The sequence below is a fragment of the Epinephelus moara genome, chromosome 6, assembly GCF_006386435.1.
Source record: "Epinephelus moara isolate mb chromosome 6, YSFRI_EMoa_1.0, whole genome shotgun sequence".
In the NCBI taxonomy this organism is placed as follows: domain Eukaryota; kingdom Metazoa; phylum Chordata; class Actinopteri; order Perciformes; family Serranidae; genus Epinephelus; species Epinephelus moara.
In genome coordinates, this window is record NC_065511.1 from 15753798 (window position 1) to 15896463 (window position 142666).

Below are 142666 nucleotides of genomic sequence, written 5' to 3' on the forward strand. Positions count from 1 at the left end.
TCAGCTCCCCCTTTACATTGCTCTGCTCCAATCTCCAGAGGCCGCAATTGACTAAAACCAGCAAAGTCTTTTCATTTGCGACCAGTTATCACCAGAACCCTTAAACCTGCTGACTGAGGCACTGGTGACAATTGATCTGGAACAATGATTGATGAGGGACAAGGTATCATTATTTGCTCTGAAATACTTTAAATGCAAGTCCTAAATCCACCGTTCATTTTAAGATACATATTTCACATTTTTGTGGCTGTTTTTCTTTTGATATGTCATTATAGCATTATAACAATACAAACAACATCACATTTGGACTCAGCAGGGAAAAAGTTCAAGTGCAACAGTTTACCACAACTCACTGATACCCATGCTTGTCTGTTATGACAATGTGCCTCAAGCTTTTATGGAACTAACTCCCTCTAGAGGTAATAAGATGAGATGCTGCTGCTTCCTTGGCTGATTTGGGATTTTCTCCCTCCGCAGCAAACCATTGCAAACATGTGTGAAATTAAAAGGGAAAAATAGTGCATGAGGATGGTAAGTAATTACACCAACTTGTACTTATATCGTCATCTACAGAATCCTATAAGCTACCCGGTGCACGAAACAATGCATTTTGCTGGTCAGTCTCAAATGTCATAATTGAAAATAAATATAGGTATTTCTAGAAACATTTACAAATGTGAAAACAATCCATATTTCAATGAGGCTGGTGTAAAATTGGTTTGCGGTGATTTCACATTGACAAAACGGATCATTAATATTCTCAGTCAGAATAAGAACCAACTTTAAAAACTGATCTGTCACCTCTCTCTTTGAACAAAAATTACTAACATTTGTAAGGAAAGAAGTCAAACATCTAAAGGCACAAAATCTTATTTAACATCTGCTCTCATAATGGAGCTCTTTTATCATTCAGCACTGATGTAATCTAGCTGCTGAGACTGTGTCCAGAATGTGTTTAACCACATTTAAAAATCGTTTTTCAAAGGCTCTGTGATTATACCGAAATCCATTTTCAAAAAACGTCCAAAATAACACTGTTGTCATTTTTAGAGGATTAAGATGAAGATAAAGATGAGTTTTGATGCAGGTGAGTCAATTTATTTCAGTCACATTTAGTTCATGTTAAAAGATGCGCAGTAAAAGCATCACTGGAATCACAGACAGGAATCACAGAGAAGCTACAGTCCACATTTCTAAACCCTCGTTGAAATAACTTAAGTATGCCCTCTTTCTCCCTCTCCCTCCCTCTCTCTCTGACGCGGGGGGGCTTGCCCTCTAAATAAACTTTGGAGCTCATAGGGGGAGAGAAAGAGACAGAGAGACAGCAGAGGGCTGAAGTCATCAGCCGGCCGGCAGGAGGGGAGTGAATGGGTCCTGCACGCAAAGCAGAAAAGCGCTGAAACTGCGGAGATTTACTTTGGTACAGTTGCCTGCTGCCGACAGCGAGCGACAGGAGGTGTGTATGCTTTACAGCCAACAAGAGCTACGAAACCTTCAACTTACAGATTTTTCTTTTATAATTAGTGTCGGTCCTGTGGTGGCTTTTTACTTTTTGTGCTTTAGCTGATGCTGAGATGAAGCCGAGACCCTTAGCGCGCCTGGCACATTAGGGTATCAACTCACACCGGGACGCACGGCGCATCTCCACTGAGACAGACGGGGAGAGGAGGAGAAAGGTCAATTTGGAGTTCTGCACATGGATATGATGTCTCAAACTTTCTGAGAGTCACGCTAAACATAAAAAAAATGTTCTATTCCTCTTTCTGACCTACACTAATGATTGAATTTGCTTTCCTCCTGCGCGCACCGGATGAGAATCGAGCTTTTTGGCGTGTTTGTTTTTTTGTTTTTTGGAAGGGATGTTCTTTATCACAGCACGGATAACGGATCCCTGACTCAGTCTGGCTTTCTTGGCACATATGAAGATCATATCCAGGATGTTACAGTCTAAGCGGCCCAGGCATCATTGGGCCACCGTGCACTACCATCACCACATATCACCACATAGCTGGGGGTCCTGTTGTGTCTAGGAATTACCTACCCTCCACACTCTGCCTCCGTCTGGGGAGAAGAAAACGGAATCTTATCCAATAAGTGACTTGGTGAACATTGACATTGGCTTTACGAGTCTCATCTCTGGGCTACTATGCAATTACAACTGATCTCCTTTGTTTGGATCATCTTGCACTGCATGGATTACACTGGTTGTCAGCAGCACAGCAGCTCCAGGCACCGGCAACATAAACGTGAGTAGATTAAAGTGCGATGCTGCTCAGTGTTTGTGTGTACACACTAAGTATATTCTTTTTTTTGTTTCTCTTTTTTAATTTAGCATTTATTGGCTTTAACAAAACTGCAAATCCAGTCTATTCTAAATATTCTTAATTAATGGCAGGCACAGTGTTATTTGCTCAGTGTGGTAAATTGCTTAATTTGTACCAGTGGGTCATTAAACAATCCCACACAGGCGCACAACTGGGAACACTGGACAAGATGTGAGTATTTGTAGATGTACTTTTAATATTGCAGCTGATCTTTGATCTTTTTTCTTTTCTAACTAAAAACTATAAGATCAAAACTAATTTTCGCCAGCTGGCAGGAGTGATCGTGCTGATTTCCCAGATTATTACTGATTAATAAAGCAATTCAAGATAATTGGGATATTAAAACTAATTTACACACTCACAACTCGAAATTCCTGCATTGCGCATCCAGCTTATTAAATTGCTGTCATAAAATTGTTTTTTCTTCGATTGATTGGTGAAATTCCAGCGCATGCTCCAGTCTATGAACTCATTGACTGCGTGGTCCATCCATCATAACTTTAGTAGCTTCACCATTTTTAGTCCACTTTTACAGTGTTTCATTTTAATCTTTATTTGATGAATAAATTGTTCTGCCTGTCACCTGAAGCCTGCAGCCGCTCCTCTTTGCGCACAGTCTCCTGGTTCCCGTCGCTCTCTAGCGGTCAGAGCAGCAGACTTCAGGCACGGAGTGTGCTGCCTGGGTGCCAGGCCTGAGCACTGCTCACATGGGTATTCACAGCTTTAGCTCCCATATTTAGTCAAGGAATCTCCATATGTTATAATGCCGCATTTTGGGATTCCTGAGGGAAGATCACATAGTGTAGGATTCACATTTATGCCAGTCAGAAAAATAAACGCAGTATAACGATTTGAAATCATGTCCCATCTTGTTCTTATTACTCTTCAAAGTCTGAGTTAATGCAAATTTGCCAGTAGGGTCCATGGAAACACCAGAGATGTTCCATACTGAAACACTCTCAGGTCTGATGGTACTTCATCTCCCATATATCCCCCCGAGGTCCAACATTATGTCTAATCTCTAGAGCTATGGCCGGCCTTTTTCCATGACACCATGAAATAAGTATCAATAAAGTATATTGTTCTATTCTTCCTACGCACACTTTATCACTGAGGGTCTCCAGATGTGCTCTGTGACTAATTCTGTTAGAGAAGCGCAGTGACAACTGGAATATTCCGTGTATCACTTGCCAGCGTGGCTGAAAACTGTGTGTGATCTACAATAATAGACCCTAGAAGTGATGTTTTTATCCCTGCCACCTGGGGCTGAGACTTCTCTGTGCATCTCTTTACATTGAATCACAGAGCTCAGAGCTGCAGTCCGGACTGTGAGGACTGTTTTGTTGTTTCTTCCCTCATGACCACCAAAGTGGAAATTTAAAAAAAAAAAACAAAAGCAGCATCTGGGGTTAACTGTGTGTTTACTGTGTAGTTTTAAAGGGGTCCTGGGGTTACCTTTGCTCTTGGCAGCTCTGTTCAATGTAGTTTAGTTCGAACCTCAAGAACAAAGTGTGGATACTTTTGCTGTTCAGCAGGGGAAACAGCTTTTATAGATCTGATTTAAACTCCAGCAAACTCACATATAATGACATCAGGTACCAGTTTTAATGATAAAATGCAATGAACATGTGCCACTGTGTTAATAGTTTGATTACTCTGTCTTAAATTTGTGTTTGTGTTGCACTAATGTAGTATACATAGATGCCGCAGTGTCTGTTTCTACCCTACGCTGCGTTAGGACACACACATTCTCCCTTTTAAATGTTTATTTCCCCCTAAACAGTATTAAAGAGCCTCTCAGCACAGTGTGAGAGAGGGGGAGCAGGAGGGTCTACTGAAAGCACTCTGCTTTCTCGAATTATGCCCTGAGTCTGAAAACAGTGTTGATAATGTTCTCTTTGTGAAATATGAATTTTTGAAAATAGTTTCAATTTGTTTTTGATGAAAAAGAGATGCCAAAATTGTGTGAAAATGGACTTAAAATATAAAACATTTAATAATACAGCATACTCATACAGTAGCACCAACGCATTAATTCGTTTCTACCTAAGATGAAGGTTTCATTCACGTTCTACAGTAAGGAGTAAATCTCTGCCTCTCCAGACTGACTATGTACCCATTAATTGACAAGTGCTTCTAAGAATCCAAACTTCCTCCAAGGATGCAGATATCTAACACTTCCAGAGATATCAAGGAGGATGGAGGGATTTGCGGGTGAGGGGGTGAATGAGTACAGACTTCAGAGGGACAGAAGGGGGTAAGAGTGAGTTGGGAGTCAATGACCAATGAGTCAACTGGCCAAAATTACCACGCAGAGACTGAACCCAAGCTCTGAGCTTCCTGTCCGTGATGATGCATCCAAAAATAAAGGCATGTGGGTGCCTGGGTGCTAACAGTGGAAATTATATATATTATATAATCAGATCAGCTCAAGATGAAGATGGGGTGATTTAGGTCTTGATTTAAAGCTAAACATATTGTTACAAAGTCGGGGAAATCAAGTGTGACACATGATGGAATCCTATAAAGAGGTACAAATAAAAAACTTAAGGCAAAATGATTTTTTTTATGTTACTTCTATTTTGTTGCGCATTTCTATTTTCTCCCCGAACCATCTGTTTGTGTGTGTGCAGGCATTTGAATGTGTTTATTCATATGTGACTTTGTTGGTATGTTATGCAAGTCCAACTGAGGTTTTGTCGGTGCAAGTGCGAGGGCAAGGCCAAATTCTTGTGTCTTAAGACTTCTGTGAATCAGGGCAGCTTGGCAGGAACACATGTGGGCAAATGGACAGCCGTTGTAAAGATTGTCGAGATATTTCAAACAAAGTATCTATGATCTATGGTAAACTGGCAGCTAAACCCCCCGAACTTAGAGGAGAAGGAAGAGGGGCCAGCTTCAAGCAGGGGCATGAGATGCCAAGGCTGGAGAGGAAAACCAATTCCTTGGAAGCTTACAGGGGTTGCTTTTGATTTGCTTACCATGTGTGACTACTGCAACATTTTCCAAACAATGCCTTTGGGAATGGAGTACCAATGCAGCATGGGTGCACAAGTATGTAAAATATGGAACTTCTCTCATGTCTATTGCCTACATATTGACTCTATGTCACAGGTGTTGCTCCTATATATAAGTAGACTATAACGTGCTTGTCCCTGGGTTGACCTTCTTGTTCTCTTAAGCCCATGTACCACTTTCTGGATTTAACAGTTGTATTTCTAACAGAGGAGTGAGTTAAACTCATTTCCTCATGAGAATGGTTATACTGAAACATCAGGACCAGAGGCTAAAAACATCTTCTCTGAACTCCCCAGCATCATGAAACCTGTCATGTTTATCTGGTGGTTTTCTTTCAGATCATATATATATACATCCCCATCCAACCACCCAAACCCTCTTTGTAACTATTTTTGTCCACTAAGTGCAATCAGATACTGAAAAGGATGATATACAAGCTTTTCCAGGAACATGACCGCAAGACATCACATCAAATTTATTTCGTCTTCTTTAATACAATTAGCTCTTAGCAATAAATTTTTATAATCGTTGGAGTTTTTGATAAATATACTCGCTGTAACTCGGGAGACATTAAAACCGTCTGTGACAAATTGTCAACATACAATTAAAATGATGAAAACCTTCAACCAGAGCTTTCATCCATGGCAGACAAAGTCTGGTGAATCATCCCACAAATTAGTGACGAGAGGGGGATGAAAACCCTACTGTAATATATATCAACATAAACTAAACACTACAGTACTTATGTACATAAACAGGACTGTAAACAAGGTATAAATAGCTGCCGTTGGCACTGTGCTAAAACAGTAGGCGATTAGTCATGTTTGATGAACTTATGCATGTGAAATAATAGCCAGTCATGATACAGTTGACTTCCTGTTTTCACTTTGCCCTCATTCTTGTAAAACATGACAAAATACTTGACTGAAACATTTCAATTAAAAAAAAAAACTTAAGGAGAAGTATATGTGATTTAGTGGCATCTAGCGGTGAGAATTGCAGATTGCAATCAACTGAAATTTCCCCCATGTACCAAGTGTGAACTTTACAATTCCTTGAGTGTTAACTGTTCAGGAGATTTTTCCCACGAGCTGAATTATCCGCAGAGGTCTCTTCTTCTCTCAGACAAATGGAACAGGTGATTAAAGTGCTAAAACACTTAATAAGGCAGTTTAAAAATCAGGTTTTTACCAACACTGTTCGGCTCGTTGTGGAGGGGCTACTGACTATGCTGGCTGACACAAAAAGTAGTAACTAGTACCAGTGTTTGGTTTGTCCATTCTGGCCTATTGTAGAAACACAGCGGTGCAACATGGCATACTCTGTGGCTGAGGACCCTCCTTAAGTATAATATATAAAGGGTTAATGCTAAGGTAAAAAGAAAAAACCACAACAATTTTTTTTTTTTTTTTTTGGTGATTATACACTAAAGAAAACATACGTATTATATTCCATTTCTGCCAATACATCCCTCTAAATCCTACACACTGGACCTTTAAGTTTGTATCACGGAAACATGCAGGATTGGTGCAGTATATAGATACATAAAGTACCCTTTGTTTCATAAAGTATTTAGTCTTTTTTTTTTAACTACCTACCTGGAGTAGTGATAGGTGAGATGTAACATACACTGATATCATACAGCTCTGACTACTACTAGATTTTGGCATTGTAGAGTCATGGATGTAGCATGCACAGTGGTGCCCCAGTCCAGCCTGACCTGACATCTGCACTGAAACTGCACTGTTTGACGTGTATAAATCCAAATTACTTCCACAAATCCAGCCTGATCCTGGTTTATGCAGAGTGCCATAACCAAAAACGATCATTAAACCATTAACAAAAACTGAAATATTCCATTGTACTTTGCACAAATAATATGCATACCATATGGTAACGATCCTCTACAGTTCAGTGTCAATCAAAACTGGTTGTGGACTAAGATGCCCTATTGAAAAAAAAGGAGGAACCTTATTTTGAAAGCCAGTGTTTTCAAGCAGCTGCAGGTACATGGGGTGTTATTCTCTGTCGCTGGGCTATTTTAGGTTGTAAAATAAAAGTTTGAAAGTCTGGATTCAGCAATATGTGTTTAAGAGGCTGGTATGAATGGGATGAAAAGACAGGGTTAAGGTAATGAATTTTATCACCTGGTGTCTTAAGAACCAGACACACCAGACACAAACACAGACTGTTCCATCACCTCACGTCCCCTGTGTCTTGGACATAAGGTTGCACTTGAATGCACCACAAAGACTACAGCAACATCCACCTAGCATATACGGTATGTGCCTGCGTGAAAGGAAATAACTCTCCATACCAGCAGGCGGCAGTAGTCGGTATTCATCATTCAAAAATGGATACTGGAAAACCGCTAGGATGGATTCAAGATGCTAGTTAGCCAGATAGCACATTAACAGCACAACCACATGTTGAAAGAACAGCGGATATTTACTGTGGGCAAGGGAACAGTGACACAAAAAATTATAAACAGTTTCTGCTAAAGAGCTCAGTGCCTACCAAAAAAAACATAGCTCATGTAAGAAGTTTGTCTCAGTCTCTTGCCCTCCTGACTTTAGTTATTTGTTTGCTCACCACACTTCTGTTTCTCTTCTTGTGCACTGAGCTGAACTGCCAATCAGAGTGAGTTCACTCACTGATTCATCATGTTGAACAGGGGACAAGGGCCAAGTAGTTCCAATGGTGCAGGACACCGCAAAAACTAGGGCAACAGATGCTAACTAATAGCTGACTGTTGGCTAGCTGAAAAAAACATGTTTTAGTCTAAATAAATTACAGTCTTACAGAGACGCTAGCAGAAGGTTATTGTGTCCGTCATTGGCAACACCAGAAAGGTGAATTCCTGCTACACACTTTGAAGAGGGAGGCTGATATTACTACTCCTTACAGTGCCCAGCATTTAATCTCTCCAAAATGATGCTCTATTTAGCAAGATATCCATTAAGATAACTTCTACTCTTGTAGTTTAAAACACCCCAAAAGTAATCCTACACCATGTCAAATTTATACTTATACATGCACCTGCTCCTGTCAACAGAGATCTCTGGTGTGAGCTCAGGGTGCCAGCAGGGTGGCTGTCTGACCTGCTCTGACTACAATGGCTGCCTGTCCTGCAAGCCACGCTTCTTCATGCATTTGGAGAGGATTGGGATGAAGCAGATCGGGGTGTGCATGACTTCCTGTCCTCCGGGCTTTTATGGCACACGCTCCCCAGAAAGAAACACCTGCACGAGTAAGCCACGATGAGTATTTGTGAAGCAGAATATTGATGAAATCATTACTGACAATGCATGTTCCTAATTTAACCGACATCTGTAGGTGTGGTATCAGTAGCTAGACGTCACTGTAATTAATTGTCCTCCGAGTGGATGGGCATAAGTATTCAGTGTAATATATGTGCTTCCTTCTTTACAAGCAACAGCTTCAAGACCTGCTTGTGAAATATGGGATCATGTTTACGAACAGTATGTGTTCGTTTAACTGAAAAACTTGATACCTGTTAAGTGTGTTTCCTTTTGGTGACACTAAATTGAACCAAGTGTTGCTTTACTTAAAATCCTCCATGTCCACCATGTAAGACATCAGTCTGACTGCAGTGGCTTATATTCCTGACCGTATTCCCAGTTAGACACAAACACACACACGCACGCACACACACACACACTGACACCCTGTATATTTAACACACAGGACACACACGATAACTTGTACAGTTTAAATAAACGCTGGCGGTGGGTCTGTGTTTCTGTCAGAGTGCAGGTCGGAGTGCGACTCCTGCTTCAACAAGAACTTCTGCACACGCTGCCGAGCAGGATTCTACCTTCACCTGGGCAAATGCCAGGAGAACTGTCCTGAGGGGCTTGTCCGCAGCGACACACAGAGGGAGTGTGTTCCCAGTGAGTGTTTAGAGTTCACAGTATTCAGGGACAGAGATTAAATATAGGGCTTGCCCTTCATTTAGCTCTATTTACATTGTATTTATCCTACATTGACTTTGGAATGAAGCACACATGAAAACTGTTTATGAGTTAAATTTGGCCACTATATATTCAAAGATACACAACTGTGCTTTTGTCTTTGCAGGGTGCCCCGCAGAGTGTGAGTCGTGTGTGAACGGTGAAACATGTACGCGGTGCCGGCCAGGCCTGTACCAGCTCAGCGGGAGGTGCCACCATGTCTGTCCAGACAACTATGAGCCCAATGACAAACTCATGGAGTGCACACCGCAAGGTCTGCCCAGTGTGTGTACGTGTGTGTCTGATAAAAAAATACACAACACCTAAGATGCCTGTCATGTTGGCAGGGGCCCATGCCACGCTTTTGGCCCTTGATGAAGAATGGCCGAACACTTTCTCATCCTCACTTCATTTTCTCAATTTTCCCTCCAACAGTGCACTGCGAGGTGGGTGAGTGGAGCGAGTGGAGCCCCTGCTCCAGGTCCGGTAGAACCTGTGGGTTCAAGCGGGGGCAGGAGACCCGCACACGGCAGGTCCTCCAGTACCCATCACCCTTTGGCAATCCCTGCCCTGAGATCTCAGAAATCAAAGAGTGCCTGGTCAAGAGGAGGAAATGTCCAGGTAAAGAAAACTATTTTTAAGTCACAGATTTTTTTTTTATGGTCACATTCTAGACATCGTCTGTTGTAGATGCTGTTGACCCGTCACACTCACTGCCAACATTGTATTTGTTACACATGGCACGATTTCTGTGAATTCCAGACCTTGCTTCTTCAGCTTGTACAATCAGAGCTAGTCGGTCTTCCGCTCAGGACTACGACTGTTTACTCAGAGGACTGCCATTGTGGTTAGAGTGAGGACAGTGGGGGGAACACACATGTGTGATGTTGCAATGGGTATGTTGTGTGTTCTCCCGCGAGACCTCTTTGGATTTTTAAACAGTAAAACCGCTTTCCCTGCTCCTAGTAAACAGGGAATAGCGTGATCATTTCTAATGAAGAGAGTGAAAACTGCTTTCAGACGGGCTCGTCTCTTTAGAAATCTCAATGCCGTGGCGCATTTATGACCACTTTGTGTAATGTGTGTGCTACATGTGTGTGGTTACTAAGCTGGTTGGCGGCTACGGCTGGTTGTTTTTTAGCCTGGGCTCTGTAGTGTTAAATGACAGATCGCAGACAGGCTAGGAGGCTGAGATCCAGCCCCCTGGGGCCTCACACTTACAGAACAAACAGAGTGTGTGTGTGTGTGTGTGTGTGTGTGTGTGTGTGTGTGTGTGTTTGTGATGCAGCAAAAAAGCAGTTGACACTGGAGCAGAAACAGCCAGCTCAACATCAACATCCTCCCCCTGGGAGGCACGCGGCGACCAGGGGATCAGTATTGGTTTATCCCCACAGCTGCCAGCCAATACACACACACACACACACACACACACACACACACACACACACACACGCACAAGCACAAGCACAAGCACACACGCAAACCAGCACATGCACACAAATATCCAGATACAGATACACCCTCTCTTTCAGACAAATGCACAAATTTGCACTTGCACACTTGCTTGTGCACACCAAACACACGCACATGCACACATACCATCTTTGTCCTACTAAAATAACTACACAGCCATTGCTCTTGGTGGTAATTTGTGAAGAGAGTCAACTGGGTCGACGTGATTTGTAAGTCAGACTGTGAAATGTGCCCTCTGTCACCCCAGCTATCCCTCTCTCTCTCACTTTCTATCTGTATCTCTCTACTGATCCATTCCCCCATCCTCGTCCGCTCCACACACGCACACACACACACACTCCCTACCACACCAAAGAAAACACAGACCCCCATATAAGCTCCCTGTTGGCGCTCCCAGTCAGTCGGGTCGGGGCCGAGACTTTAGTGTGGAGTCAACGGCTCTGTTGATCTAGCCTGAGGCTGGTGAAAGGAGGGCGTACAGAGAGAAGGGAGGTGAATTGAAGAAAGAAAGAAAGAAAGAAAGAAAGAAAGAAAGAAAGAAAGAAAGAAAGGGAAAGCAACAGAAAGCTGTGTGTACACGCACTCACACACTACAGTTTACCGACATTGCCCCTGCTTGTGATTACCCAGTTGCCCTCCCTCCAAGAGCATCCGCAGTGAATGAGAGCTAATTATCTGCTTCGGCGCGTCATCTCCTCTATGTTTACGTTCTGCACACGCTAGGGGGTCAGTGGTCCGACCTCAGAGAGCCCCCGGTAATCCTCCAGCAGCCCTCAGACACTGATACATCCTCCTCCTCCTTTTCCTTTCCTCCTCTTTTGCACTTTCTCCTTTTGCCTCCTCCTCCTCCCTCTCTGTCCTGCCTTTCCTCTTCTCATCACTACATCATTTTACTCCTCCACATGAGTCCACTAAGTATTTACTCATTTCATCTGTTTGCTCTTAACTCAGTAGGTCATCTTTTCTTAAAGGAAGTTTACTTTGACATTTTGCAGAATAGCTGCATTCTTGCCAACAAGATGATAAGATCAATACCACCCTCATGTGTGTATATTGAATATGAAGCTTGTGCCAGCAGGTGATTAGCTTAGCTTAGCATAAAGACTTGAAGAGGGGCAAATAGCTAGCCTGCCTCTACAAAATTTGAAAAATCTACCTAACCAGCAGCTTAAAAACTCACTAACTAACATCTATCTTTTGTTTAGTCCATATACAAACAAAAAAATGTCAAGTTGTTCTTTTCTCTGCTTCAAGCTAAAACTTTTTTAGGTGCTGGTAGGTGAACTTTCTCAAGGGATTACTTCACCCGTGTAATGTTGAATAAGTGAAGAAAACATTGCTTTTCTCACATGCCTCAAAGAATCAAAAAACTGAGGAAATTCTGAAATTGAAATTAAGAATGTCAGTGTTAAACAACAGCAAAACTAATCTCCCACACAACTCATGCAGTGCAATCTGAATCTCATTTATGCAGTCGTACGCTCAGTACTTTCCTAACACATGCATTTTTGCTAAAACATTACTATTTGAAACATTTCCGCATACACGTAGCAGCTGGGCAAGTGCGTGCGTTTGAACACTTGTGCATTTCATTGAACAGAGTTCAAACACACGCACTTTGCCAACCACGCTACTCAACCATGCATGACACTATTCATGCGAAAGAGTTTTAAATATTAATGTTTCAGCAAAAATGCATGTGATTTGGAAGTACTCAGCGTATGACTGGATAAATGAGAGTTGGATTACACTGCGCGAGTAGTGTGAGAGTTTGTAAACAGATGTTTTGCTATTATTCAGCACGCTCCCCCTATACTTCAGTTCATCAAAAGTTTGAGGGTTGCAGTTTCATATTTAATGCACAGATGTGAGATTGGTGTAAAACGTGTCATATACTCGTGACAGGAAAGCACATTTCCCAACTGTTCCTGTGTCCTCTTAAGACTCTAGTATCACCGCCTCCAGTTCTACAGAAGCATTGCAAAATCTGCTGATTAAAACAATGTTTTAAATTACAGATATCACGTCAGAAAAGTTGTAAAACTTTAGGAAATATGCTGATATATTCAGGCTTAGAGAAACTTGGCTCTGTTCCTCAGTTATCCATGGCTAGAGATTGTGAATGTTTACACACACATCCTCATCCGGGCTGCCGTCTCTCTCAAGTTAATGCTGGCTAATTTGTCCTTGCTGTTCACCTCTCTATCTCTGTAGCCGGATAGACCGCGTGCCCTCTGCAAACCTTAGCACCCTTTAACTCCCACACACACGCACATACACACACACACACACACACACACACACACTCACTTAGGCCTATTACGCACTGAGAAACATACAGTTAAGCAAGCTATTATCAACCAGTCAGTGAGGACGGGGGGACTGATACACACACACACACACACACACACACACACACACACACACACTGGCACACCCAGAACCCCCCTCATGACATCCTGGCGGCCATGCGGCAGGCATTCCACTTGTGGGACAGCCCATAGCCTTTAATCCCAGCCTGGCTCCCGCCAAAAGCTCCCCGGACGACAGAACGCCTGCCACGGAGGATGTGCCATCATAAAACACACAGTGCTCCTCCAACCGCACACACACGTGCACACACACACACACATACCTCCCCTTACCCTCAGTGCCCCTCCGCTCTCTCTCATTTGATCTCTTTCTGTTTCCTTCTCTCACCTTGTTCTTTACTTTTTCTTTAGTTGTTCCTTATCCCATCGCTCTCTTTCTCTCTTTTTCACCGGTGTGCTCACTCACTCATTGTGCCAGCGCACACACACACATATACACACAGTGTGCAGTGTCCCACCCAGTAAAGCCCCTCTCTGTGCTCTCAGTACAGTTTACTGTCTCCTATCCTTTGTTAATGCCCTGCAACAGATTTCTAGAAGTCACATTACAGCCATGGACAATTCAGCAGATCCACACTAGTGGCTGTGTTTACACAGTGCAGGCACGGCTTTTAGGGAAAACACACAGGACTAAAACAACAACACATTTCTTAATATTTTCTTTCTTGCTAACTAGAAATGATAGCAAATGTTCTTCACTGACGGCACTGATGGCAAATACTTGTCATCTGTGGACTGAATGTGGCATCGATTATATGTGGAACGTAAGAGAAGTTATAGTCTTTGATTGGATCCAGATTTACTATAATTCGAAATGAGTGTCAATATTTTTACTGTGTTGATCACAATAAATACATGCTGAAGAGTGACCACAGAGATTTACAAGTGCTCTCTTACATTACACCATTATCTGTGTTGTGTATTTGTAATCACTTTTATGAGCTATTGCTAAAAAACAAAATAGACAGTGCTAAAGAGCTTGGTGTTGAATTAATGTGTCAGTAGTGTCACAGTTGTGACAGTTAAAGCATCTGAAACAACACGAAAGGAAGTCTGACATTTCGGCAAATATGTTTGTTTGTGATCTTGGCAAGAATTAGATGGAAAGATTTATTCCACGATCACATCTGTCTATGAAGTACTGGGCCAAAGCCACAAGACTGTTAGCTTAGCTTAGCTTAGCTTAGCATAAAAATGAGAAACAGGTGGAATGAGTTAGCCTGGCTCTTTCTAGTGTTTGAAAATCTGCCTACTAGGATTTCTAAAGCTCACTCATTAAACATTGTATGTCTATTGCTTAATCTAAACACAAACAAAAACATAAAATCCACATTTTGTGGATTTACGGGGAGTTACTCGCTGTAGCTATTTCCAGGCAACCAATGGAGACCATGGATGTATAAAGAGAACAGGATACAGTGTTGGAGGCAGGGCTCCGTCCATTCCTATGGATGTTGTTCAGTGGCACATGAAACTAAAAAAAAAAGCACTATTTACGCAGTTTGAATTTACTCAGATCTTCCACATCGTGGGGTCCATGGAGCAAGTGCACAAGAGACTTCTGGTTTAGCCCTCCACTATCTTGAATGGGGATAATAATTATTTAATCATGCGGCTCCTCTAGACTTTTGAAATGTTATCGGACTGAATGGATCAAATCCTGAACGGGAAATGAGTCATTTTGTGGGGGTTTCGGCACTCAAAAAATGTGTCCACTGTTTTACAGATGTCCCTTTCACATTGTAAGTTTATGGAAAAAGTGCTTTTTGGCCCTCATGGTGTCATGTGATGGAAGAGATGTTCTAATTTCATAATCAGCCACTATATAAAATTGGCTTAAAAGCTCAGCGCTGTTCCTGGGGGCTTGGTAGAGACATTTGAAGTCACTGTATCCGGCTGCTGAGTTCAGAGAAATACTTACAGGCTATTTAATTGTGTGTTGGTAGGTGGACTGTTTAACTTTAAATAGAACAATGCTGTCAGTTTCCCCTTGCTTTCAGTCTTTATGCACAGCTAAGCCAATCCCCTCTTGGGTCCAGGTCAATACTAAACAGGCAGACAGGAGAGTGTTAGCAATTTTCTCATTTAACTTTTGTCTAGAAAGCAATTAAATGTCTGCCCCAAAATGTCAGACTATTTTTCCAAGGGACGTTGCATTGTTTCCCTTCTACTGCATTAAGAATGGTTTAATTGTACCAATACGAAGCCTATGCAACATCCATTAAAAAGTCCAAACACAATAATTTCACTTGGTAAGCATTGTTCACATATCTTGTTTGGTACAACTTTTCTGTGACTTTTGAAGTAACACAGTATGAACCCATTGGCTATGGTCTGCCAGCCTCTGGGGGCAAGGGCTGATTCAGGTAGCCAGCGAATATCTAAGCCAAGACTTCCTCTTCCATGCGCCGGTCATTTTGGCTAACCTCTATAAATGAATTAAAAAACCAACATAAAGCTAAACGTCAGACGATAGTCAATGGGTTCTGCATTTCAGCCAATTTGTTCCATCTTTCCACACGGACTGCTTAACTGCCGTTCAAACATAATTAGTCAATACTACTCGGACTACAAACGGGCAACAAACAGACTATAAATGGAAAATAGAACACCAAAATCTTTTCTCATTGCCAAAATATTCTGCGTACATGTTCACAATCTGTTTATAAAGATTATACCTACAATTAACTAAAATCAAACACTGGGTACAGACTGTACAATGACCTAAATATGAACAAAAAAATCCAGTATCTGCCGTATTTTTAAGTTTAAGTACCAAAAATGTATTAAGCATATTTTTGTGAAGTGCGTTTCACATCCAGCATATTATAACTTTTGCATTTAAATAAAGCTATGTCGCCACATGTAACGGTTCTACTTAAAAAGATGGAAGACTTTTGTGTGTTGTTCCCAAAACTAGTTCTCACTCACTGCCAGTCAGACATTATTCATTAAAACCTGGCTTTGGAAAATGTGCTAAATGTCTGCTGAAAATGTTCCAAAACCTCCAAAGGTGTCATTTGGGGACCATTACAGACATGTCATTACACAGTTTACAACAAGCCCATCAGAAACTGTTCCAACTAACCAAACGCAGGTCAGTTTGATAAACACTCTCCTAATCATCTCAACACTGGCATGGATTAGGTTTCTCCTCTGGCTCGACAAAAGCACGGGGGCTACAGTATGACTAATCCACTGAACTTGTAAATAGTTGTAAATGGTGTCAGGACAGAGAAAACAATGAGAGTGAAGGGGACTTCCTGTGTTTATAGAGGACGGGGGGCAGACCCCGAATGAGTCAGTGCACCAGATTACTCCATCTGTCCATCCATCCATCCATCCATCCATCCATCCATGCACCCACCTATCTTCATGATCTTTTCTTTTTTACTCACTTCTCACTGTCTTGCGATTGAACTATGTGAACATCTCTGTGCATATGTTCACACATGCAAAAGTCCGTCTCCTGTCCTGTTCTTTCAGTATTTCTATAAAAAGATTAAACACAGTAGACAGGTAGAGCTCGGCATCGCTATCCCAGGATGTGTGGTTCAGACATGGCCAATGTTCCAACCAGAGCCCTGGCTTGATTAATGAACAGACAGAGAGGCAGAGGATGCATGTAGGGGGCCGAACATGGAGCGGACAGAAGAGAGACAGAGAGATCTCTTTCTCTCTCTCCCTTTATCTCTCTTTCTCTCTCTCCCTGTGTCTGTGCCTACTGCCTACTTCAGCAGTTTCACAATCCCCGACTGGCCAGCCAACCAGCCAGGCAGGGCCGTGCTGCTCCGTTCCACTCACACATGAACAGCAGCAGTACAACAACAGGAAAGGGCCTCCATTGCTTTCACTTGCAGGTCCTGTCTCCAACCTCCCTGGGGGTGGATCTTGTTATTATCATTAATAACTGTAGCTCGAGCAGAGATAAACCTTCAGCATTCCATAACTCTTGGTTTTGTTTATGAGATGGTGTTGCAAGAGCAGATAAATTGAGGGTTTATTTAAAGGTTTTCTATTTTGGACAAAGGTCTGCTCATCACAGGGAGAGGGCTGCTATCTGTGGTTAAAGACTGGCATCTAGTGGGGAATATAGAGCATTGCAATAACCAGTGTTGTACTCAATAGGAGAACTGCACCCTGTAATGTGTTTGTAGTGTGTTCACTCTCACTCAAGAAGTCTTGCCATCTTTACTTAAAGGGATTTTTTAAATATAGTGGTTTTCATTTCTTACAGGCTGATGCATGGACTAATTAAAGGTGCAGCCATTCTGAAGATAGATTGCTGATATTTGAACTCAGCGCCCAAACAAATACACCTCTCCCATTGTTGCTTTCGTCAGCCTCTCTCTTGCTCCCACTGCCTTTCTCCTTATACATCTGTGACCTTTGCCTTGTGCTGTGCACAAGTACAAATGCCTGCTGTGAATGAACACTAGGACTTTTTTTAGCGCACACACAGAACAGACAGCTTGCAGACTGTGAGGAGATATCCACTTTTCTTGTATGTGCATGTGTTTTGATGCTGTAGTTGCACTGAAGTCACTACAGTGGACCCTTGTGCGTATTGTCATACACTGCCACCCACTGGCCAGGTGTTGTCAGTGCAACACAAATCTCTCAAAACCAAGATGGCCGACAGAATGCAACTGTGCCCTCAAGAATATCTTTTCCATAATAGGAGACTCTGGTTGGTAAATAAAGTCTGGAAAAATTAAGTAACATCTCGGAGTAATACAGTTGTTAAATTTTCCAAATACTGATATATATTGTGAGGAAATTGTAATCAATCATCTGTCCACGAAACTGTGCATCATGCATCTCTGGCTATATTTCAACTACAATTAATAGTATTACTGCAACTAAGTTGTTCTTGAAAATATTTTATTTGCAGTGACTTTTCTGGCTGTTAATTGATTTATGGTAGTAGAAGGTATTTTTTTGTAACAGAAACCATATTTTGACAATATTTTTGTTACTTTTGCGGAAAATGTTAATTGGAAAAATGATGTAGTTCAACAGGAGGAGGTGGGAGGGGGGCTGAGGAGTGAAGAGGAATGAGTTGAATGGGGGGGGTACAGAAGGGATGAGTAGAAAGAGAGAGGGGAGAAGCTTAGGAGTCAGCAGCAAAGTTCAGCCCTTTTCCATGGCATTGAGCAGTATTACAATTTATTTGAAAAATGTGAACAGACTAGTTTCACAGCATTTAATGCATGCTATCCACCTGAGTGGACACATGAAAAACTCCTTGAAAAATGCACATTTAAAAAATGAATTTCATTTTTTTTTTTTATCATACCTAAAGAGGAATAAAAACACTTAAGAAAAACAATATTGACTGAGGGCTGAAAGGGATACATGGCAAATGCATTCCAATTGGTACTATTTGACATGTATACCTGCATTTTAAGTATTTTGTATGGCTGATTGTTTTCATTATATGCTACAAATATTCTCACTGAAATATAAAGACAAGCAGTTTAAAAAGATCATGACAATTAGGCAAAGTAAAAGAAAATCTTATCTGAACACTACCTCCTGAAACTGATGGAGAGAAGATAGAGAGCTCCCCCCTCTACCCTGCTTTACTAAACTTTATTTCATGTTTTTATTATTCCAGGAGGACGGAGGAAGACCGAGCGAAGAGAGCAGAGAAATCGCAACAACCGTAAAGATAAGGAGAACCAAGAGGGGCGACGGGAGAGGAAGAGAGAAAGGGAGCGGGAGAGGGACACAGGTGAACGTGAAGACTCTGATAACAGGAACAAAACGGAGCACAGGCATCGCAGAGGCCATGACACAGACCCAGTCTCCCCTCAAGATGGCCTTGTACAGTAGTGCTCTGGACAGGCAAAGTCTAGAGCCTCCCTGCCCTCCACCTGTTATCATCCTATTCTTCCTCCTCCAAAACCTCCCCATCCTCACCCACTGTTCAACCCCCTCGACCCCTCTCTGCAGGGGTGTTGCTGCTACCTGTATGATTTGAATATAATGTTTATGCACAAGCGGGATGGGGCATATTCAGCCACAAGGCTTGGGCCACTATGGACTTAAAAAGTCTTTTTTTTCTACCCTGTAGCCTCTGCTCCTTCACTTCCACCACTGAGAGAGTGTCTCTGTTGAAAAGTGCAGGAGACACTGCTGAGACTGCTGTTGGGACTGAAGAACAAAGTAAGAGACGTCTGTGACTGTGTGGCAGACAGACGGACAGCGAGACAAAGACAAAGACGTTATACTATGTGCTTGTTGATATGGTTATTTAATGGGGCCCTGCGCGTCTTGGTTTTTGAATGTAGATTTTGCAACATTATGTAGAACAATTGTTTATTATTGTTGTTCCTGTTCTTTAGATCTCTTTACTTTATTTTATTTGGTGCAGAATTTGTAAAGAAAAAATAAAAGTGAGTTTGCTATTGCCATCTTGTGACATCTTCATAATCGCTGCCAGATGTAGGAGAACCTGCATGCTGTGAATCAAAGGAGTGTGGTCGAAAACTGACAACCATTAACATGTGTTCTGTATGTCTTGGACAAAAGCTAGTTTTATCCAGATAAGTGATAAATCTAATCTACCATTGGTTTTTCTTTTTGTGTAAATGGAATATGTGCTCTCAGTAAAGCTCCTTGACTAAACCAAAAGCACCTGTATGTCAAATAAAACTATAATGGGTTTGTAGCTGCGTCTGTTCTCTGTTTTCTCACCCAACTGCTTTATTGTGCAATCCACTTGAACTTGCTTAAACTTTCCAAGAGTCAAATGGAAAGTGAAACTCAATGTGCTGTGTGCATCTATTAAAGCTGGGGTAAGCAGTTCTATTTTGGCATCACTGGGCAAAAAATCCATTAATAAACTTTAAGCAAATTGTAATTCAGGTGTAATGAGAGAAGACTAGACTTCTGCACCTCCTCCTGGCTCTGTCTTTAAAAAGTAATTCTCCTGCAACAGAAGAAATTTGGCCAATTACAGGTCACTTCAGAGAGAGGACTTTCCTACTGGCTGCTCCAGGACAGAAAGGGGAGAGCTGCACTGTCCTACACGTCAACTGCAGTAACTATGCTAACACTGAAACTGAGACAGATGCTTTAAGTTTTTTGACTGTCAAGCCAAATGTGTCAAAGGTGTAGTGTGAAGGATTGGTGCCATCTGGTGGTGAGGTTGTAGATTGCAACCAGCTGAGTGCCCCCTCCTGTTATCCCTTCCTACGGTGGCCTTCAGGTAATTTAAAAACACGAAAGACCTCCTCTAGAACCAATGTGTGATTTGTCAGTTCTGGGCTACTGTAGGAACATAAAGGGAGCCATGGAAGAGGACACACTCCCTATGTAGACATAGATGGCTCATTCTAAGGTAACAAAAACACAACAATTCTTAGTTTCAGGTGATCGTACCTTAATAAAAACACAATAATGAATATTGTATTCCACTTCTGCCAACAGATTCCCTTATATTCTACACTGCTCCTTTAAACTTAACACTTATTAAATAGGGAAACTGTTCTCATTTCTTACTAGATCGGATTTGTATTTGTCTCACTTTGTAGATGTCATTGTTTCATCAGGTTTTATCTAAATTAAGATAACTTGACATCATCATCACCGCCTTCATCATCTTGCTTTGGTCATTGTTACATTGTCAATTATTGCGTTGCTGGCATCATCCTCATTCTTACATTCACCTTTCACTTTAGTACACCTAGAGTGATTTTCTTTGGCCTGATAGAATCCCAAAGCGAAGCACATTAAATGCGGAGCACATTTACTGCAGTTTGCCTTGTGTTTTGGTTGGATTTTGTAGTTACTGTTTAGCTAATGTTTAGTTGACACTTTACATTCTCTAAAAGAGGACATGAGGGAACCAGGAACCAGGAACACATATTCAAAAGTTGAATTTCAGAATTTCAATCATAACTCAGTTTTGATCGGAATTACTTATTAATTAATTACTAAGTTTACCTAACTCCAGATTATATAAGATTCTCAGTGTTTCAAAATGCTGCTATGGGTTGACTTCAGATGTGAAGGTCAAGAGATTGATAAACAAACAGTGAAGCCTGTGTCTTTTCTCCCTACTATCTATTTTCTTGCTATCAGTTCATGATTGTTGTCATTTTGTCTTGTGTTGTCCTTCATCCACCTTCATACCAAGAGATTCAGAAAAGAGAATTAAATCCAGAGACAGTGGTCAATGTGAGGAACCACACCCCAGCGCTGCTATTTCAGCCATGAGCACACGTTTATTATCAACTTCTTCTGTCCTCATGCAAAGCTCTGACTTTAAATTAGTCATTTCATTTCCGACTGGAAGAATTAATCACCTCAGAGAGCTCTTTGAGAGTGACTGGTTTTACTGGTTATTAGAAAACGTGCTGCCCAACTGGTCTGAGTTGTTCTGAAGTTGCATTCCCATGTCAGTGTAGATATAATTAAATTAGTTAAGGATATTTCTCCTCACTAACATCCATTATTAAATAAGTTGCTCTCTTCACGCCAGTCAATGTCAAATGAGCATGCATGACACTGAGCAGCTTCAGATGCAATCGTTAAGGTTATTAAATAAGGTTCACCTCAATGTGTGTCATCAATTTTTACCCAAAGATTTCTTAGCAGTTTTCCTCTATAAATCCATCACTCCTCAAAAAACAATGAGGTGATACAGAAATTGTAGTTGAACAAGAGGCCACACTAATTGTCTGCAGCCATGCTAGCATGTCTGTAAGGCTGTACTAAGGCATAGCAGGACTTTTGAGCTAAATGCTAACATCAGCATGCTAACATGCTGCTTTTTGACCATGCAAAAACAAACTAAAAAAAAAAATCCACACACATATCCTCCTCCTCTCCTGGGTGAATTGTTAGGGCACAAAGTGTTACAGAGGGAACAAACCAGCATGGTGACAACCAGGAAACACGCACCAAGGGAGGTGCATGCATCTGTTTGCTGTCTGACCTCTAATGAGACAGTGCACCTGATAGCACTGGGTCATAAATGGGCGTTGAGGGGAAAGCTGAAGACAGAGGTCAGACAAGGCAACTCTAATCTGGATTATGTAAAAGATGGTGTCACATGATACTGTAAAGTGATGTGAATATTTTCTTGGTGTTTTATATGGAGAGCAGGTAACTTCACTGACACACTTTGCCCTCTCTCCCTCTCTTTCCCTCTTGTGCCAGGAGGATTATCAGGTATAGAAATCAAATGTTTAGTCAAATGTTTATAGCTCCCATCGAGATCACAAGAGGTGTTCAAAACGAAATGAATTCTACATTAACAGATACGTTTGATTCCTAAGAGGGCTTGACATACTGTAATACCTGTAGAGTTTTTGTAGATACTGACATCAATCTGTAAGTGTCACTAAAGTCACAACAAATACTGTTGTGGTGAGCCATCAATAAATAGTGGTTTTGTTCATGGCAGCAAGGAAGGTGTTTCACTTGATAACTACTATAAATTGTTCCCTGACTCTAACAAAAATAAGTTACCAGCACTCTTTAATACTCAAGACAACATTCCTAAAAGTGATTATTAGTTGGGGACAATATGCCCCATTCTATTTTTCTGCAAAGCAGCTTATAACTACCATTATGTTGCTCCAACTCACCTTCAAATTACAGATTTTCTATCTAGATTAATTCAAGTGTATACTTTATTTGAATCACTTCTCTAATAATAAGTTGTATGCATTTGGACAAACCATAACTTAACTATTTCAGTGCCTATAAACTTGGTCAGTGAACCCCAATTGATGTGTAAAATAAATAAACTATAATCTGGATTAATCTCCTTAGTTTCATTAAAAAAATGGCAGTGATGCTTTTCATTTGGTCATCACTCAGTATAGACAGTCAAGCCGAATAATGTTTGTATAAATACAAGAAAAAAAGAATCATCTTTCAAAGCTAAACTTTTTTTATTGGTGGAGTGAGTATTTTGCTCATCAATAACATCCAGTGCATCAACAGGCATGATGACAGTATTTCCGCCTTATCATTCAAGCAGAGAAATCCCCATTAATACAGACTGTACATGAAAATATGACTTTTGCTTAAATTTCACATTTGAAAAATATAGATAAGTCACAGTGCAGTATGTACACAAATCATAAGTGCAAGGTAAAGCCATGTTTGGGCAGGTTAGAGAAAACATACACAGGAAAGAGGATCTTAGTTAAAACCAGGATTTCTGATTCAGGATGACCCTACTGCTAAAACAGAAACAAAAGGGGAAACACTGTGACAGATGTTGACCTTTGCCCAGATGCCTTTTAAGTTAAGACAGAACAAATCACCAATCAAAACTGCTGTTTGTTTACAAGTGACCACATGCCCCCCGTTCACTTCATATTAGCCACGAAATCCTCGCCCTTCTTGATGGAGCCCTTCAGCTCATCCATGGCGTCAGCGACCAGCTTCTCCTCAAAGGCGGACAGCTTGCCCAGCCCAAGGTTCTTCTCAATGCCGTTCTTTCCCAGGAGAAGAGGTGTAGAGAAGTACTTGCACTCTGTCTCCTCTGACCTGACATAGCCGCACTCCACCACACCCTCCTTTCCATTCATGGCATCCAGGACAGAGAAGGTGAAGCGGGCACCAGCATAAGCCATGGAGAGGGTAGCAGATCCGGCTCCAGCCTTAGCTTTCACCACCTCTGTGCCGGCCTCCTGGATCCTGCCAGTCAGGGCTGCAAGCTGGTCAGCAGGGAACTCGACTTTTGGTGTGCACTGGGAAATGAGGGGGATGATGGTCTTCCCAGCATGACCTCCAATGACTGGAACGTTGACACGAGCTGGGTCAAGGCCTTTAAGCTCTGCAACGAAGGCGTTTGCTCTGACAATGTCCAGGGTTGTGACACCAAACACTTTGTTGGGGTTGTACACGCCATGCTTCTTCATGACCTCTGATGTAATAGGGATGGTGGAGTTGACAGGGTTGGCAATGATGCAGATCATGGCCTCGGGGCAGTTGCGGGCGCAGGCATCGGCCAAGGTGGCGACAATGGTTGCGTTGGTGTTGAAGAGATCATCACGAGTCATGCCGGGTTTCCTGGGTACACCGGCGGGGATAACCACGACCTCGCAGCCCTGCAGAGCAGCATCCAGCTGATCGGGGCCCATGTGGCCGGTCACCTGGGCTCTTGTCTCGATGTGGCTGAGGTCTGCAGCCACCCCGGGGGTGTGCGCGATATCATACAGGGAGAGGTGACTCACCAGAGGGCTATTCTTGAGGAGCAGTGATAGCGGCTGGCCTATACCGCCCGACGCTCCCAGCACCGCCACCTTGGCGTTGTTCTGCGACGAGGTGGACAGGCTCCGAGCCAGGCTCACGGTAGGTCTCACTGCACGGGCAAACATCTTCTCTGTTACTTCTTTTCTTGCTTTAGTGGGTATAAAAGTGCTTAAAGAGCCCCTCTCCTCTGTGACACCAACGTCCTCTAGCCACGAGCGAACAGGAAGACACGCACTCTGTCATGCGTATAGTATAAGGGCCGTGCGATTCGACGTCAAACTACGTCAGCGCGTATTGTTACGTCGTCGTCTTTATCTCAGCTCCTTTTTCAGAGGAAAACAAAGCCAGTTAACAGTGGAAGTCGGTAAATTAGCATTAGAAATTAGTGCCGTTACACGACTTGTAACCGCACACCAGACCAACACAGCAACATCTAACGGTAGGATACCTCCGCTGTCTATGTCGGGAGAAAACGCTTCTCCTTGCTGTCTGTGTCGCCCTGCTAAAATAAGCTAGCGCCGTCGGACGAACTCCGTCTATTTGCTGGAGTCAGAGTGCTGCCATCAGCCTAGCCACCGTTAGCTACAACAGGTCTTATTGTTATGATTGCTTTGCCTGTCGAGAGATTCCTCAGTACTGTTTTACTTGTGTTTGCACTTGTAACGGTTACAACCAACGGCTTGCCTTTTAGCTTCGGCTATGTATCTAACGTTAGCTAAACTAGTTTGCTTATAGGTTGTCACCATTTATTGGGAATGTTAGATCGTTAGCTGTTGATTTCAGTCGAGTAACGTTAGCTGTGTTCATCACTAGCGCTGTCATAAGTTAAGCCAGCTGGGTTAGCACAAACGCATAACAGTTAGCGGACACAGTTCACCGCTTGTAGTCTGCTAACAGAGCAGCCTTTTGTTCCACAGACTTAAGTTGCATTTCTGTCATAGCTAAGTGAATTAACGCTTACTAGTAGCTAATCCGTTTTAACATCAGGCTAAAGTGCATTGTTTGTCATGTAAGGTGCGGTTCTAACATGTAGTTTACACGAGGAATAGCTTGATATTGTATATTTTTTTGCCAAAATTGCACTTCAGGACAGTCTGAAAACATATTCACTGACTGCTGTTTTCCTTTAGGCAGTGGAACGTTGAAGGTCCATCAGCTCTCCTCATGATACATCAGCATTAAGGGTACTTCCAGTAAGTATCAAAAAGCATGTCTGTCAGCATTGTTTGAGGCTACAGATGGTTTATAGATTATACTAGCACAATATTTATTTTGATTCAGGGTATGACGTCATCTCCGGACTGTTTGCTATTTAGTGACAGTGACCTGCAGTTGAATGTTGAATGTGATCGAGACCAGTAACAAAATAAAATGTGCTTCACTGCAGCGGATATATCTCACTAGAATTTTGTGATCAGTTGTGGACCCAAAAACACTAACAATAATAATAATAATCTTGAATACAGATTTCTCTTTTTCAGAATGAATAGTACTGACAGTAGTGTAAATAATAATCCTAACATGCTCAGTATAACCATTATCTACAATTGTCCCCTTTCCTCAGTACTTCCTAAGGATGGCTAGTTGTGGGGAGGTAGACCACTCTGTTAGCTCGCTTCCATCCAGTAAGAAAGGCAGCAACAGCGGTGGTGGAAGTGGGAACAGTGCAGACTCCTCGTGTTCTGGCTCCAGCAACTCATCCCCAGCCCTGTCTGTACCGGAGTGTGCCATCTGTCTGCAGAGCTGCGTCCACCCAGTCCAACTGCCGTGCCATCACGTCTTCTGTTTCCTGTGTGTGAAGGGAGCGTCCTGGCAGAGCAAACGCTGTGCTCTCTGCAGACAGGAAGTACCGGATGACTTCCTTGAAAGGCCTACACTTCTCTCTCCGGAGGAGCTGAAAGCATCGGCGGGAGGGCGGGGCGGGGCAGCAAGTGATCACGCCTGGTATTATGAGGGCCGTAACGGTTGGTGGCAGTATGATGAGCGGACCAGCCGTGAGCTGGAGGACGCTTTCTCCAAGGGCAAGAAAACAGCTGAGATGTTGATTGCTGGTTTTTTGTATGTAGCCGACTTGGAGAACATGGTGCAGTACAGGCGCAATGAGCACGGTCGTAGACGCAAGATGAAGAGAGACGTTTTGGATATCCCCAAGAAGGGAGTGGCAGGACTGCGTTTGGATACTGAGGGTGTTACTGGGGCCATTGGGGCGACTGGTCGAGAAAACTCTGCTGATGGGGCTGACACCACAGTAGCAGGTGTACAGCAGCAGGTTACAGGTATCCCCTCTACTGTTACAGCCCCTCCAGCCGCTGCCAGACCTCCCACCTCTCTCGGTGGTCAGCCTGGCAGCAGCAGCAGCCCCACTCTGGAGGATGCTCTCTCCCAGCTGCAAATCAGCCCCAGGCCCACACCTTCTCATGAGAGGTCTGAGGCTGGGGAAGGAGAGGAAGAAGATGACGAAGAGGAGGCCTCACCCTCCAGGTCCTCTGACCCTCATACCTCTGTGGACGAGTCTGGCTCCGGAGACTGGAGTGATGATGAGGAAGAGGAGGATGAAGAAGAGGAGGGAGGAGATGGAGAGCATGTGGAGCCTTGGGAGGGTAGGCCAAGAAGGCAAAGACTGAATCCAGAGGACAGAGCCCCTCCTGGTGCAGAGTCCGCCTCTCCCCCTTCTTCATCCAGTAGCAGTGGAAGGTCCAGAATGCCTGATGGCCAGTGTACAGTGACTGAAGTGTGAAGTCATAAATGACACCATCATCACTAAATGGCTATGTTCCACTTCATTAATTTATTCCTCGCTGTATGCTGTCGTTCACTCTGTCACGGATCAGACGTGGGTGGATTGCTGGGTAAAAGTGAAATTAAGCATAACATACTCCGTATTTTTAGGCAAACAACTCAAATCTAGCAATCAAATTTGGTGCTTCTGTTTGGCTCACAATGATCTGCATGTATCTGTGTGATTTGTTTGTACATATCCAGCCAGTAGAAGTAATGCTGGGTTTTATGTTCCAGCACTGAGCGTGCTAGCAATGAGACAGGAGGTACAGCTTGAAAATGAGTCAGACAGATACAGCATGTTGTTGTGAGCCGTGACATCTCATAATTGTCTACCCAGCACATCATGTGAGGTAGGTGTAGCAGACTTATTGTGGTGTGTAGCTGACAGCAGTCTGCTCACTGTTTTGCCATTTGGTTGCAGAAAAGTGAAAGTTAAAAGGTCAAAAAGGACTCGCCAACCTGCTTCTGCCTATCCTCTGTATTCTCGTGTTCAAATTGATTATGCTAATACCTAGAGGGTTTCTGGGAGCCAGATCTGTGACGTTCGAGGGAGAAAGCACACGTGGGGATGTTACTCTTGGAAATGGAACTGTGTCATTATCATTATCATAAACCGCTGCATTCTAATCATCTACACTTTAACTCTCTCCGCTAACATAGCACGCAGAAATGAGCTTGTTAGTGCTCAGGTCATTTGACTACTCTTGCAAAGAATTTAATCCTTGATAATGTTCCCAACATTCACCCTACCTAAATGATTTCCTCACTTCAGATTTAACTGATTATGAAGCCTTTCCTTAAAAATTCTGAAATTTAACCGATAACTTTTCGAAAAGTGTTACGTTTCAGAGCAGATCGTAGTTTGAAGAAGATCTTTAGGTTGTTATCTAGATAAAGAAAGGAAACTGAGAAGTACATCATTGTTAAGCAGTGTGAGTATTTAAATTTCACTCTTAATATGCTACAATATTGTAACTCAGGAGCCTACAGGATTATACAGCTACCTGCAGATGATTTGTCTTTGATTTGATTGTAATTAGCTTACATCTTCTAAAACCTATAGCGATTACAAATCCTCTTTTTAAATAAATGTGCATATTAGAAGTACATATCGAAATTTCTTTTAAGCTTTCCCAGCTTTAAGTAATTGGCATTTTAATGTGAAGTATCAGTGTTTTCCTTTTAAAGCTGCCGAGGCCTCTGTAGCCTCATTAGTATTCCTCATGTCCCTGACTAAAGTATTCTCAATTGGTGTGTTTCTAAAGCTTTGTGATTTGTGCATGTTTGAAGAGAGAGTTATTTTAACACTACTGGTTGGCAGGATGATGAGAAGTGATATTTTTTTCCAGATTGAGTTGAGTAAATGTTTTTAATTTGTGTTTGTTTTGTTTTGTTTTTTGCGTTTCTTATGGTTGTAAATCCTCTTTATGTATGATGTCTGAGGCAGTAAGAGAACAAGACCGTGCTATTGGCCATCCTGCAGAGATTTCAAGTTAGGTTATTTTTATATTTCTGACATGCTTACATCATCAGCTCAGTCTTAGACTTTACATTCTAATGAATAAAGTTTGTGTAACAGTTTTTGCTTGGCAACTTTTTTTTGTTACATGGTTTGTAATTTAAGAATAAATTGTGTCATTTCATCATCCTAAAAAGATGAACATTTTGTGCTTGTCTGTGATTATTAATATATTCGCTATATTTTAAAATATATCTAGACTGTTACATAAGTATGACTATCAATGGGGCTATTGTAAGATTTCGCCCCATTTTCTCCACACCACCACCTCAAGAGATTTTTGTAGAGGGGGAAAAATATTTTTACCCTGAGATGCAGGGCTGATGTATTCAACACACTATTCTTTATGTAACAAAGCATCCAAAATGATTTAGATTTAGCACATGGACAAACAGAGCTCATTGTAGAGATAACTGAGGTTTCCTCAAGTAGCTATAAATACATGATCTGAATAGTTGTCACAAAAAACATTGTTTACTATGTCCACATTATGCAGCAGTGTGTTTTTCTGTCACTAGAGACCATATAAAAAAGTGTTTATGTGCTGTATCTCATAATGAGGCCAGCTCCCGACTTTCCCTCACTCACCTTGTAGATGTTTGGTATTCTGACCACGGCAGCTATTGGCACACCAGCTGGGTGTCTGGCCAGGAAACATGACCTCTGGAAGGAGAACAGGAGATAAAGGCCTGGCATCCTCCAGGGATCTGTCCTGTTCTTGACATTTCAGTCTGTGCGCTGTTGTGCTTTTGCGATGCCTCATTTGCCTTATGGGCTAATTTTAAATAGGAAATGAGAAATGAGTTACAAATTGGTGCCAAACCTCACACAAAAAAATCAGTATGCATATTTTCAGTGTTTAATTTGGCCCTGTGCTCCAGCATCTTTCCTCATGCACAGATAAGAGCCATGCAGAGTACGGAAAATTAGCCTAATAATGCTCTCACCTGCAGCTAAGAATCTCCCAATAGAACATAAACAGAGAGAATGGGAGTGATCAAGGCCACAGTGACACGCCATGAGCACAAAGGAATTTGACGGATTAGTTGAACTAACCTACAAAACTGAGGTAAAGAGGACAGAAGTGCAGCAGCATTACTCTCAATCATGCAGACAGCTGCTGATGCCTCATGCTTGTTACATCTCATCAGTATCTGTATGCTGCCGCTATCTGCCTGCTTCACTTAGACTCAGCCTGGCATGATCTAATCATTACCATAATCACATTTTCAGGGGAGCTGGAGTTCATTTGCTTGACTGATAGGGACAGAAGGGATTAAAAACATGGGGAATTGAGTTCTTTAAGTCCTTGTTTTCATCCATACTAAAAATATTCAATACTATAATATCCATAGAATCACAAAGCACGTGTTATGTGTTACTTAAGTTGGGGGGTTACAATAAAACAAAATTAGCCTCCATACAGGATTAGTCTCCAGAGTATTAATGAAACAAAATCATTCCTCAGGTCAGCTAATACATCTCATAAATGTTTAGTTGTAAACAAGAGGCTGCAGAGTTCAATCTCTAAAATGTAACCACAAAGGAACAGGGGAGTTTTTATGTATGGTGTTCATTCAGTTTTCATCCCCACAAGCACTGCCCTCATTTCATATTTTCCCACAGAGCTATGTTTGCAATAAATGAACAAAAATGCACACTATCGGTGTCACTGTTTATATATTTGAGTCACAGCTCCTACTCATGTGACAAGTAGGTATGTCGCATAGAGAGATAGCAAACAAAATACATTGCAACCATTACAGTATATGACTATTGGTGATCTCTTATCAATGACACAGCTGATTTATTAAAATGTGAAGTTCATAGTCCTTACAAAGACAGAGACCCTTTCATTATCATTGTCTCTGCATTCCCAGAGTCCACATTTTAGACACAACACATTCAGGTTCTTGTTAATGTCTTCAGCACACCATAGAACTCACTATGTTTATCAATGTCAGTCTTTAGCAGTTCTCTTCCACATATATTTGACCTGGACAGGACTTTCTAACAATGTCTCAGTCTCGCAGACCCTCATCTGTGTTTGGACTTGCTGGCCAGAGCCTGCAGGTTAGCCGGACCGCCCCACACCGTCCCAAATACATCCTTCTCAGTCCTCAGCGCCTCTGACAGAGGGAGCTCTCTCCCTGACAACACGACCTTCTTCACAGCCTGGATCACCGGGGCAGGCCCTTTTGTATAGTGAGTGAGCCAGTTTTCAGCCTGCTGTCTGAGAGTCTCTGCACCCTCCTCTGCCTGGGGGAACTCCAGGACTCCATCTGCCAGTCCGATCTGCAGGCCAAGTTCGGGATCCACTTTAAGAGCACCACCAAGCAACTTCAGTGCATTCTGGCTTCCGACGATGCGGACGAGTCGCGCAGCTCCTCCCCAGCCTGGGACCAGGCCCATGTGTTTATGGACAAACTGGATCACACTGCCAGATGCCATTAACCTAGGAGAGGGAGATGACAGACAAGTTAGATTATTAGCAAACATTTGGATGAAAGATGATGGTGTAACTGAGTTTTCTTTTATGCATTTGAGTAACATAACCTGAAATCGCAGGCAGTGGTGAGCTCTGCACCTCCTCCCAGCGCTCTCCCCTCCACCAGAGCAAGAGAGATCAGAGGCAGCCTGCACTGAGAAAACTATTCTGTCAGCATACTGTAGTGCACATTACATAACACATAACCTCCAAGTCCTTTAAGCTCAGAATGGTTGCTGCTGTTTTAGTCTGCGCAAACAAAGTAGTCGAGAGGAAAATGAGAGCCCTTACCTGAGAAGTCTTGTGAGAGCATTCTGCATGAACATACACATCTTCATCCCATCCTACAAGGCAAAAGAAACATCATATAGAGATCTGCCACAAGTACACATCCAAGAGACATTGAGTGCATATACATGGATATTAATAAATGTTTTATGGTTGGGTTTTTGGAGTGTTCTGTTTATGTGTTTGAGAATATAAACACCATATCTCGAAAATGATCACCATGTAAATTATCTCACTGAAACAAAGAATGTCCTTGCTTTGCTACCTGTGGGTTAGATATGGCCCTGACAGCGTTGAGGTCCGATCCAGAGCAGAAAGTTCCAGCAGCACCCTGAACAATGAGGCCTTTACCGTCTGTCCAACTCTCCAGCTGGCTCACCTTCTCCTCCAGATCCAACATCATACTGCCTAGGAGGAGGGAAAAACTCTAAATAAATTGGGCTGCAGTGTAATTTGCTTATGTTTGTGTACAACTCTCTGCCATTTCACTGCTCAACTCTGTAAAATATCGGTAGCATCAACACCTCCAATCGCTGCTACTGCGGCTAAACCAATCGCTCCTTGGTTACAAATAAAGGTCTTGGATCTTGAAACTGATTATGTGCAAATGAGTTTCATCCTGAGAATACCAACTCTGCACTAATCAATCTGAAAATATTCAGTGTGAAATGTACAGTCATCTCACCAGAGAAGGCATTCATGCGGGAGGGGTAGTTGATGGTCAGCACAGCGATGCCAGACTCCTGTTTGAGCAGATCAATGGAGCCTCCAGGAAAGGCCCGCAGCTTCTCTCTGATCTCCTCCTGGTTGAAGCTATGGACGCTGGCATACGCACAACCCCTGCTCCATCTCTGCAGCAGCCTTTGAGGAACAAAATGTAAAATGCTTATTAAAATCCAATCAATTGCAGCAAGGGTTAAAGACAGGGGCTGTTTAAAATGGAGGAATCATTTTACTGCTACACCAGATACAGTGATAGTACGTTACCAGTAGTTTTAACAAGCAGGTTTTGACAGCATATGGATGTACTCTGTCTCTTTACATGGTCAGATGTTGCTTTAAGCTAAATGATAAATTAATTCAAATCTGACTGAATATGCATATGTGTGATTGTAGTCTAAACAAATGGTATGCAAAACTGCCGAGTGAAACCCAGGCAGGCGTTGCTCAGGACTCAAAGTAAATGCTTGCACTCACAAACAGGCGGAGGATGAATGTTTTAATACACCCCCTTACCTCCTCTCTGTAAATCCGCCTGAAGGAGGCTTGGTACCGAGCCACACAAACAAACTCGTAACACATAAGAATGAACAATCTCTCATTCTGACTCATAACTACAATGAGTCAGAATCAGAGAAGTTACTACTTTCATAGATTGGCATTTCACCAACCTCAGCACCTCAGAAATGCATTCTGGGTTGTTAGACTTGTCTCTGTTTGTGATTTGTGGACAAATAATGTGGGTTCAACTCGATGTCACTTTATTTATGACTTTATTTACCCTCACCAGCATGGTGATAAACAATGCTGGCTAGACTCCCTTACCCGGCCCAGTCTCCACAACTGCTGCCTCTCTTCAAGAGTTGTCGCCTCACTGCACACAGCACCATCCTGCAGCAGCACAGAGACGGGGAAATGTGGGAGAAAATGTTCATTTTTACCTCCATGACTTCAGATATATTACTTTATTAAAAAGGTGGTGGGCACATATATGGGAAGCAAAAGTTTGAGGACGGGGAGTATTTCCTAGATACCCTCTTGACAGAAAGAACAGCAGCAGCTAGTTGTTTTTTAGCATGATCATCCAAATCAAATGAATCCCTATGACCTATGACAGACTTTGTACTTTAATAGCCCTTTTTTCACAGCAGACAATTTGACTTGTGATTGTAAGAAAAGCACAGATGTGACTGAAACCTTCAACAATGGTTCTGTTGTGTACGTGTCCCAGTGTGACAGTGAGCCAGTGCACATATTGTACACAATACCAGGAAACTGAAGGAGCTAAATGGAATTCAGCCATCTATAATCATTTTAATTGCTACTGTGATGTATTTGATAGTTCACAAAAGCTTTAGGATAAACAGCTTGTGTTTCATAAACAAGTTCTTACTTCTAACTATGTGCTAACTGCAGCAGGTGCTTGTGTAGGTATGTATGCTGTAAAAAGGGAATTACTATAAAGCCACTTTACACAGGTGTTTCCACTTATGTTGCGTAATTAGGCCTGTAAACACACAATCTGTGACATCACCTAATTCCCAGCATAACTCCAACCAACTTCAGCCTGACAAAAACAGCTGTGTGGGTGTTTTAGCCACAATGCACACACAAACAAGAAATGTGCTTTTTGACAGCAGTTGGAGGAAAAATTATTAGATATAAATGGAAATTTGGGAAAAGTAGATCTAAAAAGAAGAATATATCCTTAGATAATAACCACAGGTATGTTACACTTCATAAACTGTAGATACTTTAGCACTTAACATAGAAAGCTGCTACATTGGCCTCTGACATTTTGGAAAGGTACTTTAACAGTCAAATTCAAAACAGGCAAAAACGAATGCTGTTAAAGACAACCAGATACATACATTAAGTCTAATATTTAGCTTACTTTGGTGCTATAACGTTACATTAATTTTAAATGGAAAACACACGGCAGTATCTTAATACTTTTTCTGGATGAAACCTCAGCAACACGGAAGCACAAGTGACGCATTAAAGTTTTGAATTGTTTTACAGTGTCTCGTCTTGCAGTAAACCTTATGAGACATTGAATGTTATCTGGCAAATGAATGTCATACGAGGTTTAACTGTCCCTTTGTTGCTTTAACACGTAATATACGCATACATAAAGCAGCGGAGCAAATAAATACGTTTCGTAAAATGTTTTCAACATGGCACTGTAAGAATTACGAGCCGTTTATCGACAGAAATGCAAGCACCAACCTTACTTATTGACAGTCGTGTGGTGTTACCCTGAAATCCGTCCCCCTGGAAACTGGAGCTCGAGATGATGGCAACACACAAATGTAGTTTCTCAACTTCCCCACATGGGGGCGGAATAATACCGCCATGCACTGCATGTTATTTGGGATTCATTTGTGCACAGACCTAATCGCCTATTGCATACAAACATATCCATTAATTATGTGGTTGTGATATTGGAATATTTTACACAACACTCAAGCTATAATTTATTGTTCAACATGAGCTGTAGTATTATTCATCATTGGCCAAAGCACTACACAGAGGGATCTGCACTCCATCTGTCACAAATCTGTAAACACAGAATACTGAGGAACTGGCTCTGAAGACATGTCCTTATTCAGTAGTACTGACAGAGGACTTTTAATAAGACCTGTGAGTTATAATACAGCACTGGCAAAGGAAGCTAACAGTTATATTAATATACTGTCAACTGAAGTTCTCATTACTGTGTTGTAAAATAGCAGGTTTTGTTTGATTCAAGCACCAAAACATATTTCTTGACACCAGTGGGCTGGCTGAATCTTAAAGGTATTGGTGTGAACTTTTGAGTCTAACATCGTGTCAACTTCTTGTCAAACAAAAACCTGCTCTGAGATTTGGTTTCATGTGGGGCCAAGTCAAACAACTCAGACTGAATACATCTTCACAAGTCAGTGATAAACATAAAAGGTATTCTTTTCAAAGATATTAAATGATGGGTTTGGACCAATATCAAAACTGAGGTTTGGAGTGGGATTTAGCAACATTTAGTTCAACTGTTGATTTTAAGGGAAATATTGTGTTTTAGCCTTGATCTTTTGCCATTAAAAACATCCATAGAGGATGCAACCCATCTTTGAGGAAAGGCCTTGTCCAACTCCTCAGAAATATGTAATATCATCCCAAGAGGGATTACCACCTTTCTGGAGGCCAGTCCAAAGTGTGAATTCCTCTGGGATCACAGCAATCTGCAAACACAGACAGACATAAACTACCACGGACTTATAGGCGTAGACAAAATTGTTTGTCTGAGTATAACCCAAGCATTTGTGTAAACACTGAGGTCTTTGCACAAGATTTGCACAGTTTTATCTGTGTGTACAGGAGACAGATGGACGGTAAGAAAGGAGATAAGTGTAATGTTCAGTGAGTGAGAGTAAGAAGTCAGGGCGTTCAGACAGTGAGACAAACAGGGATAAACAAACAAGAACAAGAGGATGATACAAAGTCCAAGAGATGTGCAGGAAAAGGAAAGAAAATGTGCCAGAACAGAGGGAGGCTGAGACACTTCCTGTCCTGTGGTCTGATCTGTGGTTACTGGGAGCATAAATCCTTCACTTCTATCCACACATCCTCTACCGCTATTCACAGCCCTGAACATACTGTATCTGTTAAAACAAACACTGAGGATTCCAGAGAGAGACGCTAAATCAAATGTGTTGTACTGTAGTCACATACAATAACCATCCAACATCTGTACAAAATTTTAACTTTGGAACGACTTTGTTCCACAATTACATTCAAAGTAATCACTTGTGCTAGATATTTTGCAGATTCTCTTTAAAGCGCAATCATTTACTTGGATTAGCTATCTAAAGCATAGAGGCACCATTGTATTAGATCTGATCATATATTGTGCGTATAATGACCAATCAAATATAATGATTATTCTGGCTTTGTGGAACCGAAATCATTCATGACTGTCCTGCAAACATCAAAGGTCATTAACAAGGATACAGTGTACCACATCCAAGACTGCAATAGACTCAAAAGTCCATACCTCGCCGGTCTATTTAAAAGTGGGGAAGGAATTCAAAAAGGTCGGTGGGACTCGTCCCAGGCAGGCATTCCAGACACGCTGACTCTCCTTCCTGCTCTGTACAGTACTTTCAGCTAGGTCAGCTAGCCTGCAACCTGTCTCTAAATATCACTCTGTGAAGTGCAGCACCTGGAGGACATGGCAGCTTGGTGGAATTTGTGTGCAGAGCAGTCTCTAATTCACCCACAAGTGTATGTAAGGGATTGTCTATGAGTGTTAGGTAAGTGATGGACTGGCTACCTGTTCAGTGTGTTAATACTCCGTTAGAAACTTTCATTCTCAAACCATTATCTCAGTGTGCCTGTCCACTTCCATTCATCTTCTGCTCAGGCCCTCCAGTCGTTTTGATTAAAGGCAGCCCTGCTGTTTTATGATCTGTCCGGATATCAGTGATGCAGCCGCAGACTCCAGCTGATAATGGAGGCCTGTCTGAAATTACAAACTGGCTAATGGGGAGGAGAGAGAGAGGGAGAGGGGGAGAGAAAGGGATTTCACACATTTGTCTATATGCACGCACAAATGTCGTTGCTTGCATGTCCGTGTGTGTATCACTGTGCGGTTGTGTGTGTGTGTGTGTGTGTGTTGCCTCTAAAGTGATGCATCAGTGCACTGATCGATATGCAGCTGTCTGGGGCTCCACAGGAAGTCAGGGAATGCGCTGCAGTCAGCATGGCTCTCTATACCAACTCACCAAGATAAGAAAACACACACACACACACACACACACACACACACACACACACACACATACACACACACACGGATCAGATAAATGCCAGTAAGGGTCTATTTCAGGGCAGAAAGAATGGCAGGTTGGCAGGTGCCAGAGACTCTCAGGGGCCTGGAGGTTTCCTGTGAGGAGTGTAGGGAGGTCAGTGGAGCTGGAGGGCAGAGAGCCAGGAGACACAGGAGGGCCAGCGAACAGTTTCCCACAACAAAATCACAATGCACAACCACTGACAGACAAGATGCAACTCTTTACTGTAATACATATTGTAAATCTGAAACCACACTTAAACTGTGAAAACATGGACCATATACTAAAACTGGTATTTACTCACACTAGTTTATGAACAACACAAAAACTTCATAATCTCTGCTAAGTAGTCAAATATGAGCCTAATCTCTATTGGCATAGGAAGGAAATAGTGCGCAAAGATGTAGTTAATGACTATATATGTCTAGCTAGTCATGTCTGGCCATGCACTGTAGTGGACATGGGCTAATGATGGCCAAAAGCTTCCCTGCGTTCACCATGTTTGAAGTTAAAACAAATAAGGCCGTTGACCAGTGGTGGAATGTGAAACATTTACTTAAGTACTGAGTACAGTTTTGAGGCACTTGGACTTTACGTACCATTCTATGCTTACACTCCATCACATTTCAGACGGGAATATTGTACTTTTTAGTCCACTACATTTGTTTACTTTGCAGAATCACATCAAAAATACTACATATTTTTAAAAAAAGGTAAATTATGATGTATTACTAGAGATTAAGCTGCCCAGCAGACTATAAAGTAGTGAATCTCCACCTTACACACTGCAACATTAAAGTGAAGAACCCATTAATGCACCACTAATAATAATAATCCAGTAATATTGTGATATGATTCTGAAATGGCCCACTCTGCATAATGAATACTTTTACTATGGGTACTTTAAGTATATATTTTTTTGCAAATACTTCGTATTTTTACTTAAGTGAGACTTTGAATGCAGGTCTTTTACTGTATTTTTACACTGTTGTATTGCTACTTTTATTTAAGTAAACAATCTAAATACTTCTTCAAGCACTGCTGTGAACACACAGAAAGTCGCTAGCCAAAATGTAGCCTTGACACTTAGTCACCAACCACAGCTGCAAATCAGAATACCTACAGTATGCATAGTATAGTGAATGGAAATTGTATCTGCGTTCTTTTATTCAAGGCTGCAACAAAACAAGCACTGATAAGGAAAAATGACACAAGGAGATGCTAATGCTAACAGCTGGTCTCCTGGCAATACAGTTAACCCTAATGTGTTCATCAGTGAGAGATTATCACAGTCAGAACATGTTGGAGCACTCGAGGAGTGAGAGAAAATGAAAAGGCAAAAGCCTTCCGGGTGCAAAAAATTTAAAGATCTGCAAATTTGCACAGACCATATATTTTGTTCTTTATTATTATTGTGTGTTAGCTACATTTATATTTGTGTTGATTGCTCATTTGCTCTTGTTGTTGTTTGTAATTAATACAGTAAATATAAAAGATTGTTTTTCTATGGTGTGGGGTCCAGGGGAAGCTTGCATAGGGTGCTAAATGTGCTATGTCCAGCACAGATCAAATAGTGGGCATAGCCGGTAATTGTTGATGTCTGTGTATGTTGTGGATATGGCATTGTATTGAAGCATCAATGGAAACAAGCTGTATATGTTTGCACGATAAGACGCAGATTGTTCCACAAATTCTTTCCAGTGTTATTGTATTTTCAGCAGCACTGGAATCGAAACGGTTAGCACTGGTTATATAATGGTTTCAGCATCTGGAAACCTCCAGACTTGAGCACAGGCCAGTACTGGGACTCGAAGCTCCTGCCCAGCCTTGACACAGGAAAACAGAGTGAGACAGCCAACACAGCGCTAGGCCAGGCATCAGGAAAGGATGACAATATTTATATTTATATCAGCGCCAGGGTAGGATTTCTGGCACCATAACATTGTGGCACCTGTTATTTCAGTCAGCCCAGGGTGCCAGGTTTCAGGGTGAGGGGTTAGGTGTCCGTCCCTCTCAGGGCCAAGGATGTGTACGGAGGTGTGTGTGTGTGTGTGTCCCTTTGTATGTTTATGTAAGTGAATAGGCATGTGTGTTTCTGAAGGTGCAAAACTGATTCATTCACCAGACAGAGCAGTAAAACTCTGATACAGGTATTTCTGTACTGCAGACAAACAGAAACATGAATGAGTAAAATTGTGCTCATTATACCATCTGATGTAAACAAAGTCACCCACATTTAGAAAAAGGAATGCATAAACATTTATGAATGAATACATACATTCATAAAAAGGCACAGAAACACGTACGCACACTATCAAAGTGATGGACGGTCCCTCTGCTGCTGTCACGTAGCTCTGCAGCCATCACTCAGAGGCAGAGATCACAGTGTCACCAGAGATGTCAGCCAACAAGATTGAAGGAGCCAGACAGTCGTTTGGTTCTGGCGCTTCATATTTGAGAGTTGAACGGTCACCTAGGACTCCTCCTGATGCAGAAATATTTCTGTGCCATGTTTGATTGATGATCAGAGCTTATTAAATCATTGCCCGTTAGGATTGCATAGGCCTGCACTGAGGCACGATAGCTTGCTTAGCTTGTAGTCTTTTAACTCGAATACTGAAGATTATTGGGAAAAATAATAATCAACTTTTGAAATATTACTTCATAATAATGCTTCTAATAATGGTGCTTTCACAGTCACGCCTCACACATGGGTTTACACTGCCAAGAAATCATTTTCAGAGGTGTAATTACGTGACGAGTTAGTCAAAGCTGCACAGCATGACAACACTACACACAGTTTAATGCAAGTGTAATGCAAATGTAGATACTTTGGTAAGTGATGTGAAAAGAGAGGAGAAATCACTAAGTCTGTATGTTTATTACACAAAAAGAACAGCAAAGGCATCACCTTCATCATGATATGATTCACCACTTTGACCCAAAAAACTGTAATGTCCTGATATGTGACCATTCAGAATTAGTAAAAGTAGAAAAAAGGCTTTTTAATCTTTTTTTTCATAAGCATTATTATTATTTATGTTATGCATAAAAGCAGGCTCTCATGAATGATGTTACATTTTGATTGGAAAACATCAGCAATGGGTGGACAGCAAAAATAAATGCCATAACAAACAATGCATTTGATTTTCAAATCAGGAAATGCATGTAAAGAAACCAGCCTTTGGTACAAAGTTATAAAAAAGGAACTCACATTCACATTTTTTGTGTTACTGTAATTATGAAAAATGTAAAACCAGTCATGAATGTAAAGCAAAATGTTTTAGTCACAGGCAAGGTACAGTTCAGGCGTGTACTGTAAGTAATATTCAAGAAGGCAGAAACCAACACTGCTTTATTCCACACACTGAGTGATGCTAGTGAGAAACCTCTGCTTCACTGCCTTTGTCTCTGAATCCACCGTGATGCTGCATATTGTGTATGTAACATCATATTTTGTGCAAAAAGCACACAAAACATGTTGCACACAAAATACAAAATACAGTACATATTAAATACATCATTCTGGGTTTCATTTGGCTGGAAGTTTTTGGATCATTTCAATGAGCAAGCATCACTTTTAAGGTGTAAATACAGTATATAGAACAGAAGGAGACGTGGAGGGTCTGTTGTTGGTACATCTGCAAGGCTACACTAATCAAGGCTAGAATCCAGACCTGAGCATAGGACATCCATTCAGATGGTTGGCATGAATGAATGACACGTTGGATGTGATGTTTTCACTCTGCGGCTATGTGTGATGCCTGGCAGGTCCATCGGAGCATACTGCTGAATAAGTGAAGCTGCTTCAGATTCTCTTCTTGCCTTCCTTGGTCAGTTAGGCTCCACTGGATGCCACATACATTCTTAGTGAGCTGGTGAACTCACAACTAAAGCACTTCTGAGTCTGTAGGAGTGGAGAAGCAGTCTGCGTTTGATATGTACAATAGTAATGAAAAAGCAACGTTCAGTGTTCAGAGGTTTTCACCAAAGGCTTCTTGTTGGTTCAATCACACGGTGAGGTGGAGATCAAATGATGACAGTCTCTAGGTGAAAGGCGTGTGAGTAAGTAAAAGTGGAACTGTGTTTCTGGAGGGGGAAGGATGGAGGCACTACAGGGGTAGTAGAGGGAGAGGAGGAGGTGGAGGAGGAGGAGGTGGGGGAGCGGCTGGCCCATCGGGAGGGGAGGCGTCGATTGGCTGGACGGGCAGGCCTCGAAAAGTTCTTCTGAACTGAGGAGGAGATATAGGACTCTTCGTTCTCCTGTGGAGAAACAAATGAATTACCATTTAGGATTATCACACCGCTCTATCCACAATTAAATTCACACACTCAGATACTTTACATTTTGTCACGTGTTCCATCTGAAGTCTTCTTGACCCTGGGGAAAACAACAGGCATATTTCAAACAGGAATACTCATGTGGGAAGATCACACAAGATCCCGTTCTTCTTGGTCGAGAGAAAAGCGTCTCAAGTGGAGTACCTTACATGTGCTGTGGTTCTGCTGCCACTTACCAGATTTTCAGAATCTTCAGTATTTTGGACAGCGCTCCTCGGTTGAGGTTGAACTAAAGTGGTGCCTCTAATTACATTCTTTTCATGAGGTCAAATGAAATTGGCTTGATAATCGCTCCCACAATTCCGTTAACATTTGCATGACTTAAAAGCAGTGTAATCACTTCAGCTTTCCCGTTTCCGTGCTCTGCCAATGGCATTTAGTCAGCTGGCTTCTTGCAGATACTTCTGTAATTACTACACAAAGGCCAGAAAAACTACTACCTCCAGACCCCGTGGAAGGACTGAAAGATGAAAGACAAGTTGTTGAGGGTGATGGACCTCCTGCCAAGTACTTTGTATTCCACACCGCCAGTTCCTTTTGTTGGGAGCCTTTAAGCAATGGAATGGCCCAGATGCCCAGATTATAATGGAGGCTCTGGCCCGCTTCTGTCTCTTAGCACATACCAGAAATAAACAACATTCCCACTGGAGCTGTCCTCAGTCAAGGGCAATCACTTAGCGCTTCGGAATGGAATGAAACAAAACGAAATGTGTGAGTTCACCCAGGTCCACTGGTGTAATTGGCCTTGAAAATATAGTTTGGCTTTAATTGTATTTTGGTCAAAACAAAATGCAGACTTACATATTTTATTCCAAGAGAACGACTCTAAATGTTAACATCTGTAAGGAGAATAGCACACCTGCTGAGTAGCAAGGTGGGTGCTAATACACAAAAGTGTGAATACAAACTGTGTTTGTCAGACTCTACCTACCTGCACTGTGAGATGCACCTCTTTCACACCAATGGCACTGTGGCTGCTAAGCTGTGCATGTGTGGTCTGTGCCTGTGAGGTGTGTGAAGTCTGTGTGTGTCTCAGAGTGGGAGGTAAGGGCAGAGGGTCCATGTCCAGCATGTCCAGTTCTGTGACATTCTCCTCCTGCCTGACACCAACAGTAGGACTTGACGCCATCTCGTTCGGTTGGCTCTGGTTCTGTTGAGCCCGGGCTGCACTCTCGTAATTCTTCAGAATTCTTTCCACTGCCCCGTAGTTGGACCTGGATCCCTCAGGCCGGGGGTACGCAGCCAGAGTGAGGGCCTTCCAGGGATGGTCATTCATCATTCGAGGCCCAGGTCTGGAGGAGTCCGACTGAACAGGAAGAGCAGACGCATGCCTTAGCTGTGCCTGGTGCCCTGGCTGTGTCATCTGTCTTTGTTTGTTCTCAGCAGACAACTGCTGGAGTGAGACACCAACTCTGGCTGGCTGAGGCTTTGCTCCATGGGGATTCTCATTCTTAGAGCTGGAAGCATCCACATTCTGACCTGGCTGGGTATTTGCAGGCAAGACAGGCTCAGACAAGAGAGCCTCTGTGGCTGCTCTGTGCTGTGTTTTCCTGGAGGGACTGCTTGCTGTTTGAACTTTGTGCTTGACCTCAGAGTGGTGTGCAGGACTCTGAAAGGTCGTAGTTGTTGCCTCCCTGAGTCCAATCTGTGGCTGTTCAGATGAAAGGTGAAAAGGGATTTCTTGCTTCATTCTGACCTCTTGAACTTCAGGACCACATCTCAATCGCCTCGGTTGGTCCTCGGGGCTCTGAACTGTCGAACTTGAGGTGGAGAGAGATAACGTGACTTTGGGATGCACACCCATGTCGCTAGTGATGACATCAGTACAATGTGACTGAAATCTTGTCTCCCTGGGAGGTAAAATCTCATCTGATGCACGAGTTGCTGTTAAGACTGGCTGGTAACCCGCAGAGCCGGCATCTGTTACTGTAAGACTGTCATGTTCTTCTACACCACGACCCATCTCAGCCTGAAACAAAGTTCTGTTGAACTCAGCTGTTTTTTGTTCCAGCATTATGTTTCTTCTGGAGCCCTGGAGGTTGGGACAGGCAGGTGGTAATTCGAGAGAGGACAAGAGCAAATCTAAAGGTAATTCTTGGACAGTCTGAGGCATTTGTAGCTCAGGGCTTTTTAAGTTCCCAACACCAGGGCAGTAATCTGAGCACAACTCTTTTCCAGCTGTCAGTATGTTGACCTCAGAGAAGCTTTTCTGGACAGTCCCATATGTCGACAGCTTACTGCCAGTGAACTTGCTTGCATCACAGGACCAACGGTTGTGGCAGCAGCCAATATTACATTTAGGGTTAGTAGGTACAGCGCATGATGCTACAACACCGTCAATTAAAACTTTTCCTTCGTTTTCTTGTAGCATGGCCTCAAATTTCCTGACAATAGATGGGCTGCTACACTTTCTGTCCACTAAAATACAGGGGCTATGGCACTTGCTCACTGTCGCCATGGGGGAGTCTGGGATGTGGAGTTCTGTGTCTGGAAGGGTAGGGGAGCTCAGATTCCAGGAGGAAGTGCGAGGAGGGATGGGTGGACCTGCTGCATCAATCTCAGAGAGTACTCCAGGGCTTGTCTGTGTTTCTCTGTAGCTGTCTGGATCTGTGCTGCTTGCTCTCCAGGCTTTGCTCTGCCCTGTGTCGGCCCGCCAGGTGTTATCTGGTGAAAATGTGATCCAGTTTTCCCTCCCCAGGGCCCGGAGGTCGTCATAAATCTGGCTGAGGTCGCAGGGAGCTTCATCCGCCTCCAGTTGGGTTTTATCATGGCCAAATGGCATCTCTTTCTCCTCAGGTAGGCACAAAGATTCAGATCGATTCCTGAAGGATATGAAACAGTAAAATGCATTTACTCTTACAGTAGGAGCATACAGACATAACATGTACGTGATTATCTTAGTTCTATGTCGACGCCAGGAAGTTAACATAGCTAAGGGGATTTAATTACCTCTTATCCCCACTCTTCTTTCTGATCTCATCCTGGTAGCTACAAAGCTCCTCGCTCACACGGGCTATCTCCTTCAGAGCCTGAGACACAGAGGAGAGACAGAGACACTATGAGACATGCTGGATACAGTGTATTGTTGAAGTATTATACAAGTAAATTTGATGATGAGGTACATAAAGAGGATTATATATTCAAAGTAACTGAGGAAGGGCAAAGACAGGTATACAGGAGGTCGCACAGGAACACTGATAATAAAACAAGTTTTCACAGAGCAAAAAGCAAAGTAAAGGCAAGGGATGATGGCCACACCAATGTGTCTATACTGTTTATATTTTTTTTTTTAACAAATCAAAAAAATAGTTTGAAACACTCACAGCATTGAGAGCCGTGGTGTTCTTCTTCTTGTCACTGCCGAAACTCAGCTCTGCCCAGAGAGGTCTTTCTTCAGGACTAACATTTTTTTCGGTACCTGGAGAGACATTTTGCTGTGGCACTCCACATCCAGGAGCTCCATGACACAAAGCCTCCAGCTCTATTGCATCCACAGCTTCCATGCTAGCAGCGATTGAGTCTTGCTGCCAAGTGCCTCTGGATCTTAACTCATCCACCAGCTCAGGTAGAGAATGGTCATTCTGAGTGAGCTGACCACCAGCATCAAATTCAAAGAGGCTGTCGGCTTGGAAGCAGGTGGGTTGGCCACCATCTCTGTCAACACAACCATTGCCGCTGATGTTCCTGTTGTGACCAAAGCCAGGTAAAGGTGGCTGTCTTATTGGCTCTGACTGGCTGCTGCTGCTAAGCGGCTCGTTGTCACTGAGCAGACTGGAGCCTGTGCTGGTTGAGCGTATGCTAAGCCTGTGTACAACATCGTCATCCTGCTTCCCACTGTGCAGTCCGGTCCCGTCTCGCTTGGTCCTCACGTCACAGTACAGCTAGAAACAGGAAGAGCAAATAGAGGTCAGCCATACATTATTAGTCTTATGTTGATTGATAGAAACATTGTAATTTACAATACAACATTGGATTTTGCAATAATTAAGCAACATTACATAAATCAACAATTTTATTACCAAATTCAAGCAAAAACTTTTTCCATTCAAACAGTTACATAAACCTTTTGTATTACAATATTATCTATTAGATCACAAAGGTACACCTGAGTCAGAGTATTGTATTAAAAGGACCATAGATTATTAGCATACAGCCTTTGTTATGACTCTACTCTTACTGGATGTTTATGAATGAGGTGAAATACAGAATGCTGGTCAAGAATGTACAGATCAGATGATATAAAGAATGTCAATGTCATAATATATTACACTAACAGAACTATACTGTATCTACTGCACACACACACACACACACACACACACACACACACACTCACAAACTGGGATGACGAGAAGTCAGGCGAGACACCATAGCAACGAATCTTATGAACATATTTAGGCTGCAGCGGAGGATTAAAAAAAAACATTCAAAGAATTCTTTCAAATAAAATTGGATAACCTCTGGCCTCCTACCATGGGATCCCAAAATAGTAACCTAACTATTTCATGTTGACTGGGCTCCTTTCCCATCACGCAATGTCTAGATGGGACTACTGCCTTTTAGCCTGCTTTATTCCACTGCTGTTTTCCTCTCTCATTTTCTGGTCTCTGAGGGGCAAATGAGAGCCACATGTTCTTTTCATAGCAAATTGTTCCAGGGCCTTCGCACTCTGTCCAACTACTTTTGTAAGCCTTCCCTCATTAAAAACTCTAATCTGCTCCTCGGGGCATGTCAGATTTTGACTCAGGCTTTTGTCACCACCCATGCTACACTATCTCGTTCTTTACCTTTGTCCCTCTCTCTTAGGCTCATTAATTTGCTTTGAATTACTTCCCTCTCTGGCCGGTCTTATCTTGTTAGACTCTCTTATCCACAAGTTCTCATCGAACTCCACATTTTAAGCCAACAAGCTGAAAAAGTTCAACTTTCTCTTTAGGGCAGCAACTAAAATTTCATTTCATTATACATAAATCTGCTGAAAAACTTGGTCCATGCATTGATTAAGCATTTGGTTTATCACATATTGGAAAATGCGTATAGCAAGTCCATAGAGCTCAAGATGACGTCTTCCAATTCCTTGTTTTGTCTAAACAACAATTCAAAACCTTAAGATATTTACTGTCATGTAAGACAAGAGGATTTACTATCATGCTGCAGCAAATAATCACATCTGAGAATTAAGTATTTTTATCAATCAATTTTTATCAATCAATTATCAAAATAGTTACTGATTACTCTTTAGTCAATCTACTAATCCGTTAGTTGACATATTGTTTCAGCTTTTTCTCTCATATTCCCCTGGCACAATTCTGCTTAAGTATACAAGCTGAAGCTAGCGGTCAAGCAGATCTAATATATATCCTTTATTTAACCAGGTAAAAGCCTCATTGAGATTAAAATCTCCTTTTCAAGAGTGACCTGGCCAAGAGGGCAGCATAAAACATTATTTAGTTAGCTCTCATTAACATGTTCGGGCCTATTTCCAAACACAAACAATGAAGAGAAAAGTAATGTTTTGCTCATTCATTCAATTTCTCATTAAAAAAAATGACTGAATAATTTGACACAAAGATGAAACAAAGGGTGCCATATGAGTGCATTTTATATTATCAACACTTTTCTGTTTTGGTATTTTGACTATCACAGATTATAGCCACCTATAGAGGAGTATGTTTTTATCCATCAAAGAAATTGTTTAATAATTTAACAGCAGCAAAGATACATTAAAACATCCAATTACAAAACCTTCGCACAACTCATGCAGTATAATCAAAATCTAATTTATCCAGTATGCTCAGTACTTCCCCAGCAGAGAGGAATTTCAACCACTGCCTCGACTGGTAGATTGTTTGTGTTATTGTGTGACTTTGGTATCACACAATAACACAAACAAACGAGGCAGTGGTAGACCAGCAGCTCTCGTGTTCAGCGGGTAAAATGACTGTCACTGTTATTGGAGTCTGGCTTTGAAGAGAGGACAGATAATTTCAACTTTAGGTCAGTTCCCCATCATAGAGGGCTGTCTGTTTGGGAAGTACTGAGCATATATAAATTAGACTTATCATACTGCATGGGTGGCGTGAGAGCTGTTTTGATATAGTTTTGTTGTAGTTAAAAACAGACCACTTTTGCTTCAGTTCATCAAGAATTTTCTCCGTTTTTGGATTCTTCATTCACTATGGAGGCATGCAAGGAAAACAAAGTTCTCTTCCCAAATCCAATGTAACACAGTGTGAGTAATTGATATACAAATGGTCATATGGAGAGTAAAGTATTCCTTGAATCTCAATGTGTTTCTGTTGCATGCCAGCTTCTCTGTCTACATCACTACAGGATAGCCTGTCTCAACCACTGCCTCTGGCTCGGACACAGAGATTAGAGAAATAACAGAATTCTCGTCATCCTCCGTGCACTCCTTCCTTTCCTCATACTTTGCAGCTGCACTGATCACGGATATTGTTTTGACAGTGATGATGGTGAACAGGATGTGTAGGAGGGAAGGGTTACACACTGTAGGCTACTCAGTGCATAGGAAGCTGTAAATCATGCATAAAAAATGGGGAGAAGTTTCAGAAGTTTGGGAACGGTATTACATAATTTTGAGGGTTTTCCTTTATCTTACTTTTACCTAAATCCAACCTTAAACCGCAAACCAAATCATTAAACCTCACCTCTTCTATTTTCCTTTGCATATCCTTCAGCTGGCACTCCCATTCCCTCCTCTCCATGTCGAACCTCTCCAGCAGCTCGGCTTTCTCCCTTAGCCAGTCTCTCTCATTGTGCTCCAGGCGACAGCGCAGGTCCATGGCTGTAGAGTGTGTGTCCTCCAGGAGCCTCCGCTGCTCTTCCCTCTCCCGGCGGAGTGTTGATGTCTCGCCCTGCTGTTCTCGAGCACTCCGTGACGCCACAGCACCAGGACCTGCTGCTGACTGGACCCCTCCACTGACCAACCCAGCACCCTCTTTAGCCTCCAACTGAAGAGAAAGAAACGGACGGGGAGTGTAGAGGGCACAGAGGAGGAGAGAAAGGAGAGCAGGGAGATGGAAAGGGAAGGAGTGGGAGAGACAGTGGAGTAAACAGTCCGTGGTGATAAAGGACAGATTGCAGTTGGGGAGAAAAAGAGGATTGGAGCCAGATGACCAGGCAGGAATGAGAGAAATTGTTAAAAGTGGAATTAAGAGAATGAAGGAGTGGCAGGAAGAGAAGGTGGAGGAAGTGAAGGAATAATGCACCACGGGGACAAGTGTGAGTGGGTTCAGAGGAGGGAAGAGGGAGAAAAGAGAGAGGAATTGACAGATGAATATCCTGTAAGAACTCACACACAGGGTTTATGGGTTCAGGGTTCAAGTCTCTTTTCTATGTTACTTCACTAACACAGGATGCAGTGCAGGATATGGCAGATTCAGGCACAGCAAGTGATGCCTGCAGAGGATGCATGTGGCCTCAGTCAAATCACACTCTGGTGTACCAGTTTTTAGAGAAGCACAGATTCACACAAAGAGGACCTCTCATTTTTTCTGATTTCTGACTAATTATAATACTTTACAAAAATGCAAATTCTATTAGGTTTAATGGTACATTTTTGTTTTAATGAGAACATTACTGAGTGCCTCTATTCAATGCCCTTTCGAAGTGAAATACCCTGGGTATTTCCCCTGGGAATTTCACTGTGGTGGGTACAAAAACGTAAGCAAAAAAGCAACGTTGTCACTACTTAGAATGAATGAGAAATTTTACAAAACAGTCCACTGTAGACCAATTTTGATAACATCAAATATTCAAGTCCCGGTGGTCTGATTTGTACCTCTAAATTAGATAATGGTGCTAGGAAAACTAATCTGAAATGTCCTCTGCCAATGAGATAATACAGGGGCATTATCTGATCTAGAGGCTTTCCTCATTTGCAGTGTTAAAGAATAAGAGTGTGTTTTAGTACATAGATCTGTGCATTCTGTGGTAAATATGTGCATTTTTGTTGCTTGTAAAAAAATGTTGGTTTTGGAACTGGAAAGAGCCCAAGACAACGCCTGTGCACGTGCATGTGCATCGTTACATGTGTGTGTATGCAGTGTGCGTGTGTGTGTGTTAGAAAGGGGGACAGAATGCATACGAGCATGCCTGAGTGTGTTATTTCAGTGTTCAGTCACAGACAGCGACCAAAGCCTTCTTACAAGCCCCGGTCATGGTGCTATTTCTGCCTGTGGCCTGGGGTCATGAAATTATGGTGTAGGAAAACAAGTCAACCCTTTCTGTCTGCCTGTGGCTCTTCTCAAAGTTCTCCACAATTACAGATGGATGTTGATGGGTGCTGTCCGCAGTCTATTTAAACATCCAAATGTAAACAAATAGTGAAAGTGCAAAAATAAGAGGGTTGGAGGCAAAATAAAAGAGCTGAAGACCATTTTTTATTGATAGAGATGGCAAAGTCTGCAAACTCTGGAGGAACTTTACATGCAAACAAGGACATGGGTCAACATCATTACAGCCAGCTCAGAAAAGACACACCCATGCATGCACACACATTAAATCAGTCTCTAGGAGCCCTCTCCTGCTACCCTTGGACACCCTGTCTGTCACTGCATGGCACAGGGTATATAAAGGTAACTGTGTCACCACGGTGACCCACTATAAATAGCGGACACACAGCCTTGTACAATGTCACATTCCTAGGGGAGGTGAGGTAAAAGGAAGAGGGGGGAGTTGGCTGCTAAGGCAGAGTGAGATGTCTCCTAGTTGCCAGCAGCTTTCATAAATCAGAGGCATGCGGAGAAATATGCCAGGAAATATCCGGCCTAAGACCTCTGCCTGGGACCTTGGATGCTCGCTTGGTATTTGGCGGTAGAAGTGCCCAAAAAGGACGGGGAAACAACATACAGTAGTTACATTCACAGCCATAGCCTTCTGTGGTGAAGGTGTGTAATTAAAATCTCAAGAATAGAACAAGCATGCAACTGTTCATGAGATACAAATGTAGTCATGTTTAATTAACTCACTTGTTTACTTAGAACGTAGAATTAGAAGAATTTATGACACACAGCCTCAACCAAGCCAAATTCAAATTGATATAATGATTTGGCTGAACTGTTTGGAGCCCCAGAGCTTCAGTTTCTCCACTAATCATAAGAAAAAACAAAGGGATAAAAACCAGCTGCTGACCGCAGCCAAAAATGTGTTAAAATAATTTAAGATGTGGAAATTTTATGCATTAAACTTCATTTATAAAGCAATACTGCAGCACTTTAGTTTAAGCAGACTCTCCTGTTTGACTACAGATAAGGACACCTTCACCATGACAATGTGCAAATGCCATTTCCCTTACGGCATCACTTAAAGTGACCTAAAAATTCCAACTTACTGGACCCAGGTCCTTAAGTCCCCCGCTTGTTCCATTCACTAACTTGGATAATCCTCTACAGAAGGTCTGGCTGCCTTTTTATGAATGTGTGCTACTTCAAAGTCTCTCTACAAATGTGAAATAATGAATGAACAAAAGCTAGCCATCCAGAATATTAAAGTTTATTATAGAATACTGCAAGACTCTTCTCAGACATGCATGCTGATTCTACTATTGCTTTTCAGCTTAACGCCATCCTGGATTGTTGTCAGCCTGATCAGTATTAGCATTCAAACAGCCCTAACAAGTATTACTTTCTATCTCCTTCAGACCCTCAGTTTTCACTCACAGCTAAAAAGTGGGATCTCCTCTGTGCTGGTACAGTGAAGTCAAGATGTGAAAAATGAGAAGGTTATCACCCATGCTAGCACTGAGTGAAATTAAGTCACACTCATTTTGTTGTACTGACATCCTTGCATTGATTTGCATGCATTCCTTTCTTGTCTGTTTCTTTACCCAGGTTCCAAGCCACATGTGATGTATTCAGTAACTCATGTATAAATGAATGAAGTGAAATGAAATGGCAATGCAATCTAATTATAAGGCTACTCATTTTTGTGTTCTGTTTAAATGTAGTATTAAAGAGAGTGTATGGTTAAAAAAAAAGGTTTATATAAAATATGATTTCAACAAACTAGTCTACGACAAACATCCACATTACATTTAATCCTGCTTTCATGAACTACAAGCATATGAACTTGTCACAAATTTACTGGAAACCGCCCATGAGTGACACAAGGTAGTTCGTAGACTGTAAATGAGTAATTTGATTGCTGAGCTGCGAATGATTTCAGAATACTTGACTTGATATATACTAAACCCGATGAGCAACCCTAGATTAGCACTTGGTAAACACGTACCCAAAACTATAAACTGTGGCAGGATGTGGCATCGAGACAAAACAACTTTTACAATGGAGCCAACCCCGCCCAGCATGGCTTAACTCCAAGTCACATGTTCTGTTTGTGCAATCAATACAGAATGTGTATGTGCATATTCCATCCAAAATTATAGTACACTTTGAACGTCCTCGCTGATTCTCCAGACTGACAAAGCTCTCAGAGGAGGCAGGCAACCAAACAGCCTCTAATAAAGATGCTTATGCACATCAGCATCTTGGTATAAACATCAGTGTGTGTGTGTGTGTGTGTGTGGCATCATGGTATAACCACCTGCAGTAGATTAAGCTGCTTTCTCCCGCTGCCACAATGGGCTTTACAAACACAAAACAGAACAGTAAAAGTCTCTGTTTTTATAAGGCTCTCCGTCAGACACACTGGGAGAAGGCACAGAGCCAGCAGCAACAAAGAGAAGAGCTGAACAGCAACATTGTGCCATCTACTCACACAGAGGGAATGACATTATGGCAGTTAAACCATCTGTGTGTGTGAGTATGTGATGTGTAATCTGGGAAAACCATGTTGCATTCCCTTGTCATCGTGTCAGCAGCAGTCCAAGTGCTCTGCAGTGTCATTGTACCACCCTGTTAATTTCTGGCACTACATTTCTGAGTTCTTCACTTCACACAGAATCATTTCATTTGATGATTTGAGGGCTGCGTGATTGGTGAATGCGTGACCAATCAGTTTTAAGTCTGTGATAGGAATCAGAGGGGGCTCAGCTGGCAGATAAAGACACTATCGTCACAACATCACAAAAGAACTTGAGATACAACAACACACAAAGACAGTAAGTAGTACACAGAGGAATCTGACTTTCTCTTTTTCTGATAAGTTTTCCCCTTCTACTTTTAGGCAACCAAATAAATCCATCTTCTGATATAACCAGAAAATCTAAATCCCTAAAGCCACATTGCTTTGAAGAACAGCCATGCGTGGCCCTTCAAGTGTTCCGTGCAATGCCTGACACAGCGTGGCACTGGTATGCAAACTTAACTCTGCAAGTATTTTCAGCCCATTTCGAGACACACTTTACAGTAGCTGTCCAAGGCAACAATAGGTTAATATTTCATCCACTTGGAGCGAGCTGTTAAAAGCCAAGTTGGGTGTCTGTGTCTGGCTGAGCGGGAATAACTACATTTGTCTCCCCAGTGAAAATCTTTTGTCTAAGCTGAGGCTTGAGTTGGATGGATGCCAGGGTGACTTATCACCCTGCCATGTGGGTGGCGAACATGGTGATCCCAATTTACACCAAACTGGGGGCCAGACATACACACACATGCACAGACATGAGAAATTACACAAACATGATACCCACAAGAAACATTAGATATTAATTGACATAAAGCATTCTTTACGTGCTGTAGACTACTTTGGTATTGCTGGTAAACAAGATTAGTGTTACTATGTATTTGGATATCTGTCTCCAGCACACACACCAGACATGCACAGCTATATATAAAGTAATGCATGCATTTCTCTGACACACATACACAAATACTACAGAAAAATCTGCAACTGACTAATAATTTGTTTGCAGATGCTTTTGAATATAGTCTTAAACCCCAAATCCCACCCACACATCACTATCATCACCATCATCATCCCTGAGTTACCTGTGCAATCCTGCATTTGAGCTCGGCCTTCTCCAGCTCCCAGGCACATCTGTCTCTGGTGTACTGCAGCTGAAGATCGCTCCTCTTCTCCTCCTCTCTCTTCACCTCCGCCTGCACTTCCTCCAAAACTGTCTTCAGGTCCAGCAGAATCCTCCTGTTCTCCCCTCCCTGCACGGAAACACAGTTGGCATCAGTTTTTTCAACCAAATGACGATGAACTGGCATATGAAAGTTGCAGCATCACACAGTGGAATCAGAGAAGAACTAATGATAGATGATTACACTGATGTATCAAAGAACAGCAAATTTTAAATTCGATGCCCTGAGGATTATTCAGGGAATATAAAAGATTATACCACACAACACAACAAATTCCCTGTGATCTTATGTGCCACTGATAACCTGCAACTTCCCATACAATACTGGCATAGAAAAAACACATGGAAATATATTCAGCTTTCACAGGGGTAATAAATATTTCAATCACTTGTATATCAGCTACTTCTCTCAACAATGACTCCTTCTCCCGCATCCATCCTTCTTTATCCTGTACGTGTCGCCTTTTCAAATCCTCAAATTTCTTTTTCAGCCTCGTGTGTTGTGTTTGCTGCTGCTGCTGCTGCTGCTGCTGCTGCTGCTGGGGTTCGGGACCGGGCCACATTTGTCCCCTGAGGAGCTCAAGCCGCGTCCCTGCTCCACCGTCTCCTCCTCCACCCGGTGAAGCGGCGAACTGGGACTCGTAGATGTGACTGAAGACGGTGGGCGGAGAGGAGATCCTCCTCGACGGGCTGCGACTTTTGCCCCTACCTCTATCTGCCCTGTCCATCCTGGTGCACGGCACAAACTCCCATCCCTGAGACGGGACGTAGCCCCCACCGGCACCGCCCCCACCGTGAAGCCCCGAGCCGTTCATGAACGCACTCCACATTTCTCCAATAACGCATTAAAATAAAACTTTTAAAACACCTTAATGGAAATTAGAAGCTGGTCACCAAGCTATTTTGTAAGTCTCCATTATTGGTTTGTAAAGCATAATTTTTGACACAGTTCTGCAAACTCTGCAACTGATTTTAAGTTGGTTGCATAATAAGCGCCTCTTATCCAAACCCGACCAAGTCAGCCGTCGGCTGCACAGCAGGGCTCAGGGCAGCATCCACGGCTGTGCTCACACAGGCGACGGGACTGGACGTCTTGGTCCCATCCATATCCTCACAGAGCCAAGGTCAAGCCGTCATTCTTGTACCACAGCCCCCTCAGTATCCTGTTTTTTTAAATCTTTTTATCTCAAAGACTTCCTCACTGCTGCACCCCTGCGCTGCTTTTCCTCTTGCATGTTTATATCGAGATCTGCGGACGCAACTGTGTCGTCTCTCTCCCCCGCACAGAGTAGGCGACAATCCAGGGCTGGCAGAGACAGACACCCAGTAACCACTCCGACGCGAATGGGAGAAGTTCCCAAAAATATCACGGAGCTCACTGATGTAAGAGCAGCGGAGCGAGTATTTTTACCCGCTGTAACCAAGAGTTTATTTTCCTAGAGCCAGATAGCTGGAAGGAGCACCAGAGGAGCGTCCATTAATCAACACCGGATTGCTCTAATTACGTCGCTGGGTTAACACCTTGCGCTGTATCCATGGCAACAAATCCATTTACATGGTGATACTCACAAAACAGCTGTATGCTAGCAGACACTCACTTAGAGGCAACAAAACACTTACTACGACCTGAGGGCAGCACACTAAATGTCAGAAAGTAAGCGGTAGGTGTCTTACCTTGTTTTAAAATAAGCTAGTTTCCTCTTTTCTCACGCGCAGCTGGAGAACTCCCACCCTTCACCCATTTGTCATCTGCTAACGTTATCTTAGCATGAGAGGGGGATGACTATCACGAGGACAACGAAGAGGGGTGGGATTTTACTCATATTGATATAATAGATAACACAAGGAGCAAGCCAGTGTGGACTCACAGTAGCTTGTCTGTTACGTCAGGCCTGAAAAAATGTATTTTGTTGCCCTTGTGTTAATGTTAAATAATGGTAGGCTAAGTACAGTAGCCTAATAGTAACGCGCGAGATAGTTCTCTACAGTTTTATCAAATGTTACGCTCGAGCGCCCAAAACAAACTCCAAACGACCACATCTTCCGTCTGAAGCCACACCAAACATTTTGGTGAAGACACCCTTACCTCTTCCTCCAATATGGTATTCAACGTTGCAATGAGTGTCCTGTCCTTAAAAAACAGCCACGAGAGCCCCAAATTTCAGCCAAAGAAGTAGTTGCAGTGAAGTCTGGACTGGAATGCAGCGACTTAGTTTAAAACAACTGGAGGAGCGACAGCCTGCAGCTCAAATGATGCTTTCATTAACGGGAAATAAAATCCTCCTTTCTCCCTCTTTTCCTCCCTGTCTCTCTCCCACTCTCTCCCTCCACAGCTGGCCCTAATATGTGACGTAAAACATCCCACCGGTGGGATGAAAGAAGTGGACCGGTTCCGCCCCCGTCCTGGTGGTCAGGTCCGTTGGTTAAACAGATCAGCACATTTCTGGCTTGATTTTGTCAGACCCACCCAAGGGCAATTTACACAACTCTGAATGTCACATGACGCACATGTTAGTAGGCCTATGGGTAAAATGCCAACACCCCTAACAAATTCCCTGTGAATGATTTGTTACAGATATTTTATCATGACTCAGACAGTGTAGTTGCTTAAGAAGACCTTGAAAAAGACAAATTCTTGTTTCAGTGACAGATGCTATGTGAGTGAGTCAGTATCAATATTGTTACTGTGAGTGTGCACTTGAGTATGTGTATAGTCTGTGTGCACTGCCCCAACAGTCATAACACATCAGTATTCATGTGTACTGCTCATAGGCCTGACTGGCGCTGCTTTCACATGAAACCTAACCTTCAAGTATAGGCTGTGTGGGTACAGAAAATTCAAAACCCTCGCTTAAAGGAAAGCTCCACCCACAAAATAACCATTTGTAAATCAATTTGTCATACCTTGAATACGTGAAGAAAACCCAAATGCCTTCATGAAAAATGGAAACATATTGATTTATTGGTTGACTGAGCATGTTTAACGACTATGTCAATTGCCCTTTTACAAACTCGCACACAACTTGTGCAGTATAATCCACGTCTCGTTTATCCAGGCGTATATGCTTAATACTTCCCAAACACGTACAATTTCACTAAAAAACATTAGTATTGGAGTCTGGCTTTGAAAAGAGCATAGACATATTTTACTTTAAGTTAAGTTTTAAATAGTAAGGTCTTAATGTAAATGTATGTGTACTGAGCATATGACCAGATAAATAAGACTTGGATCATGCTGCATGAGTTGTGTGAGAGCTTGTAAATGAATGTTTTGATGCAGTTTTGCTGTTGGGTGTATATGTTCGCCATTTTCCAGGAAGGCATGCAAGAAAAGCACAATTTTCTTCACAAATTCGAGGAAATACAGCATGAATAATTGATTAACAAATGGTCATGTTGTGAGTGAAGTATTCCTTTAAAATGCTCTTCAGATTTTGGAGAACAGATTTTTTTTAACCTGTAAGCAACATTATATATTTTCTCATTATTTTTCTTCACATTTAAGAATCTAATTAAAAGCCCTGCATATCCACTCAGGGTTTTTTTCAGATGCTGTGGCTGATTATATCTCTGCTCAGGTTGAAATTGGGCTGAGCGATGTGGGCAATTACATGATGTCCCCAAATTCTATGTACTAATAAGAGCAAAGTGAGACAGGTGTCAAGCAAGCACAGTTGTTACATGCCCACACAGTCCTGAGATGTGTCTAATTAGACATAGTAAGTGAAAACACCTGTGTGGGCGTACTATTTTTCTTAAAACCTGAACAAAGATAGTCATCAAAAAGCTCATCAGTCACAGTCAGAAAGTTTAATGACATACTCACCTAGCAGTCCACTGTCACTCCAAGGTGTTTGGTCTCCAGTGAATGTTGAAAGCATCTGAGCAGATGAATGGCTTGGATCATACGCGGAAAATGATAATGTCCTGTACCTTGAGTGACCTTATGTGACGTGTTCAACATAACAGAATTAAAACGAATGAATGAGTAAAAAAAAGAAATAATGAAAATGTACGTAATATGACATTAAGTGTGTGCTTTACAGAACAAAGAACAGGGTGAAAAGGAATACCAATTTAAAAATGGTGGCATAAGAGAGTGAGGAAAACAGAACAAGAATGAGGATCAGCAAAATAATGGGCTGAAACATCTTGATGGGTGACAGTTAAATGAAAAGATTGGGGGACAGAGGGAGTAAGGGGGACATTGACAAGTAGTGAGTGCATATTAGAGAACAGAAATAACAGTTATTAAGTCATTCATTCATGTGTTTGCAATCAGCTTACAGACAGTGGCTCCTCTGCCTGTTTATCGTCCTGCTTGGGGACATCCAGCCGGTCTATGAAGCTCTGCAACTCCTTCCTGAAGGCTTTCATCTGGGCGTTGATACGATACAGCAGCTCGTGCTCTCTGATCCTGTGGAGCACAGGTAAAGTGTGTTTGGAGATATTTCTTGAAATGCTGTAGTTAAAGGGTGAGGGTAAGTTAAATGGAGAGATTACTGAGATTTCTAACCACTTTCATGTGTTTAATACCTGCCACCCTCCTCATCCTCATCCAGCCTGGCAAACAGCTCCCCATTGGTGACGTATACTCGGGCCTCTGCGATGATAGTGCTGGTGTCAGCGATGAGCCTATCGATGGTCCGACCCAGCCTCTCCGCCTCGATGCGGATGTCTATCATCTGCTGCCGGTCCTTCAGGCTTCTGGCTAAAAAACGGCTGTCTACTGGTGAGTAAAGGGAACGTGTTGGGGTGAGGCAGCGGATATTCCTCACCTCATCTGAGTCACTCTCCCCTCCAATGGGGCCCTCACGCTTGCGATGGGGCGGGAGGAGGCGAGGGGAGGATGCGGAGGCTGAGGGGGTGTCGTCATCCCGTCCTCCGTCACTCTCTGCGTCACTGTCCCGAGGGCTGCCGCGGATGCCCAGGTGGGACGCCAGGTCATAGCGCTGCATGTTGGAGAGCAGCACGCGGTTCTCGTACTGGAGCTGCATGACTTTGCCGCTCAGTTCATTGATTTGCAGGCGTGCTGCTTTCAGCTCCTCCTGGAGGACCTCCACTTTAGCGGGGTCAGCTCCTCCTGGGGTTGAAACAAGGCAACAATGAAAAGTGGAACACCTCTGCAAATAAGACTTAAATGTGCAGCTCCTGGAGGCTTCACGGTACACATTTTTCATCTGATACAGATTTATCAAGCTGAAAAGAACAGGTTATCTCCTGCTCTGCAGTGCAGCTGTTTTGTCCCCTGCAACAATGACTTACAGAAAGACACTAGAAAGATGAAAAACAAACAAACCTCCTCCATGTCTCGACCCAGCTTCATGGGACCCAGCCTTGTATTTCAGTTTATTGAGCTCATTCGTTACCTAAACATAAAACTGAATGTTATTCCCATGTGTATTTACTGTTGCGCATATGATTAGTTTGCACATTCAAATTTCTTATCTATGAGGCTTAGATAACAGACAGCTTTTATAAAAGGCTTAAGAGTCATTGATGATACCAATAATAGCAGCAGACACACAAGGAAAGAGGAGACACTTGAGAACATGGCGTCTTACATCACTGACAATAAAGCAGCTTTGTGCTGCCTAGTAATATCAGAAAACATATGTCATATATTATTTACAGTCTGGTACCATTTTGATGTAAATTTTTAAAATATCACACTGCTTAACAAGGCTTCAAATAGGGGCTGAGTTAAATAAATAACAGTCCCAGACAGAGAAACTGAAGGGGGTTATTTCCATACAGTTATGAATTAGTTACTGTGCTGCAGTCGTACTGAAAGTAGTTTTCGTCCCTGCATCTTGCAGTAACAATGCAGTGGACCTGTTGAGTAAATTAACCCTTTTCAGAGCACAGTCTACACCATCTACCTTTTTGTTCTCTTCTTCCACATCTGCTAAATTCCTGCGGAGAAGTTCTGCCTCATCCTCCACCAGCTGAAGCTGCTGCCTCAGCTCTGACAGGGCCTCGCCCTGCTCTCTGCACTGCTGACCTCCAGTACCAGAGCTGTCCACTCCCGCTGCCGCAAAACTAGGTGAAGAAAGAAGTATTGATAAGCTAACATTTAATTTACAGCCCCCTCTTTTCTATAAATTTTTTGGGAAAAGAGGCTTCACTATACACTCTGGTTAAACTCAACCATGAAAATGAATTTCCTTCTCACAAAATATGGATTGAATTCTCCCTAATATAGAAATATGACGCTTTTCCTTTCCATTACAACTACCATTATATTCCAACCAATCTTTTCCGGTGTTTTAATCATCAAGATCTGATAAATGAATGCAAAGTACCTGTCCTCCCTCATGTCATCCAGTTCAGCCTTCAGCCCCCTGTTCTCCACCTCCAGCTCCACAATCTTCCTCCCCAAGATGTTCGCCTCCTCCTCCACTAGACGTAAGCGGAGTTTCAGCTCTGATTCACGGGTGGTGGGAGGCCCTCCAGCCTCACCTTTAGGCAGTGGGCTGTCCACATCCCCGTAGAAGGAGCGGTACTTCTGCAGCTCCTGCTCCAGTCGGTCCTTCTCCTTGTCAATCTTGGCCATTTTTTTCCTCATCAAGATGGCTTCCTCCTTGATGAAGGCCAGCTGGCATTTCAGATCCTCGTTTTCTTCCTGTGAAAAGAGAAGAGGCATTCTTTATTTGTCCATTAAATTTCAGTCTTATGAGTGGTAATTCATTTTTACAAAGTCAAGTAAGAAAATACACTTTGCAGTTTTTCTCGTGTAAATTCTATTTAGTTTGGTAGCGTGCTTAAAATCAACATCATTGGGATCAGTTTCATTGCCCCAGCACATATTGTAATGGAGTGATAGTTGTGTTTTTCCTCGTGTTACTCTCACTGACTTCCAATTATGACTCTCTGATGCCTTGTTCTGTAAATTACATTTTGTTTTAATTTGGAAACCGCATTGCAAAAACAACCCCATTATTAAACATCTCCACCAAGTTCATAACATTATAATCTAATACTGTAAATGCTGACTCACCTCGACGGGGGTCTGTGGAGTCTTTCTCTCTGCTCTCTGCCCATCCTTACTTCCTTTTCTTTTCAGTGAGAGCTGCAGGGAAACAGTCGTTACATCATCATCATCATCATCATCATCAGCTCACTGTTTTCTTACTGAAGGCGGTGATATCATCCAGATTTATGGAGCAGTGAAGGCTCGGTATTGGAAAAACAGGACTGTTTAAAGCCACCCTCGAGAACATCTCTGGTAAAATATTCAAATTCAAGTCACAGTGGTCACAGTGCAAGCGTAATATTAAATGCCTGAAGGAAAAACATCCACCAAAAGAACTTGTATTTGTTATTCCTTTTATCATGTTTGTGAGTGTAAAAAAGTATCCCACAAATCTTAAAACAGATGTTACGACATAAATCTGGGCAGTGGGAGTGCGCCATTACTGCCTCTTGCTCTGTCCACCCTCTCCCCAGCCTGAACCTTTAGCATTTAGCATTTCATTAAATCTTCAACCTAAATTCAATATGGTTCGGGCCATAATTTACATTGGCACATTCATAAGCACAAAGACACAGAGGATTACAAAAACATTACACAAGACACTCCCACATCAGCCCCTCACCTCTTTGGCTTTCTCCAGTTCATTCTGCAGGGCTTGCTTGGTGACCTCCACCTCTATCAGCTGTTGCCTCAGCTTCTCATTCTCGTCCTCCGTCTTTGTCCTCTTCTCCTCCACATTCTCCAGCTCGTGGTGCAAGCGTACAGACACATCCTTCGCCACCTGGGAGTGGGACAGAGACAGAAGGAAAGAGAGAAAATGTTACTATTCATAGATATGAGGGAACAGAATGATGTTCAACCCACCGTAAACTCACCTTGAGGTCTTGCTCCAGACTTCTGAGCAGCTCTCCATCCACCTGACCACTTTCTGCAAACCGGAGCCTCTTCCTTTCAGCCTTCTTCAATCGGTACTGAAGGATCCTACAGTTCTTGTTGGCTCTCTCCAGCTCTCTGCGCATGTCCTGCAGTTGGCAGGCGTCTTCCTCATAAAAGGTGTCCCGCATCTCATCCATCTCAGCCCGCATCTCCTCAATTTCAGTCTTGCAAAACACGGAGTAAATAAATAAATGCATCTCGAAATAATTAAATCTGCTCTCCAAAAAACAAAAGTTGGACAGTTCTTTAAAAACACACTTTCAAAACAAAGCACGCAGCAATGTGCAGGAGTCATTAATCAACCTGTAGGCAAATACAACAGGTGCGACCATTGCGCATGCAAAAAATGACAACTTCCCTCAACAAATATACATTACTAGGCCTGTAATATGTTACCAATTTACCTTAAGATCCTCGTTTTCATCCTCCAGCCTCTCTATATCGTCCTGAAGTCTCATGTCTGGCTGTGCAGCCGGTTGTGGACAGTCAGGCTCGGGGGACAGCTCCGGCTCTGAGGCCGGTGGTGATGCCGCTTTCGTCTGCATCTTTGTCCCTTTCTTCCCCAAGCTCTTATTCAAATGAAACTGTATCAGCTCGGACTGCAAGCATCCCTCCTTCCAGAAACCGGGTCCGCAGCCTATTGTGCCTTTGGAGCTCTTCTTGCTGCCGCTCGTCGCCGCTGCGGCCTCCCCACCTCTCGGATTTTTGCTCCTCAGTTTGGGGGATTTGGATGCGCAGGGCTGGTCGGAGACGACGCGGTTCGGATCTGCTCTGGGTGGCGCGGAGGCATCAGCGGCAGGGCGGGGGGAGTCCTCTGGTGTCGGGATGCTGCCTCTGTCTGCCGCCGCCGCGGGCCTGCTCAGCGTCGGGCTTTCAGCACCAGCAGCCTGGACAGCAGCCGCGCCTCTGACGGCAGGAGCGCCTCCGGCCTGCCGCTCCCTGCCTGTGGAAACGGGAGAATGACCTCGGCTGCTTCTCCCTCCTCCGCCTCCTCCTCCTCCTGCTTGCTTTGACGCGATGGGCTTTGACGAGTTGCTGCCCTTCTGTGTAGCTTTAGATCCACTGTCTTTGAGCCCGGCCGGAGACGACGACCGCTGCTGCTTCCGGCTGCTATTGTCTGGCTGCCGCGGGGAGTCGGCAGAGGATGGGTTCATCATGGTGTCAAAGGCTCAGCTCATCCTCAACAACATCCATCTCTTTCACCAGTATCCCTGCAGCTGGAAAACAATAGACTTTCAAAAGGCTACAAAGGATGTATAGGCTAAACAGCTTCATAAGAAAAGGTTATCCTCTACAGGTCGACCAAATAATCCAAGTTTGTTACTTTGACTAGACTGAAAAGCGAAATAATTTGGTTATTTAAAAACACAGGTACTCCAGCCAGGACGCACCATGAATTTTTAATCTTTTTAATATAAGCGAGGCTAATTAGGCTAGCGCCCAGAGACAGGTACGTGACCACCAGTGATTATGCAGTCGGCCATTCGGCCCCTGTTTGATGAGATGAGTGTGAGATCGGTGCAGCTCGGGCAATTAGACAGTCATTTGCGTCATGTGCACTGCCGAAAGGGCAAATGGGCGAGAGGGAGAGCAAAGAGAAGACAATGTCATTGGCTATTAAAACCTGGAGAATCAGCCAGCCAATTAATCCGCGCTGCCTGTTCAGATGACAGAAATTATCTTTTGAGTGGCCTCTGATCTGATCCTCGACTGACCCAAAAGACACAAAGGACGGTCCAGCTCCTCGATACAAAATAAGCCACATCCAGGCTTACAGGAGTTCAGCCTTTTCCCGTCAGCCATCATCTTATTCCTGATATCCAACATCCCCGATGACTCATTACTCAAATGGATGGAAGATGAGCTAGAAAAGTATCAGAAGCAACCGACACAACGTTTCCTGTACCTGTTACACAGTTGGCACAGTTTATACATTTTTTTCCTTTGTCTCATTGGTTTTTAAAGCACCAAAAACCATCAACACAATACCTCACTCAGTCCTGGTTGAATAAAGAACACCAAATCAGTCTAATCAAGGAAGAAAGAAAAGCTCCTGTCCCTCTTTTCTCCTTACAAACAACTGGGAGCAGCAACAGTAAATCAAGCCAACTTGAAGGCCTGACAGCACAGCACATAATGTGGACCACAGTCAGACATTTGCCCTTCATACGGGTTACTGTTGTCACACTGATGTAAAACACGTCTGTGTGCTCAAAGAAAAGACATTATCACGTGAAAATCGAGAAGCTCCGGATGAATTTCTTACCTTTTTCTGGGTGTTTTGTCGGATGCTGAAGGGTAGTGGTGATGGGGAGGCAGAAGGGATGCTGACTCGAGCGCCTCCCGACCACCAAGCAACCTGTTTCAATATTCATGACATTACATCATCGTTGGGAGGGCCGGAGCTGCACGGAAATAAAGCTGCACGCAGGAGGCTGCTCTCATTGGAAGAGGACGAGAAGCTCTCCCTCTCTCTGTCTCTCTCTGTCGCTCTGTGTGTCTCAACAGTGATTGGATGAAGCCACTTGCAACTGTTCACTCACCTTGTATTTAGTTATTTGAATTGACCTTGGGTATGTGGATTTAAATTGACCAATAGAGAGAATGCATCCGCTCCAAAATGTTTTTTCCAAGGGTATAGCACTGCACTGTATGTCAGGAGGACAATATGACTGAGACTTCAATGGACACTATTCAACAGCTGTCACAGAACTACAGCAAGTACAGTGTATTTATCAAGAATTGGGGATTTTCCGCACATATAGGAAGTGATGTGATATGATTTTTGCTTCTTGGCTGCTGTTAAATTCTTGTCTCTCATTTTTCTGTCTCAAAATCCCAAACTGAAGCTGTTGCACAAATGTTCTTCATGAATGCCCAGTGATCATTTGTCAGAGTCTATGGAGAGGAGAGAATGGGCTGTACTTTCTGTTGTCAAGGGCTAAATAAGACATTTCATTTGGAGTTCTGCCTGCCATTCAGTTCTCCCAGAATTTGAATCTGTGTTCTAAGGAAATGGAAATGTGCAATTAGAGTGGATTTGGTTCGAAAACAGGTTCATGTGTGAGGTTTTCCAGTGGAAATGGTTACTGAGGAGCATTTATCCTGTCTGGAAACAGACCCAGCCCTCCTGGGTTCCTCATATACTCCAGGCATCTTCACTTTGATTGAATTATTTTGCAGCAGGCCAGACCCATCTCACCAGTCATTTGGAGTTTTTAACTCTTGGCCCTGTGCCGACAAGATAAAGTGCACACAGCCATCTGAAATGGCTCATGGTTGTTTAAAGATACACCACAAAGTCAGAGGACTGGTGTTGCATGCATCATCCCTGTGTGAGTGAAATAACAAGTAAGTTTGCAGGAAGTGCCAGGGATTGACATGAATTGAAAGCTCGGATTCTCTCTGCTCTGAAAGTTTTATGGCATGGATTTTAGCTTCTGTCACGACTTCAGTAACCACAGCTCGTATCCTCCTACCTCTGTGCAATCCATTTGCTTCTGTCACTGCAGGCTTTTACAACACTATATCTTGATCCGAACAGAAATAAGACTGCTCTCTGTTGTAATCACCATTTAATTGCCAGACAAGATGTTGCAGGGCCAATCACCCGGCTTTGGCCAGGAATGATGATCCATTTTCTCTGAATGGGATAACAGATGTTTGGGGTCTCGCACCCCCTTTCACAGTGACACACACACACACACACACACACACACACACACACACATTCATCACTTCCCCCACCTATCCTCTCTTTCTGCCCCAGGACTATTCAATCATTTGCTTGCATTAAAGTGACAGATGTCTGCATCATGGAGGCTCCCATGTGCCAGACAAGATTACTGATTCTGCTTTGTCTTGAGTCAAACAAAAGAAGGCAATGTTTGTTTAGGAGAGTGTATTTTCATGTGCTGAGAAGACATCGGTTTCTTTCATTAGGGGGAAATGTTGAATCCTCATGTCTCTTAATAGTTTGCATATTTTACATTTTATCTGGCAGTTAAAAACATCTGTGTATGTTCCAGTATGAATTTGGATGAGAAACATAAATTGACTGCAGTTTTCACACTGGATTGAATACCCTTGTCTTTTTGTCAAAATACTTCATTAGCACTTATTTCTTGCCCGTCTGTATCTCATCACATTACAGGAAATGTAAGGGCTACTTGTTCAAGACTTGGTATGAGGCTCACTCATCATGAATTCTTGCCAGTGTAGTCACTACAGTTTTTTCCCTATGTGACATCTTTCACTTCCAGTCCTTAACCACGCACCATACACTGATGAGAGTGCAACAGTAGCTGTGTGTGAGAGAGAGGCTGTGATGAACTTCCCTCTAAAAATATCACTCTCATTCATTTCACACTCGCAAGTCTCTGTCTCATTCTCACTTTCTCTATTATTCACAGACACCCTTACTCTGGATCATCACGGTAACACCATGTGTACACGGGGATCCTGGGTGGTGTCACTGTTAATATACATTCAGGAATAATCTGCAGAGTCATGTTGTAGTTTCTGCTCTGGGTTTCCTTTTTTAACTGCAATGTATAGTGTTATTCAAAATGACTACACTCTAAATAAACTATGTGTTAAACAGCAGTCAAAACCCATTCTTTGGCAAGGGAACATGTTTTGTTGCTATATGACACCCATCTTTTAAAGGTGCATTACAGCGCCTATGTCAGATTAAGTGCTATAATTATATATTTTCAGCCTGGCTGTCCTTGAGTGATGCCAGATAATATCACAGAACCTTTAAGCCAATATTTAATTGCAAATGATTATTAATCATTTGTAATTAAATATTGGCTTAAAGGATCAGAATCATATACTACTGAGAAACACAATATGTTACCTTTTCAAATCTGGAATATTTACATGCACATAGAGGCAAAAAGGTTGAGAGCCACTGCTTTAATGTGTTATCCTCTAGAAATACACTGTTTGTAGGCTACACTGCTCAAAAAATGAAGGGCGCACTTAATCGTCACAGTGTAACACCAAGTCAATTAAACTTCAGGGATATCAATGTCCATTTAGGAAGCACAAGTGATTGTGAATCAGTTTCACCTGCTTTGGTGCAAATGAAAGCAACAACAGGTGCAATGGAGAGGCAAAACCAAGACAACCCCAAAAAGGGAATGGTTTTACATGTGGTGTCCACAGACAGATGCTCTCTCCTTATCCTTCCTGACTGATTCTTTTCTAGTTTTGTGTTCTGCTAGTGTCCTTGTCACTACTGGTAGCATGACGCAGTACCTGCAGCCAAATTAGCTTGCACAGGTAGCCCAGCTCTTCCAGGATGGCACATCCATACGTACGGTCACCAAAAAGTTTGCTGTGTCTCCCAGCACAGTCTCAAGAGCATGGAGGAGATACCAGGAGACCGGCCCTTACACAAGGAGAGCTGGACAAGGCCGTAGAAGGGCATCAACCCAGCAGCAGGAACACTATCAGCTCCTTTCTGTGAGGAGGAACAGGAGGAGCACTGCCAGAGCCCTACCAAATGACCTCCAGCAGGCTACTGGTGTGCATGTTTCTGACTGCATGACAGGGGCATGAGGGACAGACGTCCTCTAGTGGGACCTGTGCTCACAGCCCAGCACCATGCAGCTCAATTGGCATTCACCAGAGAACACCAGAATTGGCAGGTTTGCCATTGGAGCCTCACTCTCTTCATAGATGAGAGCAGGTTCACACTGAGCACATGTGACAAGCGTGAAAGAGTTTGGAGACGCCATGGTGAACGTTATGCTGCCTGTAACATCATCCAGCATGACCGGTCTGGCAGTGGGTCAGTGATGGCATATCCTTGGAGAGTCTCACAGACCTCCATGTCATAGCAAACGGTACCCTGGCTGCTGTTAATTGAGCAGCTATGGGACGTTATGTATCGGCGCATCCAACGCCACCAAGACTGTCCAGGAGCTCACTGATGTCCTGATCCAGGTCTGGGAGGAGATCCCCCAGGACACCATCCACCGACTCATCAGGAGCATGCCCACACATTGTCAGGAGCGCATACAGGCACGCGGGGGCCATACATACTACACAGTCACATTATGAGTTGCCGTGATAAAATTCACACACTGGATCAACCTGTGATTTCAATGTTTTACTTTGATTTTCAGAGTGATTTTAAATCCACCCTCAGTAGGTTGATGATTTTGGTTTCCATTGACTGTTATTATGTCATTTTGTTCTCAACAAATTATACAATGTACATCAGTAAAGATTTTCAACTTAAATAATTTGTTCATCAAGATCTAATGTGTGATTTAAGTGTTCCCTTATTTTTTTGAGCAGGGTATCGTAATGTAGTGTTTTTATTTTTCCCCCAGTAAACTAAATTAAACTTAGCTGAAAAACCAGTAGGGGACTTCTAAAGAACAATACAGAGGCCTAAAAAGTTCTCAGCTGGTTCTTCAGATTAGTTTGCTGGGAAAATAATGAGCAGAGAAACTCTAAAAACCCTTACAGGGGCTTAATAAGTTCTTTGTTTGGCAGTGGTGCTGTACAGCACCTCAACCCATGCCCAAGACCCGCTGAGAAACCAACATTTTTCTGTGTACACTTGTAACATTTTTGCATCAATTAATCCTTCACACATTTAGTTTTATACTTTAGCATGATTTCCATATCAAGTGTGCCACATAAAAAAGGACTGTCAGCTGTAACATGCCTCCACACTGAAATTTATTTCAAGATTGTTGGATTTTGTCATAACACACAGTGTAATTATCTTTTTTTTTGTCTTTTTTTTGTTGCAAACATCAACAAACATCAGGGAGAGACCAACTCATGGCTGGCTTCATTATTCATTTATCATTCTTAAAATAATGTCATACACGGATGAGGTAATGAAAAATCCTAAGTCTTTAAGCCCTTATTCTGACAGGTAAGCAGTGACGGGCTTTGTGTAGCTGGTGCCTTGTTGGTGCAATATGTAAATCCCATGAGGCATAAAAAAACATGCCTGTCTCCAGTCTCTGTTGTTGTGCTCCAGATATCAACTGAGCTTCTGACAGGCAGGAAAATTGTTACTTTGCTGTGAAATCCACATGGGATTTCACTGAAGGAGACATTTCTGTACACAGACAGACTTTCAAACTGGCATACAGTATATAAATGCTGATGTAGTCCTCTGAATCCTGTCAGTAGTGTACTGTCTGCCTTACACAAACACATACAGTGCATATGGATGTAGCTGTGGCTTTGCTTTTAGTGCTCATGCTCTGTTCATGTGGAATGTGGAGATATAGAAAAGAGTGAGGTCATTTTTCTTCACAATGTTTCTACCTATTACACAAGACCAACAGTGGAATAAAATTACATTGACTGAAACTGAAAAGCCACACATTAATGAGATTACACTAATGAGAGTTAAAACTAACACATAACACATGAACTGGCATAAGACTAGGGATGCTATACAGGCCAAATCTGCTAGTGTGTCCATTATAAAAGATGTATAATGGCTTACTATTAAAAAAAGAACTGCAAGGCATTTGAGTGCCAACGAAAAATCAGCAGCTATAAATCATTTAGCCTTTCCCCTTCCGTGCTACAGAGATGCGTCTGTCAACTAGAAGAGACTGGACGACAGGGCTGGAACAGTTGGAGGGATATGGGGCCACCATCCAAGGGAAATGTTGCTGAGGAGGTTATGGTTTTCTGTTACCAAGTTGTGAAATTATTGCTCTAGGTTGAAGAATAACACAAACATCATCCATGTAATACCCCTCTGCTAGTGCAGGCCTCCCACTCATAAACTCTGCCGGGGTTTGCACGCACACACACACACACACACACACACATACTAATGTGTTTCTCAATCCTTCTACCTATTACACAAGCACACACAGACAAATGAATCCAACTTCGAATCCACCCCCACACACGCACACACATGCACACACACGCACACACACGCACACACACACTGGCACTTAAACAGTGTTTAATAGTTTATTGCGCTGGTGCTGTTTCCCACATCGACCACAGCTGATTCAAGAAGGAGAAGCAGGAGGAGGGGACGCAGTGGGTGGGGGTGGGAGGTATTTGGAAAGGATGAGGGGGGAGGAGGGGTCAGACAGCTGCTGTGTACAGTTACCATGGAAACCTTTGTCTAAACCCATCAAAATGGGAGGAGAATTCAGGGATGGGATGAGCAGTGTTATAAATTCAATTTTAAGAGGTTTTTTTTCTCTTTCTGTCTACTAAACAGGTTTCTAGACATTTACCTTCAGCACAGTTTTTAAAGTGTTTTAGACAAGTAACATATGACTCAAGACAGACATGACCCCACCCTTTATTGGAACCACACTCCAATACAGTTGCAGATTTTGATGCTTATTTGCCATACATATGGATTGCTGAAGGGGTTTAGGTCTTTTAAAATGAGTAAAAGAATGTACTGTTGATAGTTAAGCAGTGTTCATCACCAAGGAAAAGCAAGCAAGCAAACTTACAAGCACAGATAAAAGCTTAAGCTGCATTACAACAACACTACACACATTTTACATCAGGATTGCTTCCATTGCTGAATCATTTGGGAAAAACTATTTTACAAAACTTCATTAGTCTATTTCGGCTTGAAGTATTTAGGTTCTTTGCATAAGTGAAAATAGCGTTGCCAATGTGAGAATACTGCAATACAAGTAAAAGTTCTGCATTCAAACTTTTACTCGAGAAAATGTCTAGAAGTATTCATAGCTGAATATACTTAAAGTGTCAAAAGTAAAAGTACTAGCAAAGCTGATTGTTCCTTTCCACAATGTTAAAACATTATATTTATTTAATTATTGCTGATGCACTAACATGCAGTTTTATAATGTTGTAGTTGGTCAAAGTGGAGCTCATTTTAACTAGTTTAAATATGTATTGAATAGTTAGATCTATGACAGTAAATCATGTAATGTGTTCATCATATTTAAAAAAAACAAACAAAAAAAACAACTTACACTTCTGGGTAGCTTCAGTTGTCAGACACATGTTGTGGACAAAAAAGTACAATGTTTTGTGGAGAAACATAAAGTAGCCAAAAAAAAACCCTCAGGTAAAGTGTCAGTACCCTGTAAGTAAATCTTAAGTAAATATACTTAGTTACTTTCTGATGCTGAGTTTTAACCCATTTTACAGATAACAGTGCCAAGAAACACACGTGTGCAATGGCTTCCTGTCATGTTTGGAGCTGCCTGAGTGAAATGAGTTTCGATAATAGACCAAGACAGTACCAAACTAATAACCAGGAATTTAAATGTATGTTTCGCAGATGTCCATTAAAACTTTTAAGTGATTATGTTGTTCTCCTCATATCGTGAAACTTGATGAAGTTCTTTATCTTGAGGAAAAGTAATTTCCGTAATTACAGTGGATGGTTGAAAACTCGAGGAACCTCCTGGGTATACTGTATAGCAGTGGTTCCCAGCCTTTTCTTTAAGCACCCCTGCATCTCCACACCAGATGAACTCACCTGCCCCTTCACAACACCACCCGTCAGGTCCCAGATGTGTTTACTTGAACTTATCATTAACTTGATATTATTTACCACTATTTACAATATGTTTTCATACAATTGTTACAGTATTTTACAATATTGTTACATTATATTTTTATTCAAATAAACTGTCAATGTTTAGTTTAGTTTGGTCAAATTTGCATTTGCACTACCAGTGGCAGACTCTGGACTTATAGCTGTTTCAAACATATAGCCATTACTTTTAGCCCGTGTTGTAGTCAAGACCATCGAAACCAAGTACAAGACATAACCAAGACCAGAGTGTATCAAGACCAAGACTTTTAGGGGTTGAGACCAAGTCAAGACCACAACCAGGCCAGTACGAGTCCCACATTGCATGACACATTTACGATAAAAAATGGAACATGCAAACCATAGGTTCTTCTCAAACTGATATGAAAGACACACATTCACATAAAAATGCCCACAGGGAATAAATGAGGATTCCTGAGGAAAATTTTATGTGTTGGAATTTTCCTTTGTTTTCTGTGAGCAAACAAATACAAAATAACACTAAAGGCGCTTTAATACAGGCAGTTAAGTGATATCCCCGCAGTTGAGGTCTTGACCGGTCTTGAAGGGAAAAAAACAACAAAACTGAGTCCTCTTTGTCTCTTTGTTTAAGACTGAGACAAGTAAGTAAAAATGTGGTTGAGTCTGAGACAGGACCGAGACTTTCACAAAGTGGTCTTAGTCTTGATCTGGAGTGGCCTTGGTCTTGAGATCAAGTAAAACAACACTGCTTTTAGCTAACTAGTTAATATTAATCACTTTCAGCATTCTATTCATTACTTTTAGCTAACTGTGTGGACTTATTTGCTCAACTACTTTTCATGCACTTAAAGTTGCATCACCTTGTGCTCAAGTAACAGATGACTCAATAGATAAATTGCCTCTGTGTATTGTAAGCAAAATTTTATGTATTTATTGTTTCACACTAGTCGAGCTACAGCACAATGTTTCCATGCACCTTTTGGTAACTGCATAGGTACCGCCTCTGGTACCCCTGGTTGCGAATCATTGCTGTATATTACAGTAACTATAATGCTAATTTATAGTAGTGTAACCATGGTGACCTCTAGTGGTAGAAACCCACTCTGCACTCTTTGTCAAAATGCAGTCTTGGTCCATACAGAATGTAATATAATGTATATCCTTGTTAAAGACCCATAACATTTACTACGTTATTAAATAGACAGTTAAATGAAACGACAAAAGGAAGCTAGCATTTGTACAGGCATTCAGTTTAATTGAATCTGAAGAGAGTTCAAAGTTATGATACTTAAAAAAAAAACACAGAAGCAATGTGGACATGTAAATGTCCAAGCTAACAGGCTGGGAACATTCCCAAATGCGCAGTATACAAAATATCACAATGTAATATGTACAACAAAAAAAAGAACACAAATACACAGACAAGCACTCTTAGCAAGATGAAAATTGGTATTTACACAAAAATAAATAGAAAAAGAAACAATAAATAACATCAAAATGCATTGGTTAATGGATGAAATAAAGCTGAATTTGCTGATATAGCTGACCACTGATTTATACTCTATATACTACAGGCAGAGCAGAGTTATTCTTCATAGTGTTATAACATACACAGTCACTATAGAGGTTCACCAGCTCTTTTTGTATATAAATCAGAATCTTTTTGAATCCAAATGAATCTCCTGATAAATTTACATTCAAGCCAGCTCAGGACACAGATTAAGCCTGAAAACATAGACACGAAAAGATATTTTTATTGAATATGGGAAGAAAAGGGTGCTTAAGGTAGACTTAACTTCAAAAACAAAACAAAACAAAAAAACCTGGCTGCTGTGAGCTTGAATTCTCCACCTCCACATCTTTCTTCAGCTCACAAAGTTCCCACAAGCATGTAAGACAAACAACAATGTTGGGTATATTATAAAAAGACAGGTAAACATCTGCAAAGACAAAACTCTTGAACCAGCTTTTCTGTCAAAACGGGGAACACTGAGATAGTCCATCGTTGCTCTGGATAATATTCATTACAGTTCATCGCATAACATACAAGTAGGGATATATAAAACCTGCTATGGTTGTATACAGAAATAGAAAATCCAAATTTTAACATTCTGTGAGATACAGCTGATGATTATTCCATCATAAACCAGTGATGTAACAATCCCATCCAAGTCTCAAAGGATTAGAAATCTATAATTTCTATTTCTATGTACATCTTACCTCTGTATATTGATTTATTTTCCGTCTTTAGAATGTAACTATGCGCTAATGGGTGATAGCTCAAAGATGAGAGCTGGAAATAAATAAGAATAAATAACTCCATGTACACAAATAAGTGGATAACTGCAGGTGTCTATTCAGCAATCACAAACTGTAAACTTAGGTCTCTCTCATGTAACATCGATAACAACTTGAATAAGATGAGGACAAAAGGGACATGATACTGTACATTATCGTCATTTTTATATCTGTAAAGGTAAACAGCAACAAAAAAATGATACGCTCCAATATAAACTGACATGTTTGTGCGCGTATTATGAAGTGTATTCCTGTCTCGATACAGCAGTAACATTAGAAATGGTATATAATCTTTTTAAAGCAGCTCAGGCGCATTTAATGTAGCTTTCCCAGCATGCCAAATGGACCTGGTAAACACGTAGTTTCCTTTTCCAGGCTCAGTTTTAGTTGCTGAAAGTCACTTTTTGAACCGGATCTACAGTACTTGGCACCACAATAAAGAGAGGGAATACTAAGATCTATCCCGTACCGCACACTACTGTATTTTGGGTTATTTGTGATAACGGTCACCTTGGGCATGACCTTTGACACCTCTTACTAACAGAATGATGCTCTCTCAACACAAGCCTGTCTCAAATTTTATCTACAACAACTCAGGTCATGGCTTAAATAAACACATCACACCCTAACGCATCCATCCATCTAAATCTTGCTCAAATGTAGTCTTTCATGTTTTAGCACTATCAACCTAGATCCCAAAGAAAGGCCCTACCTCACCTCTACCTCTCTCGCTCCTCTTCCTCTAATCTCTTTTAGCTCTTCCTTTCCTCTTTCTCCTCCCAGAGTTCTCCTGGGGCTTCTCCTCTTTGCTCCCTGTCACCACTGCTCCGTTGGCGGCCTTGCTGAGCCCGTTAAGGGTCCCGTTAGAAAGAGCCTTGCCTGCTTTGGAGGAGGAGGAGGAGGAGGCGTCACGTCTGGGCTGCTGGCGGCGGTAGGTCTGGTAGTAGAAGTTGCCGAAGAGGATGATGAAGGTGATGGCATAGCAGATGAGGGAGTAGTGCATCCAGTGGGGGAAGTCGCAGTTGACGTAGAGGGACAAGGCTGTGTGGCCAATGGTGACGTGGAACTGGATCTGAGACACAAAGAGAGAAACAGAATTACATTACTGCAATGTGTGATTGTTTCACACATTTTTCAAAATGGCTTTCAGCCTGAGATTGGTTTTTACCAGTGACAGATTTTAGTGCCAAACGTGAGGTGGCAGGCTTAACCTTCCAAAATGTGTTAAAGGAATTTGTTTCTATTGAATTTAGCCACAGAATGAGTCAATATCCTACCATCTGGATGATGGTCAAGTACTTCTTCCACCACAGGTACTTCTGGATCTTAGGTCCACAGGAGGCCAGGCCATAATACAAGTACATCAAGACATGGATTGCTGCGTTCATGTGTGCACCAAAGAATGCTGCAAATAAAAGAAAATTAAACACTTAAATTAGTTTTGTCACACCAACTGTGGTGCTAGAATAGTAAGTCATATAAGTAAAATAATGACAGTTTATATATATATAGATATATATATATAGTTTATATATACATATAATAACAGCAAATTGTGAATTCTTGGCATTATTGACTAACAAATTATCCACTGTTATGGGTTATTTAGTTATGTGTCTGCAAGATGGTTTATCATGCTGTTGGCATGGACGGATTGTGACGCAAAGGGCCTCTGGGCACAGAAGCTTCTCTTTCTACATTACTACCGCAAAATGAACAAAAATTCTCAATACAAAAAGACTCGGTTTAGGATCAGACGCAAAACAAAAACACTCCAACAAGAAACAGAAACTTTAAACAAGGTAATCCATCCATGACTGTTGGGAAGTGCATAAATAAATGGAAGTCATTGGCTCCCTGAAGAATGTTACATCACTCTTACAAATTGTGGTACACTGTGGAAGTTCATGTAAAGTGCAGTTTAGGTGATGAGTAGTCAATTGGCTAAAAACCTGCACAACCAGCACTTAGAAAACTAAAGAAAAGCACAATTTTAATTACTGGGTCAAAAATACATTACTTTTTAGGTTAGAATAAGCATATGGCATAATATAAAACCCTATTGTGGCATGAGCTACTCACACTGTCCTCCTGCCACCCATTTGATGCCGATCCACCAGAGCGTGAACATGGTGCAGTGGTGGTAGACATGCAAGAAAGTAACCTGGTTGAATTTTTTCCTCAGGATGAAAAATACCGTGTCCAGGTACTCGATGCCCTTAGAGATGAAATACCACCACAGAGCTCCTGCCACCTGTCTCACACAGAACATGGGAAATGCAATAATGGGAGAAGACAGGGAGAGAAACAAACAGGGGAACATAGACAGTTAGAGAAACAGAAGAGTAGATCATCTGGACAACCTCAGGATCACCTGAGACCGACCAACTGATGTGTAACTATACGTCATGGAGCAGTAAGAAGGAAGGTGAAACCGAACACCTTCCATGATCCCTCTTCCAGCTCGCACTTTTTCTGATAACAGGAGCAGGGTCCAAATGAACGTAAGCTGATCATGTTTCTAAAACCACTGAGGGCGAAGCTTCCCTGGCACACTGACTAGAATTTTCTTAATTATTTGAGTACAGTAGAGAACTTCAGCAATATCTGTGAAAATGTTACATGGTAGTAGTTTAGCAGAGGTCTATTGTTACTTCTGGAAATGAATTACTGCACACACATAAACCATAAGAGAGTAAGTTACATAACAGGGCAGTCTACTGTGGTAAATGTTCTATTTCCATTTAAAGACGTATTTCACTGCTGGAAAAATGGTCTTGTCATAAAACTGGGCTGTTTGTGCAGTAGAAGGAGACAAATACTTTTGAATTTGGTGCAATGTGACTAGAGACAGCAGAGGAAAAGGGCTGTGGCATTTGCTTTTGCTTAAAAGGTAGAAAAAACCAACAACTACCCGGAATGTACTGCGCCGCTCTGGACCAATATAGGCTTCGCTGGTAGGTGACGGTTTTTCACAGGAAACAACATGGCCACCGGCTAGTAACAAACAATCTCAAGTGACAGTTGTACAGTAAGCTAAAATAGGTCTCTGAAAACATTTTAAGCCAGAAAAAGGCAACACAGCAGCATATTGTAGTGTATATTTGATCAGCATTTCTTGGTTGTACCATTTGATCTCAGTATTTTCAGCCTCCTTGTTGTTCACTAATTCTCGTATTACAGCTAAACAGTGCACCAAAATATGTTTCTGATGATATTTTAGACAAGAAATAGACAATTTAGTAACAGAATCTTGGTTTATATTTGATCAGCACTGCCTAGTTTTACAGTTTGATCAGAGTTCTTTGTGTTCGTGGTGGCTGGCATATGAAAATGCGAAAGTACAATCTGTAGTTCGAACGACGAGGGTGTGTGTCTTTGTTTGTGTGTCTTAGCCCCAAACACTCACCCTGACTTCATTAAGGTCATTTGAATAGTCCACAGGTTGACAAATGTAACTGTAGCTTGCTGCCCGCGCTGCCATAAACAGCTAGAACAAAAAAACCAAGAGAATATCTCAGTGAGAGTGACAGAGAGAAGAAGAGAGACAGAGTGCTTGTTATATTGTAATAAGGTTAGTCTGAACCCAGGGGAACACTGCTACTGTAACGTACTCATCTGGATGGATAGTTGGGATTCAACAGATTCAGATTACGCACTACAGTTTTTGCACACATGCCATTACGAACATCTAGTTAATAGTAACCCACCTCTTTAAAGATGAAGAAGTTGAGGAAGACCATGCTGAAGTTGTAGACAATGAGGGTTTTGCGGAGCTGAAAGGGCTCTCTGTTCTTCATGTATTTGGGCCCCAGCCAGAGGAATAGCAGGTAGGAGGTGCTGATGGCCAGCGTGGGCAGAGGGTTGTCCATCAGAGGCCATTTCTCCACTCGCTTGTCTGTGGGACAGATGTTCTCATAGCATTACATAACTATTCTTAATGTTCACATTGCGCTGACGCAGCGTGGGCTCAGTGTCAGTTTATTTTAAGGGAAGAGCAGCCAGGTCAAACACAACAGGAGCGCAGATGCCAGATTTTGCTCAGGGGTGACCTGTCTGGAGGGCTGTTCAATGTAGACACTCTGGTTTAATGGTGGATGTGATACTTGTAGAATATTATAAATGAGTGTGAATGTTAATCCTGTTCTGATTTCAGTTCAGTTATAAAAAGGAGGTTTAAATGGAGGAGCAAAATGAGACAAGACATTAAAAATCAATACATTGCTGTATATTTTATGTCAGCATACTCTATTTCCAGGCCAAGGGCATGGGTTTCATTTCAGCACTGGGGGGACACATATGGAATGAGAGGTCTGGGTCCTCCCCTAAGAAAATTTAAGCATCCTGTGACACCCCTCTCTGATTTACCCCTCTCTCTTCAGGAGCCTGGTGGGTGGAGTCGGGTCATCAGGGAGATTCAGCTCACCTAGGGCAGGCTTTCTCTCCCCTGTCTTCCACCCACTTTGGTTTTGGTCATATTTAGTTTATCATTACACTCATTTCCATTTTAGTTATGTAAAATAAACTTCTTTTTAGTTACAAGTCATGTGTCCAGCCTTGAGCCAGGTTGTGACAATTAATGTCCTGCATTCTGGTGAATTTTTTTGCTTTTTCTGCATCAATTTATGGTGAAACTTTCATGTTTTTATTCAGGGGTGTGTCCACTGCGTCCCCAACGAAATCTATGACTGTGGTCCAGGCACATTCACACATTCTTCAACTATGGTGCAACACTGACTCATTCTTTTGCAAACTTGCACCAAAGCACCGTCCATTTACTGACTCATATCAGGATAAACACACCTGTAGATGTATACACAAGTGGTCACACACAAGAACAAGTGTATTAAATCACATGTAAAACACCACTTCTCTCAAAAAGACCTGACACTGACAAAAGTACAAGATCATTACCTGCAATAGTTAGAGTCCATTTGTAGAATTCTATGGTGTCATTGATTAAATGTGTGACAATCTCCATGGCTGCGGCCGAGGACCTGAAATTAAAGATACAAGTGTAAAACTCTAAGCGTTTATTTAAAAGATAGGCTTGATCAACTGAGTAAGAGTGGTGTCATCTTCCTGGACATCAGTAATCAACACTGCTCCCCTCACCACGCTTATTTATTTCAAACGGGAACATAATAACAATCCAATTTTAAAGGGTTCATCCTTAAATAGCATGAAGCCCTAAAAGAAACGCACCCAGACGAACAGAAGGCCAGTGTAAAGCCTATAGGAGCCCGTGGCCCCATGAGGCCATGATAGATGGGCTATAGGCTTCATTGCGCACAAAGGCTGGGAGCACCGGCCGGCAGAGCGCATGTGTCAGCAGATTTTTGGCTTGAGCACGACCACCAGCCAACCTGTGGTAGCCCTCCTAATGAGGAGGGGGAAGCCTCGTGCCCCACTTTTACATTGAAATGGGTCATCTCTTATACCGTGCCAGACTGACGCATATGCTGATAAGTAGCAGGGTGCACACAATGTGGCTGAATGATCCCTAAAAAGATGACGCCCCCCTCTCTCCCTGTCTCTCTCCCGCCTGGAGCGGATCAAGCGCTGCTGCAGCATCAGCCTCAGTCCTGCACGCGCTGTCCACATCAACTGCTCTGAGAATAAACCATACATCACTGTTAGAATAAACATCTAACCGCGCTTTGTGCGTTTCTAACAGCCTTAGGCTCACTGATTTGTGATAGGATTATTAAGTATTGGAATGGCGAGTATTTGCATTCTGCGGCATGCAGTCCGGCCTTCAACCAGGCTGCATGAGCACTCCTATCATCAATATGATTTTCCCAAAACGCCTCAGCTGTTCCCGTCTTACGTTTGCAAAACAACATGATCAATGCCCATACAAAATAAATATGCTCTCAAAATGCAGACTGCACACAGGCAACATACTATCCCATAATATCGACATTGGTCTCGCCTTCTGCTCAGTGCGAATGAAGATGCTTATTACCTTACCGTGTCGGTGCTTTAAAAAAAATCCGTCTATAATGACATTCAACGCAAGGTCATGCAGTGTGTGTTATTCCGGGTTGTAATCGACTGAGCCGGCAATCTATGGATTGATTAATTGTTCCGGATCCAGTGTGAAATATACGGGCCGCTGAATTAACGGCGATGGCATGAATTTGTCGTTAAGGGACCACACTAGCCTCCACTGCGCGTCTGCTCCACTGAATTCCTCCTCTGATCCCTCACAGCTCCAGCGCCAAGGCAGAGAGAATACACCCGACACTTCCGGTCATACTTCCAAAATAAAAGTGCATTAACGCATGTTCCCCTTACAGCTCAGTAGAAAACGTGAAAATACAAAATATTTAACGTTTAATTGCCCCAAAGAGCAATAACACTAATAATACTATTACTGAAAACAATAATAATAATCTTATCAAATTATTAAAATCAATAATAATTCAGCAACTCACTCGTCTTGTCAATAAAATCCTTAGTTTTTTTATTCCCCAATTCAAATCATCTTTTTTGAAAGCACTGCCACTGTATTTCCTGTTTGCTTCTTGCTCTCTGTGTCTAGCTTGATGCAGCTCCGCTTCATTGGTGCCACTTGACCAGGATGATGGAAAGATGCTAAGCGCATGCGCACAAATGTAGGCGGATGCAGCAGCAGGCTACATCAGCTTCGTCAAGCCGGTCAGACACAGCCTGAGAAAGGCAAGGGAAGCATTTGTGTTGCCTTCAAAACAAAACAGTAAAAAAAAAAATGTGTGGGATCATCAGACAAAAATAACTATTGTGCACAAACGTTTTTGCTGGACTTTACCCATTAAAAGCTTAGTTTAGTTTATTTTACTGTAGTTTAGTTTACATGTACAGAAAATAAAGGAAAAAAAGAAAAAAGAAATTTAAAGTTAAAACACTGCAGGAGAGGTTAGAGACCAACAATGGCATATGGACTTACCTCCCTACTGAATAACAACAATCATAAATAAAAAGAAAAATATAAAACTGAAGATTGCATAATTGAACATGAGTTCCAGACAAAGAATTAATACAAAATTATTAGAGATATACAATTTACAAAAAAAAGTTACATATCAATCAATGAAGTGTTAAGAGTCTTTGCAAACTAGAGTCATTTTCAGATGTTTTTTGAATAACAATAATGCAGATAATGATTGTAGAGATGGAGGAGGGTTGTTCCAAGAGGTGGTCCTCTGTATTTCATTGTGAGTCAGCATCCCTGTAAAACAGATGCAAGACAGTGTATTGCATCATGGTGCATTTAGTCTCATAATAAAAGTGGGTAATGTATTTAATTAGGGAAAAATAATTAAATAACCAGCAAAGTGTGAATTTAAAAGGTTGTTTATTATAGGTGTGTAGTGTTAACTTATTTTGATCTCCAACTGTTATTTGTCACACAGTAAGCGGCACTTGTAATTCAATGCTGCATACTGTATAATATTTCTAAAACCTTAGGCTCTGTATCTTTATCAGATATTTTTGACTGAGGACGAATAAACTAAAGTTGCACAAGTGAAAGGTCATTTAATTAGGTTTTATTTTGAAATCCCTGACCAGAATCCTGATCATCACCCTGTCTGACTTGACTCTTGATGGCTCCGTTGCTACACCGGCTTCTCTCTTGTCCTCCACTGTCCAATCTGTTTGTTATATTTGTAAATCAGCCTACATATTATCTGCCTGTTGTTTCTGTGACGCTTGGATCAGTGGCGCATACTGTGCAGTCTTTACGCACGACTGATATGCGAAGAAAAGCGGAGATGCGCTCTCCGGACTCACTTCATTGATGGTCGTGAGCTTCCATCATAGGCCCTCCTCTCTGATTATACAGGAGCGAGTTCCTCATATCAAAATGGTCCGGTGATATGTAGTTTCGAATCGAGGAGGGTTTCATAGCGATAAGGTCAAAACTTGTCTTTTGAAAAATGAAGATTTGGAGCACGGAGCATGTTTTCAGGTCAGCTGGGATTTATTGTTGATCAGAATATTCATAAAGCAGAATTATGGTTCGCCATTGTAGCGCTGGGTTGATGGGACCCTCAACTTCATTAACAGAGTTAAAATAAATCGGAAATCGGAATTTAGTTGAGACACAGTGTATGTTAGTCTGGGGAATCTTTGTTACCGTCACCATGGCAACCTTTGATTGCAGCTGGAGCCACACAGCTGATTGAGATGAATTTTTCATGTCCTCTCTCATACCTTCATGTTGAAACTTTATTCAGACCTGACTATGTTCTACATCTTAAAACATTATGCATATTATTCAACTTTTAAAGCCAGCAATTCAGTTTAGCGTCAGTGTTTCAGAAACCCTTACTATATTCCAAGTCTTGTAGCCTATATATTATTGGTATTATTCAACTTTTTAATTGACATTTACCCAAATTCAACCCACTCCCACTCTTCCAACCATTGATACTACTTCACCTATTTGCACATTTAAGCCAGCAATGGGAAGCCTCAGCTTTTTTATTATTCAGCATTCAAAAATTGCATTCTCTAGACTTTAAAATTCATGAATATATGATTTTGGTCACCTGCTCTATGTCATAGCCCACGGAGAGATTGTGATCAATATGAGCATTTAACATCAGGAGTCAGCCATAACCACAGCCTCCCCAGTCACAGTTAAACCCCAGAGAGGGTCACTTTTGAATTGATTAAGCACATGACTAAATACGGGGATCACACACTCTGTTAGCCAAGTCTTTGCCAACATGTGTCAGCCAATAGTAGAAGCTAATACGTTGCTGTCTTTTGTGCAGTTACCCATGGGAGACGGTGATCAAGGCTGCCATGAGGAAGTACCCAAACCCCATGAACCCTAACGTGGTCGGGGTGGACGTGTTGGATCGCAGTCTGGATAAAGAAGGACGCCTGCACAGCCACAGACTCCTCAGCACAGAGTGGGGCCTCCCGGCCATTGTGCGAGCAGTAAGTCATCAACACGTACACAAGCACAGACACACACGGATGTACAGAAATATCAGGGATGCACGATATTGGGTTTTTTGCCAATATGCCAATATATAACAACTCATTTGCTTGATAACCAATACAGATATCAATATATCCACTTTTTTCCCACCTAATTTTAGTGATCATTAAGTATCCTCTGTAGTGGAATTAACATAATATTATACATGCATACTCTTATAATGATGGCCCACCAGCAGATGGAGACATCAAATACAATGCTTTTCAGTGTATGTAATATTCATTCAGTGTGCAAAGTAAGAAAAAGCATGTTGGGCAATTCAAATTGTTCATCTTAAAGCCAATATCAGCTGAAACTAATGACATGCCGATATCAACATGCATCCCTAAGAAATATAGCAGTACACATGTACAGAGGCATACAGGTGCATGTATGCAAGAAGAAGACAAAGGCACAGGTTCCTTAACTAGGTGTTCAGTGACCTGCAGGAGTCTGGATGAGTTGAAGTGTTTCAAAAATTGAGCTGTTTGTCATCTGAAGTGAGTACATTGCGTGAATATATGGCTTCCTCACTGTAGTTTTCACTCTGTCCATTGTTTAAGTACTTTCCCAACAACTGTGCTGGAGAAACAAACCACAGCTTCCAGAATATGTCGCTCACTGGTCTTTTCATTGAGTCTCAAGAGCAAGAAGCAGAAGTGAATCCTGTAAAAGTTGTGTCACGCACATACACATACACATGTCACATGATATTTGGGCTCATTTCACTGTACACACTGTGTGTTATCGTGCGTGCAGATATTAGGAACCAGCCACACGCAGACATATGTGAAGGAACACTCCATCGTGGATCCAGAGGAGAAAAAGATGGAGCTGTGCTCAACAAATGTAAGTTTACACTGAGTCCATGCACCAACCAAAGCAATTTACAGGAAATACAATGGTATATTATAGTAGCAATTCCAAATTAATAGTGTTCACTGTGTTTGCAAAAAAATATACCATTAATAAAGAAATCAAAATTTGTTTTTGTCTTCCAGATTACTCTCACCAACCTGATTTCAGTGGATGAGCGGCTTCTTTACAGACCACACCCAGACAACCCTGAGGTGTAAGTACATTGTACAATTTATCCAACTTCATTTTAAAACATTTTTGGAAACACTGTGTGTGTGTGTGTGTGTGTGTGGGTGTGTGTGTGTGTGCTATTATCCTATTTTTAAACTGCAACAGGGACATTGTGTTCTTGCAGGTACACGTCATTACACTGTTTCTTCAAATCTCACAGTAATCATGCTGTCTCTCTCTCTCTCTGTCTCACACTCCCTCCTCAGTACCGTCCTGACCCAGGAGGCCATCATCACAGTCAAGGGAGTGAGTCTAAGCAGTTATCTGGAGGGCATGATGGCTAGGAGAATGTCAGCTAACGCCAGGAAGGTAACACAAAATAAAGACAGTTATATTTATTGCATTTATTTGCATGTAGCCTGAACTTTGATACAAGTTGCTGATGATGTCTTTGCATGCATTCTAACTGGGATTGTACTGCCAGTCAAAAGTCACTACTCCCAGCAGTGCTCACTTGACTTTCTCTGTGTATGGCCTTTGACTTTTTCTTAAATCTTCTGTTTCTCTGTGTGGATCTGTAGGGTTGGGATGCAATTGAGTGGATTATTCAGAACTCTGAAAGAGAGAACGTACCTCTCTGTGACATTTACTAACTCTGGTAACTTGTTTCTTTGCTTTCCCTTGCACCCTACCAGATTATTATAAGCATGCCACTCTTTTATTCTCCCTCACAACGACAAAATCAAAAGCCTTACATTTGTGTATGCATGTGTCACACAATGCTCAGTGCTTATGTGTTTGCATACACAGGACTGCAGCTCCACAGTGAGGCCTACTTTCCCCACTACACCTCATAAACCAACGGGGATTCTCAGCATCTTGGGATCCTCTGCAGTTGGTACCTTTACCGTCTTGCACAGGAAGCTCAGACAAATGCTGCCAAAGCCCAAAGGTTACAGAGCTGGATTTAAGAGTTGTGGGTCCAAGTCTGGTTTGTGTGGCTCGATGCTAACTCAGTACTCAATAACCCATTAACAGCTATTCTAATCAAGGCAAGTGAGGAGAACAGGACAGTTTCCCTCCATGAGTTCAAGGGTGCTGCTGTCAACATCATGAGCCCTCCAGACTTTACTGGTTTGCTGATAATATTACTACTCCACATTTCCTTTGCTCTCATGTCATATTTTAGCGTACTGTGGAAGAGATGCAGAGGAAGGATGCAGGAGGTACAGGCGCACAATACTTTAGAAAACAACGTATGGTACAATGACAATATGCAATGAGCTTCATAACTTGTATTCCATGTAAGTCTTCTGTAATGTCAAACACTGGTGACTCCTATAACAGGAGTTGGAATCTGAAAGTCTTTTATTGGTGCTTATTATGTGTTTCAAGAGGCACAAACTGTAGATGATACGTTTGCATGGTAGTAGTTTTTTTGTTTTGTTTTTTTTTTTAAATGGGGGTGGGTGTAATAAAGACAAAGTTGTAGTAGCTAGTTAGCTAGCTATAAATGTGTGAATGCAGCTTTAGATAGATAGTAATTCAAAGAAATTATATTGTTTATCTTAGAGGAAAAAAAGATGGGAATGTACCATTAACATTGCCTTCTTTTAATGCTGTCAAAGCAACAATACAGCGGCACCTTTTTGATGTAAAAAAAAATGACTGGCAGTATTGCCTTAAACCAGCATGTTGAGCTTTTGTGATCAGAATCATCAAAAGATAGATTGACTCTCTTTTCATATGGCCTTAAAGTGATGCCTGCGTATTATTACTTTGGCAGCTGAGTCATTCATGCCTTTGCCAGCCACACACATGATGCTTCCAAATGTTCCGAACTACTCTGTAAAAAGCTACCTACACACCCTGAGGAGCAGGGCAGTACTGTATGTGCAATGCTGCAGTGGGAGATGCGCACAATTACAAAGATTTATGTGCTCAATCATATTTCTGGGTAAAATGAACATTTACATAATATTTGTATAAATATTATTTATTTTAAAAATATTGTGTAACAAGCAGCGAGTTATTGTTTTGTTTGTATTGTCTGAGTCATTTGCTTTTTACATTTTGTTTTAACCTCAACTGTTGTCCTACTGCAACAATTAAAACAATTGTTTGAGAACATTTTGAAACTTGAACACAGTGTTTGTTATTGAGCGAACAGCTCATTGTTTAACAGCCTAGTGTTATTATACAGCAGGTCTGCCTAATTAACTCTAACACCCCAGAGTTCTGTTTGATTTAAAGACACTGGAGAGGTCCACTTGTATTTGAAGGTAGTTAGTGATTACAAGTGATCGGGGAGCATCATTTGTTTTGTTTTATTAGAGACGCAGCTTAGTGTTTCATCATCTAAGCACTGTTTTAAGTCTCAAGACTCAGGTGTTAAACAGTGATGGAAACTTTGAGGCAGAGAAAACATCTCTCATAGAGATAGTTTGTTGTAATAATGTGCTGATGACACCAAGTACAAGCAGCACCCATACTTTGAAAAAACATTACTTTGCAGTTCATCATTTGTCCAATAGAGAGCACAATTTTGCTGTGTGTTGCTTGGTGCCCTCTACAAAGACGCCAGTGTGTTCTTTGAATCTGAAGAAAATGTTCAACAATTGTCCTGCATAATGATTCAGTGTGTGCAGAGTGAAATCATACAGCAGAGGCAGGGTTATTTTCTTTTATTTATTCAACAGAAAATAAACAGAACGCATTGCATAGCATGTACATCATTCCTCACTGTCTGCGCAGTGATAGAGAAAAGTCTGGGTCAAATTGCACCTTTAATACCAATATTTCCATTCCGTGCCAGAATCTCAATAAATAAATACGTAAACACAATCTGCTGGGTGGGTTTTGAAAGAAAAAAAAAAATCATGCAGGAGGCTACAAAAGAAATACGATGTTTCAGACAGTCAACTTTGGTATCAGAGTCTCACATCATATATACACCACTCTTCTGTAAAAGAGTCATTTGTCGATGATAAAAACAGCATCGGGATCTGAAAACATTGCAAACAAGGATTAAGCTGTACCGGTTTCAAGTTTCGTGATAAGGCACATGCCATCGTTACACTGACTTTGATTACAATCTTTGGTAATACTGCACTCAGGTGCTGTTGCTATAGCAGCCACAGCAGCAAATTAACACACAATTAATAAAATTAAAAAACGTCATATCAAATCTTTATAAAAGTGAAAAACAACAAAGAAAAATAGAAAACATACTGTGGTGTGTCAACATATAGAATCATCAGTCAGTTTAACAATCCATGACCAGCTCCCTTCTTACATTCATTATCTCTTTGGTACCGCAGCAACTCAAACTTTAGTGCTCTCCCTCCCAGTGCCCAACAGAATATCATTGCAAACTTCACCTGAACATCAAACACACTGCATCTCCCCGTGTGAGCAGGGCTTGTAATACCTTACACAAATCCCAATTTCAAACTGGTATAAATAATCATCCTACTTTCTGTGTTTGAGAAAGAAATTACAAGGTTCAAAAACTAAAAAATAAAACCAAATTATCCAATTTATGAAAAACAAGTGCACACATCTGAGGTCAAGAGGTGCGTTGACTTTGGAGGTGTGATTAAAAAAAAAAAAAACACACACACAAACTAAGACTAAATTCTGACAACTGAATGTTCCCTTTATCCTTAGCTTCCTTCCTCCATCCACAGGTCGACTACCACATCTCTTTGCCTCTGTCACATTCACTAGCTTTCAACTGAGCTCTCCCAGAGATCTCTGTTCTCAAAACTAACTCGATTGCATAATTGTCCCACTGCCTGAGCCCCCTCCAGTAATACCTCAACGAAATACAAATCCAGGAATTGATTGTGCTATTGAACAAAAAACAATATTGTACATTTCTATGTACAGTATGTACAGTCAGTTCATCTGATTTGGGGAGCGGGGCGGGATCAGAAGTTGAAAAGGTTGATAAAGTCTTGAGGGGAGAGGGACATGGTGCAACTTTCTGGGTTGTTGGCTGTGCAGGGATGGTTTGTGTCCTAGGGAGAGAAACAAAGACAACAATCGATATTAATTTCCTTCTGTTTTCTCTTCTTAAGTGCAGTTTTAGTAACTCTAACGTTTTGCTGTCAGATCCACTTTGATCAAGTGAGAAAGTGAAAGAGACAAAAAAAGTACTACCTTCCAGAAAAGGATGTGGCAGTGTGTGCAGAAGTGCAGGGTGTCACTGTATTGTTCTCTGTGAGGATAGCAGCGGCTCAGCTTAAAGTACATCTTCTTCCACTCCAGGTGACCTTTGTCTGACACCATCAGGCGCTTTCGGATCTAAACGGAGAGGTAAACAGACTTTGAGACACGACCCAAGGAGAGAAAAACACTTTGAAATATCCACTTTAATGTTAGCTTTCTTGAGAAATTCTTTTGTATCCCAGTTCACTTCTACACACAAAGTGACTGCTCAAAAGATGGAGCATTCATAAGAGTTTTCCCCAAACACAATCTATAGCTAAGCAATCTAACCCGTAGGAAAGCTTCATTGTAACCTACTTCAGCGTAAACCCTGAGACTGTCTCACTCACTTATCGAGTGCATGCTTTTGAGCATGGTGCTAGGTAACTGTAGTGTGAGTATGCACACTGTGTGGCCTCCTGTGTTCCAGTTTCCAGTAAGAGTCCTGTTTATCAGAGATGCTTGACCTCCTTGTAGAGTGATTTTAATGGCATGTGTGTCAGAAAGACTGCCCTGTTATCTTGTGTTTACTGTCTCAAGTATGTAACCTGGAGGTCATCTGAAGCACTGACACAATTGAAAGACAATGAGGAGGACAACTAACCTGCCATGTATGCAAATGTGTTTAAGGGCAAAGAAGAGTGCATCCAACTCTATACATATTTAGTGATCATCCGTTTATGTCTACATGCCTGTCTGTCTGTGAAGTGGTACTGGCAGAGTCTCTTCCACAGCAGCCGGTCCTCAGTGAGGGCCCCCAGCTCAGGGCACACCTGACCCAGGCTGACCAGGTCTCTGCCATCCGTGAGACGCTCCATGATGTTTAGCTGCAGACTGGCAGGCAGGTCGGTCAGAGTCATGCCTGTAGATGTGGGCTGAAGAAAACAGGAGGCACAAAAAAAAAAATCATGAATTGCATTTAGGTTGTTCTTCTGAATTTTCCATCATAAAGAGAACTTCTGTGAATCCAACTCTTCACCCTGTGTTCAAAGCAGATGCTTACCCTGTTGATCTGGATGTTGTCCAGCTGCTGCTGCCACTGCAGGATGTTCTCCATACGGTGCAGCCAGGTGTTGATGTTCCCCACCAGGACAGACTTGCCCATGTCCTGAACCAGACCACACAGCGAGACGTAGAGCGTCTGCAGCAGCTCTTTAATGGGACGAACATTCTGCTGGTCATCAAGAACTGAGGAGAAAAATCAGAAGATATTTAGCTGACTCCATTTATTACTGAACTCGTGACCTGAGTGAGGTTTTAAAGCCTGGGTGTTACAAAGAGAGATTACAAGCTACCAAGCTAACAGTGAAATATTTATTGTGAGTCACAGTCTTAAAGGGTCTGTTTTGGAGTGGCTGTACTCTTCTCCTGTGGCGTTTATAATATTTAGCCAACAGGTTTCATAACGCCACTTAAACAACCTGAATCTCTGTTTAGCAGAGGGAACATTTGGTTTACACTGTGGCTCGCTGAGGCGTCTGGTGACTGTCAGTGTTTTTCACTGTGCCATTAAAGCACTAAATTCACTCCTGGCCTTCTTTATAGATCCTCAGGGCTCATTTCCTCACCTATTGGTGCAAACAGAGCAGGAAGGCCTCATTTTTTATTTCAGTTTGTCTTTAAGAAAGAAGAGGAGTCTATTTCCCTGTACATTTGATGCAACAATGAAGGAAATGAAAGAGACTGAAGGATGGGTAAACTGCATTTGGGTATTTTTGTGCTTTTAAGAGGTGGGTGTGCCTTGTGTGAAAATAGCAGAAAATTAAACCTCTTGGTCACATAAAGAAGAGCGAGAAATAGTTGAGTGACTATAAAAAAAAGCGGGAAAAGAGCGACAGGGCTCACCTTTCTGTACCACTCTCTCCAGAATATTCATATAGTTTTTCTGCGCCACTCCGCTGAGCGAGGGGAGCTGGGACTTGGCGATAAGCTCCAGGAGCTAGAGCAGAGAAAGAACGAGACAGAAAGAAAGAAACAACATAAATTTCATCCTGTCAGCTGCCGAGACTCTCTGTTCCATTGCCTCATTACTAAATGTTTGTTATGCCGCATTCTTACAAAGGCACTTGCACTCCAAACAATAAATGCTGTCTAGAACAAATTTGGAGCTGCTCCACCTGGTCATTACTCTCAACTGACGCTGGATCCAAAAAACATATAACAGCATTCTTGGCTCTGATCACTCTTGATCAGAGTCTCTTCAGGGGGAAGAAGCTACTGGAAAGGTGTTGGACAACAGCCCAGGCTGTCAACAACATCAGCCTCCACAAACAAGCTTTTAATCATTTGACTCCTGATCCTGCTGTCATGTGAATTAGCTGAATCATTTGACAGAGTGTGTCTGCACTTGTGTGACCATGCATGCTTGTGTGTGTGTTTGTGTCTGCGTAGTTGTTGCCATTGGCTAGCGGACAAACAGTGGGTTCCAAGGTGGCATGCCTGGCATGTAACAGATGCTGTGACGTCATGGAGAAACTCAAGTTCCCCCTTGCTCAATGCTGACCGGAGCATGTGACCTTTGTCATCATATCAACAATTTGTTGGTTGCTTTCTGGTTAACTTGAGGACACTTTGCAGTGCTGGTAGGTTAGTTATGGGAGGCTTACATTATAGAGATTATAGAGCACAAACTTTTCTAATTGCATTTCTAAACTTGTGAAACTGGTTAATAAAAGAATGTAAGTTTATTACTACAAATGGCACCTACAAGTAAGCATTCATCCAAATCCTAAATGAAAACTTGATGAGCTTGGGGGTCTTAATAATACCAAACTCTGAACTAAATTACTTCTCTACATCCTCAACCTGCCTAACCATTTTTTTGTAAAAATTTTAAGCTTCTTCGCACCCTCCTGGCTCCCTTTTTCATTCTTTCCAGCTCCATTCCTAAAACCTAATCCCATGCCCTTCTTCTTTTAGCAGCTCATCAAGTGCTCCTCTCTTTGTAGAGCAGCCGGGCAGAACAATGTGCGTTTCCGTATCTACTTTTAGCCCTCGCTGTTCGCTAAACTGCACTTCACAGCTTGGCGTGCAGCTCATACTTTTCCACAGAGTATCACAAGCACTGCATCTTCTTGTTACAACACACCGGCTCTGCTACAACACGTTCGTTTTAAGGTTCCTGTCTCCTTGAAATAACCTCCATTTGTCTGCTCTGAGAAAAGAGAAGACCTCTTGTTGTCTCTTTGTGGAAGAACCCGATCTGTGTAACTGAGACGGAGTTAAATGAACCCGCAAATGCCATCAGACACAACCAGTGAAGAGCAGTGACCTAGGACACCGTGTCCAGACTAGACGCTAGTGTTACAAAGCCGTATTGTTCTTTGGGCTTACCACACTACACTGCACTTGTTAGCTGGAACCTGCACTGAAAGGTCAATCCAAAACTTCAACAGAGAGAGAAACAAATGGCCAACTTTCTGTTTCAAGTTATGTGTAAAGAGGTTAAAACTTAGATCACTTGTGGGACGCCAGATAATTTTAAATTCTCAGAAATGCTGTTATGCTGATACACTACACTTGTGTTAATGGCTGTAGATAGAAACAACAAGTCGTAAAACATGATCCTCTGCAATTTCACTGTCTTGCCAAAATGTCTCCTCCAGAGCGAGCTGGGATTGGATCATCCCATCAAATTCATTAGGCAGGCAGTTAAATAGCAAAGAGGCAGAAGTTCAGCAGAGGACTGTTGAATAGGACGGGGTAAGAGAGACAGAAAACGAGTAGGAGTAACACAAAAGGAGGCAGCCTATGTCTGGCAGAGACAAGTGTGTGTGTGTGTGTGTGTGTGTGTGTGTTTGGGGGACTGAATCACCTGACAACCACCGGGTCTGGTTTCATAAACCCCTGTCGGGTGGTCTCACCTCACTGCACAGCTGTCACCCCCCTTGGCCCCCTCGGCCTCCCACCCCCAGTGGCACAGGAGTGCAAGACCACATGCACTGAGCTCACATGGGAGCACATGTGGGAGAGCTGGTGTGTGTGGTGACACTTTGATGTGGAGGGGAACAGCTCCAAAATTTAGCTAATGAATTTTCTATTGTTATCTGATAATGCGATTACATTATTGCTAATGATATGATGAATGTTCTTGATGCCACGTCCTTTCTCTAGTGGACAAAGCCATTTGGCATCCCTAATGTATGTACTATGGAAACAGCATCAGTTTTACACAGTCACATAAAATGCTTTAATGAAATGGACTGCACTGGGTAGTAGATAGGACTTAATTTTAAATAAAGCATTGGTTTAATTCAATTTAGGGATGCCAAATGGCTTTCGCAATCATATTACAGCAAAATAATCAAGCTATGTCACACTCTCACCCCACCACAAAAACACACATACACTCCCTGGGTCTGTATCATCACCATTGAGAGACCCTTGTCTGCAGAGCATTGATAAGAGCGTGGCAGAAGCCTACACACCCTCTTAACCTTAACCTCTTCTCTGCCACTACCAAAACATGTCCTAATAACAACCACAGAGGAAGGAAAACAAAGGGGACAGGAGAAACTGACAGAAAAGAAAGAGATTAGAACTCACTCTGACGACGTAATTAAATCTCCTCGTGTCCTTGATGGCGCTGCAGAAATCTAAGCGGTTGAAGGCCTCTCCCAGTGTACAATATCCGTGGCGCTGGGAAAATTCAATTATCAGGGTATTAGATTGCGATCCTCGGCAGGAGCGCAGGGTTTTCTCAGCGTGTTTACATTAGCAACGATGATGTGAAAAGTTGATGTGAAACTAAATGAGTTGGGTTTGTTACCTCTTTGGTGCTTCCTTTATGAACATAAATCCACTTTTCCCTGTGGAAATCTGTGAGAAAGCAGAATGTTTATATTAGTGGCCTGGCCTCATTAAGCAGCTTATAAGCACTGTGACAAATGCACACACACACACACACACACACACACACACACACACAGCAGCAATAGATGCATTTCAGAGTCTGTATAGTTATTGAAATAGAGCTTCTAAAATGATAGAAAATTAATCATAAACAATATTATCAGGGAAGTGTTCACCTCATGAATGTTACATAACATCCTCACAAGCCTCTCCTGTTGATCTTTGACATATTAATATATGTTTTATCACCCCAAAGCATACTGTTACAAATTGTTACCCTCTGCACACTTAAACAATAAGCCAGACTGTGTGGCCCTTTCACTGTGACTCACAGGGGACCTTGGTGTTGTTGTTCATTAGGTCTTTTTTCCTCTTCTTGGCAGCCATGTCGTAGCTGAAAGAGAGCAGCAGGTTCTCCTTGTTGAAACACTCCTCCTCCTCGGCTTTGCAGAAGCTGGAAAAACATAAGACGCATATTTCATCAGATGCATCATTTTACCAGTTTATCTCAGTGCAAAGTACAGGCTTTATGTGCAGCACTTTTTAATAACATGAGCTGTGCAGAGAAATCACTCTAACACCACAACAAAGGCATCAATTGCTGCCTTATTTTTCATACATGTGCTGTATCTGTAGGTCGTGTTGAAGGCAGGCTTTTTGTGCTAGTAAAGGCATCTTGAAAAGGGAACTGACTCAACAGACGTTTGTTAATCCACTCACTTGTTGTGAGCTTATTAATAGCTCAGTGATTAGCCTGGAAAAGAAACATGGCCCCAGAAAAACAAAGAGGTTAATGAGATGGAAACGACATGGAGGTGCAGGCCTGCTGTGCGTCCGTCACCCTGCCTTTGTTTGGACCTTGTTAAAAACATCTCCCCCTCCTTCCTCCTCCCTCCATCTTCCTCTAACTACAACACTGATGGCGCATTTAAGAGTTGCGCAAACTGTTGTGATGGAGACAGCGACATTAGTCAGGACATGTTTCATGACCAACCTCTCCACGGAGACATTGTTGTTTTTGTCGTCTGCTGACGTCTTTTTCCATCCCTCTTCGGTTTTAACCCAGCTCTGACCCGGTGACCTCCAGTCCTGTCCGAGGAAAGGCATCCTGGCTCGGTGACGTCGAATTCAAATTAATCTAAAAGTTATCAGGAATTAGTTCCTGTTTGGGTTATTGTGCGTCCCTTCTTTAAAGCGATGTGTCCTGGAGGTTTATGTGGTCTACTGTTGTCATTGCGCAGCTCTTCTTATATCCTCAACTCAGAACCCGGAAATACAAGAGGTCCGCCCACTTTGGAAACTTCCCCGCAACACGTGGCTTTGTTTATCAACTTGAGCGTTGCAAAATCTCTTGGCGAGGACAGATGAAGAAACAAAACTCTGTCATGTCATGGAAAGGTAGACACAGGAGACTTCAAGGGAAGGATTTTAACATGATAAATTCCCTAAGGAAGCATTTATTAAATGTTGAACGACTTGGGGACGATTATGTAACTGTGTGTGTGACCAGGGCTGGAGACTAACTACATTTAATCACATACTGAACTTAATTTCATGGCACTTTGACATTTACTTGAGTATTTACAATTTATGCAACTGTAGCTACTTTTATACTTCAACTGCACCACATTTCAGAGAGAAATATTCTACTCAACTACATTTATTCAACAGTTATAGTCAAATATGGATTATCAGACAGTTGCCAAATAAGTTTTTTATATGCAAGAAATCTCCTCTGGTGTTTTGGTGCATAGTCAGGGAACATAGATATAGAATAGAATAAATTATAATAAAATTTGTTTAAAAAATACTATCAAAAAAATGTACAATCTAACTGTTTAAAACAAAAGAGATGTGCATGAATGTGCAAAAATATATTTTAGAGGATGTGCAAAGATTCATAGTATTTACAGACATGCAAAAGACCCCTCAAACACACACACACACACACACACACACACACAGGAATAAGTGCAAGACCAACAGACCCACAAAACCATGGAGTGATCGTTTTGCGCTCACGTCTCTTTGTAGTTCTTTTATGTCTCTTTATGGTTGTTTTGAGTCTTTTGTTTTTGTGGAGGCTCTGGTCAAAGACATAAATAATTAAGAAGGAAAGAAAGAAATCCAACTTCTCCCTTCAGGCAAGGAGACACTTGGTATCTGCAACTTTTATACCTGTGCTGGATTATGGTGATTTGCTTTTCATGAATGCCCCTGACCAGTGTCTAAAGGAGTTAGACACTGTGTATCATTGTGCTTTAAGCTTTATTACTGGTTGTGGAAATTGCATATACCACTGTACTTTGTATGCCACTGCTAAATGGCTGTTTTTGTATGTCCACAGGCTCTCGCATTGGTTGGTTTTTATATATAAATCTGTTTTTGGCCTGGTTCCCTCTTATCATTCCACATACCTGTGCAGAAACCTAAATCAGTACAGCCTTCGCTCTCGTAATATTCCTCAAATTCAGATTCCAAGGGTGAGAACAGAACTCGGCAAAACAGCTTTTAAATACGCTGCCCCTTCATCCTGGAATAATTTACAGAAGGATCTGAAACTGGCAGAGCTGATCACTGTGGGGAAGATTAAGTTGAAATTAAAGGATCGGGAAATTAGCTCTTTTAGTCAATGTGACTGTTCCTAATTTATTTTAAAGTTGTACTCACATCATATTTGTTCTTTTCCTGGACCTTGTATTGCACGTTAATTGTATATGGTGGTTTTTATGCACTTGTTGGGTATGACAGTTGTATATGTCTGTTTGTCCTTGCAACTTGTAACAGTGTATTATGCTGCTGTCTTGGCCAGGTCACTCTTAAAAAAAAAGATTTTTTAATCTCAAAGGATATTTATGTCTATATACATATGGCCAACTTAAAAAATATAATGCATTATTGTGTATCAAAGGCCCTGCATACCCACACAGGTGTTTTTAGATATGTGGCTAATTGGACAGGCTCAGGTTTGAGTTGTGCAAAGCTATGTGTGCTTATAACTGTGATTAAGTTGTAATTCGTCCTGATTCTTAATTCATGAGAGTGCCCCTAAAGTATGCACAAGATTAAAAAGAGGATAAAACCTGTTGCTGCACGTCCTGGATAAAAGGCCATTTTGCATAATGATTTTTTCTTTCTTTTACTTTTTGAACTGTAACATTTTAGTGGTGATATTATGTATTTTTACTTAAGTATACTTTTGTGTGCAGAACTTTCACTTGTGACAAAGTGGTTTACATGGTGGTATTGCTTCTTTGCTGACATCCCTATAAACTCATACAAGTATGTGATATAAGTGAAATCAGACTGCAGCCTACTTCTGACTTTGTTCCAGACCTCATTCAGGAACCCACACTTTGAAAACCTCTGGACTATGACAAGTGTCACCACAGTTTTTAATGGTTAATGTATTGGTGATGATAAAAGTAATTACTGGTCAGGAAGTGTTTCGCCCAGGCTTATCAGCACTAGCGTTTTGTTGCTGTAAATATAAAGAAAAAAATTCAGTCTCACAGTAACGTGGCTTTAAAGTCCCATGATTCTTAGTCACTCACGGTATTATAAATAGCTCATCCTTTGGGTTCCTCCAGAGTATAAGGTTGGATTGTGCAGGAGTGTGTGTGTATTTCTGTGTCTGAAAGGGGGTTTACCATTGTATTTCAGTTATCCCAAAACAGCACCAACTGATCTGTGAGGACTGGCTCAGTGTATTTTGTTTATTTTGGAACAGTGCCATTCAGGACAATGTGTAACTAAGTCTGTCCAGGCCACTGGGTCAGCTCTTATCAGCTTGATTAAACACATGACATATTTACACAGTGATGTGTGAGACTTTTGGGGACAATCAGGAAAAGTCGTGTATTGGGTTTGTCATCAGCATACAGTGAGAATAATAACAAAGGCATACTTTTAGGAAGTGCTGTTAATGTCTCACCTAAAACACGCCCCTGTCTGATCTCTGATGTCATGTGACTGATGATGTAAGTTCACTTCCTAAAAATCCTGCAGCATGAGAAACTCTTTTTGTGATCATTCTCAGAAAAAAAGCCATAGTGGTTGGTGTGCATGTGTGTGTGTGTCTGTATCCATGTGAGTGAATGACATGTCTGTCTGCATTGAGGCAGTGGGAGGAGGGAGACAGAGGGGGAGCTCTGGTGCCTCATAATTCATGACACTCTATACAATCCGCAAAACAGCAGCACATGGTGCACACTGAGTGTGCACTTCTTCCAAGAACCAGCAGGCCGGTGTTTCAGCTCATCCACTGTTGGAACATATCCTGTGGGTAGAGCATGACCAAGCTTGCTGACTGATGTGGTTTTTGCGATGGAGGCTCAACACTGATGCTTACAAACTATCCTTAAGTGCTTTAAAGTTCAGTTACTTTTCATCAGTTGCCTTTCTGTGACATTCACAAACATTCACAAATATGGAAAGTGGTTCTCCCTCATTTCAGTCTTAGTTTTATTGAAATCATTGAATTAATTAAAACATTACTGCACTGCTCATTAAAGATCCTGTGCCGCTGAAGCTTTTGGAACAGGTGCATCGTGGCTTCATGTCTGAGGTTTTAATGTAACACCCTGATAAATGTAAAAGGTCAAAGCTCTGCACACACTCCGCATGTTAAAATATGTCAACAACAAGTCACATGAGAATCTATTAAAGCACATTGGGCAGATGTACTCTGACTAGATGTACCGATCATGACTTACAAATGCAGCCATTACAGAAGTAACCCACACTGAAATAGTTCAACAGTTCCTCATGTGGGTAACCACACAGAGCCACAGTGGTGCGTGTAAAAAAGGGGAACTTAAAGACTAAAACAGTTATTATCATGTAAACTGTAGGGGGTATACAGTGATGTGCATGTTGTTGTGACTCCCAGAAGTCTAATGAAGTCTATTTCTAGAGTAAACCAAACTACAGGATGACATGGAAAGTCCCTGCAAGTGTTTGGTAACTGACTAACTGAGAAAGAAGCTATGACCTAAGGCTCTAAAGAATATCTGTTTAGTTTATTTAGTGAATCACAAACAATCATAAATCAGAGATTTGCTCCGTTTAGTGTCTGTGGCATGGCAATGTCGGTTTGTTGATCTACTTATATCCTGTTGGATGTATTGCTTTGAAAGTATGTACAAATATTCATGGTCCCCAGAGGATGAATCCCATTGACTTTGGTAACCCTCTGACTTTTTGCCAAGCACAACCAGTATAATCAAAATTTTGTATAGCTAATAATGATCCTAAAATGATGTACCCTAAGGATATTGGTAATCATCCAACATCCCATCACCTTCAACTGTACTTTGTGTTTAGTTTTAAGCATAGACTGTAAATAATAGACATAGCCACAGTGATGTCACCCATTTGTTTTGTAGACTCTTGTTAAAGGCCTTGAGTTTTGTATTTTGAGGGTCACCATCTTTCATGCCAGAAGTCATCATAGTTGGATGAGAGGGTGGAGTTGTGGAGGAGCACAGGCTGGATCTGACTCATAGGTTGTGGTGACACATAGCCGACCACTTGTCACTCAAAACAGTCACGCCCTTAATTATGCATACTTTAAAGCCTTAATCAATGTAAACGTGGGTTATATAAAAATCCAGCCACTGTACAGTTGGAATGTTGAAATTAGCCGTAGAGACCTAAACTGATTTTTGTAAACATGTTTATTATTCCTATATATTATAGGAATTGTGTAAGCATCATTTTACAGTCACAGTTTGGTTCTAAGTAGCAAATGCATGCTTCCAATGTAAACTAAGATGGTAAACATGGCAAGCAACTCACCTGCTAGACATTAGCATGTCAACATTGTCACTGTGAGCATGTCAGCACATTGGTGTTTACAATCTACACAGTCTCATCCGGTTCATATGTCAGTATTTCTGAGACACATGGATGCATGAGGCATAAAATTAGAACAAATTAAAAGGTTAGTAGGGAATCATCTCGCTCCCTCTCCTCTCCTCTCTCCATGATCCCTGTTTTTGTTGTGATGTTGTGACCAGACAGGACAGCTGTCATACCCGACCCTCCAAAAACCTTAATCACAAACACGCACACACATGCTTTCTCACATATACACACAGTCACACACACACACACACACACACACACACAGACACACACCTGTTGCTGCCTCTCCTAGTTGAGTTTCATCACTCGCTCACATTCTCTGTTGTGAAACCCTGCTCATCAGTTTCTCGCCCTCTCACATCTGCCAGCCGTGGCAACCAACAGGACCACACGCCTCACGTGGTGTAACATTCGCCTCTTGTTTGTTTCTCAAAATAACACCAGATCACCTATAGTTTTTCCAGGCCCCCACCTTTTCTCACCCGCTCCACCCGCTGTCCCTTGGACTCTATTCGCTGGCAGTGAGCGACTGAAACCTCTGACCCAGTGACTTTTGGTTTCAAAGAAATGCACGCAGTCCTGTGTAATACCTCCTGGTCACACTGTGTTTACTCCACACGAAAAACAGCTGACATTGGCCTCTGAAAGGCATTGATGAATGAAATTATGTAATCACTTTAGCTGATCCTGACTTTACTCTGAATTACCTGCATCTTTTCATATTACCACCAAAGAGCTCGATATCAATCCAACATTCGTGCATTTCTATGATTCAGAGGTTGTCTACACATAGCTCTCAACATGGAGGTGCCTGAGCCTGCGGCTAGCAGCTAACAGTGCTAAATGGGTCCCCAAGAAGTGTGCAGGGCTTTGAAGCCCATGATGCCCTGCAGCCCAAAAAGATGTTTTCCCATTAACTTAAATTGGGAAAGTGACGTCAGTAGATAAAGTTTTCTGAGGTTATAATCGTCACAAAATGACTAGTTTCACTATCAGGATTGAATTAATTTGGTCTGACAACATTTGGAAAGTCTAGAGGAACCGCATGATTACATCATTTTATCACCATTCAGTTTGCGCAATAGTGAACCTGAGGTTATCCGTTTGGCTGGCGGAAGTTAGCTGCTCGGCCGCACTCAGCCACACTTGTCTGCGCTTTGCCACCATTAGTCACTAGTGCGCATTCTCTATGGGCCACACCGTGCAGAAGTACTGCCAATAATCCCCAGATCATCCCGGTGATTTTATATGTGTCAGTTAAACCATTTTGGCCTCACGCGCCACTGAGCAACTTTCATACCAATGAATGGTGCCCCCCGTTCAATGCTGTATCCAGTTCTCTTAATACATCCATGGGTGATAACAGCACAAATAGTGTTAACAACACCAATGGTGCTGACAGAGCTAACGGTGTCAATGTCAATGGAGGGTGAGCTTTACACTTCTGAGCAGCTTTTGCGACAATGGCGTCCCAGTATCAGCAGTAACCACTGTGTGGGCGCAGAGCAGAGTGGCAGTGATTAGCTAGCCAGTGGGATACACACACAGGAATTTACATGCACTAGCATGCACACGCTGTTGGACTGTCTGGACCAGAATGATCAGAGAAGCTCGGATTACAGCACATACAGAGGGAGCATGACTTTGTTTTCTGCTCAGGACACCATTACTCTACTATATCTTCACATAGTGTGTAGCTGTTTGCCTCTATATTGATGTAATTAATGTAATTTTAGAGTTCCTTTGAATGTCATAATCAAAAGTATCTCAGCCTTCTAAGTTGTGGTTCCCATAAACACTTCATCAGTGATATTTTGTCCTGCTGGCTAATCAGGTAACAAAATCTGGATTTGATGTCTCCCATTTTCCTGCTCATTACCATGTGCCATTTGTATGAGCAGAAACATTTATGTTAGTCAGCCTTTTTGGGCCACTCATGGCTTTAGTTTCACCTGCAACAGATGGAGCAGCACATTTCAGCATGTTCTCCATACTGGATAATATTTAAAGCTCTTCTTTGTAAAATGATACCTTCTCTATACTATCTTCCGTGTGCCCCTGTGTGTGGATGGCAGGAACCTGCCCGGGCATGTGAAGGTCCTGTGTGGACAGGAGTGTGAGGAAGGGTCAGACAGACACACAGTGACACATACAGGACACGTGCTGCTCACATTGCATTTGCAGTCAACTGACTGTGAAGAGAGAGGCCACATGTATGGATTAAATTTTTATTGTAAAAAGACGATAGTTAAAACCAGAAAAAGCAGTACAAAAACATCAGAAAACTTTATAAAAAAAAAAGGTAACATTTAATCTTGAGGCTTTTCTTTTACCCTCAGATTCACATAGCAAAGACGCCCATCATTATTTAAACATAAAGTAGATATGTATGATATGTTGTGCATTATATCATACTAGGATAATGGGTCCACAGCAGTGGAAAAAAAGCTAAAAACAATACCAAAGGTTTTTTCCCCTAAGGCTAAATTTTGAACAAATTCTTATGTGTTTTTTTTTTTTATTTCACCACTGCATGAAATATTTGGTAACAATGTTATCACAATACTTTCATCATCGTTTTGCATTACAGTAACAGACAATGATCCAAAAGTTCACAGACAAAGCACCAGGTTCAGACCCAACAGCTGAGCACAGCTCTGACTTGCACCAAACAGTACACAGCCCCAGGATTTAAACATGACAAGTGAAATCTCATGATTTAGTGCGGGCTGAAAATAGTACTTTCACCCTTTGTGGAGTCAGACAGGTTGAGAAGAGGGCTGTGCAGCAGGACAGCTTGTGTGCATAGGTTTGGCTGTTAAAACAAAAACAGAAAAGACATGGAACACAGGAAAGTATATTTCCAGGTATAAAAATGACTCAGGTATTTAAAAAGTCATATATATGTAATATATGTATGTTTTAATTACTTGAGGTATGCTTGATTTAGTGAGTCAGGGACTTTTAAAAAATCTATTACTCATGAAAGTGGGAATAGTGCGGATCTGCTAAAAAATGAAATCAGACCTCATCTATGATTTCGCCCATGTCTGTGAGACATGTGTCAGAGACAGCGAGCCATGGTTAAACAGTTTATATGGCAGAGTCCCCTTAGATGTCCAAGTGTCTGTCTTTGGATCATAGCACTCAAAACTGTCAGAGTCCTCGATGACATCGTGGCCATTGATGTGACGTCCACCGGTGACGTAGACTTTGTTGTTGAGGACGGTTGCCGAGTGATGCATCCTCCTCTCCTTCAGGTTGGCACACTTAATAAACTGGTTGGCCTTGGTGTCGTATGCGATCACTCTCCTGGTGTATCCTGTGACAAGGGAGACATTCATTTGAGCGCGGCGGCATGTGTGGCTCAAGCAGAATGCTGTGAGGTATTCATCAGAAAATAAATCAATACCAATGAATTATAGCAAGATGAATGTGGTTCTCTTTTTTAGACTGCTTTTTTTAGCTGGATCAAAGGTGCGATGTGTGCACATTTTAAAAATAAAAATGTATTATTAGCCCTTATCACCACTGTTATCTACCTCCAATGATGTAGATTTTGTCATCTGCAATGGCAGCAGGAGCAGACACATTCTTCACTGTTCTGTTCTCCATCTTAGACCACATGTTCCTGGCAATGTGATACACCTGCATGAAGAAGGGGTGAGTGGACATAGATTGAGGGAGTGAATGAATGGATAGATGAATTAATGGACCAATAGAAACACAGAAAACAGTGACTTTGGGTCCTACCTGTATTAATCTGACAGGGTTCTGCATGGCATCCTCCCCTCCAAACACATAGATCCTCTGATTAGTAGCAGCCACTGCAGGGTGCAAGACAGCCTCAGGCATAGGTGTCACAGACTCCCACTGGTTGAACATACTGTTGTACCTGATAACATTATGAGAGATATTGTTTGTCACATTTGTGTGTGTTATGCTGTACGGGTTGTGAGCTATTACCAACAGAAGTTTTTGACTGAGGATAAAAATGGTGCACCTCACCTCTCCACACTGCCTGTCAGTCTTTTATCTGGTCCAAGGCCTCCCAGGACAAAGATGAAGTGGAGGTAGGAGACACTCTGGTGGGCGAAGCGTGGCTCCAGCATGGGCTCTGCCGTCCGCCACTGGTTAGTCTTGAGAGAGAGGGTGTAGACGGTTGCACTGACTTGGCTGTGCTTTGTGTTTGTCGTCAGGCCTCCGATAACATACAACACACTGTGAAGGGCGACATAGGAGGCTTTGTACAGACGAATGGGCAGCTTGGCGAGTCGCTGCCATTTCTCGCTCTTCTCATCAAAGACGAGGGCCTCCCTCGAAGTCTGCTCGTTGTTCTTCCTCCCTCCTACCACCACCAACATGTCGTGGCAGGAGTAGCGCCTCGGTGCCACCCACAGAGGTTTGAATTCAACTGCTGTGTTATCGATGCATTTTGTGCTGACGGAAAACATCAGGCGTCTCACAGATTCTATGAGCTCGGTGCAGAGGGTGGAGGACTGGATTAGAGGGTCGTTGGCAATGAATTGGAAGAGGTAGGTGGGATGGATGTAGCGGAGGCGAACTTTCTTGAAAAGGTCACTGATGGCACCACGTCTGGAAATAGGATCATGGTGGATCCAAGCAACAAGTGTCTCAAAGACCTGCTCCTCCTCCGCGCAGAGCCCGTCATCCTCCAGGTATCCCATGAGCTCTGGTAAGGAGAGCTCACACAGATCCTCCGATGCCGACACATCGGAGAAGCTCTTCATGGCCATTTCTTTTGCTTTGTCTCTCAGACTGTTGCAATTCATGATTTCAGAGAGTCTTATCATGCTCAAACAGTTGTCAGGGCTCAGCTGCTCCTGGAGGAAGCTCGAGCATGCCTCAAAGAGGCGGCCATATTGCAACATGGATGCCGCCTGCATCAGAGGCAGCACAATATCCATGCTGATACTGATGAGTCCTGTGTAAACATAGTCGATGATTCTGCTCAGGATGGCAGATGTGACACCCTTCAAGTTAATCTTGGTCTGCTGTGTCTCTATGAAGTTGTTGCAGAACATGGCTCTGAAGTAGGGGCTGCTGGAGACCAAGACGTTACGATGACATGGAATCTCTGTGTTATCCGAACACAGTGACACATCGGTCAGGATGTTCTCCTGTCTCAGTCTGTTGAGCTGCAGGAGCAGGTTGGAGGACTGCTCCTTGTCTTTGTACTGAAAGACCATGACTGCTGACCAGTCTGCTGAGAAGAGAGACCACATTGTTATTGTCAAATCATTTGGTTTTCAGGCTCTTTTAATTTATTGTTGTTGTTTTTTAAATAATTTAACCTTGAACCTCCTCCATCAACCTGCACGAGCAGTCACAATTTCTAATTCAAGCCTTTCAGCTACATGGTTGCTCATTTAGTGGCCATTTGAGGGCTTGCTGTAAAAAAGAAGATTATCAACCATGAAAGCTGTAGCTGGTAATTTCTGCAAAAAAACCTTTTCATTATGCTGAAACTGTCACTATATTTACACACACTAACTAACTCTAATTGTGAAAAAATAATACTTCCCTGCCTACTAAATTGCCTTAGCGCTTGTAATGGCCTTACCATACTGAATAAAAACAACCAGTCAGAGCCGAGCAGTCTCTAACACAACTGCTAATTATGTTAATTACTGCTCATAAACTGCGGTCAGACTAGGCAGCATTGATCAAATATGAATCAAGATTCTGTTACTACAGTGCCCATTTCTCATCTCAAAAGTTTTCAGAAACATATTTTATTGTACTCAGGGATGTAAATATAGACAGTGCAGGCAGTGCGGCCTGTAGAGAGAGGAAAATGGGCCTCTATGAGTGATTGCCACCTTGACAGTATGCCTGTGTCCAAAGAAGAACACTCATTAACTTAAAACAGTGTCATTTACTTTATATGCCCTTGAAAATGGCAATTATGTTTATTTTTTCTTTATTTGTAAAACAGTCAATAGCATCTATAACATAATTATATGCTTAGTCTATACCTGTAAATTAAAGTCAGTCTTAGTGGCCTATTGTTCAACTGTTCCCAACATGGCAGCTGGTTCACAAACTTTCTTTGTATTAATATTTATTTAAAGTTTATCCTGTAAATATTCTCGAAAAGCTTTGCCCCAAACCACAGCCTGTAAATAATTTTAAAACCTGTTCCACTCATGACTAAAACATTAACTTTGTTAAATGACTTTAGATTATTGCCTTCGGGCACATGGGCCCAATTCAGGGCTGCTGCGATCTTTTACAAACAGGGCTGACAGAATACCTATCTGATTATTTTGGAGACTGGTCGTCTAAGTAGATAACTCCAGAAACACCTGACAAAACTTTCTGCTGCCAGATTGCCGTTCATCATCGTCATGGAATAAGTGATGCTTCTGTCGAGTGATGGTGTTTTATGTGCTGCCTGTTTTTGTTTTCTCTTTGGCTTTTGAAAGTGACTGCTGCTTTTTTCCCATTCCGTTGCATGTATTATATATGAGTGCAGAATGTGCAAAATATCACAGATAAATATATTAGTCTACATTTAAGGCAGCACAATACAATATGTCAACTTTAACCAATGCTTCTAAACACAAGTTCTACTTCACCAAGTATAAAAACAATCTTTTGTTTGATTAATATTTACATCAGATATATTCAAAGCCATGCCAATATCACATATTGGACGTATGAAGTCTGATGCCCCTGACAGCCATGCTGTAATACTTGTCTTACCTGCTCCTCTTCTCTCTCTTTATGCGTTTGTCTCTGTTCTTGAAGCCAGATCTCAGCAGAAAATCTGATGCCTTGACATTTTCCTGTGCTTTCTTCCTCTTTGCTCTCGTGTTGATGCTGTGTGACTGTATGTTCTAAAGGGGGCTGTCTCTTTGTAGGAGCATGCTGCGTTCTGTTTTTTTTTTGTTATGGTCTCTTTCCACGAGGCCTCTGTGTACATACCTCCCCTAAAAATAGAGCCTGTCTTTGGCAACACGGCTGCAGACTCACATGTGACACATTAGAGGGTTTTTTTCTCAGTATATGTCTGACTCCCTCGCTTAACCTCTGTCTTTCCTCTTACTCTTTCCTCACTCTTCCTGTAATATCATACACTCCCTCCTGTACTTTCCCGTGTTCTGATCTCTCCTTTCTTCTCGATAACTTGCATTCCTATTCACTCCATCATCTCTATCTCTGTCTGCCACATGATTGTAGGAGCAAAAACAGCACTGATACTTGATAACACCCGTTTTGCTGGCTGCTCACACTGTTGAAAACACAGAGATACAAAAACAGGATTATCTTACTGTAGAAGCAACATAAACACAGAGATAGCAACCCCATGTAAAACACACCATAACTGCTGGCATCACAACAAAGTCATCACGAGCTCAGTTTCAGATTTACCAAGAGGCTTAGGTTAATGGAGAAAAATGAGTTTGACTGTGGCTTTACGATGCACTGCTAAATGTTCTTGGCTTCTCTTTTACACATGGTATTCATCCTATAAGCATGAAGGAATATCCTGATTTAAGTGTACATCAGCAACAGATGCATGTGTTCCCTATCTTTGTATATGTTAAGCTAATTTCTGTCTCATGTGTTTCACGCTCCCTGAAACAAATCAAGCGTATTCACTAAAGCTTTCATGGAAGTGCATCCCAAAATGTTCCTGTTCCTTAAAGCTGGAGGGAAATCAAAGCTCGCCGGTCTGTTTCATACATGCAGCTACATAAAAACAACTAGATTAGAGTGCATTTTCAGTCGTCACAGATGAGGGATGTGACATGTTTTTCTTGTGCTCAGGCTTGTTTACAGAGCTCGGCAAATCAGACATAAATAGCTGCTTGAGCTTCGACGACCACTACACTGCAGTTCAGTGTGGATTGCACAACAAAATCACCAGCGTAAACCATAAACTACTTGTGCTTCCCAGCTTTCTGTGTGGACAGTTTGTAATTTTGTCATTTGTGGGCTACACTGCAGCAGATACATGCATTGACACTCTGAAGCTGACATGCACAGGAGCACAAATATGACAATAAATGAACTATATTGTAAGGCAGACTGAAAACATACATGTAATATTAACAACTGAGGTCACAACATGTGACAAACCAGCAGTCATGTAGCCAGCAGTCAAAACTAAACAGCACCATCTAGTGTTTGTGTCTACAAAATGTATGTTTGGCAATTACGGAAAAGTGTCTCCCTTTCTAATTAACTTCCTGGCATTTTTTACTTTCTAGAATGTGGTCAAGGGTGTGTTTCAAGGTAAAATACACAATAAACAGGTCAGCTAAATTCAAGATAATAAGTTGTTATCTATACTTTCAGGACAGCCCTGACTGCATCGCACAGCCAAATGTCAAAACTTAATATCTGCCCTTCTTGCGTTAAATCGACATCAAAACTATCTCATCGATCTGTGCTGTCAAGGGCAAAGGCTTAACTTGTTTGCCCGGAGGACAGCAGTGTCATTTTATAACCCACACTGTCATATTCAAAGCTGTGATCGCATCCTTTAAAGTTAAGCACACTGTCTGCTATCTCTGTTCCTTCACCTTGACATAAAGGACTCATTACTGTCTGCCTTTAGGCAACAACTTATATTAAAAGTTAAGGCTTTGGCGCACAGTGTGCAGCAGAGCATTTTCATGCAGCAGCATCACTGTTGCCACCCACCGCCCTGCGCTGTGTCTTCATATCACCAAATGATTATCTTCTCATAAGCACATGGTCTAATAGAGCCATATACCCAGGGGATTTAGATCTTGCTGATTAGTATCGTGTGTGTGTGTGTGTGTGTGTGTGTGTGTGTGTGTGTGTCTGTGAAGGGCAGACATCTCTCCTTGATCAAATAAAAGACTATTTGAAAGTGACATGGGCAGTAACTCCACATTGAGTCTATTTTCTCTTCTGTACTTGACTTCATTTGATGCGCTCAGTGCAGGCCTGCGGGTCATATTTTGCTTTGCATATGGAGTCCTTGTTTTGTTTTTTACCAATTAAATATGAGTAGTATTGAAATCATTTAAATGCACTGTGATGAGCTGAAGAAAACAGATCATTGGACATAAACAGAGAGGAAAGGGAGGCACTCATCCCTAAACAAGCCCAGATAATGACTCCTTTTCGTCTCTGTTTGCTCAATTAAGGCCTTTTTTATGAAAATCAATGTGAACATGAATGAAACCCTTTTTGTCAGTGCTGGTCAGTACTATTCCACTGTCCAGAAGGGAAGAGTTAAAAAGCAATGAGGTTTCCTGCAGACAATCAAGTGTTCAGCTTCTCATCAGCACTTCATCCTGCTGTCTTTTGTCATTTGACTCAGTCAGTATGGTGCCTGTTTCTGTCCCTAAATTATATCTCTTCCCTCTTGTTTCGTGATAAAACTGAGGCTTGGTCTGATGTGTAGTGGTTTGTCACTTTGTCGTATCTGTTTAGATAACTTGCCTTGGCCCTGCAGGCACCGATTCTGTGCTTGAATAAACTTGCTGAGACACACGGCACAAATAAGTCTCGCTTCCACAGAAAAGTCAAAGAAGACTCGCCAGGGCTTGTGATTTGTGCCACTGATTTATGTATTTAAAAAAGTTCTCACACCTCCATCCTTCCCGATGACTCATACATGGCCAATGGGATTGGGTTGTTATCTGAGCTATACAAGGTCAATATAAAGCTTTATAAAGACATATATATGTCCCTATAAGATTCTAGTAAAGCCCTTAAAATTTTCAATTCTGGTTGATTTGGCGGCACCTGTGGTTACTGGTGGTAATGCAAAAAAAAGGAATCAGAATTCAACTTGAAGAGTTCAGTTCAAAATGACACATTCATTCATCACTAAGGCTGAGAGGGAGCACAGTTTAAAGAGCTATTATGTCAGAAATACAACAGAGGAAAATGAGCAACCCAGGCAGCTTGTGTGTCGCAGTTGTTATACTGTTCTCTTCAAAATGACCGGGACCTGCTGTTTTGCTCTTCCAGATAATGTCATTATGTGAGCACAAATTATGTGCAATGTGAGCATGTACTGGCCACTGTCTTCTTAGTTTTGTCCAGTACATGCTTACATAATTTCCTGTGATCTCTTGTGCATTTGCACACCATTTGAATCCAGCACAGGAATGGCGGACTCTGCCATTGGCAATGCAAACTACTATGAAAAGAGAGGAATCTGATGAGTGTAAATACATCTAATGATCACAGCAGCCATGAACAGCATCAAAAATGGGATCATAACCTTAAATTGACATGACCTCTTTCTCTGTACATTTTAATTTTCCCTGTTCTTAAGTGTTGATTTTTCATTGATAAGCATTTATAGGTGGTGACTGGAAGTTGTTTGCTGACTCATAGATGACATGGCTGTGGCTCCGGTATTCAGTACCATCGTAAAGTGTTAAATGACCTGAGCGATTGGTATGGACTTGCCTGAACATGTACAGTTTATCCCATTTTTAAATTAAACATCAGTTCAAGTGAAAACCTCAAGGTGTCAGTGGACTATATTGTACTTAAAGGTCTAGTGTGTAGGATTTAGTGGCATCTGGCTATGAGGCTGCAGAACCGAAATTTCTGTGTACCAAGCATGTAGAGGAAGTACGTGGCCGACGTGAAAGCGTGAAAATATGACTGGCCCTATCTAGAGCCAGTGTTTGATATGTTTATTCTGAGCTACTAGAAACAACATGGTGGACTCCATGGAATTGGACCCACTCCGGATATAAACGTCTCATTCTAAGAAAATGAAAACATGACAATTCTTAATCTCAGGTAATTATAAACTAATGAAAACATAGTTGTGAATATTCTATATCAATTCTGCCAATAGATGCACCTAAATCCCACACATTCTTTATCTCTTCAAGACAAGTTATCTGCGATGTCATGTTGCAGCTGAATCATGTGAGGCATTGTTGATTTAGAGAAAACAGATGGAGATGAGAAATTCAATCTAATTTTTAGCCTCTTGCTGATACCTCTTTCAGACCATCATTACTGTATCCACTAGGTGTCAGGCCAACGTTATGCAAATCTCAGAGTAGTGAAAAGCCGACTTTGTCCCCTGTGACTTCCAAGAAGCCATCAAGGCTAAACTCACAGTCTGGAAACACAACAGATGCGTAAACTGGTGAGATGAGAATTGTTTCCCTGTTATTTCAGCTATTTTTAGGGCCAGCACGACACAATATTGTCTGAAATTACACAGGAAGAAAATAAAGCCATTAATCCACACAGATACCTTCAACCTGGTTGTTACCGCTACAAACACTGCACTTGTGCTGTGAAACTTGAAATGGCCATTTACTCAGACACAGATAGCCAAAACAATTGAAACAGAGTGGGAATCATGTGATAACCTCTTGAGTCAATCCGCCATGGGGTATTACTCCCAAGTGCAAAGAGATCCATGCCAGGCAGCACTGAGAGCAGTAATCTGGCTTTGATGGAGAGACGTCCACGCGTAAATCAACAAAGAGAGAGGGAGGTTTGGGGAGTAGCCTGCAGAGACAAAGAGAGAGAGCTGGGCTAGGCGGTTCGTGGTGGGAAGGTGTGTGTGTGTGTGTGTGTGTGTGTTTCTGTACATTCACACATGCCCAAGCAGGGATGAGGTCTTAAAGGGCTTACAGTTAGCTGCTTAAAATTCTTCTGATGTAACCAACACATGCAGGACATGTTATTTGGAGAGAAAAAAAGTGCTTTGTAGCAACAAAAAACGTGGAGGTGGAGGCGGGGAAATGCTTTGTGTTTACTTATTGTGTCCTTCTCTGTTGCTCTCCCGAGGTTCCTCTCTTGACGATGTGGCGGTCATTCAGTCGTCGCCATGGCAGATGCAGCCTCCCTTTATGTCTGCTCTATTAGGGTCGGGGGGCATTTGTGGATATGTGTGTGCCTTATGTGTGCTATATGTTGCTACATGTGTGGGAGGGAGGGGTGAGTATGTGTGCATGAGCGTGTGTGTGTGTGTGTGTGTGTGTGTGTGTGTGTGTGTGTGTGTGTGTGTGTGTGTGTGTGCATGCGTGCGTGCATGTGTGCGTGCGTGTGTGTGTGTGTGTGTGTACGGCAGATATTGATATTCCACCAGCAGCAGTAGCTGAAGCCAATGTCTTTAAAGTGTCAGCCCTCAGCAGCCAGCCAGGTGTACCCGAGGTTCAGAAGAGAGGGTGAGCGAGGAAAGGGAGTAAAGGGAACAAGGGAGTGAGATAGAAATATAGAGGAAAAGAAAGAGGCCATGAAACACGGCAGAAACACAAAGGCAGAGGAGATGAATAGACAGACACAGAGAAAGGAAAGCACTACAGAGGGAGGGAGAGGAAGAGAGAAAATTTATCGGGAGGGGATGAAGAGAAAGAACACTTTTGCGGGGTTTCTGGAGGTGAAATTACTCAGATGTCTTTGAAGGCCTCCATGAGTGTCTTCGCCCTCTGTATTCTGGCCGTCAGGCAGACGGACAGAGAAACAGATGGACACAGAGGGAGTGGTGGATGCAGGGACAGGCAGTGAAAATGTCAGGTTTCAAAACAAAGCAAATGAGTGGTTTTAAGGTTCAGCGAGGGTCAGTGAGTCCACGATAACACAAAAGAATAATTCACAAAGACATGAAAAAACATAGTCTGCCACTGAGCAGACCAGCAATCAAAAATGCAGCACTCCTATAGGAGGACTCTAAACTGATATTATGGTATTTTTTATTTTCTTTGGTGCTGGCCTTGAGATTCAAACAGTCAGTAAACATGTTATTTTTCAGCCAGTCTTTCTCTAGTACACTATTGTGAAAGGTAAATAAAAGGTGTTTGTGGAGCACGAACAAATAGCACACCTCTCTACAAAAGTGGTAGCAAGTTTTTGGTGGAAAAGAATTCCCTTCTTTATCATCACTGTTTGAGGTATGACCAGGACTCTATTTTTTAAAGCTGCTTCAATGTCTTCATGTCGTCAGTGATCAAATAACTATGTCTGACGGAAAAGGGGTTAATGTCATAGAAATTAACCCTCAGAGAAATACCAGACTTTGCATGTCCCTTTAGCTCCGCGTAGTGTTTTAGTGTCTTTCAACCTATTGTTTTGGTTTTCAGGTATTTCCACTTTTCGGCACTGTTCAGGCAGTTGGTAGTTCTTGTAGTTGAAAAAAATAGGAGAGTAGGGTTTGCGGGGGATCGAGCAGGTGTAATAGCGGACTGATCTGTGTTCAGACTTGACTAAAATTACGAGTAAAACCCAGAGCATGTTGGACTGTTTACTCCTTCAAACACACCCACTTCACTTGCAATATTTTCCTCAGGAGTTGGTGGAGACCATAAATAGAGCTAAAAGAAGAGTCAATATTGTAGCCCTTTTCCAAACACATGTGCGGGCTAGGTTGGACTAGGTTTGACTCAGCGTATTATCCCAGAATGACAGAATTTGCATCTCCATACAACAGGGCTACCCATGTCTTTAACTTGATTCAATGAAGTTTAAAAGCAACGCCCTCTTTGGCACATTTTAGTGTTGCACTGTGCAACAGTTGTTGGTAGCCAGCTTGTTATCATTATGGATTTTCAGGTTGTTGATGTTGCAGAGGTATTTGCTATGTCTGGGAATGAAAGGCAGAGGTAATTTAAAATAGTCTCTTAAACGTCACTGAATGATGACAAAACCCCTCTGACATCACCACAGCTGGAAAAGATCCATCTTAAATGCGACTAGGTGCGTTAAAACAGGTAATGGAAAGGCAAATCAACATGGCATGGTTTGACTCGGCACGGCCAAAAATACTTATTGGGTCTACATTTATCAAGTGACTAGAGACGTGATTCCAAATGAATGATACTGTTGCTCTGTGTCCGCCCAAGCTCTAAATAAGCAACAGTTTGCTAATCATTTTGCCATTTCAGCTGTATAGGGTGATAAAAACAGTTAATGCCGGTTTAACCTTTCCTTATCTGAGAAAGTTTCTTTAAAAGTGTTCTTTTTTCGGAACATGCTGTTCACACTCACAGAGTGTACATTTCACACCTGGAGGCTGCCCAGTGCAACCACAATCTGATCTGTTGGCCACTGAACAGTTTGGGGATTGAGGGCCTTGCTCGAGGACCCCCTCAGTGAGGGCAAGCATTACTCTCTCATTTGAACTTTTTGTTTAAAAGAAAACCACTAAAGCTGGGGTAAGCAGAAATCTGGAAAAGGCAAAAAAAAAAGAATGACAAAATTTGAAAATATATCCTCTCTGTCCAAAGCCCTTTCTACCAAACGATCATGATATACTGTATGCACTTATTTTATAATGTAACCCAGTGTTTCCCATACATTGATTTATTTCATCATATTTCATTCATTGTAGAGTTGCAAACAGCTCATTCTCTCAGCCCATCCTTGTCGCGCTCTTTCTCTGTTTATCAGACCACAAATGAAACAAGAATTAGCTAGCTAATGTTAGTGGCTGTAGCGCCTCGAATTCGGCCAGCTACCAGTGCCAGGTGTCACGGAGGGCTGGTAGCTGGCTGCCATTGGGTCTAACCTGTGTAACGGCACCCCAAAGTTTGCAGATTTGGCAGGGAGTAGGCATTGAGCTCCGGTTAGCAGAAGGCCAAACTATTAGCAACATTTTCTGTCCACCTCTGAAACACTTTGCCGATATTGACAAGTGTTTTTTTTTTTTTTAATTGTTAGAGTGTCTTTTAGAATTCTCTTTTTTAGGGGGTTGCCTTGCAGTAAAGGCAGTTGTTGCCAATACTGGAATAACAGCTTTTTCTGCAGGAATTTCCACCACTTAATCATGTTTTCACATGCACATGCACATGCATCTGCATTTCTAGAACAGCCAATAGGAATACCATCTTTCTGAAATGTCCTGTGATTGGCCAAAGTCTTCTGTCAAAGGTAAGATTTTGTAAAGCCTGAACACAGAGCCAAAGGGAGGTGCAAATGTTTGATCTCTCAGTCCACTTTAATTACACTATGCTCAAAAGGTTGTATGGAATTTTTACCCAATGACGCCAAAGTTAAACCACCTACTCCAGCTTTAATGTGAAGCTCTCAGCTTCAGCCTACAGTTTTTGATCTTACTGAGCTTCTCTCATTATGCTGAACTCTTCCTCACCCTCCTCATATCATCCATTTTTTCTGTCAGGTTCTTCACCAAGTTACAATTGTTGAACTAACAGCACCCTCCTCTTCTGTGCCTCTCCATGTCCTCCTGGAAACCTGTTACACCGCTCCTCTCCTCCCTCATTCCTCTCGCCCTCCACACTCTTCCCCACCAGTCCTCCCACACATTTCTAAACACCGTCCACGTTAATGGAATGTACTTTAGTTGCAGATAATGCAGCTTGGGGATGATGCCTGTTCTGACCTTGTCTAAGATGGCAGTGTTTTGTCAAACCAGACCCATTCAGTGCCCGTGTGTGGATACACTAACATCAGGAGCTAATCATCTAAACACTGATATGACTATTTGAAACAAACATTCCAATGAATGAAGCATGCCTCCTTTTTGTGAAAGCACTCTTTGGACCTAAATCTGTTTTGGACGCACGTATCTTTTTCCTGGAATGGCTGCATGTTGTTAAAGCTAATGTACTGGCTCCCTTTCAGCACCCAAACACCATTCTTTACATTTGATAACAGCAGAAACAGTGTTTATTAGGATAAAAAAAAAATAATAATTCAAAGACCTCCTTAATGATGTTGTGTTTTTTTATGGTCAGTGTCAACGTCCAACAGCCCCAGGAGCTGTTCTCAAGTTTGTTTCATTGAGTGCAGTCAGTGAACCGTATCACTGGACTTAGATTTGCAGTCTTGTCCCATCTGCACTCTGTGCTATATCCCCCTGACCTCTAAGTGTGTAATTGAGGACTGAGAAACCGAGTCACTACGGGAAACAGCGCAGATAATTGCTATTTATCTGCCTCCTTTTCTTTTTTACATTTTCTGAGTGGCATTGTTTGCGCTGAGCTGACAGCTAGTTTTCAATAACACTCACACTTTTGCTTTTACATTTCCATCAACATATTGAGTCAGCGCTGACCTTGACCCGCCCTGTGGGAAAGAGCCCTCCTGTTGGCAAAGATATAGTGACATAACTAGCATGTTTGCATTGCTGTTCAATCCCCTTTAGCCACTACAACTGAGCTAGACTTTTCAAATGCATTTCGAACAGAAAGAACATTGTTTCAATGTGTTGCTCATCATCATGTAAGAGGTTTATGGTTTGAGATTTCTGGTTTAAACTCTTATACAATGCCACAATTCTTTGCCTATGGGTACTTAGAAAATATCTTTACGTTTGTTATTGTGAAGAGCAGCCTGTACAAGACTAAACCTCAAATAAAAACCCTGTATCCCAGGCCTTGGTTGCAATAAACTCATAATTCAGACTTGTATACCATATTCTAATAAATGTATTGTTTTTACAGCATTTCAAATACAGAGGTCCACAAAGGGCTTAACAAAAGGGGACAAAAGTAATGTGGGAAAATTAAAAGGCTGAAAAATAAAACACAAACTGATTTTTTAGAGGTTACATTTTAAATATGTACTCGAGTCATTAGATTTCAGCTTATTTGGAAGGACTCTGGTGAGGTGAAGACATATATAGTGAAGAGTAGGATACTTTTACAAATTTAGTACTCTTCTCTGGGACTGAGTAGTGCATTGTAGGCAATTAAAATAAAAAAGTAAAAGGTTTCAAAACTGACTTAGACTCAAATTGCTGCTGTGCAGAGCATTTTAGTTAGTCTGGCAGCAGAGTTCTGAACAAGCTGGAGGTGATTTATTGAAGACTGACATGCTGAATGTAAATGAGTGCATTACTGTAATCTCACCAGATTGTCACAAAGGCATAGAGGAAGTTAGAAGTGCCATGACCTGACAGAATGGATCTCACTTTTGCAAATTTTCTGAGATTAAAGAATCAAGACTGGGTCAATTTTATTAATGTGACTGAGAGGTTTTGTGTGTGCGTGTGTATGTGTGTGTATGTGTGTGTATGTGTGTGTGTGTGTGTGTGTGTGTGATTTCTTTGTCTCTTGTAAAAGAGATCTTTTCCAAATGAAAAGTAAAATATAAATAAACCTTTACTAACTGAAAAGTAGTCCTACATTTGTGCAGACAGGCGGTAGATACAGAGAGCCCAGGTACATTAATCACCAGAGTAGGGCCTATAATTAAAATGTAATTTTTGTCAACATTCATCCTTGCAAGGTTTTAGTCCATCTGTTCCTTGATGTCATGAAAAACGTCATTAAGTCTGCCAGGATCATTAGGATTAAAAGAAAAGTGCAACTGGGTATCTGTATATAAAAACAACATACAGTTATTGGACCAAACATAAACTCTACAAAACTGTGGAATACTCACTGATCAACACATAAAATTTCCTGAGAGGTGAAAGTAAATTATAATTTAAGGGCAGATCTTGTGACTCTGAACCACTGCTCATATCAACAATGTTAAATGCAGCATTTGAAAATAACAACACCTGATTTAAATTTTTGAATTCATTGTTTTATTACAGGTGAATTTCTTTGAAATCACTTTTTGTAAGACCTTTAAAGAATGAGCAATGTGTCTGTAATTGTTGTGAAGCTGTAAGTCGAGGTTTTGGATTCTTTAAAAATGGATGAACACCTGCGTGCTGAAAATATCAAGATAGAAAACCAGAGGAAAAGCTCAATAATCATTATGCAGGCTTGGGCCGATGCTTCTTTTAAATAATGACTTGGCAAAACATCCACAGGGCTAGAGATTTTCATGCAGTTTACCATGTCAATAAGATGTGGGAGACAGGTGGCTGAACCTGGACAGGAGTGGGGTATGTCAGTGTTTGAGTCAACAGGAGGACTCATGAATAAGGCAAAGTGTCCTAAGGTTTAAGCAAGTAAAGGTTAGGTTTAGGAAAAGATGCATGGTGAGGACGTACCTTAAAATGACTCAAAGCTTACATGGTTCCAAACACCAGTCTTCTGGGGGAAAGTCCTGTGTTTTGTGACCCATCTACAACCCCAACCTACTACCTTACGTGGACAACTTCCTTCTCGTCAGCACACGGTCATGTGATCACAGCCTTCCCAATTATGCCAGCAGGAATTACTGGCTCATGATTACTTGGGTTGTATACGAACTGTGTTGCCTTATGAGAACAGTCTGTGTGTGGATGTGAGACAGAAATAAGGATTTCAAACCTTTATTTAAGACTCGGTAAATCAACTGAGGGAGACCTTCATTTTCAGTGATGCCGAGCATGAACACGCATGAAGACATTAAAACAATTAATAAGCAAACAAAGAACAATCATGCATATCATTTAAAACAAAAATGAAATCATACAAAACAACAAACAATAATAGCAATAAATGGGCTCCAAAAGTAGAAATACAGGGTGATAAACATGCTAAGGTGTAGGTGTATAGTTAAAAACATTTACACTCAATTAAAACGAAATAAGGCACTTAAACAGCCATAAGGGTGGCAGAGTGTCTAGGTCTTTTGTAGATTATTCCATGTATAAGGAGCACTGTAAGAGAATGACATTCTTCCTAGTTCAGTTCTGATTAAGGGAGTGTGAAGCAACAGCCTATTCTGAGAATGAGTACCAAGATTATGTGAGGACAGAGATAAGAGTGATGAAATATAGGGTGGAAGCATCTGCCAACCTTTCGGTAAAGGTGGCAGTGATGGGTGCTGTAAGGATCACCTATAATGAACCTTAGGGCTGAGTGGTAGACAACGTCCAGTGATTTCAGTGTAGCGGCAGCAGCTTTTCCATATAACATCCCCATGATCGAAAACAGACAAAAATACAGATTCTACAATTATTTTCCTGTGTACAGAAGGAAAACAGCTCTTATTTCTGTAAAGAAAGCCAAGTACTGGATTTGAACTCTTTATTTTTCTTCTTCACAACTAGAGCGTATACTGAATGGGGACTGTGGGATTGTTCCAATGGCATAAAGGTTGCACCAACTAGTCTTAAGCCTCGTCTTAAGCTAAGTCGGTCGTAACTTGGCGTTCTAAGTCTGACCTAATAGTTACACCGGTTGCACCAACAGGGCTTAAGCCTTCTTCTCACTAAGACCGGGCGTAAATCTTACGTCTAGTCAAGAGCAGCAGGTGTAAGGTCATTATCAAGCTGCGCTCATGCGCTCTAGAGCGCAGAGAGCGCAACTTGATTATGGCACGTCTAATGGCAGTATACGAGCGGGCATTTAGACGGGAGAGGGTAATTAGGGACAGAAGCAATTGGACATAGCCTATACAATGACGAGGAGCTGATTGAGAGGTTTCAATTCGGTAGGAGAGATCTGTTTGAACTTATTGAAGAGCTGTCACCGGATTTACAGTTTGTGTTGGGCTGTAACGCAGCACTACGACCAGCCCTCCCACCAGGCAGGGGAATCCTCCCCAAATACGTCTGCAATGATGTCACTGTAAATTGAGGTTTTCGGGGAGGACCCCCGCCAGTTGGATGATTTTTTTTGGAGGAGATGTAGCCTATTTTTTTGCCTTGCTGAGAAGATCTTTCCACTTCTTCCTCATGTCAGCCTCTGTATGAAGGCAGCCAGAGTCTGAATACGTATTGATGTGCCCCGTTATCTCTGCCCATACCTACTGTTTTTTCTTATTTGTGATACATCTATGTGCTGGCTGTACAGCTTGATTAATTTTTTAAGTTTTTCGTTGATCCTACATGTTTTCTTCAAATCTTAAACTGTAAATAAACTGTCAACACAGATGAGAGGGGTTGTCAACTGTCAATTGTCATCTGTTAAGCACGCGGGGTGATTCAGCGGCGCGTCATTTAACGTCACCGCGCTCCTCTAGGCAGGCCCTGCGTTCCAAATCGCATACTTCTACTATATACTTTTAGTATNAGTTTGTCTGTGTGTTTTTGTATGCAAGCGGGTCTGCTGCGGTCTGCTGACGGTCCAAAATGGCGGCGGTAGGACGAAACCATGAGGGAATTTGTTGCTATGGGGCGTTCTATTGAGCTTCGCCTCTTGGTATCCATGCTCTTTGCCTACGTTTCAAATCGCATACTTCTACTATATACTTTTAGTATGTACTGCAGCTGCCCTTAAAAAGTTTGTAGTGTAGTATGCAGTATGCATACTATTGGGACACACTACATCCGCCATCACATCGCTCCCTGAACTCCGACCCTCTTGCTCACTTCCGCCGCTGTCCATAGCGCCACATTTGAATATTTTGTTTTGTTGTACTTCGGAGATGCAGCAAATCTCCTCTCGTCGAGCTCGCCAGGGTCGTGCATACCGTCGGAGGTGCCGGAGAGCTCTGTTGCTGTTATGTCGTAATGTATGTTGTTGTTTCTAATAAACTGACGTGTTCACGTAAACAGTCCCAAGCCTATTATTAGTGACCTGTCTACTGAACTAGTCACCAGTAGGCATATTAACCCCCTTCACACATAGCTCTGTGTTGCTGGCAGATGTTTGTTGTTAAATATAGTTACAGCTATGCAGCTGCTGGCACTATATTCTGTCTGCACGTGAAGCAGCCTCACATTCACATTACTTTTATTTGTAGTGTAACATACTTGCACATTCTTACTACATTACTTAATATGTATTTGACTTTTACTATTTATATATTTACTAGTCTATACTGCTCATACCTGGCCCATAGTGTATTCATATTTAGTCATATTCATTCATTATTTATACCACACTTACACCACTGCCTATACTGGTAGAATCTTCTATATTGTAGTCATAGTTGAACCCTAACATTGATTATACTATAATCACAATAAAGTTGAATGTTGTAACCGTGTTCTTGCAAAACTGTATGATATGTGACAGTATATAATCAGATCATTGCAGTCCTAATATGTAGTGTCTTAGTATCTCAAATTAAATAAACCATGTATGAAAGGAAGTGTGGGCGTTGGTTGTACACGCAGCTCAGTCAGTGTGACGTAACTTCCGCTGCGCAAAGGATTGTGGGTCAGAATGGCCAAAGAAGCATGCTGACATGCATACTGCGAAATATGACCGGATGTAGTAGAACATCCTGGTACTTTTGGCATACTGCATCTGACATACTATGTATTGGGACACACTAATTCTTTTTCTGGCATACTAAATAGTATGGTAGTATGGGTATTGGAACGCAGGGCCGGCGTAAGCCCTGTTGGTGCAACCGGTGTAAGTCCACTCCTTAAGACTGATCTTAACAAAGACCATCTTAGGAGTTACGACCAGGTGTAGTAAAGACCAGTTGGTGCAACCGGCCCAGAGAATGCCCCATTCGTCTGAAAAATGTCCGATAGGACTGAAAGCCCATTTCACTGACAGCCTGTTATCCCAACAAAAAACACCCTTTGCTTCAAAGTCCAGTTTCTCCGAAAATACACACTACCTGTTGTTAGACAACCCAGTTGCAAGAAACAATGTTCACATTGTATGATTCTGTAAGCCACTGATATGTTACATTTTCCAACAATACTGTGGTGAATGTGTGGTTAGGTTCAGGCACAAAACCTCTTGGTTATAGTAAGGAATAGATCAAGTTTTGGCTTAACAATCCCACATTTGGTGGCACAAATGTTGCTGGAAGAGCAAGGAAAGGTTGGTGAAAAACACCCACGTTCAGTGACTTAAATGATGCTGGGAAACTGAAACTAATTGCAGGGAGTGTGTATTATCTTAAAAAAACGAGACTTTGTCCATTTGTCCTTGCATACGGGTAGCTGACGGTGGAGAAGTTGGCCATGTGGTAACTCCTGCATTGCTGATCAGGCAGTGTTTGACACCCTGGGCTACATGCTTGCAGAGCAGAAAACCAAGAGCCACATCTGGAGAGAGGTAGCAGGAACATTTTCTGCATAAGATCCAGTAGCCTACCTAGCAAAGTTATTAAAGTCTGTAGTGAAGAGTACAGGTGCACACAATTTGATTATGTATGGCCTACAATTTTCTGTACTAAAATATTTGACATATGCATCACATACATCAGCAATGTGGGTGCATGAATTTTTAGACAGCGCACATGCATTAAAGAGGTGTACATTAAGTGCTCTGGTACTGGGGGGTTCTCCCAACTGCATGGGTGACCAAGAGGGGTGCGGGAATTTTATCTTGAGATATCATTAAGGCAGTGGAAGAGGGGGGGCTCCCCCTTATTGCCACAAATTATGACCATTGTCCTTCTTTCAGGTTAATAGAAAAACAGAGCAACACTGGTCCACTCTCACATCTCCCCAGTTAATATGAACAAATGTGAGCACAGAGGGCGAGCATTATTAAAAACGATCAGTCAGTCAGATTGCACCTCACACCCTCACCGCACTGCTGCCAGCCTAAAGCTGTACGTGTCTCAGTGGAGGCCCTGATATTGAATAAAGACATGCCACACTCACAGAAAATAGCTATGCTTTAATATGCAGCAGCAGTAGAAACTTTTCTTTGCCCTGAAGGCATTGGATTTGAGTGTGCCATATCCCGTTGTTCAATGGCCTGGTCTACATAGAAACAGAGTCCAACAGAGATGAGGAGAGGCTTCTTACTGGATTTGAGGGGAGGTTATGCAGAGTGAGGCAGACCAATACTTTCGTAGTTCATGTCTATATTTGCATATCTTCTGTTGTCTTCATACATGTGTGTTCAGTTACCCCTTTGCTGTTAGCTGTACAGGTTTTAATCCAAATGTGTGCAGTTGTGTCCTTGCATCCAACCAAACTGTAAACTGTTTAATTTTACTTTAAAGGGATATTTCACAGATTTTTCACCGCTCATCTCTCAGCTGAGGAAGCTGAAAAAGCTGATATCAAACAGTAACTAAGCAGCGCTGATCAAATGTGAGCCAAGATTCTCTGCCAGATTCTAAATAGCAAAGAAATGACACAAGTTGAGTAGTTGTCATTGGAGGTGGATAAGGACTATTTAAAGCTACTGTTGGTAACTTACTGCATATGAACAAAAACAACTAATCAGAGTGGAGAGGTCTTTTATGCAGCTGTCAAGTATGCCGATCACTGCTTGTGAACTGCGGTTCAACTGTCAAATTAGGCAGCATTAATCAATTATGAATCAAGATAATATTACTGGGTTGTCTATTTCTTGTCTCATGATGTCAGAAACATATTTTAGTGTACTGCTGAGCTGTACAATGAGATTATTTGTTACCAGCTGGCCATCACATTGTTTGCTGTATCAAAATGGAAAAGCTTGCATTACGTCACCAACCAGCAGGCACATTTCTTGTGTGGCTCAGTGCAATCTTGTGGGTTTTCTACCTCTTAAGCAAAAGCGAATACAGTCGCTGTTTTCTCTGGTCATGTAGCACCAGTTTCTGGTACATGTTGCCAATAAGGTATAGCCTAAATATCAGAGCCTTGAACCCAGCCTAACCAGAGAAGTAGCCCAATATCCCTGTTATGTTATATATTTGAATATGAAAGTGCAAGAGGAAAAATAAAGCCTTGGGTCCTCGGTCGCACTTCAGTCTCCTGTTTAATTAGCTTAACTTTAGGTGAGCTAAAAGCCACGTTCATAAAAAAAAAAAAAAAATCATTCATTAAAGTTTTCTCTTGTATAAACACATGCATGCTTTTTTCAGTCTTGACAGAGCTATAATCAAATTATAACCTAAATAGGAAAAAAGTTTAAATCTGGTTCAAAAGATCTGAAATTAAATTTGGTCATCAGTTATCAATCATTGCCAAGAGGCAACCTCCAGGGATGAAAGATGAGACCAATGCAAAAGTACTAAAAACTGCAGTTCATTGAATGGCCACTTGGGGCTAGCTCCAGACTCTATAGCTTATTTCTTCATTCGTGACAATTGTACAGGGGTGAATTTTTATATAACTCACCTGTTTAAATTTCATTAAGGCTTAAAGTTAGGCATAATTAAGAGTGGGTCCGCTTTGAGTGACAGTCTGTCTGCAAGCTGTCACTGTAGTCCATGACTCAAATCCATCCTTTTGTCAATTGAGCCATCAGCTGTTTTTCAGCTGATTCACAATCAACCAATAGCACAGTGACACACGTTCTCTGTCAGCCTATCATCTTACTGCTCCTCATTTTAAATATGGTTCTTTCTCTGCTGTAGTTCTTTCTTGCTGTAGTTGTGTGCGCCCTCCACCTCCCCATCACCTTCTAGTCTTTATGGATTCATCTGCCTCATCTGCCTTAGCAGTCAGCAGCCTCCACCAGCAGCCACTACCACCAGTGTCTGGTGGTAATGGCTGTCCCTTGATCACAAAATATCTCCCTCTGGTGTCCAAGCGTCTTAGATGTCTGGTAAATCCCTGAATCAGCACAAATCATCTGTTAATCTGTACTCTCATATTCCAGATTAAAATATATTCTTTACTTCATTTTTCTGCCTCTCCTGATTGAAATATGGTTCTGGTTGTATAAAAGCAAGATGGTGACGACCACAAACTGTGGTTGCTACTGCCTTTATTTTATACAGTCTATGGTTATTGCGTGTTGAGCTGAGCCTGTTGAATTCATTGCCCTATCAATCTCAATACCACTCAGAGGAGAGGAGGGATATTAGAATGTAGTCTAACTTTTATGTTGAGGGAAACCACCCAAACAGTAGCCCAAATTATCCACACAAAGCTAATTTTAATGCCCAGTGAAAAACATCCTTATCTCACAACACTGAATATAGAAGGAACTAACCAGTGAACTCTTGATATGATACGGCGTTCAGCGATAAGAGTTTAAGACTACGAAACTGACAAATGCTACACATATGCTTAGTAAAAAAAAACTCACTGAAAGCCTATTTAAACCACTGGTTCCCAATTCCAGCCCACATCAGTGCTCCCCAGAGCATTTCTTTCCAACCAGCCACTTAATTGCATTGTCTCTGTGTCCCAGGCCTAAAGCAGTCCTTCATTAGTCGGCCAAAATGAGACCAACATTGAAGACCAGTGATACAAACACTTACTGACTCTCCCTCTCTTTGTCTCCCCCTCTTTCTCCCTCTCTCAACCTGTAATCCTGCGATCAGTTGTCCAGGCAACAGCACTGGCTACCGTTCCGCCACGTGCACAGTGCTGCCGGGTCAGGATGAAAGTGCCTGGAGGGGGCGATGCAAATCACCCATTGCACCCCACTGGAGACCTCCATAGAAAATCCTGGGCATAAGCCTGCCCCGGGGTTTTTCTCCCAGCGATGGTGCAACACCTCTGTGCGTTATTAGTGCTCTGGTGTGAAAGATCTCTGTCTTTCACATGAATAAATGAAAGTAATTCCAGAGCTGATATTTGTTCCTTAACAACAGACCTTAGTGGTGTGTTTACGAGCAGAGTGTGTAATGTATGTTCTGCTTATTTGTTTTGTCAAATGAATTTTTTATCAATACAATAAGATATTTTATTCCAAGGCTAAACCCACAAATCAACACCTTACAAAACATATTGTAACTGCTTTGATAGTCAACATATTCATGCTATTTAGACTTTCACAATGTTGCTATGAAACTGCTGAAATGATATACAGAGAGTGCAGGAGGAGGAGGAGGAGGCTGTTGGAATGTGGAAAGCTCTGTAGGAAACTACATAGCAGTGAATAAACACATACGTGTACATGTGCAGATGCTTAACCTGTATTGTGACTCCACAATCATGTGCTGCCTGTATGCAAATACACACACATATTGTGTGCGTCCTTACATGGCATCGATAACATCCATCGGGCTCACTGTTGTTGAGGAATTAGCTCATAACCTTGTGCACTGCCACTGTCAGGCTCCTGCGTAATCTCTCCTGCAAACTCCGTGTGAACTCTGGTGCACATAATACCTTCATTCAGGAGTCAATGGCATGTGGAACAATAGCATAAAGCAGAGTTTCTGAAAAAAATTTGTGGCAAAAGCTGCCAAATAAATGCTCAGTGTTCAGAAGATTTTCTTTCCATATATGATTTTCTAATACTGTAGCAGGAAAGTCACGATAGTCATGTGTGTGGTAAATGTACAGCATATATCGAAAAATTTGAAAATTGGGAAATGTAGTCAGTCACACCACACTGTGTTTGATTTAAGATTAAAGGAATACTCCACCCTCCAAATGACCATTTGTACTGTATCTCAACCAGTGTTATGTTGACTTCCTAAGGGAAATTTTGTTTTTCTCGCATGCTTCCACAGTGAACAAAGAATCCAAAAACAGAGACAATTGCTGATGAATTGAAGTCATAGGGGTCTGTGTTTAACAACAACAAAACTATAGCAAAACATCCATTTACAGACTGTCACACAACTCATGCAGTATATCACAGTCTCATTTATTCAGTCTTACACTCAGTACTTCGCAAACGCATTACATCACCTTGCCGTCACACAGCCCTTTCCGACTGGGAACTAAACTAAAAATGAAAAGTTTTTATGCTCTCCTCAAAGCAACATGTCCTCATACAATGGTTGTGATATCCTACAAAACTTCACACACCACATGATATCCTACAAATTAGCGTCCCATGAATGATGCTGCGTACCTGATGCAAAGATACTTACTTAACATGAATTTACAGAGGTTAGGTTTAGGGTAAGAAACATGGTTGGGCATCTTTAGGTTTAGGTAAGTGAAGTTACTGTGGTTAGGTAAGGAAAAGAATTCATACATTCTAAACACCATTTTTTTGAGGAAAGTCCTGTATTTTTTGACCCCTCCAGCACTCCAAGTGGCCTTCCTTACTCCAATCAGCACATTGGTCAGATGATCTCAGCCTTCCTAAATATATGGTTTATACACAAATTACTGGCTCATGATTATGTAGGATATGTACGAATTTTGGTGCATCACTTTTCATAGAAAAGCGTACAAACAGTGCATTAGAATAACATGTTAAAAAGTAATTTTACTTAACTGAACATGGGAGCTGCGGGTGAACTGCTGCCTTGATGGGTAGTTTGTTTGTGTCATGGTGTTACTTTGCTGAATCTGAACTAACCCTTTAAACATCCAAATGTCACACAAGAACACAAACTAACTGATCAAGGCAGTGGTAGACCACCAGCGTGCATGTTCAGCGAAGTAAACTTACTGTTTTTGCCAATGGAGTCTGGCTTTGAAGCGAGCGTAAATAAGTTTACCTTTTAGTTAAGTTTCCTGTTGGAAAAGGGCTGAATGTTTGTACTGAACACACGACTGGATAAATAAGACTTTGATTATACTGCACGAGTTGTGTGAGAGTTAATAAGCAAATGTTTGATATAGTTTTGCTGTTGTTTCATGCGGACCCCTATGACTTCAATTCATCGAGAGGTTTCTGGGTTTTTGGATTCTTTATTCACCATGGAAGCACGCGAGAAAAACGAAGTTTACTTTCGGAATTCAACGTAACACAGGGTGAGTAACTGATATACAAATGGTCATTTATGGGGTCAAGTGTTCCAGCGGAGACCAACGAAAGCACGTGAACACACATGAAGGCGGTGCCCATGTCTCACGGTCTCGCGCAAGCGCACACACGTGAGCGCGGTCCACAGAGAGGCAGTTAGAGCTACGGGCTACAATGAGGCTAAAAACAGAGTTCAAATGATGTTTTTCCAAACAACTTTTTATGTCGGGGCTTCAGGACACTTGGATCACTACAGATGAGCAGTATGGAGATATTCTGTTGTTTCAGTTATGTGTTTTTTTGGACGTTTTTAATCTGGGGCGCCCAGCTTGCATTAGGAGGAGTTGTGCTGCTACCCACTCTCCCCTCGGATCTCCGCAAGGGATGTGAGGACTCTAAAACTTCACCTGAGCCTCCCTCGGCATATGGGTGAGTAGATAATGGCTGAATTTTCATTTTTGGGTGCACTATCCCTTTAAGGTGGATGACATGATGTGCTATTAGTCCTAAATTACAGTTTCCAGAATTTAAAATCAAACTTAATATACACATTGTTAATAACCGAGAAAATTAAGAGTTATTGCTGTAATTACAAATGTTTGCCCCTTTTTGTGTAGGTTTGAATTTGATTCAGCATAACAGGGTTGAGTCAGGCTGGTCACTTTGGCAGAGGCACCAACTCTCTACTGTGAACGACATTTGATGGTAAATGAAAGAGTTCTTTTCTCACAGGATCTCCACTTTCCTGTGTCAATTTCTTTTGCAGTCATTTTCTCTCAGTCCGTCAGCCTCCCCTCATACTGTCTGTCGTCTGTCTGTATAAAGCCCTCTGTTTCTCTATCTGAAATCCTCTCTGACTGTGATCATAAGGACTGCTGCTTTTGGTTGTCAAACAAAAACAGATGCATGGTGCCTGATAGAAATTACAAACTCTTGTCAACAAACACAGAGTATGTTCCATTTTCCACTCGGGGGTGGTTAGAGTATATTTCGCTCCAACAAAGTGACACGAAAGAAAACAAAAAAATCTGTCATAGAGTGATGGCTGAAATTACAGTCTTGCAGTTTAATGAGAAGTGGAGGCATAATTTGGCAATTTACCATTCAATGAGATGGTTTCACAGACAAGCACCATGAGTGGTTTTATCTGTTTATGCACAGGAATACATTGTGGTGCTTGTGTATCACTTGTACAAGCAGAGAGAGTGAACATTTGGAGTTTAATGGCGTGTCTGTACAGCCTACGGTACACACAAATTAACAAAACTCTTAAGGGCCTCTGCTCTATACTGGTGTTATTTAAATAGCTTAAACATTACAGGATTGTAAATGTTCTTAATGTCACTCTGAAACAAAGTTCAACTCCCTCTTTGTCTCCTCTCTAGCTATGGCCTTTCAACAGAATGGGATCTGACACCAGGTACCAGGGTTCACACTCTTTGCAAACTCGACTCGAGCTGATTTGATTAATGTCACTTTGTGAATACTTTTTTCCCCCCACTGCTCTGTCACTGCGTACCAGACCTGTAAATACTCATCCTGACCTCGAATAGCCCGACAGCCCCTCCGAGATAATCCTGCAGCCTCACTGAAGAGTGGAGAAACTGTGTAGAGAAATCCGCCGGGAGAGAGTGACTGTTGGAAAATTCTCACTGACTTCTTTTTTCTTATTTATCTTTGTGACAGTGGGTCCAGAGAAGGGGATGACAGAGAGAGAGAGAGAGAGAGAGAGAGAGAGAGAGAGAGAGAGAGCGAGAGAGAGAGAGAGAGAGAGAGAGAGAGAGCGGTGTGGTGTGCTGGCCCGGCATGTTAGGGAGAGGCTGTGATCATGAGTGGCAGTAGAGAGACAACAGTGAAGGAAAGGGACGGCGGGGCCACTGACAAGAGCTGCGATGGTAATGCATGTCACATCGATGAGGCCACGCCACGAGAAGTTGGGAATGGGGTCAGCACCACATCCCGACTCCCAGTATCTATGCTCGGGGCTCTAACTCCAATTTTCACTGCTATCATTTGTTTGGTCTTTCTATGTCTCTATATTTGTCTCCTCCCCCTCCAATCTGCCTCTGTTTCACTGTGACTATTCCCCCCTCCACTTCTCTACTCTTTCTATAATGGACACTATTCATCTGTCACCGCTGTCTTTGTCTCTCTCCTTTCTCAGGCTCTCCAAACTCCTTACAACACACTACTGTGTTCTGGACTTTAAACTTTTTCATGTAAAGGGAATGAAGCCAGGATTAAGCAAAGTCGCTCTAAAGCCTGTTTGTGCTACAAAAGTAATAGCATCAGATGGGGCTGATTTGTGATAATATGTCTGAATCCATAAGTGTTATAAGCACAGCAGATTGTGACTTGTAGTTAGCTTAAAATGTTCCGTCCATCTGACCCTTTGCATGCCCTACATGGCCCCAGTAAGCTAAGATATAGTTTTTCTCTCTGCTAAAGCACAATGGCGAAAACTAGCAAACTAAGCTAAACCAATAGCCATGACACCAAATCATCTGAGAGGTAACTTGAAGAAGCATTTTCACTCTGACAGCATGAATGTAACAATCCTGAATAAAGGCAATGCTGAAAAATGCAGTGACAGCGTCATTTAGAGATGTGTGCATACACACACATTTGTGCTTCAACCAAATCTAGGGTTCATTACTTTGTTGCCTGAATGTGTTTGTACTCTGCGAACAAATTTAGAACTGCCTCAGACCATGTGAACATACAAATAATTCAAAAATATGAACACACACCTTATGACCCATCCATCCATTTTTGTAACCGCTTATCCTCTTGAGGGTCGCGGGGGGGCTGGAGCCTATCCCAGCTGACATTGGGTGAGAGGCGGGGTACACCCTGGACAGGTCGCCAGACTATCACAGGGCTGACACATAGAGACAGACAACCATTCACACTCACATTCACACCTACTGCCAATTTAGAGTCACCAATCAACCTGCATGTCTTTGGACTGTGGGATGAAGCCGGAGTACCCGGAGAAAACCTATGTTGACACGGGGAGAACATGCTAACTCCGCACAACTCCCCACAAACCAGGAACCCTCTTGTTATGAGGCGACAGTGCTAACCACCACACTACTGTGCTGCCACCTTATATTCCATAATTCATAACAAAGGCTAGCCTTAAAGCTTTAATAGACAACAATATTTAAAACCATTACTGAAATGATTTTGATTTATTTTGAACATGGAAAAAATAAATTACCAAACATTAATTTACAAATGCATTGGCTAAATGCATGTAATTAATGATGTCCTTTCATCCTCATAAATTGTCATTGGGTGTCCCAGCCCTACCTTACAATGGAGAATGTCCATATTGAAATGTTACAGTTTTGGTTTTCAGTGTTTTTATGGACTTGGCTCAAAATTATTGCCTTTCTAGTGCCATGAAATTACGCATGTGTGGCCAATGTTAAGTGGTAGCACATCAACAGGTATACAGAGTATATAAATGATTGTGATTTACCTCCAAGCAAGTAGTATAACACCTATTCTTGCTGGATATTGAAGCCCATGCCATCACAAGAGAACTTCAGAAGAGAATGACAAATGGCATATTAGCCATTTTCAATTGCCAGGACAAGTTTTGCTACAGCTATGTAACTCCCTGAAACAGCATCAAAGTCATCAACCACACTGCTCTCAACCAATACTTTCTCAGGGTCAAGTCCTGTCCTGGCACCACAGGCTTTCTGGCTACATGGACATTTCAAAGGGAAACAGCATATCAAGGGGCGGGGTGGTATGCTGATTGCAAATAGCGGGCATGCCACTGTTAATATAGAATGATTCTGATTACATAGGGACAATGGTAAGAACAAAATCAGCATGTGTCATGAATCTGACTGTAATTTTTCACACTAACTATGTGCACAAAGTAATTATATTTCTACACACATATATAAGTGAATGAGGCCCATTCACACACTCACAGTGGCAGTAGAGGCATCATGACTGAACAGAATAACATTAATATTGTTACAGTGTTGAGGATTTTGATTAGGATTTGGTTGTGGTCGAACAGAGGAAGTGTTCGTCAAATGTGTTTCAACCCTTACAAAGCCGTAGTATGGTACAGTGGTGAATGGACTGAATTTATATAGCACTTTTCTAGTCTTAGAAACCTCTCAAAGCACTTTACAACACAGACCAGCAATCACCCATTCACACACACATTCCTGCACAAAGTGCCACCTCCTCATCGGGGGTGATAACCATTCACAAGCACACACTAATGGCACAGTGGGAGCAATTTGGGGTTCAGTACCTTGCCCAGGGACACACTTCAACACGTAGACTGCAGGGGCCAGGGATCTAACCACCGACCTTCTGATTAGTGGACGACCTTTCTACCTCCTGAGCCACAGTCCCCCAGTTGAATAGACAAATAAATAAATAAACAAATTGAAAAGAAAATAACAAAGTACAATTACACAAGCACTTGAGAAATTGGCACTTTGGGTATTTCCATTTTATGCCAGCGAATGGACTACTTTTATTACATAAAAATGACCAGTTGTGGTTTTAGGGGTGTTAGGGAGTCATGTGCTGTAACTATTTCCTGGTGAACAACAACCTTGCAGCGATGTTGCAAGGCAAATATTAATTGCGGACATGTTCACAAGAGGTGCTGGGCAGATGGATAAACTGTTGTTTGTCAAGATATTTGTCTGCCTCCCTGCTCTAGTTCTGTATGTAATGTTTGTTAGGAAAGAAAGCAAATACCTGCATTATCCTCTATGTCATCTATGATAGTAATAAAAATAATAATACAATATTATAATATGCCTAAAGTTATAGTATATGTATAGTGTATAATGAAAACTTTCTTTTTGATGCTTAAGAGAATTTTACAAAACAAAAAAATTGTTTATTTAAAAAGTTTTGAATGCAGGAATTTCAGATGTTTCCTGTATTCAAACAAGTCTGCTTTTACCAAAACTTCTGTCACACCGCTGCTAACTATCCACACCTGTGTTGTTTCTTTTCTTGCACAGTCCCTCATTCCCACAGAGAGCCAGACGGGTGGCATTAGTCTGGGTGGGCGACACCAAGGTGTCCAAAATCTCTCTGCAGCCCACTGCTCCATTGAACTGCACAGAGGAGCTTAGGAAGAAAGAAAACAGTGCTAATCATTACCCACACCCTCACCCTCCGCCCTTCCCTTTCCTCTCTGCTCCTTCCCACCTCCTTCCTCTCATTAAAATAAGTCCGAGAGAGCTGGCCTGCATACTGATGCTTTGTTAAGCGCTCTTAATTGAACTTGAGGATTCTTAATGTGCCATCATTCAAATGCTTAGTCGGTGTGCTCTCAGCTGCTTAGTCCGAATTGCCCTCTGTGCTGCATTTATCTCCACCTCCTCCACTGCACGTCCATTCAGCTTTTGGTGGAAGGGAGGAAGGGCTCTGTGGCAGATTCGTAATGTGCAGGCATGGAGGTAAAGGACATTGACTCTTTATACAACAGAGGGAACAAAAGCGTTCACTTGGTGCCAGCTGGGAGTTTCATCATCAGCCAGGAGAGAGAAAGAGGGTGAGGGAGGGCAAAGCGAGAAAGTGAGAGAGAAAGGAAGCAGTGGGAAAGAGTAAGAGAGTGAAAAAAAAAGTTATTGGAGTAGATGGGGCAGGGTGACATCAATAGCATCCCAAGCAGGGGCACAAATTAGCCTGGGCGAGAAGCGGCACAGCATGGGAGCCGACAGCTGGGGCCCCGCGCGCAATGCCACCAGGGGATTAGCGGGGTTTCAGGATCTGACACAGAAGGGATGAGCGTCATGGGCAGAATAAAGAGCAACGCGGGGATTAGAGAGCTTCCCGACACTCCACCAACACTCATGAAGGGCTTAACAGGCTATAGATATCATTAATGAATGGACAGAGAGAAACAGACAGAGAAGGTTGGGAAGGGGGGGGGCATTTTTACTTTTATTCAGCCTGACCCCCCTACGTTGCTACTCTGATTTTTAATGATCATACATTCCACGTACATACATTAAAAGTCAATGAGAGGCGGGCCACTGAGGCAAACTGCCTGTGTGTTGATCATTCAACATAACACATAGTGCACCAGACAGCGATGGCCGGCGCTGACTGGTGTACGTTCAGTTCATGCCACCCTCTGAAGATTAGACCTGAATTATTCATCTGAAAGTCGTGGTGAAAATGCCAAACATATATTTGAATATTTGTACACTTTTGGTGCGGGCACACTGGAACAACAAGATAGTATTCATTGTGGTGTGCATGTGGGTGCGGTGCTAGGTATCAAATTCTGCATTCAGATGCTGGGTATGGGGTGATTTGAGGGGCCACGGGGCTGTGTCTAGTTTTATAAAAAGGAAATTGCTGAGTTTTCTCTTATGAGCAGACCGTGCCTTCAGATAGACACAGCCCCAGCAGCCTGTCTGCACAGCCACTGCAGGGATTTGACACCAAGATAACCTCTGTTCCAGTAACTCCCAAAGCACCAAAGATGAGACAAACTCATGGTGTTAATATGATTTCGGGGAAAATACCGCGCAGAAGTGAAAGTTTGCAGTAAATCATCCCAATCTGTGAACTTTAAAATACCCACAGAATTCCATGATAATGACATTGCCTTTGAGCCAAATGGGATATCCTGAACAGGAAGGCATGGCGAGATAAGTCTGCCTGTTGTTTAGGAACATGGAGTTATCATCTTCCCCCTTGTCATCAGAGCTCTGTGTGTCGCACTAATGGAGTCTTTATCATGAAAGAGTTAACCACTTATCACTGGTTTGCTGCTACGGATCAAGAGCACAACTGGATTTGCTGAGGGGGCAGAATGCTCTTTGATTAACTCCAGTCAAAGTTTAATTAAAGCAAATATGCATCCACAGTAAGGCCTTAGCTTGCTCTTTTAGCAGTATCTCTCAGTCTGTGGGAACAGGATGGGCATAGGTTTCAGAGGGAGAAGATGGGACACATCCCCTTCAACACTTAAGATGTGTATCTGCATTGCGTTCTCATTCCAACTGTCAAATACCACTGCTTTGTTAGTGGACTTAAACATTAAAATATGACGCAAAAGGTAGCTCACGGATGGCATCTCAATCAATAGTGCAAAACACTTTCATTTTCAAAGGAAATGTACAGTTTCTGCATATTGCATGCATACGGTCTTTTTCAAATTAAACTTACTACATAGGTAAAACACTTGTTTTTTCATTTATTTCCGAAAGTTTAGGCAACAAAAGCATGTGGTTAGGTTATGGTTTGAATTAAAATGAGTACAGTTATTACTAACATAATGTCATGTCCCAGACATATGTCATGTGAGATATGTTACTGCTGTAGCATGCTACACATACTAGCAAACTATTAGAATAACTTCAAAGTACTGCCTCTGATGCGTGGAATGGAGTAGTGGTAATTTTCCCAGCTCCCATCACATCTAATTTACCCAACCTTACCACTCAATCTCTCCAACAAGAACTAAGAGGGAGTGTGTGAACAAACTGAACATGTGAAAATTACATCTAGATTAGGGTGACCATATTTTGATTTCCAAAAAAGAGGACACTCGGCCCGGCCACGAGATAGCCTGCTTAAATGATACTCAAAGATGCCTTATAATTTTAATATATTTAAAGTTTATATGTATGGATAGAAAATTCAGTTATATTACAAAATAATATCTCTCAAAGACAGAAATTCAGATAGGCCCCTATAGAGGACACATACACACACTAGAGTGTGGCGATCTGAGCCCGACGGGTCCCGACGGCAGGCCTACCCGACGGGTCGGGCCAGGTTCGGTCAAAAATGTATAAATTGTATTCGGGCTCGGGTCAGATTCGGTCAGCTTTCAGTGAAAATGTAGTGTAAAAATAAATAAAATCCTATTGTCTGTCCTGTTTATTGCTTGGGCACTGTTATTTACACCTGAACAGAACACACACACACATTGGCTATTTGTTTCTACCGCTCCCCTCGCTGGAAGCCTCGGACCTCCCGCCGCCCGCCTCCGCCTTGATTAAACGCTGAAAATAAAATAAAAGAGGGAGACAAGTTTTCCTATTTTATCTTATGTTGTTATATTTCTTCCTCTCCTCTCGCTGGAAGCCTCGGACCTCCCGCCACCCACTCCCATCTCAAACACGGTCTCCCTCTCGGCCTCGGCCTGTTGAATAGCCTGTAACTATAACAACTGTGTGACACAAACTCAGTGCTTTAGTCATTAAATAATGTCGGGCTCGGTTCGGTTTCGGACATAACAAAACATAATGACTGTCGGGTTCGGACAGAAATATGCAGCCGTGCCATACTCTAACACACACACACACACACACACACACACATGGAAAACCGGACATTATCATCAATTTATAAACACCCCCCGGATGGCCCGGACAGGACGTGAAAAGTCCAGGCAAAAGAGGACGTTTGGTCAGCCTAATCTAGATCGCACAAATCTTCCAAAAATATCAAACAACGTGCACCATTTCGTTAGCACTGACAATGTTACAATAGCTAAGATGCTAGAGGACTTGCTCACTAGCTGTCCATGTTGAAAATAAACTCATGGCAATTGATTCAAAACTGTACAAAATGCAGACTACAGCGACAGACCTTGAACAGTGCACCTTTTACCTAGAATCTGAAATAAACAAGCTGCAGATCCTGCAGTCAATGCTAGCCACCTTAGCTGCCAGTAACATTACACTGAAGGCTAAACTTATTGACTTAGAGGGAAGGAGTGGATGGCATAACCTTGGTCTTTGTGGAGTACCTGAAACAGTCAAGGGCACCCAACCAACAATGATGTTCTCAGAACTCCTGGTCAAAAATAATTGGTAAAGACATGCTCACATCCTCAGGCCCTAGCTAGGTCCAGGAGAAAAGCCCAGAGCCAAGGTTATGCACTTTCACAAATTCCAGATGAAGGAGCTAATAATCTGGGCTGCTCGAAGGATGCGCTGCCAACTCAAGTACAAGGACAAGCCAGTCTACATAGTCTACACAAGGATTACTGTCGTGAAGCAGCGCACTGAGTACAAGAAGGTTATGCATTAGCTATTCATCCACAGTCTCAAGCCTTTGCTGTTATACCAGGCGAGGCTGTTCATCGTGACAGAGGATGAATGTAGACAGCGTCTATTATTGACGGAACACTGCCATGGACCAATCCAGCAAGATTATCTGCAGCCTGCTGAAGTATACTGCTATCAGGTAGCTAGTGCTATCTGAGCCAAAGCCCGCTAACGTTACCTAACGTGGACTAAATGTTTTGATATATCACTGACATTAAATGTGAGTGTGAACAGCTCTGACAATCGGGAGGAATAACACGTCATTGCCTTGCTGGTCTCAATTAAGTTGATTTATGGTGGTGGTAACATTACATTAAAATAGTGCAGCATGTTTATGATGCACTGTCAGATGGCCAATGGACTCTACCTGTATTTACCATTTAGGTAACATTATGTGTTGAATTACAGTCTGTTTCCTTTTTTTAATGCCAGTGTTCTGACAGCTTAGCACCTAGTTTGTAGATGTCTATTGTTTCAACACCCAGGAGTTCGTGTGTGGGTGTTTATCTTTTTTAAGACAGTCTCATGTTCTTTTCGCCATTTGTTTTCATCTTCTGGGTTAGTGTGTGTTTGGCTGTAAACTGAACTGAACTAAAGACTGCTCTCTAAGGAATACATAGACATTTACAGAGGTAAGAGGCTGAACTGTTTACTGTGAAGTAGTCACTGTATGATGGGGGATGGCTAGGAGAAGGACGAGCCGGGGGGGTACTACTGTTCTCAGGGTTTTTAATTTTTTAATTTTTCATTTCACCACCACTCTGATCTTGGTTTATATAAAATGCAACTGTTACTGAGCCAAATTTATCATAAATAGAAACATGTCATATGTAAATAATAACATTCCACCAAGATAAATAGAATTATGTCCCACCTTCTGGACCTGAGAGGAGACATAGTCTTCATGCAGGAGAGTAATGGGACTATCATTCAAAGTTCAGTGCAAGAGCCAGAAGAGCGGCAATTTTAATTCACAACAACATAAAATCCAAACCGGAGAATATTATAACAGACCCTAATGGATAGTTTGTGATTGTCACAGGCAGGTTTGCAATACCCAGGTAGTTTTGGCAAGTATCTATGAACCTATCTGTGATAACAAGCGATTTATCTCTAGGCTTTTTACTTTTTACTGCTCCCATCTTTGAGACTTACCAAATTATCATTGGCAGGGACTTTAACTTTGTGCAGGATGTGGATCTCAACAGAGATCCTCTACCAAATTGTACTCCCTAACCAAATCATCCAAACTGTAAAGCACCTGGGCCTGTCTGATCCTTGGAGGCATACATTTCCAGACAAAACAACATTTTATTTCTTTCACAGGTTCACCACCCTTATTCCCTTATAGACTTGTTTTCTCTTAGATAACAGATTACTTTCACACATACATTCATGCAATTATCACATTATAGTAATTTCTGATCACGCTCCCATATCTTCAGACATATATTTTCCCAATCATAGCTCCACTCCCAAACAATGGAGATTTAATTCACATTTGTTAGCAGATGACTCCTTCACAAATTCTTTAAAATTGACTATATGCTCATTTTTCGAAACAAATAACACACCCGACATGTCATAGAAGACCTTATGGGAAACTTTAAAGGCATAGGAAGCCATATAATGTCATACAACCCACCTAAGACAAAGAGATCAATCCTGGCAGTTTAAACTGTTAAAGAAGCTTAAAGAAATTCATGATATGCTAACTGCCAACCTGTGTGTTTTACCTCCTCACTGCAAATAGGGCAGAATTACAGTTACCCCCCCCTTCCAGTCAACGTGTTTCTGAATAAGAAGACAAGGCAGGCAAGCTTCTAGCTCAGCAAGCCAGAGCCATAGCCGCATCCAGCCTCATTCATAGTGATAAATCCATGCTGGGATATGTTCATATGCACTCAAGCCAGCACAAATATATATGTGGGATAAAATGGGGTTCCCTAGAATTGAAATGGTGGAGGATATGTGCAGGCCAATATCAACAAATTAGATTAAAACCTTGCAATGTGGCAACTCCCTAAATCCAGACGGCTACACCGTAGAATCCTACAAGAAATGTGTCCTCGCTCCTTTCTCCAGGTCTGCAGGATATGTATGATGAAGCCATGTCCTGGGTCCATCTTCCACCAACACTGACAAATGCTACAATCACTCTTCTTCTGAAAAAAGATAAGAAACCCTTGCAGCAGCTACAGACCAATATCATCACTAAAAGTGGACTACAAGAACCTGTGGAAGATCCTGGCCCTCTGCCTTCAACATGTTTTACCATATATAATCTCCTTAGACCAGACAGGTTTCATGTTGTGAAGGTACTCTGTCCACAACACAAGAAGACTCTTAAATATACTTTACATTCCCTGCTCTGACCCTCTGGAGGTGGTAGTGTCATTAATTGCTAAAAAAGCCTTCAACAGGGTGGAACAGAAATACCTTTTTGAAGTAGGCTAATGGAAATATGTGGTTTAGGTCCTGGTTTCATTGTTGTACTCATCCCCAGTGGCATCGCTGCAAACAAACAATATGATTTCATCTCCCTTTCAGCTTCACTGGGGGATGAGGCAGGGGTGCCTGTTATCCCCCTTACTATTTGCAGTTACTATTGTGCCCCTAGCCATCTGGCTGCAAGCTGAGGGTATTAATGAGGGTATTACTCAACTGGAAAGAGTACACAAATTATCAGTTTATGCCGACGATCTCCTTTTGTATGTATCAATCTCTTGTACATCTCTCCCTGCTGTGTTAAATATTTTAAAGTAATTCGGCAAGATATCAGGTTATAAACTCAACTTTGGAAACTGTTTGCAGCCAACAAACTAGCAGACGATCTACCTCAAGACATAGCTCCCTTTGAGGGTGGATCAAGGTTTTAAATATTTAGGCATTTTTATGCCAAGGTCTCTAACAGTTATCTTCAACAGCAATTTTGCCCCTTTACTTAAAAGAGTGGAAGAAGATATTGACAGATGGACAAGTGCTGTCTTTGACAGGCTGGGTAGATCTGGTTAAAATGGTTGTTTTACACAAATCTCTTTATCTTTTTCAATATATCCCAATACCAATGGGTTTTCTCTGAGTACTCCGGCTTCCGCCCACAGTCCGAAGACATGCAGGTTAGGTTAATTGGTGACTCTGAATTGGCTGTAGGTGTGACTGTGAGCATGACAGTTTTTCTGCCTCTATGTGTTAGCCCTGCAGTAGTCTGGCAACCTGTCCAGGGTGTACCCCGCCTTTCGCCCAATGTCAGCTAGGATAGGTTCAGGCCGCCCCCGCGACCCCCAACAGTTTTTACTGAAAATGAATGAATGGACAAATCAGTACGTGAATTTCTTTGGGCCATTAAACCAATGCATTTGCAGAGGAAAATCTTGCACCTTCCTGAAGTGTCAGGCGGCTTTGCCCCTCCCAATTTATTATGGTGTTACTGGGCAGCCAATATTCAAAAGCTCTTATACTGGATGGGTGAATCATTCATTGGCCATCCTGTTTGGGCCAAAATGGAGGCATCTTCTGCTCAGACTTCATTACAGTTGTCACTGTGATCCCAATTACCACTCACTGTCTGTCTCTACCATCAGCATTAGCCCTGTGGTTACTCAGTCTCTGAAAATATGGAGGCAATTTAGAAAACATTTCGTATCCTGACTTTCCAAATTGCCCTCCAAAAACATTAATCAACACTCTTCTTAAATGTAGAGCCCCAAGCAGAAAAGAGCAATAATAAGTGGGGGAAAATGAGCATTGTACATCTGCCTTGGTAATGTATATTTTATACTGTTGATGCTCAGTATAAATATGTGTGAAAAAAGAATGACTCCACACAGGAAACGAGCAGTAGGCCCCAAGGTGAAAGTCCACCCACTCTATAGGGACTTCCTCGCTTTTAATACTAGTTGCCAGCCATGTCAGAAATATCATACCAAATATCAACCAGTCGGTACATATCATATGGCTGTGAAGAGTGTCTCGGTGAGTCAGTGTCTGATGACATTTGCTGAGATCTGCAGCAGTATTTGACAAGTTCAGGTGTGGTCAGCACCGTCAGAAATAGCTGCTGCCTGGTGCGTAATACGACCACAAAATGTGCCTCTGTATGTTGGTATCTGACACCGAAATCATTGGATGCGGTTTGTTGAGTTGGAGGTGAAAACGGCCTGGCAAACAGAACAGGAATTTTCATTCATCTTCATCTTCTAACCGCTTCATCCTCTTGAGGGTCGCGGGGGGGCTGGAGCCTATCCCAGCTGACATCGGGCGAGAGGCAGGGGACACCCTGGACAGGTCGCCAGACTATCGCAGGGCTGACACATAGAGACAAACAACCATTCACGCTCACATTCACACCTACGGACAATTTAGAGTTATCAATTAACCTAGTCCCCAATCTGCATGTCTTTGGACTGTGGGAGGAAGCCGGAGTGCCCGGAGAGAACAGGAATTTTATTTTGACAAAATTAAATACATTCAGAACATAAAGTAATGCAGAACTAGCACTAATTGGTGCATTAATGCAGGACATGTTGAAAGAAAAATCTACGCCCCAGAGAATGGGTGTTTGTATAAAATAAAGCCAATGGCAGTGCTCTGTCTTCTGCTCATGTGTGTCAGTATATCAGAAACAGATATACAGGGGCATGGATTTTGTCAAGTCTGAGGATAGAGATCCTACATGGAGCCTCCATGCTTATTTTCTTCTTCACAGTGTGGACTTTGCGCTCAGTGTGTCTAGATGACTCACATGTGAGTTGTTTTAGAAATGAATCCTTTAGTGCACTGGAGTGACTACCTGCCTCCCACTGTGTGCAAACACATAAACTGCTTGAGTCCTGCTGTGCCAGAGAAACCACACCTTGTCCTTGTGTACAGTATCCCACCATTGTCCAGAGAGATCCCCAGGAAGGTTGTGTGTTTGTGTGTATGCATTAGTGTGTGTGTGTGTGTGTGTGTGTGTGCCCCTTCCTTTCATGACCTTTGAACAAACAAAGAGCATACAACCTGTTGTAATATGCTTGAGGAAAAAGGAATATAAAGCCTCTGTGTGTGAAGTTGTTTTAATTTACTATACTTCTTGTATTCTGATTGATGTTACACAAATGTGCGATGTTGCAATCATTTTGCTTCTGTAGTCGTGCTACGGCTGCACTGCACATCTCAGTATACTTGGTGACAGGTGAGTACGAAAAAAAAAAAAGGAGACTCGGATCAAACTTGATTTGCAAGAAAGAGACTGTTATAAGTGAAACATTGTCATACCAATAAAAATAGTTCTCTGTAATTGCAATGATGACAGTGTAGGCGATTTTTCTGAAAAGTTTTGATCTGAAAGCCGCATTAACAAGGTGTAGAAATTTGAACGCAGCCTAATTGCTTCTTTGTTGTCAACACACTTTGTTGAAAATGGAATCAGGAGCTTTGTTGTCAATAAATCTCAAACTCAGACCTTAAAGTGAAGCATTAGTATTGCTTCACGGAAAATACTCAGGCTCGGGGAGGCAGTGGTATAGTCATTACCGCCTCCCATTTTCACATTGAGATTTTAATCATCAGCTACAGTATTTCTGATTGATGTGTGCGCTTGAGTTTGTGTGTGTGTGTGAACTGTGTGTACACACATATCCGTGCACACACGGGGGGTTGTAATACATCTTCGTAATTAGTCTCATAATTATAAGGCAATAAACTGCAGTACACATGGGAGACTGATCCATCTCTGGGATACTGCAATTACCCTGCTAAGATGTGTTGCTGTGACAAATCTCCAGAAGCAAAGTGGAGCTCTGCACTGTTTCGCTTAAAACAACATGCAGAACACAAGCTTAACACAGGTTTGTGTTTACAAATGTGTGTGGAATGCATAAAAGGGTTTGCATGGTTTATTTAACCTATTTCTCGGGGTGGACACAGTCTTAGAACCAAATCATTCCCCCATAAAACATCAGCGTTACCGTGATTTCGTTTTAAATTCCAGTCCTGTTTCTCTGTACACTTTTCCCCAGAAGGCTGTCTAGACTGCAATCCCAAGTCCTGAAATGCTGATGCACACCAGCTCGTCTTCGAGTTCTCGTCAATCTGGTCGATGTGGTGATATCACACGGCCACTGAGTGAGTCTAAATTGGCTTTGCCTCCATTAGCTCCAACAGTGCCTCATTATCAGCAGCCAACATCTCGCCTGCAGGGCCAGACCTCTGCTACTCTGCCACCCACTAGTTCCACATAGCACACACACGCACTGAACTCACAGGTACGCACAAGCACACACATATAGGGATGTTCTCCGCGTCTGTCACACTTACACATCCTAATACTTCCATTTCCATGTCTTTGATTAAGTCAGCAGGATGTTCAGTTTGCTGCTGAGCACACCTGCTTTCATAGCGGACACCCACAAAGGATGATTGGATGCTGATCAGCTGGAGATGGAACAGGAAATCCAAGCAGGCGTGGTGAGGTTTTGTGACGACAAAACGACAGTGGAAATTAATTTAGCCTAATATTAATGAACGTGGGCGTCATAACATGCCCCCATCTGTTTGCACAGATGTGACTCATGAACAAGTTCATCAAACACTCACAGACACATGCACAGTATGTGTACATGTGCACAGAGCAAAGGTTAACTCTACTTTGTGCACAGCCACACACACAACCACACACAGGAAATGTGGCTTGGTAAATAACCTTTTCTAAACAACCGGCAGACCTTTCTTCCATTCAGCATCAGCAGTCACAGTCTGAACACGGACATCATGCTTGCAGGTCATATGCCTTCAAAATAATGGATCAGTGAGTCATTGCTAAATCTATACTGCTGTCTTTAGTTACAAAAGTCAAGAGACATCATACAGAAATGTTTAGATAACAGAAAGGTACAGGTTAGGATGAAGGTTTAAAACGGTATTTATAGATAATGTGTCTGGTCAAAACTAGTCATCATCGGTTCACCTCATCATTGGAGAAAATCTCGAGAAATATTTGTGGTTTGTTCAGCCTGTTTTAAAGGAGAAGTTCAACATATTAAAAAATATGACTCTTTGCTTTCTTGCTGTGAGTAAGATAAAAAGATGGCACCACTCTTGTCAGATAAATCTTCAAATACAGCCAGTTGCCAGTTAGCTTAGCAGTGTCTGCAGTTAACAAAACAGCCTAACAGCACCTCTAAAGTGCACAGTTTTTATGCTAAACTAAGCTAATTGCCATTCTGGCTCATGCTTCATAATTAGTGTACAGACACGAGTGGTCTTGTTGTCATCATGAAGTTACCAGCAGTGCTTAATTTGAGCTGGAACGTACTGGAACGCATACCAGGATCTTTTCAGAAAAGGCCCTGGTGCGTTCCGGAACTAATTTGCATGGGTCTAGAACTTTTCGCATCTAAAAACTACATACAGTACTGGCTGATGTCACTAGTGTTGCAGGGTATACTGGTAATGGTAGACCGCGGAACTAAAACTCCACAGTAGGCTACATATGATAGTTCAAAGTCCAATCGCAAGAGGGAAGGTCCAGGAGTGTCCATGCGCCGTCCAATAATGGCGCGTGCTGGTCAATAACGGCGCGCGCTGGCCACCTGGCACTCAATATGCTGCTGTAGTGGTTTGTTTTCCAGACATGTGAGTATCTTTGAGCAGTGAAAGTTATTATTTATTTCTTTTTACTTGTCGGCAGTGATTTGTTTTCCACAGAGCTACGTGCAAGCATTTTACTCGCATTTGCGACTAAAATAGTTTTGTGCCAGCAAAATAAATCATTCAGCACGCTGTGCGAGTACAGATTTCAACCAGCAGCAGAAAGGAAAGGCGAATCCTGCTGAAATATCATTGATGTATTATAGAAAAGTGATTTATCTTTTTATAAATGACAAAAGGCACATCTGCCTAATTTTTGCTGTGGTATCATGATACTACTCAGAACCGTGATACTTTCACTGGTATTGTATCGTGGGTCCCAATTTTGGTACCATGACAACACTAGATGTCACAACCATTCCATTCGGAGTCGCGCAGTGAGGCGGCTCGGGTGCCGATTAAAAAATTGTTCCCCCACTCCACTGCTCTCTCAGAGGCCCAAAGTGTTCCCTTACTTCTAATTTTACAAATTAAGCACTGGTTACCAGCCATTGCACTCGGCCAAGAAATAGTCCAGCACTGAACTCACCGTTAAACCACAAACTGTCATTTTTACATTTCTGTTTTGGTGCTGATTAAACAAACAAGAGATAATGTGTTTTTACCTTGGGACAGAGCCGTGCTTAGTGTTTCTATGTTT

At 42.0% G+C, this 142666-nt stretch overlaps 9 protein-coding genes across 18 annotated transcripts; 3 read left to right on the forward strand and 6 right to left on the reverse strand.

Moving 5' to 3' along the window:
• The first annotated feature begins 1315 nt into the window (after positions 1 to 1315).
• Positions 1316 to 19837, forward strand: rspo3 (R-spondin 3). 2 transcript variants are annotated; one of them, XM_050047768.1, is made up of 7 exons: positions 1316 to 1456; positions 1564 to 2246; positions 8398 to 8592; positions 9113 to 9256; positions 9444 to 9605; positions 9752 to 9937; positions 18782 to 19837. In XM_050047768.1, the coding sequence occupies exons 2-7, from the start codon at positions 2147 to 2149 to the stop codon at positions 18997 to 18999; spliced, it is 1005 nt and encodes a 334-aa protein (XP_049903725.1). In that variant the 5' UTR covers positions 1316 to 1456; positions 1564 to 2146; the 3' UTR covers positions 19000 to 19837. The 2 variants fall into 2 exon arrangements, with proteins under 2 accessions (XP_049903725.1, XP_049903726.1); XM_050047769.1 differs by having other exon boundaries at positions 1316 to 2246; positions 9444 to 9590.
• A 3216-nt stretch (positions 19838 to 23053) lies between these two features.
• mdh2 (malate dehydrogenase 2, NAD (mitochondrial)) lies at positions 23054 to 24635 on the reverse strand. The gene has a single exon (XM_050046078.1). The coding sequence runs from the start codon at positions 24507 to 24509 to the stop codon at positions 23496 to 23498; it is 1014 nt and encodes a 337-aa protein (XP_049902035.1). The 5' UTR covers positions 24510 to 24635; the 3' UTR covers positions 23054 to 23495.
• Positions 24636 to 24681: 46 nt separating this feature from the next.
• LOC126391367 (E3 ubiquitin-protein ligase rnf146-like) lies at positions 24682 to 28826 on the forward strand. 2 transcript variants are annotated; one of them, XM_050046076.1, is made up of 3 exons: positions 24682 to 24823; positions 25515 to 25577; positions 25949 to 28826. In XM_050046076.1, the coding sequence occupies exon 3, from the start codon at positions 25961 to 25963 to the stop codon at positions 27119 to 27121; it is 1161 nt and encodes a 386-aa protein (XP_049902033.1). In that variant the 5' UTR covers positions 24682 to 24823; positions 25515 to 25577; positions 25949 to 25960; the 3' UTR covers positions 27122 to 28826. The 2 variants fall into 2 exon arrangements, with proteins under 2 accessions (XP_049902033.1, XP_049902034.1); XM_050046077.1 differs by lacking the exon at positions 24682 to 24823 and adding an exon at positions 24865 to 24975.
• A 1519-nt stretch (positions 28827 to 30345) lies between these two features.
• On the reverse strand, positions 30346 to 34463 carry echdc1 (enoyl CoA hydratase domain containing 1). Of its 2 annotated transcripts, none has more exons than XM_050046414.1 (7): positions 34410 to 34463; positions 33006 to 33071; positions 32146 to 32321; positions 31726 to 31868; positions 31464 to 31516; positions 31241 to 31321; positions 30346 to 31139 (listed from the first exon to the last, which is right to left on the reverse strand). In XM_050046414.1, the coding sequence occupies exons 2-7, from the start codon at positions 33068 to 33070 to the stop codon at positions 30722 to 30724; spliced, it is 936 nt and encodes a 311-aa protein (XP_049902371.1). In that variant the 5' UTR covers position 33071; positions 34410 to 34463; the 3' UTR covers positions 30346 to 30721. The 2 variants fall into 2 exon arrangements, with proteins under 2 accessions (XP_049902371.1, XP_049902372.1); XM_050046415.1 differs by having other exon boundaries at positions 34415 to 34434.
• A 5412-nt stretch (positions 34464 to 39875) lies between these two features.
• Positions 39876 to 63654, reverse strand: LOC126391856 (protein SOGA3-like). 5 transcript variants are annotated; one of them, XM_050046822.1, is made up of 13 exons: positions 63533 to 63654; positions 61671 to 62483; positions 61206 to 61430; positions 60953 to 61111; positions 60355 to 60426; positions 59660 to 59979; positions 59237 to 59396; positions 58654 to 58723; positions 57891 to 58437; positions 57642 to 57771; positions 57428 to 57505; positions 57181 to 57297; positions 53292 to 53424 (listed from the first exon to the last, which is right to left on the reverse strand). In XM_050046822.1, the coding sequence occupies exons 2-12, from the start codon at positions 62421 to 62423 to the stop codon at positions 57181 to 57183; spliced, it is 2631 nt and encodes an 876-aa protein (XP_049902779.1). In that variant the 5' UTR covers positions 62424 to 62483; positions 63533 to 63654; the 3' UTR covers positions 53292 to 53424. The 5 variants fall into 5 exon arrangements, with proteins under 5 accessions (XP_049902777.1, XP_049902776.1, XP_049902778.1 ...); XM_050046823.1 differs by lacking the exon at positions 57428 to 57505; XM_050046821.1 differs by lacking the exons at positions 57181 to 57297; positions 57428 to 57505; positions 57642 to 57771; ... (7 more) ...; positions 61671 to 62483; positions 63533 to 63654 and adding exons at positions 41130 to 41269; positions 41352 to 41387; positions 42279 to 44169; ... (2 more) ...; positions 48019 to 48321; positions 53744 to 54888 and having other exon boundaries at positions 53257 to 53424.
• Positions 63655 to 72015: 8361 nt separating this feature from the next.
• Positions 72016 to 79291, reverse strand: elovl4a (ELOVL fatty acid elongase 4a). 2 transcript variants are annotated; one of them, XM_050046109.1, is made up of 7 exons: positions 79058 to 79291; positions 77999 to 78081; positions 76795 to 76982; positions 76494 to 76574; positions 75167 to 75338; positions 74362 to 74489; positions 72016 to 74156 (listed from the first exon to the last, which is right to left on the reverse strand). In XM_050046109.1, exons 2-7 carry the CDS (start codon positions 78063 to 78065, stop codon positions 73827 to 73829), a joined length of 966 nt encoding a protein of 321 aa, XP_049902066.1. In that variant the 5' UTR covers positions 78066 to 78081; positions 79058 to 79291; the 3' UTR covers positions 72016 to 73826. The 2 variants fall into 2 exon arrangements, with proteins under 2 accessions (XP_049902066.1, XP_049902068.1); XM_050046111.1 differs by having other exon boundaries at positions 79053 to 79291.
• A 1366-nt stretch (positions 79292 to 80657) lies between these two features.
• On the forward strand, positions 80658 to 84040 carry prelid3a (PRELI domain containing 3A). The gene is made up of 7 exons (XM_050046112.1): positions 80658 to 81038; positions 81850 to 82018; positions 82821 to 82910; positions 83063 to 83133; positions 83357 to 83459; positions 83672 to 83748; positions 83901 to 84040. Exons 1-6 carry the CDS (start codon positions 81007 to 81009, stop codon positions 83741 to 83743), a joined length of 537 nt encoding a protein of 178 aa, XP_049902069.1. The 5' UTR covers positions 80658 to 81006; the 3' UTR covers positions 83744 to 83748; positions 83901 to 84040.
• A 1239-nt stretch (positions 84041 to 85279) lies between these two features.
• fbxo32 (F-box protein 32) lies at positions 85280 to 93409 on the reverse strand. Its single transcript, XM_050046108.1, has 9 exons — positions 93148 to 93409; positions 92486 to 92607; positions 92071 to 92120; positions 91848 to 91940; positions 89148 to 89241; positions 88306 to 88490; positions 87995 to 88177; positions 87255 to 87398; positions 85280 to 87112 (listed from the first exon to the last, which is right to left on the reverse strand). Exons 1-9 carry the CDS (start codon positions 93258 to 93260, stop codon positions 87023 to 87025), a joined length of 1074 nt encoding a protein of 357 aa, XP_049902065.1. The 5' UTR covers positions 93261 to 93409; the 3' UTR covers positions 85280 to 87022.
• Positions 93410 to 100284: 6875 nt separating this feature from the next.
• Positions 100285 to 104889, reverse strand: klhl38b (kelch-like family member 38b). Of its 2 annotated transcripts, none has more exons than XM_050046725.1 (5): positions 104751 to 104889; positions 102030 to 103248; positions 101775 to 101916; positions 101564 to 101669; positions 100285 to 101343 (listed from the first exon to the last, which is right to left on the reverse strand). In XM_050046725.1, the coding sequence occupies exons 2-5, from the start codon at positions 103229 to 103231 to the stop codon at positions 101054 to 101056; spliced, it is 1740 nt and encodes a 579-aa protein (XP_049902682.1). In that variant the 5' UTR covers positions 103232 to 103248; positions 104751 to 104889; the 3' UTR covers positions 100285 to 101053. The 2 variants fall into 2 exon arrangements, with proteins under 2 accessions (XP_049902682.1, XP_049902683.1); XM_050046726.1 differs by having other exon boundaries at positions 102030 to 103245; positions 104751 to 104862.
• Between the last annotated feature and the right edge of the window lie 37777 nt (positions 104890 to 142666).

What these genes read in the sequence shown, in the direction of transcription:
- rspo3 (XM_050047768.1), top strand. Translation starts at nt 2,147, where the DNA reads ATGCAATTACAACTGATCTCCTTTGTTTGGATCATCTTGCACTGCATG. An exon ending in CAGGCACCGGCAACATAAAC is followed by an intron (nt 2,247 to 8,397) that starts GTGAGTAGATTA and finishes TCCTGTCAACAG; the next exon opens with AGATCTCTGGTGTGAGCTCA. An exon ending in ACAGAGGGAGTGTGTTCCCA is followed by an intron (nt 9,257 to 9,443) that starts GTGAGTGTTTAG and finishes TTGTCTTTGCAG; the next exon opens with GGTGCCCCGCAGAGTGTGAG.
- mdh2 (XM_050046078.1), bottom strand. Translation starts at nt 24,509, where the DNA reads ATGTTTGCCCGTGCAGTGAGACCTACCGTGAGCCTGGCTCGGAGCCTG.
- LOC126391367 (XM_050046076.1), top strand. Translation starts at nt 25,961, where the DNA reads ATGGCTAGTTGTGGGGAGGTAGACCACTCTGTTAGCTCGCTTCCATCC.
- echdc1 (XM_050046414.1), bottom strand. Translation starts at nt 33,070, where the DNA reads ATGGTGCTGTGTGCAGTGAGGCGACAACTCTTGAAGAGAGGCAGCAGT. An exon ending in GGGCCATATCTAACCCACAG is followed by an intron (nt 31,517 to 31,725) that starts GTAGCAAAGCAA and finishes TTTGCCTTGTAG; the next exon opens with GATGGGATGAAGATGTGTAT. An exon ending in GCTCTCACAAGACTTCTCAG is followed by an intron (nt 31,322 to 31,463) that starts GTAAGGGCTCTC and finishes TTCTCAGTGCAG; the next exon opens with GCTGCCTCTGATCTCTCTTG.
- LOC126391856 (XM_050046819.1), bottom strand. Translation starts at nt 54,184, where the DNA reads ATGTGGAGTGCGTTCATGAACGGCTCGGGGCTTCACGGTGGGGGCGGT. An exon ending in TGCAAAGGAAAATAGAAGAG is followed by an intron (nt 45,229 to 48,018) that starts GTGAGGTTTAAT and finishes TCCTGTTTCTAG; the next exon opens with CTGTACTGTGACGTGAGGAC. An exon ending in AGGTGCATCTCACAGTGCAG is followed by an intron (nt 41,270 to 42,278) that starts GTAGGTAGAGTC and finishes GTTTCTCCACAG; the next exon opens with GAGAACGAAGAGTCCTATAT.
- elovl4a (XM_050046109.1), bottom strand. Translation starts at nt 78,065, where the DNA reads ATGGAGATTGTCACACATTTAATCAATGACACCATAGAATTCTACAAA. An exon ending in ACTTCTTCATCTTTAAAGAG is followed by an intron (nt 76,575 to 76,794) that starts GTGGGTTACTAT and finishes TTTTTGTTCTAG; the next exon opens with CTGTTTATGGCAGCGCGGGC. An exon ending in ACTTGACCATCATCCAGATG is followed by an intron (nt 74,157 to 74,361) that starts GTAGGATATTGA and finishes TTTGTGTCTCAG; the next exon opens with ATCCAGTTCCACGTCACCAT.
- prelid3a (XM_050046112.1), top strand. Translation starts at nt 81,007, where the DNA reads ATGAAGATTTGGAGCACGGAGCATGTTTTCAG. An exon ending in AGCACGGAGCATGTTTTCAG is followed by an intron (nt 81,039 to 81,849) that starts GTCAGCTGGGAT and finishes TCTTTTGTGCAG; the next exon opens with TTACCCATGGGAGACGGTGA. An exon ending in TCCCGGCCATTGTGCGAGCA is followed by an intron (nt 82,019 to 82,820) that starts GTAAGTCATCAA and finishes TCGTGCGTGCAG; the next exon opens with ATATTAGGAACCAGCCACAC.
- fbxo32 (XM_050046108.1), bottom strand. Translation starts at nt 93,260, where the DNA reads ATGCCTTTCCTCGGACAGGACTGGAGGTCACCGGGTCAGAGCTGGGTT. An exon ending in CAACAACACCAAGGTCCCCT is followed by an intron (nt 92,121 to 92,485) that starts GTGAGTCACAGT and finishes GCTTTCTCACAG; the next exon opens with ATTTCCACAGGGAAAAGTGG. An exon ending in GCCACATCCTTTTCTGGAAG is followed by an intron (nt 87,113 to 87,254) that starts GTAGTACTTTTT and finishes TTCTCTCCCTAG; the next exon opens with GACACAAACCATCCCTGCAC.
- klhl38b (XM_050046725.1), bottom strand. Translation starts at nt 103,231, where the DNA reads ATGGTCTTTCAGTACAAAGACAAGGAGCAGTCCTCCAACCTGCTCCTG. An exon ending in CTGACAGGCAGTGTGGAGAG is followed by an intron (nt 101,917 to 102,029) that starts GTGAGGTGCACC and finishes TAATGTTATCAG; the next exon opens with GTACAACAGTATGTTCAACC. An exon ending in CAAAATCTACATCATTGGAG is followed by an intron (nt 101,344 to 101,563) that starts GTAGATAACAGT and finishes CCCTTGTCACAG; the next exon opens with GATACACCAGGAGAGTGATC.